Source organism: Nilaparvata lugens, chromosome 1 (genome assembly GCF_014356525.2).
Source record: "Nilaparvata lugens isolate BPH chromosome 1, ASM1435652v1, whole genome shotgun sequence".
Classification (NCBI taxonomy): Eukaryota; Metazoa; Arthropoda; class Insecta; order Hemiptera; family Delphacidae; genus Nilaparvata; species Nilaparvata lugens.
The window spans coordinates 8,629,457-8,768,568 of record NC_052504.1 but is presented as its reverse complement, the minus strand read 5'-3'; the positions used below and the strand labels follow the sequence as shown (position 1 = coordinate 8,768,568).

Below are 139,112 nucleotides of genomic sequence, written 5' to 3'. Positions count from 1 at the left end.
ACTGGATGATTATTTTGTGAAGCAGTGAATGGAGATCTCGGTATCTTTAGGTATCTCAGTATATATATTTAGGTATTTTTATATATCTAAATGATAGGCCTACTGTTCCTTTTGTATCTTAATGCATGTCTATCGCACATGAGTGTTGATCAACAATAAATAATTATATTCTCTAACTCTCTGATATAATAGTTGACAATTTTTTTCAAGATTTGAATTTGATACTTCAAAATAGGGATTTACTTAATTATCGATCTAGAGAAGTATTTAGTTAAATTGATAAAATATTAAAGGAAATCAGAGAAGAAATCGAGTAATTTTTAAAGGAAGATAGTTTGAGAATAATTACTTATCTAAACTAATTTATTAACTTCTTTTTAGTCAAATACAGAATCATAGAATATTTCTGTAGCAAAAACATAGAACTATAAGAATGGATGTTATAACAATATAAAATAAGGAGTATTATTTTTGCTTAGCAGTCTGGTTTTAGCTCAAGCAGCAGTATTATTTATGAAATATTTCAGGAGTGAACGTTTTTAATGTTTTGTAAAAATTAATCTTAATTCCACTCGATAAATTTGAGAAAAACAGATATTGAAAATTATAATAATGCATTCTATTATTTATCATTGATTCAATTATTTAAGGTCAAAGAATGCTTTTATTGGAACAGTACTAAGTTTAAGTTTATCAACTCTTTCCTTGTAGGCCTACTGAATGTGGCTACTGTGGTAGGCCGCCTGCCATTAATTTCCTTCCTTAGTTGGTTTATAAATATGATTTTATCAATCCTTGATCAACATTTGCAAATATAAATGTGAACACTGACTAAAAATGGGAATATTCACAAGACTAACCACTTCTTTATTTTGATAATCTGGATAGTGAATACAGATTGGCTACTTGAAAGATTTATATTTCAGATACTGTTTTTGGTCAGATATAGTGATATTTATCCATGATAAAACACTAGAATATTGACTAAAAATATCACGCATTTATTAAAAAGTTATAAACATGTTCAACACCTATGTTGTCATCTTTAGAAGATGACACCAAAAGAGTGTTGAAACATGCTTATAGCTTTTTAATAAATTCGTGATGTTTTTAGACAATATTCTAGTGTTTTATTAAAGTTTTATGCCTTGAAATTTGAATAAAATTTGTCCTCATTGGTAAAATTAAGCTACATACAGTAAATAAACAATAAAGAAAGTAAATATCTTGTTAGTCTGAATAGTTTAGGAGGAATAGATATTGAAAACTTGAAGGATTGATACCTTGAAATTTGTAGCACATTTGTCATTATTGACACAAGTAAGACCAGTAAATGAATAATAAAGAAAGTGAATGTATTGTTAGTGTGGATAGTTTGGGAGGAATACAGATTGGAAACTTCAAGATTGATAGGCTACCTCGAAATTTGAAAATTTGTTCTCATTGATTCAAGTAAGCTACATACAGTAAATAACTAATCTTCTTATTACAAATATTAGGCTATAGCAAGTTAAGACACTCTTGAGAATTTTTAATTTTGTTTGAATTCTATGTTCTAGTATTTTTTATTCTGTTTATATATTTACTTCTGTGCTAACTCAATTTAAGTATATGATAATATTATCTCCTACTCCCACTGGCGAACAAGAGTCATCTTATGCTAGTGGTTTTTTCACTTACAATCTATAATTAAATTTTAGTTGAATTATTGTATTTGTCATGCTAAGACTCTATTAAAAGTAAATTCGTATGGCTTTTGTTGGTAGGGAGGAATCCCTTGCGGGAAGGTCCCATTGCCTGAATATATAATTTAAGCCGTCAATGGGCCTTACGACTGTCATACTTCAGCCGGGACCGACAGTTTAACGTGCCCATCCGATTACACGGGAGTGATCTGATTAAAAACCTTTTGGTAATGAGAGGGTTTGATTTCTGTATATGTATTTATGAGTGTGAAATAAATTCGAATTTGAAACCTACAATTTAGTAAAATTATCTATTATTGCCACCGATTGCGTGGTCTGCCAACATAAATAAATATTGTGTAATTATCCTGTTATCAGGCCGGGTTGTTTATGTTTGTAAAATTTCTGCTCGAGTCCAGGATTAGTCACCGCTTGCGTGGTCTGCCAAAATAAATAAATATTATGTAATTATCCTGTTATCAGACCTGGTTGTTTATATGTTGGTAAGATCTCTGCTCAAGTCCAGGAATGGTTGATATTTCAGCCCTACTTCTAGTATAGATACCTATGTTGATGAATTGAAAGTAAACTGTGAACATGATTAAATTTAGAATGTGTGAAGAGTGTAGAATGGGGAGTGACTGACCATGTGTAATCACGTTGACTGTCTCGTTGTGAAGATAGAAGAGACTTCGCAGACTGCCCCAGGGCGACAACTGGGGTCTGTAGCCGGTGAGGATGTAGGGGTTGAACTGTAGGTGAGACGGCACCTGGTGCCAGTGGAGGAGCCTCGGTGGCTTTGCACCCTTGGCATCCATCGGCTGCGCCCCTGGCCCGCACTCCTCCTATCACCTGCCGGCCATCCTACTAGCGCAAGCACCACCAACACACTGACGACTAGCAACCGCCATCCGCCGTGCCAGGATACAGGATACTCACGTCGCGCCGCGTGACACTTACATTCAGGAAGCTCCTCATGCAACGCGGGCACACAATGTTTGATATAATATTAATTTCAGTTGCAAATCGGTGATACTGACCTAGCCTACAAACAAAAATTATGATAATGTTGCAAACTTGTGATTAGCTCCTCATGCAACGTGGTCACACAATATTTGATATACTGTAATAATATTATTTGTAGCAAATAACAGAAAACACTTTAAAGTTTTATAATATGAATTAAAACAGGAGGCACACGACATAGATTAAAAAACACTTAAAAACTTCTGGAAATAATTTATAATACATATAATCATTACAATAATTTATAATACATTATAATCATTTCCGATTATAATGTAAGTTTTCAAGTGTTTTTAATCTATCTATGTCGTGTGTCTCCTGATTTAATTCATGTAAAAATATTATCAATATAGTTGCAAATCGTTGATACTCAAAGTTACTGACCTGCAAACGAAACTTGTGATAATGTTTTTGCTTAGTAGAATATTGCAACTATTAGAAATATACATTACATAAAATAGTTTAGATAACTCACATAAATAGATAGTTAATACAGTTTAAAAATACAAAATTTACATTTCAACATTGATAATGAGAGTATTAATGCCTACTAGTTTATTTGACTATTGTAGACCCTATAATAAGCTCTATGATAATTAGGAAGGATGATGATAGGCATATAAGAAGAATGCACAGCTACACAGCTGCAGAATTTTTAAATAGAAACGTAGGTATTGGCCAATAAGCGTTCAGTCATTCATTAGGAATAAGTCTTAGATAAGTCATTAGATAAGTGTTTGTTGTTATTATTTAGTATGTATTCTTGTGTGTGTAAATGATTGAATGAACCAATTTGAAGTCACTAACCAATATCAATTTAGTCAATATTGAATGAGCTAGTTAAATAATTGAATATTGTGGAAAAACAACAATAAAAGTAACTAGAAAGAAACATTAGCAGATAAATTAGCACAATGGGTAGGGATGGAACTTTTGATATGTTCACTTTTTAACTAGTCCAAACAAATCTGCCAAGTAAAAAAGTGTGTTCCAAACATTCCCTCCAAGTTTATCTGTCAACTCATCTATTGTTGAAAAATTAAAGAAGTGGGGACTTTTAATACATCCATCCTCTAACTAGGCCTATCCCAAACAGAGCTGCGGAGCCCAACATCTCTCTCCATAACGTTTTGTTGGCTGGAAGTTTTCATTGACTGTTGAAAATGGGAAGATACTATCACTATGCCAGCAGCTATTCAATATAATTATAAAAAAAATTAATCCTTTATCACTGAATGAAGTTTGTAAATAGTAATTATAACACGCAACAAGCAACTAATAACTTATACCCCAACACATATCATTTATAGTGGGGTGTATAATTTATTCATTAAATTATCCATGCCTATTGAGAAATTATTCAATGCATGAAACTTCTTAGTTTATTTGTATTAAATGTTACAGTATTCAAATTTGTATTGTAATTGTTTTTGATGAATAAACTTTGATAAATTGATTGATATTCAGCGCAATTAATTCATCCATTATACAGTGCAATTAGAACCCACTATATTCACTTACTGATTTTATTCAAATTGTTAGCAAATATTTTTGATGCCATGCCCTATTAGAAGTGTTCATGAGCTTTACAATTTTTACTTATGTAGGTGCTGTTTCATGTTGACTGTTCTATGTATTAGGCTAGTGTATTTGAATTGTAGGTACTGTAAGATGTATATCATACTACTAAAAGTAGTTTAAACTTCCAGTTATTGTATTCTTTATTATTTATTGATTGATACAATAAGTACATCGTCAAAATGATAGGGAGAGAAAAAATAAGGTAACCTTGTGCTATTCCTCTCCAAAATTTAGACAAGGTTACACATAGTCCGAAATGGGTCGTCTTGTAGTTGCTTACTTCAAAAAAGTTTCAGTCCTTATTGTTTTTATTCTAGTGTTGATACCATGTACATTTTTTGTTTACTGAATCATCTTGTAATTTCGGACGTTTCCGATAGCATGGTATGTATTTAAGGCTGTGCAAAGATTAAACATGAAATTTCTACTGGTGATATTTTTCAACGTTTTTCAATTTTTATCTCATCAAGCTATCAAAATGAAAAGGTTTTCTCAGGAAAACATTTTTTTCCGATCAATACTTTTTGAGATATGAGCGCCTAAAGTTTACATTTTTGAGACAGAACATTATTTGAAATTCGGTAAGAGATGGATCCATTAGATTTAGAGGATAGATTTTTCATGGTATTGTTCATCTAGTAAAACAAAAGTTTTCTGAAAACATCAATTTTTGAGAAAGTTATTCGATTTACTAAAAATGACCAAAAATAACTTTCAGTTGAGTTATTTTTGGTGAATTGAATAACTTTCTCAAAAATTGATATTTCCAGAACATTTTTGTTCTACTAGATCAACGATACCATGAAGAATTTATCCTCTAAATTTCATAGATTCATCTCTTACCGAATTTCAAATGTTCTGTCCAAAAAATTTAAACTTCAGTCGCTCATATCTCGACAAGTAATGATCGGGAAAAAAATGTTTTCCTGAGAAAAATTTTTCATTTTGATAGCTTGATGATATAAAAATCGAAAAACTTTGAAAAATATCACCAGTAGAAAGTTCATTTTAGCCATTGCACAGCTTAAGAGATATGACCGTTCCCATCACCCCTCTGGATCCGCCACTAATTAAATTAATGATCGATAGTATCTAATAAAATAATTCAAGTTGAGGTAACAGCATCTGTGATACAGAGCTAGTTACGAATCTTGAGGAGCGTCCTGTGAATAGACGAAACTCACCCGTAATACCGACGCTACACATTCTGCGCCACTCCATCTTTATTGATTGACGCTCTCTTTGTCGCTCCTTCGCAGCCACTGGATCTTTCACTCTCATTTCAAAGCATCCCTTACGCGAATGTAAACGCTATTGAGACACTGCAGTGTGTAAAATGCACCTGCAATTGTATGATGCATCATTGTAAAAATGCACTTTGTCTCTGTTAAATCTCTGTCTCACGAGCGCATCGTCAAACCTGTAGGCAGACGGTGAAATGATGAATGAAAAGTAAGTAAAGTTAATTAACCCCAATGACTGCTCTCAAGTCTGAAGTCCGCTCTCATGAGTGCATCGAGATGGGGGAGAAACATAATTTACTGTAATTCATTCTATAGAGAAAAATATCTGATATTTGAGAGATTATCTGATCAAATGTATAAGCGGGATCTGAAGACATACATATAAATTTAAAATAATGAATGAATAAAAATAATCTGATAAAAATTGAGAAATAAGAAACAACCCAGAAAAAAATTAAAATAATAGATAAAATTCTGATAAAAAAGGGGAAATTTTTAAAAAGGAATAAACTAATAACCCAGAAAAATTTATATAATAATATGTGAATAGTTTTCATAGGGACTAAGAAAATTAATTACTAACTAGTAGTTCTGTGAACAGTAGACCTCACGCAGTATTCTCATCCACAAGTACCAGATTGAAACTATAAACTTTATGGAAATACAGCAATAGACTGGCTTCTCCACACATCTGTGTAATCACTTGTCAGCTGATTTATGATGAATAATTCTATAGTCTGATTTTTACTCTAATATTGGCGTATGAAGAAAGCTCCCTATTCCTTTTATATTATCCTTGAAAAGCAAAATTTCCAAAAACCTTGTATATACGTCGACGCGCAATTAAAAAAGGAACATACCTGTCAAATTTCATGAAAATCTATTACCGCGTTTCGCCGTAAATGCGCTAATATAAACATCAAGAGAAATGCCAAACCGTCGACTTGAATCTTAGACCTCACTTCGCTCGGTCAATGAATATTATAATTAATATTCATGAAAATTAATATTTTATTGAAATTAATATTATAACTATGAAAATTAATTATTAATTACCTATCCCAACAGAAGACTCCCTTGACAAGCATGGGTAAACGGGATACTGATGAACCAACTTTTCAGTTCCAAATTTTGTTGAACCAAAGCCAAAAAATTTGGTCTGCTACCACTGCCTGGTTCGTGGGTTCGAATCCCGGCGATGGCATGGAAGTTTGATCGTCTCATTAATTCACCAACGCACTTTTCTTTGCCCATGCACAAGCAAAAATCCCATGTGAGCATCATCCGCAATAAAAAGTCTTAATTTCAAATCTTTCTTCACTTCTGTCTGGAAACATGTCAGGTAAGAAATTGTGCATTTCTGTAGGATAATTGATGATGATAACATGGAGCATAATTTATTCATTTTTCCAGCTTTCAATGATTTCTAGTTTGACTTTCAATGGTAAGTTGACCTTGAGAAGCCCCGAATACCGAGTAGGGAGTAATTAACGAGGGTTTATAGCCTCCAAGGTCACCAGACCTCACAGCTCATGACAAATTTTTGTACAGTACGCCCGCCCGCCAAGATCTGAGCCCTGTCTGATCAATTTGAAGAAGAAATTAGTATTTATTAAATAAATATAAGTATAAATAACTAATAAATTATTGAAATTATTAATCCTTGCGTAGTACGATAAATAATACAGGGTCTGTATAATAAGTAACCGGACTGAATGCTCCGTCGCACACCTGCCTGCTCGTCACCGAGCAGTTGGCCAAACAGTCGAGGGTAACGTTGCCACATCGTATTTACAGCCCGTTTATGGCACCACCGGACATCTTTTTGTTCCCCAATATCAAGAGACAACTAAAGGGAACGCGGTTCAGGACTATGGAAAACGTTCAACGTGCTACGACGAGGGCTCTAGACAGCAAAGAGGTTGCCGACTTCCAGGGAGCGTTCAGAGATTGGAAAATCCGGAATCAGCGTGTTATCGACTCCAATGGGGACTACTTTGAAGATTCCTAAAGAAAAATTGTACATATTTTGCCAATAAAAATTTTCCTGAGGTCAGTCCGGTTACTTATTATACAGACCCTGTATAACTTATTCTTTAAATTGACCAGTCACAGTTCAGCTTGCTGTGTGGCGGGCTGACTATAGTAACACAGTTTGAAGCTCGTAAAACAATCCTCGCTGTATTGATGAACTTGAACCTACATTACAGATTCAATCACCAAAGTTTCCAGTGCAAATTTTGAAAAGGTCCCTGCTAACAAACTGAGAATCCAAGCATGTACTACCACAAAGAGGCGAGCTGTTTGATCATATTCTGTAACAGTAAGCAAGAATATATTTTGATGAAATTACTATTCTAGCTAAATAAAATGAGTTAATTAATAAGTTATAGTGTCCCACTTGACTTTCCTTCTCTTGGTAAACATTAGAATTCGAGTACTATGAGACTTGAAACTCCTCTGTAGTTGATATCAGAACGGAGATCATTCAACAATTGGAAAAAGGTCATCAACTAGATAACAGAATTAGTTTCTAGTTATGCATTGAAAAGTCACATCAGGTAAGTTACATTCATAGAGAAACTTTTATTGATCAAAATTAAATAATGATTTACACATTAATAATAGAATTAAAAGATAATCTAGTCTATATTTAATCATAATACACATACAGTAATCAATCTGATTTGGCAAACTTTGTAAAAATTACATTTGAACTTTATTTAGGTAGTATACTTTTAGATTAAAAATAAAATAAGTTTGAAAGATGTACCTCCGTTGTGAAAAGAGTCCATTCTCAAATCTAGCATGTATATAATTATTAATATAATATTGAATTATGTAGACGTCAATAGAAACATTGCAAGAATACACAACATTCTATAGAATACATAGATGCAATAGAATACTTATGAATGATAAACCGCTATTGTGACAGAGTCTATCTATCTCACATCCTGTTTGTTTATTATTGAAACAATATTGAATTATGTAGACGGCAAGCAGTTGATCATGCACATCAATCTTTGAGTTCAAATTCAAGCATCTGATGTAAGGAATTCTCAAATTATTTGATGAATACATCAATTACAACGATTTCCACATACAATTCAATAAATAATTAGCGAATACACAGCATACATTAGGATAAATTTGCATTGTAATAGCGAAAACTTACAAGTATTTGGCTTCGAAGCGATATAAATAATTATAAGAGCTACAATATATAGGAAAACAATGATTATAAAATTTATAAGAACACTACAGTATTCAAAAACTTAATCTACATAGAATGACACGATTTGGATACATAAGTAATTCTTTTTTTCATGGAGAAAGAAGTTATAAGTAATTATAAAAAATCAATCGAGTAGAGTAGTGTAGATGTCATAGGTGGGAAGAGACATTCCAACAAACTATATGACTTGACAATTATTATAACTCCGTATAATATTAATCTTTCTAAATTAAAAATTAATTGTTTGAAGTGTTTGTGTTTTATTTCAATGTGGAAATTAGTGAAGAATTGGAAAGTCGCACATAACCTTCATTTGGACAATATTTATTTTATGAAATTGGGATGAAAAGAAGTTTTGGACTGTAGTCTGTTTCTTTTGTCCTCAAGTTGATTGTAAATGATAAATAAATATATAAATATGTATAAAACAATATATGTGTTATACAATTAGAACTAAAATAGAAAACCAGTTTCACACTGTATGAAAATGAATTTCTAAACTTTTTTTCACCCAACGGAAAAAAAAACAAAATTGATGAGAAAATATCAATACATTCTAAATTACAAATTCTTCATCAATTCAGTATCTTTATTGATATTGAGATCAGAGCCGATCCTCTACTTTTGAAGCAGGTACATGAACGTTTGGATTATTGACAATCTTATTTCTTAATAATTATTACTAAACGAAAATCCAAATTGAATGCTGTAAATCACCCCGAAGACTTCTACCACTGCAAATATTGACAACAGGGTAAACAGCTAGATGGAAATTCGATGAGCGCTACTATTCAAAAATTATTTATAACTTATTTCTTTATTAATGGAATCAATAAAATATAGCAAGGGACAATACAGAGACACTCTTTATCCTAATTCTGGTACAATATTCAAAAGTAAATATTGGTTTTTTATAGTATGAGATTGGAAAACAATTTGACTTTTACACATAGATTGAAAGAGTTTAGGTTTGAGAGTGCTCTTGTTTGTAGACAGCATGATAAGCATTACGAATGAGAGCGTAGGGGAAACAGGACTCCAACAAATCCATTGTCAGGAAAGGAGATTCTTGAACAATCTGATCTAGAAGTAGGTAAACGGATTCACGGTTCTTAATGATTTCTCTGTCGGCTTCTTGACCCAGCCTCAACAAACTAGAAGACGCCAAAGCGAGAAATTCCTTCATTCGATCCTCGATGTCACCCTGCGAGCAGATGGTGAACAAAGCACCGAAAATGTTGTTGATAGCCGTGGCCATGCAGTGGATGTTGTTGGAATGTCCTTCGAGTGACGCTCGGTAGAACGAGTTGTCGTTTCTGGCCAGCTTGGGAATGGAGACGGCCACGAAGACCATGAGCAGGCAGGCCAACAGGTGCTCGTCCTCGTCAGTGTCACTCTTGTGGTTCCTGAGCGCGGCGGCTAGGGTGGGGTCCACCTTGCAGAGAAGGCCGGCTCCGGAGGCCATCTCGCTGACAGCCATCACATCCCCGGCCGGCGCGTGGTGGCGGAAATCCAGAATCGAACTCAACAGAAACGGAATTCGCTGCTCCAACACGTCCACTAGCGCACTCTGTGCCAACTGCCGAAAACTCAATATCACTCCCACTATTGTCATCCTCTGCAGAACGTTATCAACATGCTGCAGCTTCTTAAACAGCTCCTTCATTATTTCTGGTTTATCAAAATTTGTCCTCAGAGCAATCAACACCTCTTTGTTTCCAGCAACCAACTTCTTCAACTCTTGTACTTGACTGGCGATGTGCCACATCAGTGTTTCGTTCAGCAGCTTCATGCCGTAAGGCCCTATAAGTTCAGCCAGAGCACGCAGCTCGTTTATATCTGAGAACTCTTCAGCGTTGAATGGAATGGCGCCCTCGGCAGTCAAACTTACAAATGCGCGTTGATTCAGCGAAAAACAAATGTTGCCTGCACTCACCCTTTGCAACAGTACTTCAGAATACCACTGAGTGTACAGAGCAGCAACCGTCTTATCGCCATGACTGTCTATTTGTTGTGTCTGTTGCAGCAGCGCATTGTTGAACACTCTTGTAATGTCAATGTGCACGTAGTTCTCAACAGTTTGTAGTACATTCATGTAAGCTCTAACACTGGCCAACAGCTCTGAAGGTTTAGCTATTTCACTAGTATCCGGATTAAACATGACCATCCCCACAAGAGCCCGCGCAAATCTATTCTCCAGATGCTGGTGAAGATACTCTCGCGGGGCGAAAGTGTACTCCCAAACATTGATAGTTGAACAATAATTGAGAGCGAAACACAGTTCGGTCAATGCCATATGCAGCTTGTCCATGGTAGTCAGATCTTCTCTCACTTTGCGATAACTTTCAGCACCTGGCTTGGTGATTTCCGGTATGATCTTTTTATTATTCTTGTCTTTTCTTTTGCGGTTGACCACCTGAGAAATCAGCATCGCACAATGTTTTGGTAGGAGCTTGTCACTCATGGTGCACTGTTCGTCACAAATTGTAGTAATAATATTTTTAGCTTCTTTTGCCATTTCGTCCAAAAACATATTCACCACTGACAGGCTACGTTCTCTTATATGATGTCTCTCTTCAGGACATAATTCATGAGTGCAACTCTGAAAATGATTGCAGATCAATGGAAACGCGATGATATATCTGTTCTGAGCAGGGAACTCCAGACACATATGGAATTGATCCTCAAATATTTTGCTGTAGAAACAAAAAATCGAGAGATCTGATGTCTCAATAACAATTTCATCAAGATAGTCGACCATTTTTGTATGGAAAACGATAGTGTCTAGAAGTGAAGCCAAATCTTTGTTGTTTGCAAGTGCTATTGGGGATTTGCTGACTGATGTGTAGGCCTGCAAGCGAAACCAGTCCAACCTTAGAGCTTGAAAATCAAACATTTCATTTTCTTCTACTTGCTTGACAGATAGATTGGATACGCTTTTGTAGATTGATGATAGAATTATATTCTCATCTTCCGGACAAACAGCCAAGTTGGGCATCATTTTGTTCAAAGCGATTGCATCAAAGCCAGACAAATATTGCACAAAGTATCTCTGGATTACTTGGGAGTATTTCCTTACAAGAACTCTCAACTCCTCCATGTGAAACAACAGTTCAGGTAACTGCCTGTCAACTAGATCCTCGGCTGTTTTTCCTTTGCTCTTCTGTTGGGGAGGATTATCATTATGCCTCAACAGCCAGTAGACTTCATCTTTGGCAAAACATAGACCAATGAATATCAAAAGCGCTTTAGGCCCAAGAAGTCCTGGTTGATCAGTGAAGATCAAGCAGAGCTCTTTCAACGCTGTTCTTAGGAACTTCCTCCTTTCCCGATGCTTGTAGGTTGCTTTCTGTATAGCTTGATTGTAGCAATCTTTGACTTCAGATACACGTTTTCCATAACCTTTGATACCATCGAAAAGGTTTTGAATGTAAGCATGAATGAAGATAACCTCATCACGGAAGAGGGTGATGACCCAGCTGTTTTCCAGCGCCATCAGCCAAAGCTTGTTGGACTGCTCTTTGTTCAGTTTATGGTGGCACAACATGAAACCGAAAATGATCCACCTTTCAAGCGATTCCAACGATAGGTATTCGCAGGACATGGTGTCTGTCTGAGAAGGTTTCAACAGCTGACTAGGGTTGCCAACCAAACTCAATTTCTGATCAGACCTCCACTTGTCGGCCGTCAAGTTGCGAGACACGTACACAGGCCATAGAGACAGAAGTGCATTGTGCAGGAGGTCAGCATGGGGATAGAACTCTTCGTATAGCTTCTTGATTGGATGCTCATATTCGGTGATCATCTGACCCAACCTTGGGAAACTGGCGTCTCCTTGGTTATGCACCATCTCATGGGCAGCATTGAACAAACCCAGCACTGCCTTTCTGTCCTCTACTCTGGACAACAGAATCATGAGGGTCGCATACGTCACCACCAAATCCAGATACGCTTTTGTCAACTCGAAGTTCAGTGTAATATCGAGATGAACTTTACAAGCATCAATAGTTGTCAGAAGCTCAGATACGTTGTCACGAAAATCTAATAAATCCACAAAAGTATAGTAATACAGTGAGAGTGACTTGATAATTTCACTGCGAAGATGGTTAATGCCTTGAAGCTGCTTCAAATCAATGTGAGGAAATTTCTTCACAATGTATTTGATCGAGGATTCCAGAGTTTTGTCAGATAAGAAGGCTGGCTTTGACTTGGCATCTCCGCATGCTTTTTTGATATTATAAATCCTGGTAAGCATACCGATCCCTCTATCATTGATTATACACAGCTTTTCAGCCAGCTTTTGCTGGCTTGGTAGAGGTCTAGCCATTTTTAACACTTTACAAAGATTACTACCAAGTTAATAACTATCAAGATCAAGTAAAATATCTCTTAAATCCAATACACTAATCAATTGAACACTCTTTACTGTCACCAATCAACTAGACTTAACACTAATCTCCAGTTCTTGATAATGATATTTTGAGTTCAGAAAAGATTATTGTAAAACTTTACAGATTCCTAGGCATGTCCACCCATCACCTGATTGACAGCATTCATTTCTTCTCGGGAGAGCGGCTTCAAATTCATTCCGGGAACGGGATCTTGGAACTCCAAATCACGCAAGTTATTCACCTTCACCTTCATATCGCTTCTGATCTTGTTTATTTCAGCACTCACAGTCACTTGATCTGCAATCAGATAACAACAAAAATAAATTATATAGATGGATTGCCCAAGTTTTCATGTATCATTCGAAGAAAACCAACAAAACATTCATTTATTCGTAGATACAATCACAAATCATATAATACATTGAAGTATTTTTCACAGACAAAAATAAATACACAGCCTACACGGATGGTTTGCTCAATTTTTCATATACTATTTAAAGGAAGCCAAGAAGAAAATTGAAGTATTTTTCAGACAAACATTTATTCTTGTAATTCTACTACACAAACAAAACACCAGACTCATATCTCATTCGAAAAAGTACCGTATTATTCAGGAATCAAGTGTTTTAATTGTATTCCAGAGGATATCAGGCTCTGTATCAGCTTTAAGTTATTCGTATCAAAGGTAATTAGGACACTTGTAGAGGCTTGTCCTTATACCATTGAGGAGTGTTATAGTGAATTTATATGACTCCGTTCTTGAAATGACATGGTGTATGCCACTTAAGTACTGATCAAAATTTGTGGCTTGACACACAAAAAATATAATAATAAATAATTCAAATTACTGTAATTTAACTGAATAATTTTCGATTTTTTGGTCTCAAACTTTCATGGTTTCTTCAAAGTTTGAACTTTTTAAATTGTTTGTAATTGATTCAATTCATTAAGAAGCATTTTTTATTTGAAATCTGTGATTTTTGTTTGTTTTGGATTGTAAATTGGAGTCTAACTAAAAATGTGGTGACATGTACTACATGGAGATAAATTTGGACTGTTGTACAGATTCGAATTGGAACCTTTTTGAGCTTTAGCCTGTGGTACTTTTCTAGAAATTGTGTAATTCTGAATGACTGAATAAATAAAAAAATTATGATGAACCAAGTGGAACGAATAGCTTGCTCATAAATAAATATTTGTCACAAGTGCAGCGAGCATTCAGAGTTGAAAAATAATGCCTAGGAATATCATGTGAAGTAGCCTATCTTATAAACTGATGTTTCAGATTCATGACAAAGTTTTATTAATAAAAAGTTCAATCATTTCAAGTTGAAAATTGCTTTCCGGCGATTCGGAACCCACCAGAAGCTGTAGGTCCACTCGTCATCATCATCATTACCCACGCACAAGCCTAGAACACATGTGGGCATCATCCTCGAAAAAAATTTATTGGTTCTCAAGATTTGAAAGATAATTGAATATTACTCAAAGTCTGTATACACCCAAAGTCTGTATACATAAAAAATATACATAGTAACTAAAAGATCAAATTGAATCGAATGACTGAGGACATGAGAATCCCTTCTACTCTTTGAAGGCGTTTTTACAGTGTGACACAGCACCTGTAAGTGGCTACTTCACTCTGTAGTGCACTTGTCTGCTGCTTGGTTATAATTGCTGGAATGTGTGCGAATCTACGTTCTAATTACTTGTGTGCTTCTGACTGTCCATCTGTGAACTTGCCTATTTTCATTTATCTTGACTTGTTCCCTTATGGACATGCTTTGCGGCATGTCTATGTTATGAACAGAAGCCATTATTATAAATTATAATAAATATTATCAATTTTGTAATAGACTCAAACAGGTATTGGCCGAAATGTATTATATTAAAGATTTAATACCCAATAAAGTGAAGAGGATGATGTATATAGGCTTGGGAGAGTCCGTTATGAGATATGGATTGCAAGGTTGGGGATTTAATAGCAATGTTAGGAGAATATCTTCGGTACAGAGGAAGATTTTACGTTTGGTCAGCAATTCTCAGGGAGAAATTTCATTTGAAAACCTTTTGAGTAGATGCAAGGTTTTGAATATAAAAGGAATATTTCTGTTTACTTTGATTTTAGAAAATTACTTCAGTAAAAAATATTTAGTTATGAAAGTTAATCGATATGATTTCAGGAATGAGAGGTATGTTGTACCATTTACTTCGAATAATTTAGCCAGAAACACCTTAATCTACATTGTACCAAAAACTTTCAATGATTTACCCGATAATTGTGCTGAGTTTGTTAATATGCGGCTATTGAAAAGAAATTTGAAAATTTGGTTTAATAATTAACTTTGGATGTAGCATAATGAAATTAATTACTAATGTATTGTATTTTTGTAATTCATTTCTTTCTATTTTTTGCATGTAAGTTCGGCTCTTTCTCGAAGACGGAGACGGTCCGATGCTCTATTTTTCACTAATCACTCCCACTACCTAGCAGCATTCTCCTTCTTTTGTGTCTGTGTGAGAGACAACACTCCCCTCCAGCTGGCAACACTCCATTGCTGGCAATGTTCCAAGTCGTTTACTGGTCAGCAGGTATACTGATTTGTGTATGTTACGGAGATGTGTTCATCACAAGAACGTAAAGCAAAATGACAGGCGCATCCAATTGTGTGCAGGATGTCCGTCTGTGTCTATGCTACAAACTATGGAAGGAGAAATGGGTTTCTCCTCTTCATGTTAAAAGTAATATCTCACTTTTGTTAATATCATGATAAACTGTTGAGTAAATTCTTGTAAAATAACAAAAATGCTGATATATGCATATTTGTATTTGAATTTACATGTTTTACATATGGTACCTTGTCAAGCAGCCTCTTCAAGGTTCGTTCAAGGTAGCTTATTTATTCAATAAACGTTTTTTCTGTTCTAATTATTATTAATATTAATTTTCGAGAAAACATCCGTGAAATCATACTGTTGAATAACTTTTACTAAGCTCACCTTTCTCAAGCCACTTGTTTGCAGTTTGAACAGGTACTTTGACTAGTATGGGGCCAATGGCGAACCAGGTTTTATCTGATTGAGTTTGTTTCTTCAGAGCTCTCAGACCCTCCCTGTTTCCGTTCCTACGACGATCCAATGCCACAATTTCGCTTTTGTCTCTTAGTATGTCCTCAGCTTGCTTCTCTATCGATTTCAAATGATTCAGAGTCTGCTTGGGATTCTCCATTCTAAAAATAGAATTTCCAATAATGAGTTAATTTTTCCAGTTGTGTTTGTGTAAAAAGCCATCCTAGATAAACTGATGAAGGTGTAGGTTAATCTAATAAATAATTCATAACATACCTTAATACTCGATAACTAAACACTCTTATTGAAAAAGAATAAATACAGGGTTGGGCAGGGAGGTATGGATCATTTGAAATAACAGTTACACACTAATTTTTAAATGAAACACGAAATATATTTTTGTAGTGTGTAATTTGGATGTTGTCATTATAAAAATTATTTAGGAAAACATTAAAACATTGATTATGTACGAAAAATAAATCTGTTAAATGCTGTCTGTTTTTGTCCATACACTCCTGTAGACGTTGTGAGAAGTTGTCCATACTCCTATGAAGCATTGCACGTGGTACCGCTCTAATTTCTCGTGTTATTGTTTCACTCAGGGCTTCAAGGGTTCGAGGTTTGTTTATGTATACACGTGCAAGCTATTTTATGGGAAGGCAAGGGCTAAGGTAGCCCCATAAAAAATAGTTACAAGGTGACGGTGACCGAGGAGGCCACGAAACCAAATGAGGCGTCCAGGGAAGGTCTGCCTTAGAATTTCCATAGCTGCTCTCGATGTATGGCATGTCACCCCATCTTGTTGAAACCATACAGTATTGCCGTTGATACGTCGTCTTCTCAATTGTGGCAGAAAAAATTCACGCAGCATCGTTAGGTAACGATCCGTATTGACAGTGACGGTTCAACTGTTCTCAAAAAAAGTGAAGGCCAATAATTAGTTTTATGGAGCTACCTAAGAGCACGTGTATACATAAACAAACCACGAACCCTTGAAGCCCTGAGTGAAGCAATAACACAAGAAATTCGAGCGGCACCACGTGCAATGCTTCAGTATGGACAACTTCTCACAACGTCTACAGGAGTGTATGGACAAAAACGGACAACAGATGTTATTTTCAGTACATAATCAATGTTTTAATTTTTTCCTATATAATTTTTATAATGGCAACATCCAAGGTACACACAAAAAAATAAATTTTGAATTTCGTTTAAAAATGAGTGTTTAACTGTTATTTTAAATCATCCATACCTCCCTGTCCAACCCTGTATATATTTGTTTAATCAAGCTTGTTAACTTTCATTGAAAAAAATAGAAATCAAGAATAGAGAAAAATAAGTGAGTAATATTGTCATGGAAAATTAAAAATACGGAATTGGAATTAGAGAAATACACAAGAGATTGATTGCAATATAAATTAGCATTTCATCGATTTGAGAAAATCATTTTACTAATAAAACTACAAGTTAACTGTTATCGTACATCGATATCTCAAGATATTGAAATACTAATAAATGAAATGAATGAGTTCACTAAAATATATCAATCAAATTCAACTTCTCGAAATGTAGAAAAACATCTTGAAATGTGAGTAGATGTTACAAGTTTTTACCAACACTTGGGCTTGGTTTCTAGGACACTTATTAAATATAACTATTAATGATACCGGGCCTTACAGAAATAAAATGTTACGATTTTGATTTGTAATACATACTCATTTATGCTTGATTTATAAGTATTTCAAAATGTTAATAGGCCAATCTTCGATAGCGCTAAACATTTTATAGATTTTTATGAAATGTTTTCCGCAATTCATCTTCTTGTATTCAAATTCAAATTTATTCTCAAAAAACATACACAATTATAATAATCTAATATTATAACATATAAAAATAATACAAGAAAAATACTATTAAATATATAAAATGATCCCAAAACTACAGTATATTATTTTTTTATGTCCATCTATGTTTAAGGAGTAGCCTACAAGGTAAAACCTGTGCGTAGACCTAAGTTGCAGTAATATATTTATTCAATATAAAACTAAGAAATTGAACCAAAAAAGAACAAAGATTAGTGGAACTTACACACAAATATAAGTTTGTAGATTAAATTAGATAAAAGTTAGTAAAACACAATAATTATTATTCTATGATAAAAAAAAAAACAAAAACATAAAAACAAGAAACAGTTGGTGCTTAGAAGATTTTTTCTTCAGTTTTATTTGATCTTATCCATTCCTCAATCTCGCAATTTAGTTTTTTGCTCCGGCTTGTATTGGCAACAAAATGAGTAGGAACAAGATTTATTATCCTCTGTGATAAGTAAGTGAATTGTCTTCTACATACATTCAAATCCATCCTCTCTTGATGGAATGTTTCTCTAATAGGACGTAAATTTAAATTCAAGTTTCTTTCACGAAGAAGAAATTTATTTTTATTCTTCTTAATATATAATATCAAATTTTTTATGTACAGCTGTCGAACAGTTAGTACTTTGAATTCATTGAAAAGATCGCTTGTAGGATAAAGTCTGGGTTTGCCTAGAATTGTTTTAATAATATATTTTTGAATTATGAAAAGTTTTTCAAAATGTGTGTTCAAGGCTCCACCCCAAGCTCTTATTCCATATTGTAAGACAGCTTGTGCATAAGAGAAGTAGATTAATCGGGCTATTTTCAAGTTATTTAGTTCTCTAATTTGATGAAATTTATATATTAGAAATTTTATTTTTAAACACATGCTGTTTATATGAATATTCCATCTCAGATATGGATCCAACAGTATTCCCAGGTATTTTACTCGGTCCTTTTTTCGAATTTCAGGACAAAAGCAGTGATTTGTTGATTGTTGACAATTGCAGTTTACTTGGTGTATTTTAATACTTTCTATTTCATGAGGTTGTGTTTGGGCATTGGGTGAGAAAGTCATGAATACGCTTTTAGAAGCATTTAAAGTAAGCAGATGTTCATCGAACCAAGATTGTGCTACTCTTAGACCATTTTCTGCGCTAAGGCGCACGTCCTCCCAGGAATTGCCAGTGAAAGTGAGAGCGGTATCATCAGCAAAGGATACGATTGAGCAGTTCCCAATGTCAACTTTAAGAAAATCATTAATATTGAAATGTATTGAAATGATGTCTGACAACCTTCCCATTACTTCCCATACAAGAAATATTGAGCCGTTCTAAAACTTCTTAAATATTCGGTATAGAAAGTAATAAACAATTGAACCACTCAAATCAATCTAGTGAGATACGATTGACTTACCAAGTTGAAAATTCATCGAATATATCCTTATACATCTAGTATTATGTCATGCTCCGATAAATATGAGAATTTATGATGTTTTATAGATTTTGTAAGGAAGCTTCAAGTCAATGATTGAAGTAAAACAAGACACCTTTTTCATAGGTTGGCACCTGGAACAGAAAAATTCATGATAGGTTACAACACGTTTTTAAAAACCTCCATTACGATATAATAATAATAAACTTTATTTCGGCAAAACACAGAATCACTAGAAAATATTTCCAATTAATAATACAATAATAATTGAAATATACATACATAATCATAGAAATGACATTTCGAATGAAAGTGATTGATGAATTACTATAAAGTGAATTATTAAGGTGCGTACAGACTTTCGCTTTGCTCCGCAATCGATCTCCCGTAACGTTCATGATCGGAGCGAGGGCGAAGCGTGTTTGAGGCGAGTATATATGTACGCACCTTTATATTTAATTTTTCGGTGAAGTGACTGACTGATTTTTGGATTCCTACAAAACGAAAGTCAATAAGAAGTATAAAGGCGAACACACACACATGAGAAGACAGAGACAGAGTCAAACGGCTCCATGCAAGCGTGAGCAGACATATGCAGCAGGAGAACGTCTGTGTGCGTTGGGAGGAATTTTACCTCCATCTGTCTGCTGCTCTGTGCGTTCGCTTTTAAGCCGGGGTCACACTTTTCATGTAGCGTTCCGATCCTAAGCCCGATATTTGTGTGGGGTTGAGATTCTGTGTGTGATGGTGAGACCGATCACGTGACAGACATGTGTGGCATGTGCCATTGTAGGCCGTTGTCATCCGTGATCGAATCGGAGCGCTGCATGACAAGTGGGTCCCCAGCTTTAATCAGATATATCCACTACCTCCGTAAAAAAAATAGAAATTCGTTGATTACAGCTGATCTATATCAGCTAGTGTTTTATTGGTATAGGAGCCCTACCTGTGCTGACGTCACACGAATGCACTACGGCTTTGTTTACGGAGGTAGTGATATATCCCGCCTGTGTCACATTCACATAAATCAAGTCACATGACTTGTGACATGTGATCAATACCTGGGTAAAGGCTGAGACACACCTTTTATACAGCGTTCCGATCCGAATAATGTCCGATCTTTCTTTAAAAATGTGGCCGGTGTGGGATCGGAAAGGAATGAGTATATTTGTCTTGCTCCTTTCCAATTTGACCGTAAAGCTGCGTTTACATCAAAGTTATTAACAAAATGTTTATTTTTCCGTCCTTATAGATTCTATTAGATTGAACGGAACTTGACAAACACATATGTTCATCATGTATATGATAAGTTATGTTCAATCTAATAGAATCTATAAGGACGGAGAAATAAACATTTTGTTAATAACTTTAGTGTAAACGCAGCTTCATAATCCTACTTCAAAATAGGGTTGTAATTGTATACATAACTTTAGTGTAAACGCGGCTCAAGTCCAACTCGAGATCGCCAGTCTCAACGTAGTATTGCACTAAAATACTGAAGCATTCTAGTAATAGTGAATCAGATGTTGTGGCAATGTGTTAGATGAAATCAACAATGGTTAGCCTAAAGTTTATTAAGGAAGAGAATTAGAAAACATGAAAATTGGGTACATGATGCATGGGAAACAAGACAAAAGGGATGAGAGTTCACCTCACTTTCATCTCATCTGCTGGACGAACAATTTCAATTATTTTAGAATGTCAAATCAATCAACCTTCAATCAGTTGAAACTTGAACAACTCAGAGAAAGTCTAAATTCAGCCAAGCAAGACACGTTTTTGGAAAAGTGAACACCTCGCTTAGTACTAGTTTTAGAGTAAAGCTGCGTTTACACCAGAGTAATTAACAAAAAGTTTATTTGTCCGTCCTTATAGATTCTATTAGATTAAACGGAGCTTGACAAACACATATGCACATCATGTGTATGATAAGTCATGTTCAATCTAATAGAATCAATCTATAGATTCTATCAGATTAAACGGAGCTTGACAAACACATATGCACATCATGTGTATGATAAGTTATGTTCACTCCAATATAATCTATAAGGACGAATAAATTAACATTTTGTTGATAATTTTGGGGTCAACGCAGCTTGAGATACTATCTCATTCACTAAAAGGTCTCTTGTGAAAAATCATTATTCATTTCATTAATTTGATAATGCATTTCAAGGTTCAATTCCTAAGCGACGACTCTAGCCACGCTGTATGGACTGCTATGTTCGACATGTACAGACTACAATAACCTACAGTAATATACTACAGTCTATACTACAATCGTCGCGCGGATTGAGTCGTACAGTCGTCGCTTAGGAATTGGACCTTAACTTGTGAAACAAGACACATTTCATACTGTAACGATTAAGTTTTATTAAAGAAACGTTCAATTTTAAGAGTAGAAATTTTTATTCAATTTTAAGAGTAGAAATTTTTATTCAATTTTAGCGTTGCCAGTTCCTTACATAAATATTAAGAAAGTGTTCGAAAATTGTGTAAAATTATTTGGGCAGGAAGGGAATAGCATTTGTTGTTATAGGAGTGTTTATTCATTGACAGAAAGATTGTACCGTTGGTTCATAAACAGCTTAATATTATGTAAATAGGATATATTATTTTATCAACCATGCTGTTATTCAATGATCTTTCCAAATAAATCTGAACTTTAAATGGACATAAGAAAGGTGTAATGAGCACAATAAAATCACGTAAATAGGATATTTTATTTCATCAACCATGCTGTTAATAATTTATTTTTCCAAATAAATCTGAGCTTTAATTGGATATGAGAAAGGTGTAATGAGCACAATAAAATCACCTTAACAAATTTATTAACATTTAATTGCAATTTTACAGTTAATATAAAAAATGTATAAGAAGAGAATATTCAATTATCAGCTCCTTCATTGAATGCAGGAGATGCTGAAGTATGTTGAATACCTAAAAAATGTGTAGCAGCTCCATTATAATCTGCATACGATCCTTCTTCTTCTGACATTGAAAGAGAGGTTGCATCAGAGGCGTTGCCTGTATGCGTCATCTCAGTTTGCTGGTTGCTATTGTCAAGAATCTGCTGCAATTCATACTCTTGAACGATTTCAAAAATCTTCCCCTTGGCAGAGTGCAAGCGAAGAGGATGCAGTGTTTTCAGTGTTGTACCGATTCCGGCCAAAAATGCATCAACATGGTGCGGTGCATCATTTCTCCCCGACTCATTCTTTCTCTTAGCCGATATATCATATGGCATCCGCTGATATGATGACGTCTGTTGAGGCTTTGCCTCCAGCTTCCTTTTGCGATTTGCAAACAGAGGTCTACTGCGGCTGATGGAAAGTAGAACTTCCGGAGTTTCAGGTGTTCGCAACGACGCAGATTCTGTAGCATCTTGCGAGTCATTCTCATTTTGTGTCTCTTTGCTGGAATTCTGCTGGAGAGGGTCATCAGCTACATCCTCATCATCTGCAACATTACTCGAGCCTTTTCGATCAGCCAGATGTGGAATCAGGAAGGTAAGGATGGACTCATATTTATATTTATAGGTTGGTGTTACTGCGTGTCTAGATTTCCTTTTCTGTCTAGCTCTTCGCAGACTGTCTCGAATTCCATTCCATCGTTTTTTACATTCCTCCTCTTGCCCTAAAAATGGAAGAAATTTATTAATACAAGTTGTTTGTGTTACAGTTACTTGCAACAGGAGATTCGTACAAACCCATATCATTCAGTTAGGCTAGGCAAACATCAGTAAGTCAAGACAAGACAAGTTTAGTCACAATACTTCACTCAGTTGCTTATGAAGACATGTCTAATTGCAATGACTAATCGGTGAGTGTTGCTTCATAAGCAACTATGTGGAGTATTGTGACTGAACGTGACTAGTCTTGTCTTGACTAACCGTGTACGCCCAGCCTTACAGATTCGGAAAAATGTACAGTCTCTTCTAGTGTTCATCATACAAGCAGAGTATAAATTTAAGTACTTTTGAACTAGTGAAGTAATGCCAGCTCCACGACAACTAGAATAAAATAGCGATAGAATTTTGAAACTATTGGCAGTTTCCCAATTGCATAGCTGCAATGGATGAAAAGCATGTGACAATACAGAATCCTAAATCGTCAGGAAGTCTGTACGTCAACTACAAGAAAAGGCACTCCATTGTTCTTTTACCTGTAGTTTGCTCGGTACAATCTTATTTTCGTAGATGTAATAAGGTTTCTTTAGAGGAAACTCATATGAGGTTTAGCCTAATTCCAACTTCAGTAACATTCCTGGAAAAAATGTCCCCCAGAAATATCGCAAAAAGTTTTTGGCATTATGGTGTAAAAATTAAAAATTTTCATGAGACCTCTAGGAAAGTTCTGACAACATAATGAATATTTTACTTCCATTATGTATATTTTATTCGAATTGATGGAGACTGCAATATGCTTCAACTAACATATGATACTAACACAACTCTAGTGGATAAATCTCGTCTCCAACACTTTCCACGTCGCAGAGGTAGGAAAAACAGTGCCGCATTCAAGAGCAATTCGAACAATACTTCAATTCTTACGAGGGTAGAGTGGAGTGGCAAGAATGTCAGGCCTTCATTAATAATTATTAAATCTCGACTAAACACTTAATAATTATCAAGTCTTCATGATTCAAAGTTAAATTCTAACAAAGTTAAACTAGGTTTAGTTCTAACAAAATTAAGTTCTATTCAAAGTTGAAGTTCTTCATGATTCATTGAAACTTTTCAAAGAATTGCATATTTCATAGTCTATGTTTTATTATTTCTACTAAAACTGTTTTGTAGTGGAAAAGAAGTGATCTTGTATAATTTTATATACTTATTTCCTGTTTACTAATTAAAATGTTTATATTCACAATTATTATCCTACCTTATTGTACTGCAACTAATATTTAACAACCCTACAAGGTGTCCTAACCCACATTTTTCAATGCTCAGATTGTTCACACGGAAGATGAAACCATAGGTGTCGAATCAAGTCTGTATTCTTTTTTTAAATCGTGATATTAGAGATACTGTCACCTCACGTGAATAGTGAGCGAAAACAGTGAGTGAAATAGAAAAGTTTATAGCCCTGAAAACATAATGAATATTGTACTGGCAGCATGTATCTTACACAATTTCATTCGATTTGATGGAGACTACAGTTCTTGTGTCTTGACCACCATTACTGGCGGTGTTTTCATTATGAAAATAAGAAATATTTTTGACATCCTCTGTAATCTGAAGCTAATAAACTATGACATAAAAAATAATGATAGCGAAGCAAAAAAAAGTTTGAATGTATTATTGCTTAGTAATTATATAGAACAGATCTTCTAAAAGAAAATAAATTCAAGTAAAAATATAATAGGACTATGTGGTAACATGTTATATAAGTTATTTTTACAAGATACTATTAATGATAATTGATATTTTGGTACAGAAGAACTCCAATTATACGAATAAATTGGGACTGGACCCATTCGGTAAATCAAATATTCGGATGATTAGTTTTTCAAAAAAAAAAAACTGGAAATTTAGAAAAATACCGGTTGTTTCAAAAAGAATAACCCAATTTTAAAGTCATATTTATTATTTTTAAAATGGTGCACACAAACCAATTTTACATTCTAAATTAGTCGCAGAAGTATCGAGTTTATGATTGTGGATTATAAGTGTTCTATGTGCCCTCCTTTTGAGGTTCGGACGACATCTAGACGGTAGCCTAATTCATCCCAGCCTGTTCGCAAGACTGTCTTCTCTGACTTTAGCTACTGCCTACTGCATCAGTTATCCTGGTTTTTAGCTCCTCAATAACAAATACTAAGGGAGGAACATGAACACGATCTTTAACGTTGTTCCTTGTAAACAGGCTGGGATGAATTAGGCTACCGTCAAGATGTCGTTCGAGCCTCAAAAGGAGGGCATTGGAACACTTATAATACACAATCATAAACTCAATACTTCTGCGAGTAATTTGATGTAAAATTGGTTTGTGTGCACTATTTTTTAAAATAAATATAACTGTTTAAAATTGAGTCATTCCTTTTGAAACACCCAGTACATTATAATAGTATTTGATTCGATTACAACCGGTTAAGATCGTTACTGTATAAATTAAACTTTTCTAAAAGAGAGTTGCAATCAATAAAGTGAAAATTGCCGTGATGATTTCCAACCTCCGATAGGAGAAGGAACCAAAAGAAGAAGAAGAAAAAAGAGTTTGATTAATGCTTTTTCAACATATCTTGGATTCGCGGAAATGTCGCCCACTTTTTCGAGAAGCGATTTAGATAATCAGAGTTCAGATAATTGGAGTTCTACAGTATTAATAAGCTGAATATTTATCAAAAATATATGAAAGAATATTTCTCACCTTCTACGTTCAATTCCTTCGCAACTACTTTCCAAATCATATCCTTGTAGTCAGTGTTTCTATATTCCTCGTGAGTCTGATCATATAAAACTGGAAAATTTCTTACAGTTAGGATTAGCTCCTCCCCTTTAAATGCCGCCATTTCTCGCCAAGCAATGCTCATAAAAGAAAAAAAACACACAAACTTTACAAAAGCAGCTGATGACTGGCATCCCGCATCATGCAAACGAATAGGCGGAGCATGATCGGCCAGCGAAATCGGAGACGGGTGGGAGTGGGGGACAGGTCATATGACACATTGCATGGATATTTTGGCTCTCTGCTACATATTTAAGGTTGATTCACACGTATGGGACTGTGCTGCGATGGGACTGCGACGTGTCGAGTTGCTATAATTCACACACAAAGAACTGTGCTGCGGCGGTGCTGTTTCTGTTTTGCTCTGTATTACGTCATTCCAGTGCAATCACTTCTTTACTTTAGTCACAGAGATGGATTCCGACGAAGAGAATGTCATTATAGCGGTTGGTGCGTTTATTGTATTTAAAGAACAAGAAGAAGAGAGAAAGAAAGAGGCGAAAATATTGAGTGCACAAGCTGTGGAGAGCAAGAGATGAAGAGAGAGAACTCCACACAATATTTTCGCGTCTTAAAAGTGACCAAGTGAAATTTTTCAAGTATCTTCGTATGAGTATACCGAAGTTCGAGAACCGTTTGAAAATACTTGAGAATGAATTGACGATTACTAGTAGTTCTGTGAACACTAGACCTCGCGCTCAGTAAGTTACATTGACCTGTTGTTATGTTTTCTCAAAAAATAATAAATAATTTATCAATTTAAAATGCCTAGAAAAATAAACTAAAAAACAGAGCTTTCTGTCCTATCGTACCGTGACGTGTCGTCCCGGAATGTGAGTGAGAGCGCTGTTATCAGGTCTGGCTGCAACAGATGGAAACAACGTATGGAAACATACTGTCTACAACGTTGATAAAAGACCTTAAAGAGATATCTCTTAGATATGCATCTTTAAGATCTTTGACGTTGATGGAAAGATATATTTTCAAGATGTTCGATGTTTTTGAACGGGTAGTATTATAGTCTACTAAACAGGTGATTCATGATAAATAATTCTATAGTCTGATTTTTACTCTAATATTGGCGGATGAAGGAGGCTCTTTTTTCCTTTCATATTATCCTTGAAATGCTAAATTTCCAAAAACCTTGTATATACGTCGACGCGCAATTTAAAAAGTAACATACCTGTCAAATTTCATGAAAATCGCTGTAAATGCGCAACATATAAACATTAAGAGAAATGCCAAACCGTCGATTTGAATCTTAGACCTCACTTCGCTTGGTCAATAATATTCTTAATACAAGCCAGAACAGCCGACACGTGTACACGAAGATGCCCGACGCTCTTCAGAAACAGCCGAAGCCGGTTCGGCGATCCACATGGCATGAGACCGTGGCTTTGAAGAGCTCTCAACACCAGCACAGTCCCTATGTGTGAATGACTGTAGGCTCTAGCCATGCATTTCAAATGGAGAGACCGTTTTGGCAAATCCATCTAAAATCGACAGGCCGCAGTCTCATCGCATACGTTACGCAGCACAGTCCCACATGTCTGAATCAACCTTTAAGGAGAAATAACAAATCAACGCTGCAGCGGAGGAAAAGTGAACTCCTAGTCTTCTACAACACTCAAAGAAGGACAAATTTGGATGTGCCACACTGTCGTTTGTCAAGAGTGAGGGAATGTTACCCTGTGCTGGCATTAGAAGTGTTCCACCATTTGAGTCAGTGAAATGCGTATTCAAATGTTCCCTACTTGGCAGATGATTGACAGAAGTCTATTCGAGGAAAATTATTTTTTTGTGAAAATACTCATGATCTGTAGCATTGGGGTCAGTCTGTTGTCCTCTCTCACGATCATATTGCATATATCATGATTTTTGGCTCTGTTAATGAATAAAAATATCGCCATCATGATGACGATGAGCATTGAGCTGACGGCATGAGCATTGATGTGATGGCATGAGCATTGATGTGATGGCATGAGCATTGATGTGATGGCATAAACATTGATGTGATGGCATGAGCATTGATTATGTGGATTGAGGTTTGATACTTTTTTATAGCTCCGTCTTACAAGTGGTTAAATTGAATGAACGATCAATCCAAGCATGACTTGGCCAGCGATCTAGAAAGTGGAAAAGTTTTGTTTTTGATAGACAATACTGTAAATATAATAAAGAATAAAAAACATCAAGTACCCCTTCTATATTTTATCTACCGTATGCATTAAGTTGTGTGATTTTCAAATAAAATAGTAAAGATAAAATATGTTAGGTATAATGATAAATTTTAATTACATTTATCATAAAATGCCAATTAAATTTGAAATGACTATCGGAACTTGAAACGTGTAATGCATAGAATATGAAAAGGTAACTTACTGAATGATATTTTTATGTCAAAATAAGAATTAAAGTAATAGCCCTATATTGTACAAAGTGAATATTTACATTTAATATACATTACATATTTCACTTAATAGTAATTTTAAAATCTTGAAAACGTGAATGAAAACTGTAAAATGTATTTTTGGATATCAGACCTCAGGCTGTAGACCTACTATTAAGCAAAACATGACTTAAGCCGTAAGCAATATCAATAATATAGTGAGGTCCACGTTATAATAACAGTATTTGATCATCTTTGGCTTTGCTATCCTTGTCTATCATTCGACATAGCCGGTGGTACTAACCTTTTCTAGGTCCACAACGATACCAATTATGTTTTTGTCAGTGTAGAAATATAATTAATTAATGCAGAGAATCGGCATCGCTATTCTTCTATCTTTATCCACTGCCATTATAACGTGGACCTCACTATAGCAATTACCACAATATAGTGAAAAATAAAAAAATGATTTTATATGCTCACACTCACACAAAATGTTCCAAAAAATAATACCAATAATGCTTACACGAGTGATGGTACGCCGACGGTAGAATTGGAAAATCGTGGGTGTTACTAACAACTATTATGAAACTAATTATAATTTATCCATAATGCTGATGTAAATGACACGGATATGTCATTTTTATTTAATAATTGCCACATGATAATGAATATGATATGACCAATACAGTGTAGGCGTAGGCGTATCACGATATGACTCAGGTTAAAGAAAAAAAATTTTGGAGCACAATCATAACAAATCAAATTATTTTGAACATAAAAATAAATGAATTTGAATCTGAATTAGCTATTATTGTAATGAATCCTCAAATTATGATACATGACAACAATAATCTTATTACAAAATTATTATGTAAACATAACCTCTAATGCAAGATACCTTATAAAATACAGGTGCATTTCTTTCAATTTTTTTTACCATCAAGGTTGTGATGAGTATTCAAAGTATTAACGAATTAAGCTTAATATAAATTTAAAATTTCAATTTATTAGAGAATGTCAAAAATTCAAAATTCAATACCGGAATAGAGAACTTGAAAGGAAAACAATAGTGAATGGACTTACAAATATTGATTACAATACCGTAGAGATTATGAGTTATGAAATATAATCATAGTCACCTGCAAAATGCTGTAGCTTATAAAGGATGTAGCCAATTAAATACGTTTGATAAAACTAATAACTTCCAATCATATCATGATTGATTTGATGATTCCTTTACCATCCCACTTTCCCTTTTACCAACACCTAAAGACTATTAAGTTGTAGACTGCGACAAACTGGAACGACGACTTCAAAGAAAACCACATGAACATGCGATATCAACTTAAGCGCTCCTGGTAGCCAAACGCCGGCTGCACTTTAGTATATGGGCCGCGGAATCCAGCATTGAGACTATACAGATCGATAGAGGAGATCAATACGAGATCAACCATGTAAGACATTGTTGTCGATTTCCAAGGATTAGCTGAACAACATGGTGGAAAGTTCAAATTTTTTATATATCAATTATTTTTAATATTTTTTTATGGCTAAAATATGTTTAAAACTAGTGCAATCTTATGTAAAATTTGACGAGGAATCCAATGAAACTAATTTCAGGTTCGTAACTTCAGTAGTTTTTGAGATATTGCAAAAAATGTGCAGAAAAATGCAAATTTTTTGCTTTAAAAAAGGTAACTTGTTTTCATGATGCTTAATAGGTATTTTTAACTATTGGATTTAGTAGAATGATGAATTCTGAAGAAAAAATGTCCAGTCACTCGATAGCCTAAACTTGAAATTGTTGAAGCTATTGAGAAAAACATGGCGGAAAGTTCAAAATTTTATATAAATTATTTTAATTTTCTATGGCTGAAATATGTTTAAAACTAGTGCAATCTTATGTAAAATTTGACGAGGAATCCAATGAAACTAATTTCAGGTGCGTAACTTAGTAGTTTTTGAGATATAGCAAAAAATGTGCAGAAAATTGCAATTTTTTTTATTTAAAATAGGTTAACTTGTTTTCATTGTGATTAATAGGTATTTTAAACTATTGGATTTAGTGGAATGATGAATTCTAAAGAAAAAATGTCTAGTCACTCGATAGCCCAACCTAACCTAACCTAACCCAACCTAACCTAACCTAATCTAACCCAACCTAACCTAACCTAACCAACCAAACCAACTAACCTAACCTACTAACCCAATGTGACTAAACATTTTTTCTTAGAATCATCATTCCACTAAATCCACTAATTCAGCCATGTTTTTTCACAAATATTTCCAACAATTTTAAGTTTAGGCTATCGAGGTTAGGTTAGGTTAGGTTACGTAGATTGGGTTAGGTTAGGTTGGGTTAGGGTTAGGTTAGGTTGAGTTAGGTTAGTTGGGTAGGTTAGGTTAGATTAGGTTAGGTTAGGTGGGTTAGGTTAGGTTGGGTTAGATTAGGTTAGGTTGGGTTAGGGTTAGGTTAGGTTTGGTGGGTTAGGGTAGGTTAGGTTGGTTAGGTTGGGTTAGGTAGTTAGGTTAGGTTTGTTGGGTTAGGTTAGGTGGGTTAGATTAGGCTAGGTTGGGTTAGGTTAGGTTAGGTTAGGCTATCGAGTGACTAAACATTTTTTCTTTAGAATTCATCATTCCACTAAATCCACTAATTCAGCCATGTTTTTTCTCAAATATTTCCAACAATTCCAAGTTTGGCTATCGAGGTTAGGTTAGGTTAGGTTACGTTAGATTGGGTTAGGTTAGGTTGGGTTAGGGTTAGGTTAGGTTGGGTTGTCATAAATGACCTCGACGATCACAGCTCTTCTCTAATGTTTGCGGATGATACATAATCTTTATTGTCATCGGGTGCTGAGCTTGAGTCGGTTTTGGAGGCATCTGCAAGCATCTTTGATCTTCCAATTTGTGATTCCTGGCCAATTGAATCCAGCTGAATAAGGACAAGACCTGAGGTTTATCTGCAGCTTGCCTGGAACGAGTCATATACAGCAGGTAACTAGTTGACTATCCCACATTTGCTTTCAGTTGGCAAAGATAAGGGGCCTGGTGACTGTGAAGTATCTTGTAATGAAGTATCATGCTCTCTTCCATTGCCATGTCACCTATGGATTGTGCAGTGGGACACCACAGCAGGGGCTGCTTGGTGTATGTCAAGATGATACAACATATTCTGGCTGCCCATAGTGGCATTCACTACCACAACACCAGGCACTCTGAGCTGCTGGATGTCCCCAGGAGACATCTCCACCAATCACAGGCCAGTTATAGAATTTCTGCCCTGAAATTCTTCAACAAGCTGCCTCCTGGTGTGAAGCAGTTGGATGAGGCCGCATTCAAGAGAATTTTGAGTAAGTTGATTTGTGACAGGGCATATTATAATGTGGATTAAATTATCTGCCATCTGAATAGTTGTGTAATTATGTGTATTAAAATTAAATTTTAGGACATCATCAATCCTACCAGTCTGGGTGATGATTGAAGCAGAAGGTAATTAAGGAATTCCAGTATTACTCTTGGGGAACTCTAGGCAGTCTGGATATTCATCCAGTGTTGAGAGTGTCTATGCCCGGGACTCATGACATTGCTCAGCACCTCCTCTATGAAATTGTATCATCTCTATACTGGTGGTGAGGAAGCACAGCAGTGTTGAACGTCCCTGCATGATTGATTATCAGCTCAGAAGTCCCACACAAGGTGGGGTTAACTTGCTGAGCTCATATCTGAGTGTAAATACATTCTGCTCCAATACATCAATTTTTAAAAAAAAGACTCTCTCTAGGCTTGTTTGTGCAGCAGAACCTACTGTCATAACTCAATGCCATTTTCATAAAGGTAGGCAAATAAGGAGTATTGGGTGATGAATGCAGTTTCTTTGTCAGTAATATTTGTTATTTCCAAATCATCTGATCACATGAATGACATGTGAGAATCACGTCTCCCAACTCTGGGGAAAAGTTGCATGGAGGCCAAAGTCAGATTTTAAATGACAATATGCTAGTATTATACAGTATTATTGAATTATTTAACAAATAGCAATATTGTAATTGTGATAAGCATTAACCTCTTCTTCTTTTTTGGCATTACTGTTCAGCGTGAGCATTAGCTTCTTCAACCTCCATACCAGTCACCAGCCTTCTGTTTCCACCCTCCGACCTTCATAAATCTCATATCCGCCTCACATCATCCAGCCCATGATGAGGTGTGGATCCAGGACTCTGACCTGTGAATCTGTGGGAGGGGGGGTGGTGACCCAAAAATTGTTCAAGTTTCCAATTAAAACCAGAATTCGTAAACTCCATTTTTCAACATTTATTAGTTACTAGCCATCAGGCTCGCTTCGCTCCCTGGACCCCCGACTGGATCGTCCGAGAATGAGATCAGCAGGCTCGCTTCGCTCGCCTGCATTTTCATTTGAGTATTTTTATCATATGTTAGGACAATCCAGTCGGGGATCCAGACTAAACGTCTGGCTAAACGGATATGGCGAGCGAAGCGAGCCTGATGGCTAGTAATATAATAAAGAATAAAAAACATCAAGTACCCCTTCTATATTTTATCTACCGTATGCATTAAGTTGTGTGATTTTCAAATAAAATAGTAAAGATAAATATGTTAGGTATAATGATAAATTTTAATTACATTTATCATAAAATGCCAATTAAATTTGAAATGACTATCGAACTTGAAACGTGTAATGCATAGAATATGAAAAGGTAACTTACTGAATGATATTTTTATGTCAAATAAGAATTAAAGTAATAGCCCTATATTGTACAAAGTGAATATTTACATTTAATATACATTACATATTTCACTTAATAGTAATTTTAAAATCTTGAAAACGTGAATGAAAACTGTAAAATGTATTTTTGGATATCAGACCTCAGGCTGTAGACCTACTATTAAGCAAAACATGACTTAAGCCGTAAGCAATATCAATAAATATAGTGAGGTCCACGTTATAATAACAGTATTTGATCATCTTTGGCTTTGCTATCCTTGTCTATCATTCGACATAGCCGGTGGTACTAACCTTTTCTAGGTCCACAACGATACCAATTATGTTTTTGTCAGTGTAGAAATATAATTAATTAATGCAGAGAATCGGCATCGCTATTCTTCTATCTTTATCCACTGCCATTATAACGTGGACCTCACTATAGCAATTACCACAATATAGTGAAAAATAAAAAAAATGTTTCTATAAAATATGCTCACACTCACACAAAATGTTCCAAAAAATAATACCAATAATGCTTACACGAGTGATGGTACGCCGACGGTAGAATTGGAAAATCGTGGGTGTTACTAACAACTATTATGAAACTAATTATAATTTATCCATAATGCTGATGTAATGACACGGATATGTCATTTTTATTTAATAATTGCCACATGATAATGAATATGATATGACCAATACAGTGTAGGCGTAGGCGTATCACGATATGACTCAGGTTAAAGAAAAAAAATTTTGGAGCACAATCATAACAAATCAAATTATTTTGAACATAAAAATAAATGAATTTGAATCTGAATTAGCTATTATTGTAATGAATCCTCAAATTATGATACATGACAACAATAATCTTATTACAAAATTATTATGTAAACATAACCTCTAATGCAAGATACCTTATAAAATACAGGTGCATTTCTTTCAATTTTTTTTACCATCAAGGTTGTGATAAGTATTCAAAGTATTAACGAATTAAGCTTATTATACATTTTAAAATTTCAATTTATTAGAGAATGTCAAAAATTCAAAATTCAATACCGGAATAGAGAACTTGAAAGGAAAACAATAGTGAATGGACTTACAAATATTGATTACAATAACGTAGAGATTATGAGTTATGAAATATAATCATAGTCACCTGCAAAATACTGTAGCTTATAAAGGATGTAGCCAATTAAATACGTTTGATAAAACTAATAACTTCCAATCATATCATGATTGATTTGATGATTCCTTTACCATCCCACTTGCCCTTTTACCAACACCTAAAGAGTAAAGACTATTAAGTTGTAGACTGCGACAAACTGGAACGACGACTTCAAAGAAAACCACATGAACATGCGATATCAACTTTAAGCGCTCCTGGTAGCCAAACGCCAACCACAATGTCAAAGTTTTTGAATTTTCAAAGATTCGGAAATATTGGCCTATAATGATTGTTGTTATGCTTTTGAGCACGTGAGAATTTGAATAGAGTTTTACAATATTATGGCATATTCACTCAGCTTGTCTCCCTCAGTGGTGCAGATACCAAACCCTTCTGGTGTCTTTTGGTGCTCCTCAGGGATCGATGCTGGGGCCTACACTTTCCCTAGTTGTCATAAATGACCTCGACGATCACAGCTCTTCTCTAATGTTTGCGGATGATACATAATCTTTATTGTCATCGGGTGCTGAGCTTGAGTCGATTTTGGAGGCATCTGCAAGCATCTTTGATCTTCCAATTTGTGATTCCTGGCCAATTGAATCCAGCTGAATAAGGACAAGACCTGAGGTTTATCTGCAGCTTGCCTGGAACGAGTCATATACAGCAGGTAACTAGTTGACTATCCCACATTTGCTTTCAGTTGGCAAAGATAAGGGGCCTGGTGACTGTGAAGTATCTTGTAATGAAGTATCATGCTCTCTTCCATTGCCATGTCACCTATGGATTGTGCAGTGGGACACCACAGCAGGGGCTGCTTGGTGTATGTCAAGATGATACAACATATTCTGGCTGCCCATAGTGGCATTCACTACCACAACACCAGGCACTCTGAGCTGCTGGATGTCCCCAGGAGACATCTCCACCAATCACAGGCCAGTTATAGAATTTCTGCCCTGAAATTCTTCAACAAGCTGCCTCCTGGTGTGAAGCAGTTGGATGAGGCCGCATTCAAGAGAATTTTGAGTAAGTTGATTTGTGACAGGGCATATTATAATGTGGATTAAATTATCTGCCATCTGAATAGTTGTGTAATTATGTGTATTAAAATTAAATTTTAGGACATCATCAATCCTACCAGTCTGGGTGATGATTGAAGCAGAGGTAATTAAGGAATTCCAGTATTACTCTTGGGGAACTCTAGGCAGTCTGGATATTCATCCAGTGTTGAGAGTGTCTATGCCCGGGACTCATGACATTGCTCAGCACCTCCTCTATGAAATTGTATCATCTCTATACTGGTGGTGAGGAAGCACAGCAGTGTTGAACGTCCCTGCATGATTGATTATCAGCTCAGAAGTCCCACACAAGGTGGGGTTAACTTGCTGAGCTCATATCTGAGTGTAAATACATTCTGCTCCAATACATCAAATGTTTAAAAAAAAGACTCTCTCTAGGCTTGTTTGTGCAGCAGAACCTACTGTCATAACTCAATGCCATTTTCATAAAGGTAGGCAAATAAGGAGTATTGGGTGATGAATGCAGTTTCTTTGTCAGTAATATTTGTTATTTCCAAATCATCTGATCACATGAATGACATGTGAGAATCACGTCTCCCAACTCTGGGGAAAAGTTGCATGGAGGCCAAAGTCAGATTTTAAATGACAATATGCTAGTATTATACAGTATTATTGAATTATTTAACAAATAGCAATATTGTAATTGTGATAAAGCATTAACCTCTTCTTCTTTTTTGGCATTACTGTTCAGCGTGAGCATTAGCTTCTTCAACCTCCATACCAGTCACCAGCCTTCTGTTTCCACCCTCCGACCTTCATAAATCTCATATCCGCCTCACATCATCCAGCCCATGATGAGGTGTGGATCCAGGACTCTGACCTGTGAATCTGTGGGAGGGGGGGTGGTGACCCAAAAATTGTTCAAGTTTCCAATTAAAACCAGAATTCGTAAACTCCATTTTTCAACATTTATTAGTTACTAGCCATCAGGCTCGCTTCGCTCCCTGGACCCCCGACTGGATCGTCCGAGAATGAGATCAGCAGGCTCGCTTCGCTCGCCTGCATTTTTCATTTGAGTATTTTTATCATATGTTAGGACAATCCAGTCGGGGATCCAGACTAAACGTCTGGCTAAACGGATATGGCGAGCGAAGCGAGCCTGATGGCTAGTAATATAATATTCCCAGGATTGAAGTAGCAGTGCCCAATCAATTTTTCCGCGATAAATGCATTTAAATCTTCAACTTGGTGCCAACCTAACAAAGTCAACTCAACTTAATGCCAACCTGACAAAATTATTAATTTAGTTGCCAGTTAACAACTGTTTCGAAGAGGTACTCTATCTAGATTATAGTTCTATAGTAACATATGATATGGAAATTTCAATTATAATTAAGAGATTGGGAGAAGAAGAATATACATGCTAAAAGACGAACTTAAAACCCTTAAAAACAACCCTTAGAGTTAAAATATTGCCAAAAGATTTCTTAGTGCGCCTCTAAAGGGCCAACTGAACATACCTACCAAATTTGAACGTTTTTGGTCCGGTAGATTTTTAGTTATGCGAGTGAGTGAGTGAGTGAGTCAGTCAGTCAGTGAGTGAGTCAGTCAGTGAGTGAGTGCCATTTTGCTTTAATATATATATATATATATATGTATATAGATTTTGATCATGTTCATTCAAATATCATGGTCATGATACTTATTTCTGCATCCTCAACATTTTTTTCAAACACCGCGTGGAAAAGTAAGGAAGGGAGTGGCTCATGAACCTGATCGCCCCCCTGCCCCAGGATCTGCACCTGACAAGGATTCCTTGGCCTGCTTTCTTCCCTACAATTCACAATTAAACAGTTTATGGCTATTCTCTGTTTAGCCATTCTTTCTGAAACTTCAATCTGGAATTCTCTATGATATATAATTATTCCATTATATAATCTAATTCTCAGAAAGCATCCACTTGGAGTGCTCAAATTTGATGTTCCATCTTCTACAATAAAATTTTCTCCAAAGAAAAATCGTATCAAACCATGACTGTAAAAAGAACAGTCAAAGTTTGTCGTTGTTCCACAGTGTTCAAGCAAAGTCGAGTAACTTTAAAAAGAAAAACTATTTCTCACATATCCAGAGGATCTGATAACTTTGCTCTCTGCATTTAATGATAATTTTAAAATCGATAGTTGTGGAAAATCAGTTAAAATTCTAGAAAATATATTTTATTTTTTGTTATTCAAATAATGAATTTTGAGGAATTTTACATTTTGCAGCTGTCTGCCGGCAGTGTTGAAACGGGTCTGTAAGGTGCTGCACTCTTTTAGATGATAGTAAAACTATCAACATTCAAAGCCAAATCTCATCCCTTCTCCTTTCATAGCATTGCGTTGTTGAAATACAGTTCGTTTTCGTTGCAAGAAAATGGTGTTCGTGCAAAATGTTCGCCAACTCGAGTGCCCTTTATGGTGATTGTTGACGTGTTTCCTCAGTCAAGTAAGTTGTTTGCCTGTTTCATTCTTTAATCCGATATTGTGGCAACAGTTTATCAATGATTTAATGTTAAATAGACTTATTAAATTAGTGTAATTCATGGGAGAGACTTGCTCAGTAAGGAGGTGACCTCAGTTTGTGAAGAGGACGTTCACGTTATACGCCAGCCATTTCAATTGACATATTTCACATTTCATAGACTTTTTCAAAAATGAATTGTCACATGAATGATGATCACGTGAATAATATCTACAATAAGTAAAATTGATATGAATTATGAAAATTATAGCGTTTACAACATGAGGTGGATAGGAGATCTTATCGGATCACTCTTCACCAGGTGCTGGATGATTGTTAACCTGTTAGCCAATTAACCTATACATTCATTTTAAATTGAACGATTATTTTCTTGAACAAAAATTATTTTATAAAATCCATCAAGTAAAATTAACTTTTAAATACTGTAAAAGGACTGCTATTCCTTTAAACTTAATTTGAAAACTTTGATTGCTTATAGAAATCAAATACCGCCAATTAATTCCTCCCTATAAGTTGAAAATATTTATTATTTATAACAGTTTTACCACAGGTATTAATAGGTACCGGTACTTAATTCAGATACCATACACCAACCTAATGTTTATAATGATTGAACCAGCATAATATTTTTGATGGTTAAACTTTCAACTTATTATAATCATCAGTAAGTTATTGTGTGGTAGTCCTATATCCATTTTTTCAACTTTTATTGTACTTGAACTTGAATTTAAAACACTTAGAAGTGATGTGCATTTTTACTTGAGTAAAATAAAATTAACTTGTTTAAGTTAATTTTTCACTCTTTATAAATGTTTTAAATTTAAGACAAACATGTTCTCTTTTATCTTGGCGTTCTAATAATTATGTTTGCAATGAAGTTATTGCTTGTAACTTGAAAGTTAAATAATGATTCTATTCATCTTTACAGTACCTACTATAAATAAAACCTCGCTTGAAAGAGACAATCAGCAGACTGTGTTTTTGTTACTTTAAAAAGGATCAAGTTTACATCAAGCGATTTTCACATTGTCTATGAATTGGAAATATCAAAGACATTAATATAATAGATATTGGCTATATAATTTCAAATGTTTTTAATATCTTACAGTATCTAGGCTATATGAAAATGCTAACATGTCCTCTGAATCAGCCTACAAAAATATAAGCTAGTTTTTGAATTACTGTAGCGGTACGGCACATTGAAATTGAATTCATGACCCATTATTATTGTAAAGAATTTAAACTTCCACCTTGTGACCTTACAATGAATATCTTTTACTGTTTTGTCTTAGATAATAATTATCTTATATATTGTCCTATTTCAATATTTTTTTATGTTCATTTACTTGACAACTGAATTACCTTCCTCTTCACCAATACCAGCAATGCCGGATGGGTTGCGTCGAGAGTTTAAAATATATAACTTTTTACATTTATCACATGTGTAACTATCGAGATAGCAGTACACGTCAGACATGTCGTTGAAAAAAAATCCTGAATGGAAAACGAATTTTTCCTAAGCCAGCACTTGAGTCTCAGGTTGAATGATGGTGTGTCCAACATCTTCAAATCCCCTATTGAAGGCCAATGCAGGAAATGTATCACGAGTCTTTGACAAGCGACGGTATGGCACATCTATGAGACCTCGATTTCTAGTGTCGTGACCATGGAAGTCACTCCTCGTGTTGTAGTTTTTCAAGATTTGCTCGCACAAACAGATACACTGCACACAAGTAAATGTAATGAGTCATTGTCAAGATCACACTCTTTAATGTATATAGTAGAGTTCACAAGAAGTACTTCTTCCTCAGAATCTGGCTGAGAAAAGAAGACCCTGGTTTCTCCCAAGCTACATGAAGTATACATGAAGCTAGGTTAAAACTATGTAGCAGAGCTACATGTAGCACATGAAGTATATATGAAGCTAGGTTAAAACTATGCAGCAGAGCTACATGTAGCACAGCTATAATATAGCTCTACTACAAGTTCAAAAAGTGACACTGGAGATCTGCTATATAGCCCGGCTATATAGCAATTTTAAATGCCGGTTGCTCAAAAGCCGGTTAAATTTTAATCGTTATTAATTCCACGAGAATAAATCTAATTGGTTCTCATGAAATTAATCACGGTTGAAATTTAACCGGCTTTTGTGCAACCGGGCCTAAGCCTATTTTCTCTGCTATATAGCAGAAAATGAGCTATCCAAAATTTTCGGTAAACATCAAAGAGAATCTGAGCTATATGTAACTCTGGTTTATGTCATTTTTTGTTTATAGCAGAGCTATAGTATGGCTGAGCTAGATTTAGCTGTAATGTAGTACGTAGCCCAGCTATTTTGTAATAGGTACTTCATGAAAGTTCCCTCTCCTACCCAAAACCTCTCATAAACTGAAAATTATCCTTTTTGTTACATTGTCTGTTGAATGAGTTATGAGGTTTCATTAAATAGATATAGATAATAAATTCACCTAGCCTACCTCACTGTATACTGATCACTATATCGATGAAGTGTTCTGCTTTAATCGCTTGTTGGTCTACAGTTGATCTTCAGTGAGTGGTTTTTTGTTCAATGAAAGAATTTGAATAGAAAGAGCAATTATTCTGTTAACTGCTCCATCTTGTTTCATTCCCAGATATATTTTATTTCTGTCATCCAAAATATATCCTATATTCTGTTATCCCATTCTATTGTGACAGACTTAACGTGAATTGCATCTAATCTTTTTTCTTTAGATTGAGTTTATTTTTTTAAATAAATATGTATTCTCAGTCCCAACTTGCAAATCTGTTTGATAATTTCCACTCATTTTTACTTCTTTCTCGATGTCGAATCCGTGAATTATTCCTTCAATATCAAGGGCAACATTTTATTTAATATCATCTTATAACTGTATAATCTTCACCATTCTTGTATGATGGGATAACAAGCATGTGACTTACCTTCAGAATTCCTACCTTCTTCAAGTGATAGTTTCATTTGGTCATATCGATTTATTATGGGTGTTTCCCCACCAAACTGGATTACCAAAATTCAAATGCATTCTTAAACTGAGTAGTGTTCGACATCCCATTTCATACAATTTATATTGTACCATAGAGAAAGGATAAGCGTATACGCGTTAAGGATAACGATAAGCGTTTCTATTTGTTTGTCTCTGATAGTACCTTCTGATGATGGGTCAATATTTACTTCCAAGAGTAAAGCATTTCAATAATAACCTTACAGTGATGTAATATTTTTTCAATCAAGTATAATAATATTGTGGTCTACACATGGTGAGACATATTCAATTAAATAATTACATTTTTGAAAGTGATTTACATTTGAACTGCTTCACCATTTTAAATATCGAATATACTAAAATATTAAATTTTTGATCGAATTTAGATGTTCCATAATAATCAAGTTGAACAATGAACTGTATGACTTGTTTAAAAGTTTGATAAATGTGTTAGAATGCCTATATAATCTACATACAACTAAAAACATCTATCTATCATAGGCACATCTTTGAGCAATCTACAACAAGCGTTATTACAAACCTAAACAATCATAAGAGTTGTCAATATCAATCAAGATCCTGTAGAATTTATCATTACAACAATCATTTCAATTTCATTTCTGATCAAAACTCCACACCATTGATTGTCTTGCTGCTACCGTGATTGAGATTATTTTTTTGCTATTTTCATCTACAGTGAGGTCTACGTTGTAAAATCAGCACTTGATTGGTATTGGTGTTGTAATCCTTGTCTGTCTTAAGACAAAGCAGTTAGCTCTATCCTGTTTTAGCCCACAACGTTGCCAGATTGTTCCTGGACCAATGCTGTTGTCCTATCTTTTCCACAGAAATTACAATGTGGACCTCTCTATAGTAAATATGAGTAATTATTATTATTGGACGAAAATCCAAATTAAATGCTGAAATCACCCCGAAGACTTCTGCTACTGCAAATATTGACAACAGTGTAAACAGCTAGATGGAAATTCGATGAGCGCTACTATTCAAAAATTATTTGTCAGCCCGGGAATCTGTCGTACCTTGAATGTGACCTGAAAGACTTCAATGAAACCTAATTTTGTTCTTAATTAGGATACTTGCAAGATTAAGTCATAGTTTAATGTTCAGACTGTCAATGGTTTTTGAAAAGTGTTTGTTGTCATCCTTCGAACTAAGATTACATTCAACGGTATTTTGCTTATTTGTCAATTATATCGTTATTCATTTATATTCATTCTACGTATCCATTATGTCTATCATATATCATTATACAGAATATCATATCATATTGAAAAATCATTGCTGGTTAAGCCGTCGGTCCCGGCTGCCTATCAAGCAGTCGTTAGGTCATGTCAGAGGCCCTGAAATTGATCAGTTGGGACCTAAAAACTCTGACACCAGATCTGAGCCAGCCAGGTCACTCGATATTATTATTATTATTGCTGGTTTCTTGAATTCTTTTTGACAGTATATTTTGATTGTCTCGTTTTATTGAGTTACAGAGACAACCTAACTTCTAATAATTTTTTCTCCACTTTCTATAAGTTTTTATCTTCCAGTTTACTTATAATTTTTCCTTAATATCATTCTGCTGTAGCTATTGCACATAATCCCCAATGACAATTACCACTAACTGGTTTTAACGCTTACATCCAGTTTCACGTTCAATTTTGATTGTAAGTTGTTATAAAAGTCATTATTTCTCCACCAATACTAAATTTGTGAGTGATGATGGCAGAAAGTTTCTAAGTGGTCATTATATTTCCATATAAAATATAGTATTTTATTGACGATTAATAACAAATTAGGGAAGGATGTTATATTATGGACCACGTGGCAAAAAATATGAAGATGCTTTGGGCTAGCCCAGGCCTGGCACGCAGTGCACAGTTTTGGTTCGTTGGTTGGAGGTTGGAGCGTCGCCTTTATCTCTATCTCTTTTATCTGAGAGAAAGCCGTTTCAAGGCCCAAAACGCAACGCAGGATGTGGAGAGGTGGGGGATGGATGGAGGAGCGTGGGGAGAACAACTTGGAGGGAGACTGGCGCATAGAGGGGTAGATGACTGTCTAGAAGCGGCGTATTACACACTTCACCCCCTTTTATAAGTGCTGTTGATCGTATTTCAATCGTACGTTTTTTTGTGTTTCATGAGTATCTAATGGAATTTGATTGGACTTATTATATCTGATGCCTTTGTCGTAAGTGCTCCATCTCACCCAGTTGTACAAAACAATTATTAGTGGAGATCAAGATTGAACACTGAAAAATTTGCATTGAGAAAAAAGCTTAAACAATCGTAAATTATCTTGATAAAATAATAGCTTATCATTGTCTTTTTCTTTAGGGCTAATTTTAATATAAATAAAAATATAAATCCCAGTACCCTTTTTAAATTATTGTTATTTCACTAAGGAAATGACAATTTGGTGTTTATGCCAAAAATGTGCTTAGAAGATTCTGATAATTTCATTCCTTTTACTAGTGCATCAGTTTTTACATTCTTTATCCATACGAAATACATATTTCATGTTGCTCCTTCATTTATGTTCAAGTTATAAGTTAGTAGTTTCAAATCTGAAAATTGTCTGTTGTAACTGCGCACGAATGAAGATAGAAATCGCCTCTAAAGCTTTCATCCTTTTCTCTTATCCGAATGAATAATATCAACACATTAACACAATATCCACACAGATTTTCTAGTTTTATCATCATCGTGCTGTAATACAGGTAATGTTGTTGCCTATTTTTTAAAGTAATGGCAAAGAATGAGGTCATACTTATGGAATTGGCATTGTTTTGGGATAGGAACCACATATTGTGATGCTACTTTTATACACTATGAGTCTTTTGTTAAAACAGAGCTAATCACAATGTAAATCAGTGTTTTGCTAAGTTTTGTGAATTTTTCATTAAAGATATTTTTGTCGACAAAATGTATGATAAGGAGTACTAATGATGACTCATATACTATGAGTCTTTTGTTAAAATAGAGCTAATCACAAAGTAAATAAGTGTTTTGCTACGTTTTGTGAATTTTTAATCAAAGATAGTTTTGTCGACAAAATGGATGATGTAGAGTACTAATGATACTTCAATAATTTCTCTGCTGCACAAATATTATATTATGTGAGTGGATTAAATGATTGTGTACTATGACGGTAGTAAATGTATATCTATATTAACAGATGGCATTATCAAATCATTGAAATATTTTCTTCTTTCAATTTGTGTGACTTCTGTTTATAAAGCTCACATTGAATACGTGTCAATTATGAGAGTTGACTCTAGTCACGAAACGAGGCAGAGTAATGGACTCTTATTATTGATTGTTTTTTGTCGTTGCTCTGTTCCTTCTCACTCCCTCTCTCTCTCACTCATTCATTCACCCCGTTGGTCATTCCGAAATGAGTAATTATACATAATCGGAAGGTGTCCGAATTATTTATAGAAATTCCTATCAACTCTCTCCCTACAATCCACCTCCATAAATTCCCCTGAAACTATTATAAGATTCGAGCTATGTTTCCTATTGATCAGCTTCTATGCGTTGTATTGCATATTGTTTTATAGACTGTATTACCAATATCGTAGTATTTTGACAGCACCCTTTTCAGGTGAAGGTATATGTTATTCATGCATCCTAGCCATCTATCATCTTCCTTTTTCCTGGAGGAAAATATCAGTAGATAAATTTATATAATCGATCAGATATCCTTGCTTAAGTTGATCTATTATGTAGCCTGAGTGAAATAATTCTTTTTTTTTCAATCAGTATGTTTACGATGATATTGATATTTATTTTCTATGAGCACATTAGAATGGTGTCAAACCACTAGTTGTAATCCGTTGTGATTGAACTATTATTGGACAGTTTTTTATGTTAAATGTCAGAAACTTATTTTATTGAACATGAAACAATCTTTAATCTTCAAAACAATTGAAAGTGTAACACTTCAACATGAGGCTGTTCAAATCAAATCGAGTTTTATTCAATGACGTTAATTACAAATTCCATTACACACTTGAAATTCAGCTCAAATAATTGGGTCGATGTCAAACGAGGTAAACGACAGAAGAGTCCTGCGACAGTCGAGACCAGCGACGGTAGAGACTGCGACATTCGAGGCCAGCGACGGTAGAAGACTCCTGAAAAAGAGTCCTTTTATCACAGTATACATACAGTAAGGAAACTTGGCTAGTACCCTGACGCTAAAATCCGCCATCTTGTTAGGAAGCGCCGCATTGTAATAGTATTGATGATAGGTTCGGATCACTTCAATGATCCGGATCAATTGATCTCGTTCACTGCTACGAGCCAATCAGAAGACCAGGATTGGAACTTCCCAAGGTCACGTGACGTGTTTAGTATTGGGGTCATGTAAAAAGCATTGATTAGATAGGCGATTCATTACAAGTTTCCATTCTGTACCTATTCTGTGCTTTTATTTTTGAAGAGCCCCGACAGTTGAGACCTGCGACCGCAGAGGACTCCTAAAAAAGAGTCCTTAAATGTCGCCTGCGTTAGGCGACAGTTGAGGCCTCTTTAATTTTTGAAGAGCCCCGACAGTTGAGACCTGCGACCGTAGAGGACTGGAAAACAGTCCTCTACCGTCGCAGGCCTCGACTGTCGCGCCCCCAAATAACTATAGCCTCGAATAATTGAGACCCATTGCTTATGTATATATGAAAATCTATTACCGCGTTTCGCCGTAAATGCGCAACATATAAACATTCAAACATTTAAACATTAAGAGAACTGCCAAACCGTCGACTTGAATCTTAGACCTCACTTCGCTCGGTCAATTATTAAAACAATAAAGGTTTGAATATTGAATCATGTTTTAATGACTTAATATGTCTTTAGAACTTTATGTTTTGATTTATAATTTTTGAAATTATTATAAATAGCCTACTATTCCTGAAAATGAAGCAAGCTGGGTACAATATCTACTGTTTGTCAAAAACTTTTAAGATGTTATATAAATTTGGGAGAGAAATAGTACAAGGAGTATCCTTAGTTTTCTCTCCCAATCAGTGCTTCTTTATAAAAATATAAATGAAAATGAATGAATAAACTATTATAAATGTAATCATCATCATCAGTATTTTGCCCTTGGGTAGGTCCATACATGATTCCTCCTTATCCATTCCTCTCTGTCCTGTGCTATTCTCTTCAGCATGAAGTATTTCCCCTCATCCCTGACATCATCCATCATCTTCACTCTCCAACGCCCCAGTACCCTCCATCCTTCCATTGCCGTCACAAGGAGGCCTCCATGCCTCAGCAAGTGTCCCAGCCAGTTCCGCTGCCGTCTCCTTATCACTGACATAATATTCCTTTCCTCTCCTACTCTACGCAGTACCTCCTCATTCCGCACCCTATCCATCCACCTGATCCTCTCCATCTTCCTCCACACCCATATTTCGAAGGCCTCCTGTCTTCTGAGCGTCCAGGTTTCTGCTCCATATAGAGCCACGCTCCACACAGAGCATTTAGCCATCTTCTTCCACAGTTCCATTTGCATCCTGTACACACCAATTTTCTTATCTGGCTTAATATTATCTGATCTGGTATGAGTAATTATGTTTATTTAATTATATTTTTAATGATATGTCATATTATAAAGAGTTTGTAATATGTTTTGAATATTCTAATTGGCGATAAATGAAATTAAAATTGAAATTCCTTCTTAGCTCTTGCAATTCTCACTTTTACTTGTAAATCCCACCGCATATCCTCTTTAATCAAACATCCTAGGTATCTGAATGATGACACCTGTTCAATGCGATGCAATCCTATGTTGATTGTTAAATGTAATGGATATAATGTTGATTGTTAAAAATGTATATGGTAGCTTTGATGGTAAATTCGATTTCATAAGTGTCTTCGAAACCGGGCCTAGTACTATTTTAGAAATAAATTCGTTCATTATTTTTAATTTTTCATTACACTTAGAGCCGTTTGCACAGTGACAGTCTAAACTAAATCCTATACTATTAAACGAGCAACTTCTGTTTATATGTTTGTATTTCACCGGATCTCGAAAACCGCTCTAACGATTCTCACGAAATTCAGAACATAGTAGTAGGTTTATAATATAAAGATTCGGTTGCACTAGGTCTCATCCTTGGAAAAACTCGCTGAAGGACATTAAAAGGATAATTATTATTTATCCTTGGGAAAACAGCTGATAATAATTATTTCGTCGTCTGTTGGTGATGGAAGTGAGTGAGCGAGTTCATGTGTGTGGGACTGTGTCAAAATTATGACTCAGCTGTTGAACATTTGTAATCATTCAATCAGGTACTTAGTGCCTGTTGCAAAAAATCCGGGTTATTTTCAATCCTGAATGATTCCAGTAGATCCATCGTTTTGGAATGGTCTTCTTTGATTTGGTTCACGTGAAGTTAATCAGGATTGAAATTTAACCGGCCTTTGTGCAACTGGGCCTTTGTGAGGGAAATTTTTACATTCCTCTGGGAATTAATCTCAATCTACTGTGATTAGATAGAACATTTCTGTATGAATATTATTATAATTTCTTTTTTCGTAATATATTTTTTATGCTTTTGTACTCCAGAGCTAAGCTCAGTCCCCGATATTTACCCAATATATGGGTAATATACTTACTGTATAGTTTGGTGGTCTAGAGTGTTTATTTTGAAATGACTTTTATAACCTATATACTGTGTCTTGTTAATATATTATATATTTAACCTATAAAGGGAAAGTAGTTTTGGGCTTTAGCCTGTTGATTCTTTCCGCTGTAGTCATCTGCACGAAAATAGTCCTATGGAAATTGGATCAGATGAGTGTAACGTTGCCAAATAAGAGTTGATCAACTTTGTTTACAGCTCATTATAAACTGATTAAATTCAGTTTAAGCTTTCACTGTACAAATGGGCCTAAATGACAGTAAGGAGCACTCCATAATTCAGTATGTGTTTTGTGTGTTTAGGAGGTGAGAATGACAAAGCCGAACAGCGGTGGCGGGGGTGGTGGAGGCGGAGGCAGCCGCCCGTCGCGCAGTGGTGGCTCGTCGAAGGTGCCGCCCCCGCATGGCCACGCCAAGAAGCCGCTGCGGGCGGTGCGCGCCCTCAAGCAGCCCGACAACTCAGTGCTTCGGCCGCCGCTTGAGACGAGTGTCGCCGGTCTGCGGCAGGCTGTGCGGCTGTTCGAGACTAGCACGCCAGAGGTAGGGGTTTCAAATTCATTTATATACACAAAGCACTTAATCTAATCAAAGATTGGGAGAGAATCAACTGGATAAGCCAATTAGATAAAGCCCAAAACTGTCTCCCTACTGTTGATATTTAACAAGTTTAATGCCCGATTGCAGAGTCGTCACATAAAGTTAAAGTCAGGCTTTTAACTTATTTATGAAGCCATAATTCCACTTTTCGTTGCACAGATGTCAAAGTAAACTATAGCTCCCATAAAACTAAAAACGCCCAATTAGACACATGACTTCGTTGCACAGTCGTCAGAAAGAGCTTATTTATGTCTCCAATAGCTAAAAACGGTCATTTAAGTCATGGGCCCGAAGTCGTGCTGTTAAATCCAATATCTACTCCCACCAAATGTATTTTAGAGGCTGTGACAGCTTTTTTTGAACGATGTCTACGAAAAACCATCAATATATAAGCAAATTATTTTTTCCTACAGTTACGTTGAAAAGTGGCCATTGCTGCACTGATTACATAACGCAAAGAATCACTTTTCCGCTCTAGTGCGGGAAAAATTTTTCTGCACTCCAGATTTGCAACATGGCAACGCAAAATACTTAGTAGGTTATATGGAGCAACAGTGCAGCAAAATCAAAATGAAGTTGGTAACAGTGACTGCTGTGGCTGCTATAGTGAGCAGAGGTGCAACGAAGCACAACGCGCTAATTATTACTATTATATATTATAACGAGGACAGCAACAGCACAGTGCCACCACAGCACACACCACACAGCCGCCTCGCCATTCAAACACTACTAAGTTATTTTATGGATTTCAGGCAATTTTACCCATAATTACCCACTTTTCATATTCAATGGTAACTGTAGGAAAAACTTAATGTGAAATACGTGCGCAAAGTTCCTCTGCTGCACTCAATAAAACCATTCCGCCCTCGCCTACGGCTCGGGCGTAAACGTTTCTTTCGGTGCAGCAAACTGTCACTTTGCGCACTAGTTGCACAAATAACTATTTCTCTCCATATGTTTTCAAGTTCTTTATAACCTTCAAATCGCTAAATATGGTGAGAAATCTCGCCAAAAGCCAAGAGTCGCCATATTGTTTATCAATTTTATGTGAGGTCTTTTAGGTCTGTTCACAGTGATGTCGATTGAAACTTTCCCTGATGCCAAGACATTGGTTGGATAGAAGCATGTACGGAAAAAAGTGAATAGAGCTGCAGTGTGACTTATGTGTGATGCTAATTCGAGATATAGCTAAATGGGCTTCAGCAAACGACTGTGCAACGACCAACCATTTATGTCAGTGATTTCAAACTATGTCTCACATAGCTATGTTTGATTCTATGTAACGACTCTGGCTGGAACTGGGCATAAATGTCATGCTAACACTTGTTTATCTATTCATTTATTGAATAACATTCAAAGCTGCTTGTCTCTCCAACTTTAATGATTAATAAGTCTAAAATTTTGTGATGTTAACACTTAGGGCCGGTTTCCGAGCTCGGGATTTAGCCAAGTTCCAGACTTTGAACACCTGGAGTCAGAAAATTGGCTTTCAAAACGGGGCGCAGTCGTAGTCATAGTCAAAGTCACGTTTAAATTGAATTTCGAAAAACTAGAAAATTGAACACATAAAATAAAGAGAAATAGTGTAAAGTTTCAGCTATTTTGAATCATTTAGGAATGTTTCATTTCGTTGAAGAAAAACGTTTCCAATAATTATAGAAATGAAAAGATAAAAATATCTATTTTACTGCAAAACTTTAAACAGCTGGAGTTAGAAAATTGGCTTTCTGAAACGCGTAGTCGCAGTCCACGTTCGAATTAAATTTTGAAAAACTAGAAAATGTAACACAAAATAAAGAGAAAATAGTGTAAAGTCTCAGCTATTTTGAATTATTTGGGAATGTTTCATTTCGTCAAGGAAAAACGTTTCCAATTATAGAAATGAGAAAATAAATATTTATTTTGCTGCAACTATTTACTGCGACTACGCCCCGTTTTGGAAAGCCAATTTTCTGAATCCAGCTGTTTAAGGTTTAGAACTTAGCTAAATCCCGAGCTCGGAAACCTGCCCTTAGTTATTCATTCATTGGGTAACATCTACGATAACGGAAACCAAAACTTCCTTCTTCTCTTCCCAATTTTGATATTTAACAAGTCTGAATTAAGTCAAGTTTACACTTATTCATTTACTCTTTTATTCATTAAATTACATTTACGATAAACAGACGCTAGCTAAAACTTCTTCCGTTCTCATTCAGGCTTTACTTATAACCAACACAATATTTGTTATAAATATAATAATAATTTACGGTGCAAATATTACTCAAAAAATGTTGATATAAGTGAAAAGATTAAGAAACTCTCCCATCATACAAGGGAGAAAATATTTACCCAAAATTGCAGACCAATTATCTTGCTAAGATTATTTCCATTATTGCTATCGTATAGGTAAGAAATATTAGCATGATTCTTGATAAAAGGCAGTTTGGTACCCAACAGGGTGAAAGCACTAAGAATACATTGGAACCCTTAACTGAGTCAATATAAAATTATATAAGAAAAAATGAAAAACATTTTACAAAGCAAAATTTTAAAATTTCAAAGCGAATTTTGGTCATGTTCTTAGATCTGACCAAGGCATTTCACGTCATGTTACCTCATGATACGATGATAGAGAAACTTTAATGAGATTGAAGTCCTATGTCCAACTATCCATCAACAAAATACATTGTTGTACAGTGACTAAAGAACGGTTCAATATTGAAGGTCTGCATTTAAAAAAAAAAGTTGTTGCAACATTTTTAATTTCAATTAATTCGTTGAAATAATAATCGGCAATGGTCTGTCTTTTCAGGTTGTGCATTTGATGTCGTATGAATGCGACATCATCTATGAGTGTCGAGTGTGCAAGAACCTGTTTCGCAGTGTTGCCAATTTCATCTCCCATAAGCGGATCTACTGCACGCGTCGCTTCAATCATGTGCAGAACAGTCAAGTGGTAAGTTTATCCAGAAAATGTTGAACATGAAACGGGATAAATGAATATCTATGAATTAATTCAAAACTGTTACATACCGTGGGTGCTCTATCATGTATTAACAACTATGAAATTAAGTCTCGTAGAACCTTTGGGCAACCTAAGGTCGTTTTCACACTTACTGACTGTCGGCTGACTCTCAGAATTCAGAAATCAAAATCAAATAGAATTTTTCCCCATTTTCACACAATATACAACATGATATTAATAAAAATGAATACAATATTCACTATTTGTGAAAATGAAAATTACCACCACCAAAAGTACAACTTGCTCGCTGGTGAATCGACTGAGAATCAGATATTGGTGATAGTTAGTCAATCAGCGATTCTAATTGTCGGCCAATAAATATCGACCGACAATCGGGAAGTGTAAAAACTTCTTAACGCAGGCCTCTTTCCATTGTACTGTCAGTAAGATTGTACATGAATACAAGTTTGAATTATCCGGGAATTTGATGGTTAAAATGAATTCGAGAATCTTTACATAGACTTTTTGTGAAAGTAACATAACTGTCATAGTCGTTCATGATTGTATCATGTTGTGTAATTTTTTTGTTGAAAAATAAATTATTTTAAGATATAACTGTCATAGTACTTGTTCTTATTTGTATAATGTTCTAAAAATAACATCAAGGTAGAAAAATTGACTCTTTTTAAATATAAAGTTGAATAAAAAAGTTTTAAAATTATGTTTTCAAAATATGAAGTTGGAAATTGAAGTTTTTCTAGTATTTTATCTTCAAATAATCTGTCTGTGTGTCATGTAGGTGGAAGATCACACACTTTTGGTTGATGGCGGTGGAGGGGGAGGGCTTGACTTGCACCATCAGCTGATGCCGCCAACTCGCATCACGGCGCGTCAGGACCTGACGAGCATCGTGCAGCAGGCATCGATGGCCCAGTACTACCGCGACGCCGAGGACAAGGTGGCACAGCGCGAGCAGACGCGTTTCGACGCCACCGTCCATCTCCAGCCGATCGAAAACACCAGCTATGGCGTCTACCAGACCTACGAGACGCCCGGTGGCAAGAATGCCGGATCGCTCATGAAGGATCAGGTCAGCTGCAATCTATTTATTTGCTTTAAAGTCAGCATCTGATCAACATTGGTTTTGCTACCCTTGTCTGTTAGACAAAGCAGATAGCTCTATCTTTTTCGATGTTCATGCTATAAAGTAAGCATCCGATAACATTGGTTTGCTACCCTTGTCTGTCATTAGACAAAGCAGATAGCTCTATATTTTTCCAACTCGGCATGGATTGATTTTGTTTATTTGTTCGTGGCGCATAAGAGTGTAATTACATTGAATGCGTATATGTATATGTGCGTACAGTTATACGCGCCGCGAACATGAGCAATTCACTTTTAATCAGCTGACTATATCTGTATTTTTACAGAAACCGTAAGATACAGATATAAAAAGCTGGGCATCAGCTGATTAAAAGTGAATTGCTCATGTTCCCGGCGCGTAAATCTGTACGTACCTTATGTCGAATCATTCATGAACCGAAAAACCAAATCAGAAAAGTGCAATTGAAACACATTGCGATTTGCATGTAGCTGCTCACACTGAACGCAAACAGTAAGTGTTAGCGTTCAGTGTGAGTATTCCTGTTTCTCTTTCCAGATTTTGTTTCTCATTTGCACATATAGGCATTCAATGTGATCACACCCTTAGTCTGTAAACTGCTTCATATACTCGTATTGTTAGACGATAATATGAATTATATCATAATTCTCAATGACAGTTGTAGTGAGATTCAGGTTATGAATCTAGCAACTGATTAATATCAAATTGAAGTTTCGAATATCAAAGGAAAATCTAGTGATAATAAAATCAAAGAAACAATAGTCACTGTGCTAAATAATGCTGAGACTTTCAATGATGAATGTTGTGAGTTGTGTAAATTTGTAGATATTTTTTGTTGTGATGCTGATATTTTTTTTATAATTGACGCATTCATGTGCATTTTGTGTATGTAGTCTGAGTAGGGATGATTGATATAGATTATTTATGTTTCATACAATGTTTCTGTGATTTGACCTGACTGTGTTTGATTCTTTTTTAATCTCCATTTGACCTGACTGTGAAATAAATGTTATCAATAATTGGTATTATTTTAATCATTAATAGATACATGTTGTTGTTTTTCTGTTATAGTTAAATTTAATTATGATCTGGACTGATTCAGAAGTAGATCAAATAAGCTGTGATAAGATTTATATTGAATAAACTATGGGATGGAACTTATATTAATATTATATTGAGAATTGTGGAATAGAAAGAAAAGTTGGATGCCTATATTCTATTATACAATGAAAATATAAATGCTCTTTTCCTTCAAGTACTGGTTAGTAAATTTAAACCACAGGGATTAAAATATAATTAATCAGATGGATTTGCTTTCCTTGTCTGTCATTTGACAAAGCAGATAACTAAATCCTTTTGCAACTCTACGCCGTTGCCAAATTGCTTTTATGGTCCAGTCAAGCAAGGTTATAGATGGTGTTTCGTATTTAGTATTATTATTTATTGTAGCTTGAGAGTCCCAGCTAATTCATATAATGTAATTTTTCGGCCAGCCCTCCACTTGGTTTCTATTCGTTACTTGTGGTTGCGCAGTAACCCTTTCTTTGTAATCTAGCGCATGCGTTCAGTGGAAGCGTCACCCCCGGCTCCCATTCGTATGAAGTGATTGCTACGAGAAGCATCTAATCCTCTGTTGTATAAACCGCTCCACAATATTCTTTATCTTATTATTATCAGTATTGTGGAAACCCTTATTTAATTCTTATTTTTCTTATGATTATATTATACCGGCCGTGAAAACCGTAACTAATACCTCAAGTCCTTACCGCGATTATTGTTCCACCTCATTTCCGACCGGTGTGAAAAGAAACAATATCAAGGTATTTAGATTCATTTATCAATTTCATTATTATTTCTCCTCACACCTCGTTTTTATGGTAGCCTCACCCCCTCCTTTGGTCCTCCATTCAATACAGTCTTATTCTACTACTCTTCTTATTCCCTCAATATCCTCAATCCAATGCTACAGAGAGTAATGTTTGAAAGACAGTTTTTGCCCCGCAGCTCTGTTTGGGATGAAAATCTGTTTCTACTGCAGTATTGAAGAGATTTTGCCTTTCACTTGAGATTCACGTGGAGTGGAAGAAGGATCTCTAAATGAGTCTTATCGGAACTTTTGAAATGCAGCTATTGTATAACAATTACATCAATATATTTTTTTGTGATTTTGGAATAAATAAATTTGTGTTTGAAAAGATGTGCTGTGTCGTGTGTTGCAGGTGTCCGAACTGCAGAACATAATGCAGATGAAGGAGGGCGTGACACTGGGACCGGACGGCAAGATAGTGGCGAATGGATGCCGTGTGCCGCCGTCACCTGCCGCCAGTTCCGCTACGCCCGCCAAGGTGGCGCACTCTGACGGCAAGCAATGTCCGGCGGCCAAAGAGGAGCACATACTCAGCCACCACGAACACATCTGCGGACTGTGTAAGGATGCCGTACATATTATGTTTATACATGGTGTCCCACTGCTAAGGTGTAACAGCTGAAGACCAACAATAATATTGTGCTTGCTTTTTGGGATGTTTATTTATTTGAATAAAGAAGAAGAATAACGAAGACCATTGATTCTGCATGGAATTTGCAACATAAGGGCCGGTTTCCGAGCTCGGGATTTAGCTAAGCTCGAGACTTTAAACAGCTGGAGTCAGAAAATTGTCTTTCCGAAACGGGGCGTAGTCGTAGTTTTTATGATAATCTTTATTTTCTCATTTCTATAATTGGAAACGTTTGTCCTTGATGAAATGAAACATTCCTAAATAATTCAAAATAGAAATTGAAAATGAAATATTTTTGCCAAACTTTTGCGATTGGGAGTAATATTTTTTTTGACTGCTTCAACTAATTTGTTTTTTACTTTTAGGTAAAATCAAGTTCTCTTCCAAGAAGACGCTAAGTCATCATACCAGAAATGTTCACGGCTCTTTCCGAATTGCATACACGTGTCCCTGCTGCTCCAACCTTTTCACAAATTCCTGGAGTGTTATGAGGCATCTAGGCAAAGGTAATTATCAGTGACTTTTTTGCACTTACTAAATTTCTAGTGCTTTCTTAAACTTACTTATTTTGTGATTTCTGTCACATATTTCAATACCTTAGTCAAGTTTTATTGAAATGAATAAGTAATTGCTCAAATGAGAATTTGTTCGAATGCCTATGAATCTAGAATTATCATTATTAAATGAAAATCAAATTTTTAAATGCTTTTTCATTGTTGACATTATGTCTGGTGCAGTAAGAATATTATTTCCATTCGTTCTAATTGGACTAATCTAAGATATAAGATCCATGTTCGTTGGTCAATAAAATTAACTAACTACCGTTCTTCATCATTTGTGAGAATGAACTGTACATAATCTCAGAACATTAACATAGAGAAACAATAGCATAAGTGGATATCCCATGGTATAGGGCGTTTATGTCGCAACTTTTACTGTTATCTCAAGCTGATAGTCCATGTAGTTCTTTCCTGTGAAGCTTTATGACGCTGTCTATGTGTCTCTCATATTGTGCCGTTCATATACTCTTACCCGGTCAAAACAGTAAAAATCGACAATAATCGACAGTAATCGGCTTGAGATAACAGTAAAAGTTGCGGCATAAACGCCCTATACCATGTGATATCTATTTACGCTATTGTTTCTCTATGATATTAATCCATGTAATAATCAGTGAACTTATCCTGTACAATGAAAATACTATTCCCATAAGTTCTAATAATGGGACTATTTATACTCGCTCGGCCGGGCTTAGTGGGAATAATGTTAAGTCATTGGAATTCGAATCAAATCAATTTTTATTGTTCACATTATTTGTAACATACGCAATAACGTTATTATCCCTGTACCGGTCACTGACTTACATGTATTATTTATTTATATGCTAATATTATATTTCTAGGTGTTATTTTCTGTGAATGTAAATAAAACCTGATGGAAGAAGCTATTCTATCCGCTTAGTATTCAATTAAATCGAATAATGACAAACTGGGAGTGTACGTGTCTTTTTTTTGAAACTTCGGTCACATTTAAAATAGTATTTTTGTAAATTTATAGTTGAGTCACGTTTGCAAGGTGACCCTATCACAATGTTTATTTGATATAATACGGATGATTCATTATCAACAGGCATTTGGCCAAAATGCCGAATCGTAAATTCCAAAATAACAGTGCTGATGATAAGTAATAATTAAGGACTGAACATTTTGTGAAGTGAACAACTACAAGACTTGACCTATTTCGGACTATGTGTAACCTTTTCTAAATTTTGTAGAGGAATAGCACAAGGTTACCTTAATTTTTCTCTCCCTATTATTTTTATGATGTACTTATTGTATGAATCAATAAAGTATAAGTTCGTGGCTTGGCATCTACAAAACATGTACTCTTTAGTGTTTCCATTTACTTACTCTCAATTGCTTGGTCTTTAAACCCAGATTATTCAATGAATTATCTCATAACTGTGGTTTTATGCAATAGATACTCTGTTACAGTACATAGGAAGACAAACGATCAAGTGAGGAGGTTGAGAGGGCAAATTCAGAAGAAACAAGTTCACGCGGATAAGCTGTTGAAGAAGCAAGTTGACGCTTCCTCCAAAACCAGTCCATCTAGTAGTACTTCGAGCAATAACAACAAACGGTTGGCTGATACTCCAGATAACTCTGTAAGTTTTCTGCTCTTCAACCGTTTCGAAATGAAAATGAAGTGAAGATGTTAAAGAAGGTTATATTTTTAGTAGCCTATATTCTGTACAAAGATTGGATGAATATGATTATATTATACTACTATAGATGATTAGATATATTATTCATCTATCGACATTTTAGTATCCATGAATATGAAATCTGTACTATAATGAAGGAAATAACTGGCTTATAAACGTACGGGATATGAAATTTATGTTTGACGCATCATCACGTCTGAACTGCTAAACTGATTAACTTGAATTTTTACATATAGATTCTCAATTAACCGAGGATGGTTATATGCCTATTATAAATTCTTCAAGATTCCATTACGTCAAGTTTTCAGTTTATCAAGTTGAAATTTGAAATTTCAAGTTGAAAATTTGAAGTTTGAAATTTCTCATATACATTCTTAATTAACCGAGGATGGTTATAGGCCTATTATAAATTCTTCAAGATTCCATTACGTCGGTTTATCAAGTTTTAAAATAGACCCTTGCGCAGAACGGGCTCCCTGCTAGTTTACTATAAAACTACCCTTCTTTGACGAAAATATTCAGTCACTAATCGTGCTTGATATTAGTAGACGTCTTATAATTTTTTAGCCCATCTATCAAAGAAGTCAATTATTATTATCACTAATAGTGGCATCCTGAATATCTAGAATGACTTCTTGTTCAATTATGAAATGCTATGAATATATTCTTCAAATTATGAGATAAGGAGCTTGCAATCTAGAGAAGTGAAGACTTATAACGTTGAGTGAAATGGGAGTCAAGTAGAAACTTGATATTGAAAGTTTCCAATAAATGTGGTTAGTCTAAAGCCGTGTCCACAATGAACAAATGTTCGACACACATGTTTGTTGAGGGGCTCAGGGACAAACATTTTAAAACGTTTGGACAATCATTGTTTGTCAAACAAAAATTACTGTTTTTCCAAACATTTTCAGTGTTTTCTGTAAAACATAAAAAGCTTCAGTGCTTACAAATGTTTTGTTTGGTGACGTGTCCACACTGGCCACGGGCAAACATTGTTTGACAAACATAATTAAATTTACCCAAACTATCTCAACATACATGTTTGTTGAACATTTTTTCAGTGTCGATTTGTTGTGTGTGATGGTGTAGTACTTTTCCATAATGAAAACATAATGGCCCATATGAATAAAACCAGAGCAAATGCTCATGAGCAAAAGCATTGAGCATAAGGTTTTGCTCATGAGCAAAAGGTAGAAGCAAAAGCATTTGCTCATTTTGATAAGAATAAGCTTCACCTTATACTCTTACCTTATGCTCCTGAACTCTGGAGCAAATGCTCACGTATTTTAAAGATTTTTCATCAGCTGATTCACTTTTGTAGCCTTACTTTGTTTTTATAGCTCACGGAAGCGCTAAATATGCAAGTAGGGTGCACCGCTTGTGTTTGCGTCGTCTGCTCTGTTTTCTATTTATGAATAGAATAGAATAGAATGACTTTTTTATGTTGACGTGGCGAAGTTTGGACAATATTGTCCACTCTACCACTTTACCACGTCGTTAGCAAACAATACAATACAATAGAATAGAGAGAGTTTTAGGTTAGTTGAGTTTAGAATTTTAAAATAATAGCGTGCAAAAATGTCATCTCTATAATAATCTTCAGCATATTCTTATAATATCAATAGCCTTCTTATAACCGTCTACACTCTCATCTTCTTAAATGCCTATTTCCTATTTTGTGATGACTATCTTTATAATCAGGTACCGTAGCTATCTTTTGTATTTATTCTTTTGTAGGAATAATGGTGATATATATCATGGTTGAATCTAAAAAGAGTTTAATAGTTCTCAACTACTGGTTGTGATCGTATCTGGTATAGTTTCCTCTTCCTCGTACGAATTAGTTGAGCCATTTTACTATGAGCAAAAGGTGATAAGCTGCTCTAGACTAGACTCACCTTTTTTGAAGCATTTGCTCCAAAAGTTGAGCCAATGCTCTAGTTTATTCATACAATTTTGAGTATAAGCTTTTACTTTTGAGCAAATGCTCAAACTATTTTTTCGATGAGCATGAGCAAAAGGTATTGCTCACGTTTATTCATAGAAAATGAAGCAAATGCTCCATATTTTAGAAGTATAAGCAAATGCTCAAACTATTTTTTCGATGAGCATGAGCAAAAGGTTTTGCTCACGTTCATTCATAGAAAATGAAGCAAATGCTCCATATTTTAGAAGTATAAGCAAATGCTCAACTTTATTAATATGGGCCATTGAATTAATATTTATGTGAATAACAAATTGGTGATGATATTTTTGTTGTGGTGTTGAATGTAGGAGTGGTGCTCGGAGGCGGGCAAGAAGGGCTCCTCGAGTACGGAGGTACTGCGCCTGCGCTGTACGGGTTGCCGACGTCAGTTTGAGCGGCAGGCGGCATTCCAGTCACACACGCAGATCTGCCACAAGCGCAAAATGGCCTCCCCAAAACCGTCCAACAGCAGCGAGAAGCGTATCGGCATACAGGTCAGCACTGCATGCTATCACATCTATGTAACAAGGTCTATAAATACAGGTCATGACAGGATCCCGTAAAGCATTGCAAAATTGCATTTTTGTGGGGTTCTAGATCACCAATTTTCAAATTATCAGATTTTATCATTGTAGATTGAACAACATGATGTGTTATTTGTAATTTTTTTCAAGGGATATTGCTTGGCTTTGAATTGTAAAATAAATTATTCTTCCGACAGAATAATAGTATTTAAATTCCAACTAGGTTATCAAATAAATTCATTTTTCGAAAAGACTACCTATTTTTTAATTGCAATCTTAACTTTTATTTATCTGAGGATACAATATATTTGACCGAGCGAAGTGAGGTCTAAGATTCAAGTTGACGGTTTGGCATTTCTCTTAATGTTTGAATGTTTAAATAATAATAATAATAATATCGAGTGACCTGGCTGGCTCAGGTCTGGTGTCAGAGTTTTCAGGTCGCAGCAGATCAATTTCAGGGCCTCTGACATGACCTAACGACTGCTTTTTAGGCTGCCGGGACCGACGGCTTAACGTGTCCATCCGAAACACGGATGTTTAAATGTGTATATGTTTATATGTTGTGCATTTACGGCGAAACGCGGTAATAGATTTTCATGAAATTTGACAGGTATTTTACTTTTTTAATTGCGCGTCGACGTATATACAATGTTTTTGGATATTTTGCATTTCAAGGATAATATAAAAGGAAAAAGAGCCTCCTTCATACGCCAATATTAGAGTAAAAATCAGACTATAGAATTATTCACCATAAATCAGCTGACAAGTGATTACACAGATGTGTGGAGAAGCCAGTCTATTGCTGTTTTTCCATAAGGTCTATAGTTTCAATCAGGTACTTGTGGATGAGAATACTGCGTGAGGTCTACTGTTCACAGAACTACTAGTATTACATCAGATATACTAGTAACAGCTATCCTCCATGGAAAGCATTGGCAAGGCAGAGAATCGGCACCGTTTTTCTTCTATCAATCTCCACTGCTTATTATAACGTAGACCTCACTATAATACTGAATGTATCAAAGTGTTCGTATGACAGAGAAATCAGCAAAATATCAAACTGTGTGTTAGGACCGTCAGTCTTGTAGAATTTATTGTACTCAAGTGTAATATTCTTCTTCTTTGCCTCTCCCTAGTGTGCCTTAGTTGGTGTATTTCAGTCCATTTCTCTCATGATTCTCTATCCATCGCCATTCTCTTCATCTCTGGAACAGTCTTTCCTCTTCTTCCTATCTCCTTAATCCGATCCTCATATGAATACCTTGGACGTCCCACTGCTCTCCTTCCTTGCACTCTCACATTCACTAATTGTTTTGTTTTGTTCCCCCATTCGCTGTACATGTCCATACCAGCTCAACTGCCTCATTTCTATCCTATCACTGACATCTCTCATGCCCACTTTTTCCCTTATTCTAGTATTCCTTACTCAATCCCTTCTTGTCTTTCCTACAGTTTTTCTATGGCACTTCATTTATACTTTCCTTATCTTATTTCATGAGATGATTTCATAGTTTCATATTGATTTTAATAAATATTTAGCTTTTGTTGTGAAAAATCTAGAGAATCTGACAGTGTTTTTCAACATTGTAGAAATAATTGTACTGCTTTTCAATTGACTGTAAAGAGAAAATGGATTTTGTAGTCTTCCTGAACAGAAGACGTAATTATGTAGTTAGTAAATGGTATTTTGAGAATCAGCTTCATTTTTCAAATTCGATTCACACACAAAGTTAGAGTAGTACAATGGGAGAAAATTAAAATGATAAATAATTTTATGATTGAATGATCCCTGATCTAGTTTCTAGTATATATAGTGCTTGCATAGCAGCCAGAGGTGCTGGGATATGAACAAACGTTTTTAGTGAGGTCACTTCCGTGTTATCGGATGGTCTCGTTAAACTGTCTGTCTAGGCTAATACATCGTGAGGCCCATGCATTGACTGCTTAAAAGATGAATTCAGGCTAGGTGCGACCCTCCCGTAAGGTGGTAACCTTATGGCAAACTATATGAATTTGCCATTTTCTTGATGAAACTATAGTGAGGTTCACGTTATAATGGCAGTGTTTGATTAGCAATGGTATTGCTATCTTTGTCTATCATTAAAGAAAGCGGATAGCGCTATCTCTTTCTTGCTTTGCTTTGTTGCCAGATCGTCTATTAACAATGTATGATGAATAATTGATTAACAAAATATTTCATCCTAATTATGAAAATTCATCATGAAATTATTGAAAAATATGATTTCTTGCTTAATCCTATTATATTAAGCGAGCAATTTCTGTATATTTATATCTGGTTATTTATGTTCAAAACGGCTCTAACAATTTTCACGAAATTTGGAACAAACTAGGTTTGATATAAAAATTCGATTGCACTAGGTCTCATCCTTGGGAAAACTCGCTGAATGACATTAAAAAGATAATTCATCCTTGGCTGAAACAGCTGAGGCTTACGTCGTTTGTGGATAGTAAAAAGTGAGCGAGTGATTCCGTGGAAATAAAAATATCGCATCCCCGAAATTCATAAGATGACGTATAGCCAGCTGTGAAATATAAACACGATCATTCTAGAATTATTGTGTTCTGTTTATCAATGAATAAAAATAACGAGCGAAGCTCGGTACCCCGATATTAAAATATAATTGATTATTTTAAACGAGAATGAACAGTTAATATTACATGAATAAGCTACTGTATCAGCTACCGTCAATGGAAGGCATTGACAAGACAGAGGATCAGCAACGATTTTCTCCTATCTTTGTCCTCTGCCATTATAACGTGGACTTCACTATAGTGGCATGTTTTGAAAGGTTGTTGGCTATGTTTCAGGTGCGCATGGACTACTGCAAGAATGCAGTGGGAGCATCGCCGTCGCCCAGCCCGGTGGCGGTCGCCAGCAGCAGTCGCCAGTCGCCGAAGAGTCGCCGCAGTGAGCGTCACAAGAACGACGCGTGCGACCGCGCCTCGCTGCAGCTGCAGCTCACTCCGCTCAGCAGTCGACACAGCTCCAAGGAGCGCGAACCCCCCACCACCAGTCGGCCCAAAATCGATTCCAAACTCAAAACCAAAAAAATCGAAAGTATCAGTCGACTTTTGATGGAGGCGATGGGTGGCGGCGGCGGCAACCAACCAACAAACTGTTTGTCGAACGGTGTGAAACACTGTGATGACGACAACAATTTAGTTCCTAAAGATAACGATGCGGGTGATAAGTTTAGTCGTAGCAGTAGGTCCAGTAGTGTTAGTGCTGTTATTGGGGCAGCTGATGCCTCAAGTGAAAAGACTAATGGTAGTAAGTGCATGGACGGGGAAGGAAGGTCGAGCAGACAATCGTCGAGGACACGAACGGGTCGTTTGTCGTCCAAGGACGAGGAGGCGATCAAATCGCCCCCACCACCGCCTCTCATGAATCCATTAGTGGTGGAGGTGAATGGAGTGCACCACGACTCGGATGATGCGATGCGGTCAACAGCCGACGATGAAGCAGGCCAACTGTCGCCGTCCAAAGAGGGTGTCATCAGGGTACTCACCAGGTACCAGTTGAAGTCCATCTGCAAGAAAGACGTAATCGACACCGCTGATTCAGTCAAGGATGAAGCGGAGGAGAGCAACAGTCAAGCGGACGACGAACTCGAACAAATGCAGCTCGAACGTTTGCGGGAGATGTTCAGGACTAACATATTGTACAGCAAAACCCTTCAGTGCCTAGTCTGTCTCGATAAGATGAAGAACATTACCGAGCTGAAAAATCATGTGGCCGACCATTTCGGCTGCAACCACTTCCGGTGTACGTTTGCACAGTGCTCGTTTGTGACGTACACACGCGGCGAGTGCATCAGGCATATCATGCGCGCGCACCTCAAACAGAATGAGCGACATCTGGCGGCCGGATTCATTGGCAGAGTCGACAATCCATCTAATAGTGATCCACCCGAGGAGAAGGATAACCCAAATTCAAAATCGAATATCAACGATAAGAGTGTGTCAACAGTTGCACGTCGTAAACGGTCCTTGCCTGTTAAAAAAGATTCTCCCCCGAAGAATGGTGACGGCCTCAGTGTAAAACAAGAAATTGCTGACACTTCAGAAAGTGAACCAACTGAAGTGAAAGCGAAAGGAAGCAACAGTGCTAAACGAAGAAAAGCGGCAACAACTGTAGAAGACAAGCCTTCGCCCGCCCCTCCCCTCCAGTCGTCAACAGATGCCGCCCAATCACAACAGTCTGGTAAGTTGACAGCTAGTAGTAATCAGCCGATTTTATTGCGTAATATTTGTTTGGAGCTGTGAGATTGGTTATAGCGTATCGTTAAAATCTCTTCAATGGTAACTTTTGTTGGGGAAATGAATTGATTAGGCTATCAATAGCCTTAGTCACGCACCTTATTTTTTTAGAGAATGATAATTATTATTGTATTTTCTGGGTGAAACTTGAGGGGGGGGGGGAACACATCTCGAAACACTATCTTTTTACTATCAAAAACTTGAGTGAACAGTAGCCCAAATTCATAATCCTTTTCTCTACCTAAAAGTATATTTGATTTATAAGAATTGTTTTTTCTTTGGCTACTCTTAAATATAAATAAAGTACCTTTTTAAAATTGTTCAATCACGACATGTTTCGGCTATAGAATGCCATATAGATCTATTATTTATGATGTTTTATTCATCTATTCAGTATATTTGATTTAAAGTACCTATTGTCTTTTTTCTTTAGGGCTACTTTCAATATAAATAAAAATATAAATCACAGTACCCTTTTAAATTATTTTGCCGCAACATGTTTCGGACATAAATTGGAAATTATTTCGGAATTTTTTTGGTTTAAAGTATATTTGATTCAGTCTTCAAAATACATTGATCAGCATAATAATAATATTGATCACTTTGATGTTTCAACTACGTTGATGCTTGACTGTTGCATGGTGCAACAGTCGTCGTAACACATTTTCGTCAATTTTTTCAAGTAGGCCTACTATTTATTATATTATAAAGTTCACTTATACTATAGACCACTATTGATGGTTCTAAGTGATAGAATAAATAATATTCCAGTCTACAGTCTAGATTTAAACATTAATTGGCGCATTTTTGTTTGTACGTAAACGACTGCAGTCGACGATGACAAGCATTTTTGACATTCATATTGTCAAATTTCAAGTGTGTTAAAACAGCTGATCAAATAACTTTTTATCACTTGTCTTGATTATTCAAGAATCAAAATATTTCCAATAATATCAACATATTGTCATTTTAAAGTATAAACTCAACGTCCCCCATTAAAACATAACCGAACTTAATCGTTTAGGTTATTTAAACAAATTGAAATCTACCCAATCTGAGATCAAGCTGGGTTTTCGTTTGTGCGTAAATGCCGTCGTCGACCATGACATGGTGCGGATCTCAGATTGGGTAGATTTCAATTTGTCTAAATAATCTGAAAGATTATGCATGCTCAATTATGTTTTAATGGGGGAGGTGAGTTCATACTTTTTTATATGTTGATATTAAACTGCGTTTACACCAAAGTTATTAACAAAATGTTTTATTTTTCCGTCCTTATAGATTCTATTAGATCGAGTATAACTTATCATACACATAATGTGCATATGTGATTAAACGGAGTTTAATGTGTTCGTCAAGCTCCGTTTAATCACATAATGCACATCATGTGTATGATAAGTTATATTCAATCTAATAGAATCTATAAGGACGGAAAATAACCATTTTGTTGATAACTTTGGTGTAAACGCAGCTTGAAATGGTTTGATTCTTGAATAATAAAGACAAATAATGATATGTTATTCGATAAGCTTTTTTAGCACACTTGAAATTTGGACAATATGAATGTCAACAATGCTTGTCGTCGTCGATTGCGGAAGTCTACGCACAAACGAAAATTTACGCACCTTTAAGACGTGGATTACTGGAAATCCGAACCAGTAAATGAGAATCTTATTTCCAATGATATGCTTCTATTTTTCAGTACCAAATTGTTGAAGTAAAGTATTTTTTATTGGTTGTTTTCAAGCTAAATTTTCATGCTGACTTCATTCATATTCTATTAACGTTCTACCTGAATCTGTTTTCTTTCTCTAATTAAATAACTTACATGTAGTTCAGTATTGCGATTCAGCCATTCAAGTTGATCATTTTAATAACTTCAGATTAACGCTATGGTCGCTAGGTCAACGTTCTGTAATTTGAATAGTTTTTTTATGAACTTTGTTCCTCATGATTATTAATTTAATTTATCCCAGAACATAAAAAAATATCGAAACATATTAGAAAGAAAACCACAAAAATCAATCAGTTTCCTTCCTCTGTAGATATTGTATGGTTGAAAAGTAAAACCGATTTGTTCTTCACATTTTTTCAGCGTTTAATTATTTTTAATCGTATATTACTCCCAATATTTACAATAAGAGAAACTACTGTACAATTCTTTTGTTATCTTTTATTCATTCATTTATTTATTTACACATTGATAGATACAATATAATTCTCAACTATGAATGATTGGGAGAGGAACAACAGGCTTTAAGCCCAAAACTGTTCCTTTCCCTAATTTAGATAGAAATTGTCCAAAAATAGGTTATGTTTACTCTTCATGATTTTTGTCCTATCTTGAGTCCAAAATATATAATGTGACAACTGGTCTATTTAGCTTGATTACGTATTAGCTAATTAGCATAATTTAGCTTAGGTTTATCTTTAATTACAATGAATTAATTGTAATAGAACAAATTATAAATACGGTTGCGTAATTTTGAAATTTCGGTAGGGATAAAAATACATACGCTATAACCACATGCTGCTTCACTGTTGCTTTCATTTCATTGTATCAGTTGGACCCAATCATAAAAAATATTATTATTTTAGCTAGTCTTCTATTTCCCCATTTCTGTTAACTCACTAACTTTTTAGTGATCTTTATTTTTTGTGCTTCAGTGATTTATGCCAAGTGAAAATGATACGTATAATTAATCTAGTAGATGTGTATGTCATGTGCACGTTTTATGTTATACATGTTGTTCTGAATTGTTTGTGGTATGCTTCCCGGTACGATGGTGATGGATTGATATTAGAAAGCTTTGTGTTTTGTTTCTTCCGTATTTTTGTTCTATTTTTGTGCATCTTGATTCATTTGTGACCTTTTTTTATCATGATGATTGGTTTTCAACCATCATAATTTATGATGATTCATGGTTTGTATTTTTAATTAGAATTTATAAGTACAGTATTTAAGATTCGAATTATCAAGCAATTATTGGGGTAAAATAAAAAACAGTAGTTTATAATCTGTGAATTACATTATTACGTTCACAAGATTATCAGTATTGTTCTATCTACGCTCTACATAGTTACTATTATCAGTTAGTTCAGGCTTATCAATGCATCATGCTTTTCGTTTCCATTTCCGGGATTATTTTGATGGAAAGCATCTGAGTTTTAACTCTTGAAAAAATAAATTGGTATGCTTATACTGTATCTAAGGAAGGTCTCGTAAATGATGACTGAGTTCAACTTGAAATGATATAAAAAGTAATTTACTTAACTCTATTTGGACTTGTCCCAAAGTTGCAGTTCCCATCCCTACTATGATATCTTACTTTCCATCTAAGAGATAAGTGAATAAACTAAATTAGAAAATCAACTTAATCTAGATTGATTCTAGAATGACTTATTTCACTTTCTGTTTCATAAACACCTACTTTTTTTGAGAGGGAACTTCACTTCAGTTCTATAAGTTGAGTTTAAGAGTTGTAGTTCCTATCTCTATTATGTTATATTACTTTAAATCTCAGAGAAGTGAATGAACTAGGCTAATTTAGAAGATCTCCCTTCACGTTGTTTTATGAGGTTTGGTTACACTTTTTGTTTCATATCATATCTACTTATTTATTTTTGAGAGGGAACTTCACTCCAGTTCTATCAGTTGAGTTTAAGTGCGGGTTGTACAAAAGCTGGTTAAATTTTAATTCCACGAGAACCAATCAGAGTAGCCGTCTTTTCAAAAAAACCTCTGATTGGTTCTCGTAAAATTAATCACGGTTTAAATTTAACCGGCTTCTGTGCAACCGGGCCTAAGAGTTACAGTTCCCATCTCTCTTATGTTATCTTAATTTTCATCTCAGATAAGAAATAATAATTTTATAAATAAATTAATATTGAATATTATAATTAAATAAATACAGTATTATCTTATAAATGATAAAATAATAATAATTTTGTATCTGTAGTTTTCATGAAGCGCCTTTCATGAGATTGAACGAAACTGCTAGGGCGGAGCCCCCTCTATGGAGGAGATTAGATGAAACTTAGCAAGGGCTCCGCTCCCTGCGACCCCTTGCTATTATTATCTCAGATAAGTGATTGAACTAAATTCAGAAAATGCCCTCCCTCCAGGTCAATTCTAGGAGGTTTCTTATCACCTCTACTAATTTTTTAGGAAGTTTGAGTTTATCAGTCTACTATAGTATTCATTTTATATTTTATTTGAAGCGCAATATTGAAGCAGCTTGTAATGTGGCGCGGTAATGTTGATATTGTTGTTGTAATTGAAAGTTGCAGGAAAGGAGAGCGGAGCGGGGGCCGTGGAGTGTTCGCCGCCCCCCGCAAGCCCCGCCTCTGCCTCTGCCTCCAACTCTGCCCCCGCCTCCAACTCAGGCTGCTACTCCTCTATGCGTCCGCCTCATTCCACAGCCACGCAGGTCGATCCTAGTTTTCATACATCAACAGCCGCCTCACTAAAAAAGCGCTCCACTGATATAAATCACCACCACCACCCTGCTTCTTCATGCACCACCCTGGTGATCACCACAGACCGTTGAATCACCGCTCCCCTCTTCCTCTGTCTGTGTGCTAGTGTGTGTCTTCTACTCTATTTTGTCCAACACACCTACTAAACGCGGTCTCTGCTTATCTTTCTTGCTTGACTAACTTAACCACGCCTATCAAACTGATAAAGGGTGGTTGAATTTTAACTCCTCGTGATCGGTCTGCATGTTGATATACTTGTCAGAGATGAAGAAACTTGTAAATATTTTAGATTAGGTTAAGGCCCGGTTGCACAAAAGCCGGTTAAATTTTAACCGTGATTAATTTCATGAGAACTAATAAGAGAAGGCTCTTTGATAAGACAGGTTCTCTGATTGGTTCTCGTGGAATTGATCACGGTTAAAACTCAACCGACTTTTGTGCAACCGACACTTGGACCTATAAAAAGGAAGTACATTTTCATAAGAAACTTTATTACCAGGGGCCTGTTACATAAAAGTTACAAGTCCTGCTGTAATACAGGAGAATCACCATTCCAATTACATGCTCAATATAGCCGATAAAATCAGCTATTCCTGTATTACAGGACTTCTTAATTTTTATGAAACAGGCCCCAGGGCCCGGTTGCATGAGAAAATACAAGCTTATATTTTTGTATTTTTCTATTCTAATAACCATCTCACTAATAATATTAACAGTTTGTATATTCTTATGCAATAGGCTCCTAAATATGATTTTGACAAAAATTTTAAGTCTCCACTAATTTTCTTTAGTATTTGTCTTGGGAAAATTCACGTTTTTCACTCATTTTCTCTAATCGTCTTGACCAGTTTTCTTGTTTTTCCAACAAATCTTCATTCAATTGATAAATCAATGGAAATTAACTATAATTGGGATGTTCTCTTTCACAACTTGGAGTTTGTATTTGTAAAGAAGGTTTTCTGTATAAAGAAACTGCATATTGAGTACAAATTATCTAAACAATAACGAAAATAGTACTTTAGACAGGAGTGGCAATTTTCTATTGTTTTTTGTTTTCGAAGGGACGGATTCAAGGATCCAAAGGTTCAAAGAACCCCACACGTCAACCGAAGCTTATTGTGTTCCCAAGTAGTATGTTAGTTAGGCAAACCATTGGAGAGGCAATATCTTATAAAGCTTGCAATCTCTAATCATCTAGGTAGAGAAGAGCTCACTTCTTAATTTAATTTTATAAATATTTCAGATATCTAAGCTCAAATTTAGAAAAGAAAAAATAAATTTTTGTTTGGAAGGTATTTGATACTCGTGATGTCACTTTCTGGTTGTACTAATTACTACTCACTGTTCTTCACTAACCTTATTTTATTTTATATCTCCTGTTTTAACTGCTGTGTTGTGTAACTGCTTCTTATAACAGGCTTTAAACTACCTGCTCAAAACATACTTATTGAAACGTCAATATTAGATAATATCAAAGTTAGACAGATAATATTACCTGTCCAGTAACATAACTTATTGCATAACTCAACTACATAACATAACTTTATTCTTTCTATTCTTTCTTTATTGATTCATACAATAAGTTCATCATCAAATATGATAGGGAGAGAAGAAATAAGGTAACCTTGTGCTAATGTAACCATTTAACTTTCCTTCTAAAATATTATTAATTTCATTATGGCTTCTAACCAAAATAAATAAACTGACGTTCCATCATTATTAAACGAATATAAACGTTCAAAAATTTATAAGCATGAAATTAACATTTATAAACAAATATTACAAAGGACAATAGTCATCAATCGGATGGGAAAGTGGATGGGATGGGAATTGATTGAATTGATGGATGGAATTGATTGATATGAGTATTGATTGATATAAGTAGTAGTAGATGGTATAGATTGATTGATATAGTGGATGATATATGAAGTAAGGTCAATGCTTCTCGATTCCTTGATCCATTAACTCAGATCATATTTCTGTTAATCCATTATCACTTCTACTTTGAAATGAGACAATTATTGACAATATCACACATCATTCAACACGCGTTTGTCTCCGATGTCATATTGGATTCGATCTTTCTGAAGTTGATTCGATCATTCAAACTAAGATCAGTTGCTCTCGAATTACAGGAAATTTGACAGGCTTGGCTATTGTTAGCCAAGTAATTATCTAATTGCTGTATTCCATGTAAACGAACAAAGAAACGTGTCAACAATAATTTTCTTCTCAGCATCGTAAATCCGGGCTACATCTTTACTAATCAATGTATTTTTAAGCTGCGTTTACACCAAAGTTATTAACAAAATGTTGATGTTAATAACTTAATCCTTAAAGATTCTATTAGATTGAAGAAGTATGTGTCTATAGTATAGATTCTATAATGATTAAGTTATTAACATTTTAATAACTTTGGTGTAAACGCAGCTTTATATTATCCTACTGAATGATTGGTTGGTATTTTAGTTAAATTTGTTGCATGATTCAACTAATAGTATATTCAATTTGTTATTCCTTGCATCAATTTTATTATGGTAGCATAAACAATAGTCATCCTATGAGTCGAATCAATATTGAAACTCATTGAAACAAAATTACAAATTTAATTGTACCCAACTATTACAAAATATCAATAAAAATTTAATGGTAGATGATAAGGTAGTTTTATGTGCATGATTTAAACGCATCAATTATTTCTGTCTATATTCATTTTGTTAATTTAGTTAGTAATGTTGCACTCTCTTTCCTACGCACCGTGGTTGTAATGTTGCATGATCTAATCGTAACTTTTAGCTGATTCGTTGTTAGAGATTTAGTATTTCACTACAATTATTTTATGATAAATCATAGAGTAGCCGTAGTCGAGTGGATTAGATGCTGACTTTATAATTCAGAGCTGGCCCGGGTTTAAATCCTGGCCCGAGCAAGACATTTTTCCGGGCCACTCCTCCCTTGTTTCGATTGGACACGTTAAACTGTCGGTCCCGGCTGCCCAAAAAAATAGCAGTCGTTAGGTTATGTCAGAGGCCCTGAAATTGATCAGGTGCGACCTGAAAACTCTGACACCAGACCTGAGTCAGCCAGAACACTTGATATTATTTTTCATTATGATCAATTTGTGTGTCCTTGCAAGTCCAACTATCAAAATAGCAATGTTGTCAGAACGAGATTAGGATTCTAATTTTCTAATTAAGAATCAATATTGTCTTGCTCAGAAATTTCGAAAAAATGAAATTCGAATGACAGATTCTAATATCGTGCGCACAAAATAATTTATGATTTAATGTTTCAAGTTTTTGATTACGGTTATTAACGAGTGAGAGTTCTATTTTTATTTTGCAATCTGAATTCTCAAAGTTGAAATTTCCCATTACTCTACATACATTTCTCTAATGGAAATTGTTGTGAACAGAGAAGAAACATGACACATTTTTTTAATAAAGATTAGGGAGATGAACCGTTGTCAGTTAAGCGTGTTATCCTCTCCCTATTGTCATGATTTTTGCTTGTATAAATAAATGAATATTCTACAGATACATTATTCAAACTACTGAGGGATGGTGTAGCTCCGTAAAGTCAGGTAGAGGATCACTCATTGAAAAAATTCCAAAAAAGCCTGATTGCTTGTGGACTCCACCGCTCACGCTATCCTTTTCTAGCTCTGCAACGTTGCCAGATCGTGTTTTAACAATGTAGAAATATAATTAACTAACAAAATATTCAATCTCTATTATTAAAAGTCTGTTATTGAATCAATGAAGAATATATTTTCTTAACGAATGATATATAATTGATTATTTTAAAGAAGAATGAACAGTTGATCATTCAACTGTTATTGTAGGCGGAGCTTCTGATATATGACCCAACATGTGCTGCCGTCTCCTGGCAGAATTACGAGTTAGATTACAAATTGCTGTTGACCAATTAGGAGACAGTTCAGAGTAAATAATTGAAGCTCTTATGATATTTTATTCAGATACACCGGTATCAGCTATCCTCTATAGAAGGCAGAGAATCGGCAACGCTGTTCCCCTATCTTTATCCACTGTCATTATAACTTGGACCTCAATATAGGTGGTTTTTTCGATTTGAAACAAACTAGATATTAGTGAGTAATGTGATAAATTACATTACAAATGTAAATGATGAGTAAGTAATGTGTAATTTTGTTGCGTTTACAGAGAAAGTCGTCGAAATGACGCTGGCCAGTGGCTCCGATAGTGACGAGGAGCCGAACTCATCGCCCGGTGAGGAGCAGGAGGCAAGATGGCCGCCACTGCGCACCTTTCGCGGCTTCGAGGGCGAGATGGAGGCGTCGCGACGCGCCGGGGAGGCGGACGACGCTCGGCCGTCTGACAGCTGCAACATTCGAACAATGGTGATGAACGTGATATTTGGTCCCGACCACGAGCACAAATGACAGCGGCTGCGTCCGAGACGGTAGCAGTGCTGTTGTTGATCTCAGCCAATGGTTTCAGTGCATTTCATGACAATACTCTCCCCTGTGTGATTCTTAGACCGGTTGCTCTCCTTCTCTGGTAAGTCTGATTTACTAGTGATACACACAGTACAAACACTCGCTCATTCGGTGGAAAAATAGCTGACTTAAACTTTATAACTCAAACTGGTGATAAAAAACAGTTATCTCGCTCACTGGTCACTTTATTCTAGTGAAAAAATAGTAATTATTTTTCGATACTTTGCTGTAAGTTGTTGTTTCTACATCTCAGTTGATAATCATTTGTTGAAGAAAAAGTTGGCCCATTTATAACTAAACCTACCGGAGATAGCAGTTATTTAGCTCACTGGTTACTTTACTCTAGTGATAAAATTATAATTATTTTTGATACTTGGCTGTAAGTTGTTGTTTTTACATTTCAGTTGATAATCATTTGTTGAAGAAAAAATTGGCCCATTTATAACTAAACCTACCGGAGATAACAGTTATTCAGCTCACTGGTTACTTTACTCTAGTGATAAAATTATAATAATTTTTTGATACTTGGCTGTAAGTTGTTGTTTGTACATTTCAGTTGATATTCATTTGGTGAAATAATTGTTGGCCCATTTATAACTAAAACCTACAAGTGGTGAAAGCAGTCATTTCTCTCACTGGTGATAAAATAATTATTATTTTACTTGCCTGTAAGTTGTTGAATAATTCATCTCAGTTGATCCTCATTTTGTGAAGAAGAAATAGTTGACTCATTTATAATTGGAACATACTGGTGATAAGGACAGCTATTTCTCTCACTGGTGACTTTATTATGGTGATAAAATAGTAATTATTTTTCGATACTTGGCTGTAAGTTGTTTGTACATCTCAGTTGATATTTATAAGAATTGTTAGTGTAACGTTTGGCAATAATATGATGTATGCGATGTTGTGCAAACTGTTGAGCGTGTTGATGCTCTATTGTATTATTGATATTGGTTCGAGATTAAAATCTTTACACAAAAACTTGGATTGTGTTTCATTGGTTGAAGTAATTTAGAGAATTCACAAGTTTAGAAATCGCTTCCTGGTGTTTGGGAACTCACCCAAATCAGGATTTGTGGGATCAGTATCAGTGGTAGTATAAGTGACCGGCACAGTGAAATATAATTTCCGTGAGTTCTGATTGAACTGTTCCCACTCAGAACGTCCGAGCGAGTTTGACTTGTACCTTTAGAACTTGTGGGAATATTCTCATGGGAAGTGCGAGGGTAAGTTATGAGATGATGAAACGTCCATGTCTATTCGATAGGATTCTGTGGGATTCAAACCCGCGACCAGGTATCACTAACTGACTGAAGGAATAAGACTAACGCCTTATTCAACTCGGCTATCTGCCCGGCCATTTTCTTTTCAATGGTTTTTTGAACGTTTGTATTATACTCTTCAAACTTGTAAAATTGCAGTATTTGAAATCTTGCTACATTTATAAATCCGCTCACCAGAACCTGGTTCAATTACATTAATCGATCAAATTCATATGAAACATAACTATAGTTATATTCAAATGGAGGAAGCTACGAATTGTTATTTCTAGAAAAATTTACAATCTTCAACCATCTTTATCTTGGGGTGAAAAACGTTGAACTTTTATCATTATTTTGATTATAGTCTGTCCAAACTGCCATGAGCCCTGAAAGATTAAGCCGACCCTCGCTTCCTCACGCGCAGGCACACACGCCCGGCCTACCTGCGCCATTTATTTAATTATTCAGAATTACACAACTTACAGAAAAGTACCACAGGCTCACGCCCAAAACGGTTCCAATTCTAATCTAAACAACAGTCCAAATGTAGGTAGGTTATGTGTCACTTCGATATACTATGTATACTACTTTGTATACAGGTAGACAAACCGTCCCTTTACTCTCACACACAAAAGGAGACTGCGCTTGTGTGTGTGAGTAGTAGGAGGGTCGGCCTAATCCTTCAGATATCATGCCTATTTGGACAGAGTATAGTACACCGATTTCTAGAAACATTCACTCTGTCATACCAGAGACAAATAATCTAGGTAGAGGAATAGTAATTTACAATTGAACAGTATGGTTATTCTATGGTCATACCCGCAGAATAGCTAAAGTTTTATTCTCTATATTATAGTACCAAAATCATATTTATTATCCATTCAACTTAATTTGACAAACACTTATGAAAATACCCAAAATGTTTTTGCTCCAATTTGTCCCTCACAATTCATTAAAACAGTTTAAGTTTTGGGTAAACTTAGCTTTTCCGAATTATCTGTTCACTCAGTCACAATGCAGAAACGAAACAAAATTTGAAACATAAATATATTAAAGTTGATATAAAACAAGAATAACTTATTTTAGTTCTGAAATTTGTTCCATTTAGAGGACTGTTTCTCGTACTTGCAAATGAAAAGGCTTAAAACAAAAAGTTCCATCCACTTTATTTGTAACTTAGCAAATTTTAAGTTGAAGCACCTTCAATTTCACTGATAAACATAATTCATTAACACTAGATCTAGGAAGAATGCTGTCAAGTGTTTGTATATAAGCAGATAGACATATCAATTAGCATTCCTAGTGATGAAAATAAAAATAATAAATAAGTCCAACAAATGTTATCTTTTGTCTTCGACAACTTGACCACGATTTCGTAATCGGGTCTCTTCGTCCTCATTGGTGTAACCCAAATTCAGGTGACACGAGTTCATCTCTAAGCCCTTGTTCACTTTTTGATTGTCATTGGCCGCTTTGTCTGAGGTGTACTTTTTTGAATTGTTCGACGGGTTGTTGAGTGGAGTATTTTCAATAACATGCTTCACGTCATTGCCAAACGAACTGCCGTAGCTCTCTTTCGCTTCTTTTTCCTTATCCAAGTTGGTAATGGGCGCATTGAAATTCTGAAAACAACAACAAATCAATTGAATAGTTGCACTTGTAACAGCTTGCTATCAATACTTAAGTTGAAACAAATCTCTTATTGTATTCTGCATCTTTGAAGAGTATTTTTCATTATAAAAAGTTAGTATTTTTCTTAACTGTAACAAATATATATTTTGTTGAAAATAAGATACAATGTCAGCCAAGGGTTGGGGTGACTTCGTCTCTTTGAAAAATATATGGAAAAAAGTTAATTTCTAAGAGTTAGACAAAGTGAAACTAACTGTTAACCTTTAAAATGAATAATGACATTAAAAAAACAAATTAAATCCACTTCAAAAAATCACAAATTATTTATTGAAAAATATTTCAGTTTATGCTGCCTAAAAATCTTTTGTAGCGTCGAGGCATGTTGGCTCCAGCTGCAGAATCAGCAAAAAATGAACATTGAGAACGTATTAATTTTAAGCAAGGTGAATATTCTGTTTTATTTAGTAGAATAAATTATATTATTTCGAATTGTTTTTGCATCATATCCTGCATAATATCACAATTTTTATACTGGGACAAAGTCACCCCAAGTTTAACCTAAAAATAACCTTGTAGCATTTAACTAGTAACAGAACCCTAACCATTTCAACTATTGAAATATAATAAAAAGGCAAAAACGAAATGTTCTCGCCGGTATCATACGTTTCGAAATGAGTTTTCTACTACGAAGTTTTCCGACACCAAAATCACAAGATTAAGCTAGCAGTTAGGTTTAATATCGATAATTCAACTAATATATCGATTATGATCGATAATGATCAGGGCTACTGGTATCAATGTTGAACATCGATTTTAGATAACAGAAATAGGAGATAGATTGACTTGAATATTTTCCGCGAGTTGGGTCAAAGTCACCCCGATCGACGGTATATAATATAATAATTCCTAGTTGGGTCTCCTCATATCACTTGATTATTTGCGCATTTTGAACTCTTGTTAATTCAATATCAATATTAAAAAATTATCAAGAGGTTTCAAAACTAATAAAATTCCTAGTTAGGCCTCCTCATATCACTTGAATTCATTTATTTACAATAATTATTATTAAACGAAAATCCCAATCAAATGCTGTAAATCACCCCGAAGACTTCTGCTACTGCAAATATTGACAACAGGGTAAACAGCTAGATGGGAATTCGATGAGCGCTACTGTACAAGAATTATTCATTTATGTAACAAACTACACTTACTTTTTGTGTACTTGAGAAGTTGATATTGTGGTAATTATTCATATTGAATGAAAAAAGTTTCTTTTTCATTCAAAACTACACTTATGTGTAATGAAAACATTGGTAGATACAATTATAAGGCAATCATTGTGCTATTTTTATTTCAAAATTTAGGTGATGACACACAGTCCAGAAAGTAGGTTAGGCTATGTTTCATTCACTTGTCCAATTTTGAGAATATTGCCCATTTGAGCACTTGTTAATTCATTCCGTTTTTGAAAATGAACATTACATTTCAAAACTCCTAGTCAGGCCTACTCTTATTTGAAAATCATTGCATTTTAAGATTCATATTTCAAATGTTTAATTGCCATCTTATTTCTGAAATGTTGCTTTGGGATTGTGCAAATACTATCCGTAAGAGGCTAGAATGTGTTGAAGGGAGGTCTCTTGGTTACGGTTCCGTACATGGTGTATCTATTATCGAAAATATTTCATCAAAAAATCAAATCACACATTTGTTCAGAACCTAAATGTTCTGTTTAATTATGTTTTAAAGGTAAAAGGGTAGGTTAGGTTTTTCAATCAATCAATAATTTTATTCAATTCAACACAATATTCATAAAAGTAATCAAAATACAAAAATCACAATCAAAAATAAACTTCTAATAAAATACAAAAACAGGCTTCATGGTGGGGTGTGCTGAAAAGAAAAAAAGGAGGAAAAATATCTAGCCAACTATGGTTTCCCATGTAATAGGCAGGTAGAGGGTATAAAAGTAAAGGGTGAAGAGGAGAAGAAAAAGGACGTATTGGAGAAGAAGGTAGGAAAAAATAGAGAAAATAATTTTGTTTTCAAGTGGTAATATTCTGATATTATTCGAAATACAGTGTAGTATCATCGTCTACTGGTGCTTTATTATTCGATATTTTTAATATCGATAATTCGTACACAAGATACGGAAGAGTCCCAGGTCTCTGGAAATAGTTTTGTCTGCAATACTCAAACGGCCAGTTGTTGAAAAATCTGATCAAACCAACATAGAATCTGATCACCGTCATTAGCTCCGCTTATTAATTATCAGCTGTGACTAAGCGGCTATCAATTGAGCAAATTCATTTCCAGGTGGTTCGGAACCCACCTAAAACAGTAAATATATCTTATTACTCTCTCCATCACCTACCGCATTGTTTTTTCTACCTACCTCCTTCTGTACAGCACGCTGCTTTATGTAGAAATGATTGAACAGGTAATAGATGCAGCCAGTTATAAGTGTCGTTGCCGAAAATATCTGGTAGGTCGGTCGTGTCCCCACGGCTTGCATCAAGTACCCGCCTATCAAGCTGCCTGCGCCCTTACCTGCACATTCACAACACTCACATTAATCAGAATAAAGTTATATCAAACTTATAAAAACTATTTCAAATTACAAATGAAAATTAGTACATTTCTCTGAATAGTATTGTGCGAGAACGCATCCCTTACTAACATCACATCCAGAAAAACCCTTCTTTAATCTGCAATATTCAGAATATAAAAAAGATTGGCGATAGAGTAAAAATCAAGTTTTCAACTTGATAGCTGGCCTTGATGCTCTAACTCGTAGTGGGTAAAAAAATCTTATAATAAAATCAACCGATCAGGCTGTTTTATAGTGAGATTTAAGTGATAAACATTGGCATGAATTCCTTGTCTGTCATTAGACAAAGCAGATCGCTCTATCCTCTTCTTCCTCCGTAACGTTATCAAATCGTTTGTTGGCTATGAAGAAATATAATGAACTACCAGAATAGTCTATCTCAATTATGAAAATGTACGATTTAATCATGAGGAAATATATTTTCTTGGCGAATGGAATATATTTGAGATGGAGTTTATCATTATTAACAATAATTAACAATTAATCAGATAGGCATATACAGGAATAACTTGAATCACATCTGTCTACTATAGAGGGCGGTGGTAACAAAAACTCTCCTATCATTTTCACTGACTATAACGTGAATTTCACTATAGTGGCATTACAACTTACAATGAGTATAGTCATTTCTGACTACATGTCATTTGATCCAGTATGATGTTTACAGTTGGCTTACTGTCATTAGGTTTGCAAAATTATTAAGATAAGGATTGTTCACTTCAAACTTATGCCACTTATGAGCTCATTTAGAACTTCTCCATTTGGTAATGAGCTGATCATTGAAGTTAGGTCTACATTTGAGAGATTTAAAAGTGACTGACCGACTCCGAAGTACAGTCCTCCCAGAAGACCTTGAATGCTGGAGTCGGTTGTTGTGGTGGATAACTTGGCAGCGTAAGTCACGGCTGCCGTGAACGCAAGCGATGACGTCACAGACTCCATTGCTTCGAATATCAGGCACATCCATGGATTGTAGATGAGTGAATAACCTTCACAAAAAGGAAGAGATTAGCCTACATTGATTTATAAAAGATTTTAAATGATTGGTTCGTTTAAAATAGAATATCGGGGCACCGAGCTACGCTCGTTATTTATTTAGTTATTTGATAAACAGAACACAATTCTTTGAAATGATTGGGGAAGGACTAACAGGCATAGCCCAAAACTGTTTCTTCCCCGAATTTTCATTTATACACTATAAATAGTCCAAAAAGTAGGTTATGTTCCATTCACTTGAATTCAGGTCCAATTTCTGTCCAAAAATTTGAAAATAGAAAAGTTCTAATTAAGATGGTTTACAGACCAAAATTGAATTACAAAATAACACTCACTAATCACTTAAAACTGTAAAATAATTATTAACTTTAAAAATTATGATGAATTTGAAAACATCGCGAAAATATGTTTTTATTTTGAATACGATTATTATTTTTCATTCATTATGAACAGAGGCGGAATGAATGTATTATATAATACTCATACTTTTATTAAATTTGTGGTAGTGGGTGGAGAAATCTTTGAATTCACTTATTATTATCATCATAGAGAAAAGATTAGTTGTCTCTGATATTATGCATTGTAGTTGATTTATCGAAATGAGAGCCAACTATATGAAGTTGGACTTGTGTGTGTATAGAAGTGATGACTCAAATCATCTCTTAATTGCTGAGCTCGCAAAATCTTAGTTTACAATACTGTCATTGACACTGAATCATGTAGTGTGATTATTCAGTTCAGTCTATGACAAAGATGTTAGGCGGTTACTGTGAATTGTGTATTATGTTTACCCTACATTAACTGTTGAGCCCGGTTAGAGGATGAATGTAGAATTGTAGGATTGCCTTACTATTTTTGTAGGTACCAATGTTATTACATCAGTGTCATTTGTAAGATAAATGTGATACTCACCTATTTCACTATCCATGACGAACTGCAATTAATATTAGTTTTGAACTATTTTGACGACACTACAGTCCAATTTCGAATAATATTTATTAAAAAAAATCTGGTGTGGTACACTCACACAACTTTCGTTGCTCATATTTGAAACTACGATCAGACTTTTGTATATGTGTATATATAATTGTTTTCAGAGTACTTTTTCCTTTGTGTAAATTGTGAAATTCGATGATTTTTTTAGTCGTTATTTCTTCAAAGTCGTCAAAACAGCTGTTCTACAAATGAAATATCTCGACTATGTGTTCTTTTTATGAACTGCTCTACCTACCTACCTCATGCACGAGAAGGAGGTTACAAAGTCCATTTCTCAAGGATGTGGTGGACCCCCCATTAGTTTCCCAGAAAGGAGACTCATGCCAGTTAATAGAGCTGATAAATAACTATACAGAGTATGAATTTGAAAAAAATCGGTCAAGTTATTTTGAGAAAATCGTGAAAAACATGTTTTTTTTAGTAATTATCGCCATTTTTCTGAAGTATATTACGGAGCTCCTGCAATTTTCTCAAAAATGAGACTCATGTCAGTTGATAGGGCTTATAAATAGCTATCCATGGTATGAATTTAAAGAAAATCGTTGGAGACGTTTTTGAGAAAACCGTGAAAAACATGGTTTTTTAGTAATTATCCGCCATTTTTTCCGCCATTTTTAATTCAATTTTATTGAATTTCTTATTGTCAGATCCTCATGGTATAAGGACCTTAAGTTTAAAATTTCAAGTCAATCGGTTGATTAGGAATGGAGTTATCGTGTTCACAGACATACACACACACACACACACACACACACACACACACACACACACACACACACACACACACACACACACACACACACACACACACACACACACACACACACACACACACACACACACATACACAGAGACCAACACCCAAAAATCATGTTTTTGGGCTCAGGGGACCTTGAAACGTATAGAAAACTTGAAATTAGGGTACCTTAATTTTTTTTGGGAAGCAATACTTTCCTTACCCATGGTAGTAGGACAAGGGAAGTATCTAGTGCTCACGTGTGTTGAGAATGGATTATAAAAAACCCAAAAGCGCTCCACACGTGAGTACTAGTTTTTAATAACTTACTTACTTACTGCGGTGGCCACTCGTACCCCAGTCGGTACTTAGTCTCATCAACTAAGCCTCTCCAGAAGTTTCGGTCACCCGCGTCCTCCTCTTTTAGGCCCATCCTCCTCATATCTTTCCGGACCTGGTCCCACCATCTAGTTTTTGGCCTTCCAGCTGGTCTCCTTCCTATAGGAGTATTCCTCAGTACACTGCTTGTCAGGGCGCTTTCTTCTTTCCTCAGAATGTGTCCCGTCCACCGTAACCTTCTGCTTTTAATTTCACCCACTATGTCTGGTTCATTGAATAATTGGCGTATTCCATAGTTGTGCTTGATTCTCCAAACTCCGTTCTCTAGTGTTGGGCAAAAAATTTTTCGAAGAATCTTGTTTTAAAAAACAATGGTCTTTTTTTCTTATCTTTTATTCAGTATCCACGTTTCTGAAGCATATACAATCGAACCTCTGTATAACGAATTCGATTATCCCGAGAAAAAATTCGCTGCCGAGAGGTATTCGTTATTGAGAGGTCCTGTCAAGAAAACTGCCACGATCCTATGGATCTTAAAATATCGTATCACGGCGGTAAATAAATGTATCGCGAACGTAGGTAGGGTACCTATTAGGCTAATATTAATATGGAAATTTGAAAATTCATGCTGTTGAAAAAAACATTTTTTTTAATATTTGTAGAACTTAATAAGTAAGTAAACTTACGAATTGCCTGATAATTTTGAAAGCCTCAAGAACTTCTTGATCTGACGGATTCTTCTCCTCAGGTTCGTCACAGTCATAATCATCATCATAGTCAGTTCAAAGAATTGAATTGTGTGACAAAAGCAAGAATGGGAAAGTCCAGTAGTCTAAAATAATGACAAGCTCTTGTAATTCAATTTCCAGTAACTTGCATTCAATTTTCGACATGTGTTTTATCCTCTATTGACTGTCTACACTCTATCTTCTTCCTACCTGAATTGTCATCATTTTTAGTCTATTGACCTTTCTGCTGAAATTAAAAATTCCTTGAAAATGACCGTCTGCTTCCTATACACACTACACTTTGTATGTTGAAGTCAAGAGAAAACTTTGTTGTTGAGAGGTCCGAAATTCGTTAAATAGAGGTAAATAAGCAGCAAAAACTCTAAAATGTCATGGGACCAGGTAAAAATTCGTTGTGTAGAGGATTTCGTTAAGTGGAAGTTCGTTATAGAGAGGTTCGACTGTAGTAATACTGGTCTTATGATGGTTTTGTATAGTCTTAGTTTTGATTAGTTTTTTAGTGAGAGGAGTCTTGAACTAAGCAGTTTATTGCATGCGTAAAAGCTCTTATTTGCGGATCTTATTCTGTTGGTCACTTCCAGTACTTCTGAGTTGTTGTGCGTGAGTGTCACTCCCAAGTACGTGAAAGTTTCTGTCTTTTTAAAATTATATAATTTTCAATAACCATCATTCAAAATTGGACTGTAGTGTCGTCAAAATAGTTCAAAACGAATAAATGTAATATGTGAAGACATTGAGATTAAAATATTTTAGCTGACTTACCTAGTAGCCTAATGGCGTAGAAGACAAATCCGATGAAGAGCACATCGGCATGACCGATTTTGTCGATAATGGGACCTGACATGACGAGCAGTGGCAGACCTGCTATGCCTCCAATCGTGATGGTGATCCCCATGAGAGAGCGCGATGCGCCCAGATCTTGCAGAAGCCAGAACAGGAAGCTCTCAATGTAACCCCAAGCCGTTCCTAAAACATTGCTCATTTTTAAATAATTACAAGCGACTTTACTCGTAGACTTGAGTTAATTACATACACATAGATTTTGGAAAAAAATTATGAGAGCTCTTAATGTAACCCCAATAGTCCAGTCAATATATACATTAAAAAGGGCGTGTGCTTGCAATTTATATTGTAGTTCTGATTTTTTCATATATTATTTGGGTACATAAGAGAAGTCCAGAACCAATTTCTTCATGCAAAATTTCCTTGTGCTAGATACAGAGTGGCCCAAAAACCCCGTATTTTCGGCTCATTCTCCAGTTTTCAGCTATTTCTGCCAAATCTCGTAATCGGACAGAAAAATTTGCTCTCACCTTTCTTTTAGATTAAAAAATTCTGAATAAAATGAGATCATTCGGAACTTTCTATCTCCAATGAGTACTGAGTTATGATTTTTCAAAAATGAATGAAATTTGAAGGAAAAATCAATTTTGATGAATTTCAGTTTTTGATCAACAATATCTTCCGATTGTTAACATCTAGATGCATAATTCAAAATCCCTCTGGGCGTATTTTTGTGCTCTACAATCTGAGATCAGGGAGAGCGCTCTATCTCAAATAGATTTCCAGGTACACCTGACAACAATGCTCCTTGTATTGTGAAAAACACCTAATTTTCAGCTTCAACCATCATCACCAACTACATTGTCCTCAGATTAATATTTCGCACAATGACATAAAATCATGAGATCATTTTCTGTGAGAATCACCCATTAGATGCACTTCATTTCAGTATTTCCTAGTGGAGAGGCGCGCTTAAGAACACCTCAAGGATCAAAATTTCAAACACTTATAACTTTTGACGCAATGCTCAGATTTCATCGTAGTACACTTCATTCTTCTCGGCTCGTCAAGGCGGTCCAAAATCATGCATCGTAAGTCAAATTCGGTCGAAAAATGAAAAATTTATTGTTGAGTGTACTTGAGCCCATATTCCAATACACAAAAAATGGCCAAACGGAGAAATTAAATCTGTCAAAAATTCTAAGTAGCGTTCAGACCTGTCAATTTTATATTGTGGACGTACATTTTCAGTGATTCGCTACAGTTGTGATTTGATACAGTTGATTTGTCAGTTGTTATGTTGTAGTAAAGCCAATAAGCGGACGCCGGACGTTCGAAAAAAACTATGTGTATGAAGACGCTGCTTGGTTCACATTCGCCATTGCCTCCACAAAGGCACTGGAGAATTGGTAAGCACTTACACATATTATTGTAATTATCTTCTCCTTCCATTCTGTACGAGAAAATCCAGTAAATACGAATTATATTATGTTCTCATTGACAAAACTACGAATTATAGAGGTTGAAGCCAGCGCTTGAAAATTGTTTTGCAACGAATTAAGGGTGATTGCAACGAGGGGTCTGAAATACATTGTTTCATTATGAATTGAAGAGGTTATTTCAAGGGACTGAGCTATACGAATTAATTATAGGGGATTAGGAATAATAGAGGTACGAACTATCGATCGATGTTCTACTGTAATTATTATCTTATATAGAAAATAAGGCGTACAAACCCAAAATGAAGCAGGTGATGAATAGTGCCACTATCTCGATATTTTTCAAAACCGTCAGAACGTCTGCTACAACATTGGCGGCTGGCGATTTGAATTCTAGATTCATTGACATCATTAGTGCTCCGCTTATTATTTTCAATCCGGCATAAAGGTAAAATGCTGGCCTGAAAAATAAGTCAATAATATATTAATATTTTGAACACTATTCAAAGATGTTGTGAATTTTTTCAGCTAAATTGAAGATTTCCAGACATCTACATATTTAGATTTATAAAGACATCTACGTATTTATTTTCTGTTCTGAATATGTTAATTGTTCATTTGTTTCCATTATAATGTAGTGTTAGTATGCAATGGGTCTTGAAAGACCTGGCAATACATTGTCATTTGTGATAAAGAATCAATCAATAAAGATGGTGGCTTGAACATCGAAACTGTTCCAATTTGTTTAGTCTTATATTGGTATAGACATGATCTAATAAGAAAATCCCTAGTTTTTCGGTGGGAGGGTGGGTGGAGGTTGAAATAAGCCAACTGCGCATGCCTGACTGATTTATTCTTCAAATTCCCGGTACTGGTTGAATCAGATAGCTGTATGCAACTTATCTGATTGATCAAATATTACTGCTATGCATAATAGCGTCTTGATGCTGTGGAAGAGATAAATCGGTCCAGGGATCAAATTATATGAGACCGTCACTGTACTTGATATGTAGGCATACGGTACTCACTTGAAATCTGTGTAGCCCTTATTTTGACTAGCATAGTCAATGAGCATTCCAGACAGTGGGGAACTTATCATTCCTCCAATGGCGGCATAGATTCTTTGAAGTCCGTAGTCGGCTTTATGCTCCCGCAGAATGGCAATTACAGCACCTAAAGACAAAAATTACATTCTAAAATAATGATTTTGAAAAAGTCACAGTTGTAATCAATGTATTATCATTTCAGTATCATTAGCAAAGATGCAATGAATAAGTTATGAAGATTAGCTTCAACCAAAGAATTGAACAATCTATAAGTTGTAAACAATCTAAGGCAAAGTATAAGTAGTTTTCTCTGCTTGATCATACCTTCAAACATAGCGAACGCCGTGCCACTGATCATGCTGATGAAGACCCTGATTATGAGATAGAGCCAGAACGTGAGTTTGATGTCGTATTCGACTACTCGCTTGTGATTGGTGCACATCGTCTTCCTTTTGGCTGTGATCAGACAAGCCGGCTGACAGCTGGTCAGGGTCAGTGTTGTGTCCACTTCCAGGCTGTTCTCAGGGTTCAGCAGAGGAATGGACACCTTTGCAAACTCGTAGCTTGTATCCTGTACATGCAATTTGGAAATGTATTATTAATCTGTGTATCTAGAGGTGAACGTAATATTATATAGAATCAGTGTTCAATTTTTAATAAATAAAACATTTTAGAAATCCTTAACGATTGGTTGTAGAAACTGGTCTGAGAAAAATCGACAGAGAAATGTATCATTAATCTCTGTATCCAGAAGCGACAGAGAAAAATCGACAGTGAAATGTATCATTAATCTCTGTATCTAGAAGCGAACATAATATTTTTAAAAATCGACAGAGAAATGTATCATTAATCTCTGTATCCAGAAGCGACAGAGAAGAATCGACAGAGAAATGTATCATTAATCTCTGTATCTAGAAGCGAACATAATATTTTTAAAAATCGACAGAGAAATGTATCATTAATCTCTGTATCTAGAAGCAAACATAATATTTTTAAAAATCGACAGAGAAATGTATCATTAATCTCTGTATCTAGAAGCGAACATAATATTTTTAAAAATCGACAGAGAAATATATCATTAATCTATGTATCTAGAAGCGAACATAATATTTTCTCTGTTGCATATCCATACATTTCCACTATTAAAATTAAACTTGAATTTTAAAAACACTCAAGCCTAGTTTATACAATGCCAATTGGCGAGACAATATTGTCATAAGGCAACTGACTGGCATGAAATTATTGTCTTCGTATAAACACTTCAGGCCAATTGTCTTGCCAACTGTCCCGACAGCAATTGGCCCTAAATTCAACTGTCTCCGGGAGTAGACTATGGACAGTCAATTGGGCCCAGCGAGCCCCCCACCTCTCGGAATCTCAGTTGTCGCGACAATTGTCGCCGTGTGGACGGTGTAGGCCAGTAGCGCTGTCTTGGTTTTGCCAGTTCAGCTGTTTTGTCACGACAGATGATAAGAACCCGGACATGTTTAGCTGTCAACTGACGTGCAAATATTTGCTGCGTATAAACATCTTCTCGTTTAACTGGCCTGCTGGCCTCCGACAATCCGCAACCACGTGATCACAATTGTCCAAAGACAACTGTCTCGCCAATTGGCATCGTATAAACTAGGTTTTATGAAGTGAAATAATATTTTCTGTAGAATTAGTGTTGAATTTTAGAATGAATAGACCATTTTACAAGTCTCCAACGAGTGGAGAAATTCTATGATGAACTTATTACAAAGTATCATAGATGACAACCAACACCATTGATTGATAATGAAAGTAATACAAAACGCACTTTAATTGTTGTACTATTCAATATATATTCTAAGCAATTGAGTCTTATAAAATTCAAGCTGTACTATGTCAGTCAATTCGAAATTAAAGATGGAATGTTTCTAAGCGATGAATGGAACGACTCTAGTCGTTTAGCTGTAGCTACACTACAGTGTAGTGTCGCTTGGTTGTAGCCCAAGTTTTACATACCGTCCGTGTTCGTTCATGGTTCACAAAATATTTATCAGATTCATAGACATATCCGTTACTCTATAATAGAGAATTTGATTGTTTTAGGTCACATTATAAAAATAAGTGCGTTCGCGCTATTATGCATTGATAATAATTGCTAGAAAACAAGAAGAAACTATAGTAAAATGGGTGAAATCTGGAGAATCTTAAAAAAACATCATATAACTAGAAAAGAAAATAGTAATACTATATAAATTATGATGATTGGGCAAACACAGGTTTAGAATCTGTAAAGCTTGCTAAAGAATCTAAATGCGAATATAGATCAATAATGTGATCTCATGGTACTTTTAAACACTCCTACATTGGAGCTCTACTGTTAATTTTCATCCTCTCATAAAACAGGTGAACCTCTCACCTCTCCATAACAAAAAACTTTTCATAAAACAGGTGAACCTCTCACCTCTCCATGACAAATGCTGCCCAAGTACTTGTTGGAGTCAGACACGTTCGAAATCTGCGACAGCAAGCGAACGTGATCGACGTTGAACCGCGGGTCGCTGTCCTCCGCATCAGCAACCCTCCTCAGATCGACACTCAGATGCTGGGTGACCGGCTTGAAGACAGGGGGCACACTGCGGTTAGTCCTTGCTATTGAGCACTTCGCGTCTGCGCAGACGAAATCGTACAAACCGCCGGCTGGGAAAAAATAGGTGTTGTTGTTGAACTTGCGCACTGAGCTGTGATAACGGCCGAAGTTCTCCATGTGTCGGTAGCGACGCAGGTCGTCGTCGACGTCGTGAATGGGCATCAGGTCGTCGGCAGACAGTAGGTAGGTATAGTCGTCGGTCGTGTTGGCGTCGGCGTCCTCGAACGCGATCGTGTAGCTGCGCGCGCGCAGAATCGCCAGCGACTCGTTGTCCAGGCTCGACGGGCCTCGGTCGCCGCCCTAATCAACAAAATCACAAATATACTGAAATCATTCAAACTGGACAAATATTCTGTGTGGAATACTGATAGTCATAATGGGATGAATACTCGAAACCGGTCGTGTCCATCAATGAAAATAGAAGGGTACTAGCACAGAATACATAACAATAAGTATATTGACGATCTGGCAACACAGCAGAGCGAGAAAGAGATAGCGCTATCCGCTTTGTTGAATGAAAGACAAGGATAGCAATACCATTGCTAATCAAACACTGCCATTATAACGTGGACCTCACTATAGGTAATAAGAGTAGCCTACTGAGAGTGGAATTATTTTATAAGGTTTATATTATAGAGTAGGCAGATGGAAAAATGACACCTACTATTGCTACAACCCAGGATCGCGTGAATTGGCGAATAATGAAATAAGAAGGAAAATGATGAATAATGCGAAGAAGATTGAGAGAAAGAAGAAGAAATGATTAAGTCAATTACCATTTCATCACCCACCAACAAATAAACTCACTACGGCCATTTTTCAGCAAAATGAAATGTTTCTTATATTTGATATGCAATCATTTTTTAGCGAAAAATTTTCAACTTACGAACGAGAATTCATCTGGATCCCTGTAGCAGAGTAGACCACAAGTTTTGAGGTCGAGTGCAACCTTCTCTTGAGCACTCAGCAAATTTGGAGGAAGAAGACACGGATTCTCATCACCAATAGTGAGTTCCAGCGCACCTGCGACAAAAGCATATAAATATTCAGAACTACAACAGATGCAGTTTATAATTATTGTAAATTGTTAATCTCAAGACATAACATAGTCATAAATATAACAGACACAATTTATTATGAATGTAAATATTTTAAGGTGAAATAAAAAAATGTTCTCAAAGTTATTCCAACGTTGTAATAATATGGAGAAATTCCACAACATCTCTGTGCAAAGTGTTAATTTTGTAAATATTTTATTTTTTCCCTCAAACAATATTAAAATAAAGTTATGACTGCCGAGTGAAACTCTTAAGCGCTGTTGAGCTGAAATTTATTATCATCATTGGTATGTTTATACTATAATCATATAAATATTTTTGTTAATATTTTACTTTCAATTCAAAGTTATTTTTAAGTATCATAATTTCCTTAATTTAAACCAGTGTATTTTAACTGTCTGACAAATCATCCGCGCAGGGAGTATATTCTTCATATTTATTGTTACACTATTATTTTGCAAATATGTTTATTTGATGAATAAACTTGAATTTGAATCTAAAAACATAAAATTTGTCAAATTAAAAATATCTTATATCTATCCACCCTACTCCCAGGGCCATATCCATATCCAAGTCGACAAATTAGAACTAGTTATTTAGAATAGGTATTCATAACAATCATTGATACGAATATATTAATAGTGAAACTGGGCTAAACCCTTTGTTTTTTGAAAATTCATGTCGGTTTTGTAAATTTTTACGTCGATCTATGTATAATACTCCATGTATGTAGGAAGCAAAAACATCTTGTATAAAATTAATCGGGAAATTCTACTTTAGATTTTCACTTATTTTCAATTTTTGAGGATTTTCTCAAATAAAAATAGAATCTGCTTGTAAGAAGCAGCTAAGATGTAAATTTTATTGATCCAATATAACGAATTTTGTGCTTGTCATAAGCCTTGAAAAAATCTTCAAATAACTGGTAAAATACATATATTATAATTGTTACTAATCATAATTATATCGATTATTATAATATGAAAATATTAAGCTTTGGTAATGAAAGTAATAACACTTTAATGTAAAAGAAGAATTTTATATCTATTGAACTGCGAAATTAAAAAGGAATAATTTAATAAATATAATTCAATTTGACTTGAGTCATCCTTTTTTATATAGAATTAAAAGTGAATATGATTAATATTTAATAACTTCTACCAAAAATAATAATGAATAAGAAATGAATAAATCATAAATGAAAATTAGCATATAAACATATATAATGTTATCAAGTGTAAATTTGTTTATTTTTGCAGTTCAACTTGAAAATGGCCAAAGTAGGTCGAAACTAGACGTTGAAATGTTTAAGATTTAAAATGTTTTAAATAAAAAGGGTACTATAAGTTTAATATTGTTTTTATCAATTATAATTATTTTTTAAAATGGTTACACGGTACTTCAATTTTCTATTGGAAAAGTATACTTTGAGAATACCGATAAGGTGCAATGTTCAAATGTGTTAATTAAAAACCTTGTGTCTGGATGGAGCAGTGTAAATCTAGAAGTACTTGCTCTGGGTAGTTGATGGTCACTCTGCCAACCGGTACCAGAAGGAGAAGGAGAGACATCGCCCCTCCCAGTGTGCTGAACAGAGACAGCAGAAACTGCAATCACCAGAAATTCAATTAGACCGGCAAGCTCTTTCCATTATCTTGCATACTATTATTCCATTAATCAAACATATTTCATGAAATCCCTCATTTCATTTCATGGAGTATTCAACGTGTGGTGTAAGTCTTCACAGTAGGGTTTGGGAGAATTATTTCTATAGTCAGGTCCACGTTATAATGGCAGTGTTTTATTATCAATTGTATTGCTATCCTTGTCTAACATTCAACAAAGCGGATAGCGCTATCTCTTTCTCGCTTTGCTCTGTTGCCAGTAGAACGTCTTTTAACAATGTAGAATTCATAATTATTAGCAAAATATTCCATCTTAATTATGAAATTATTGAAAAATATAATTTCTTGCTTAATAAAAGATAATTGATTATTTTAAACGAGAATGAATTTATTGCTGTTATTTTGTACAGAGTATAAACGAGAATGAATTTATTTAATTTATTGCTCTATTACAGACATGAACCTACCTATCAGCTACCGTCTATTGAAGACATTGACAAGACAGATGATCGGCAACGTTTTTCTCCTGTCTTTCTACCCTGCCATTATAACGTGGACCTCACTATAGGACACTATAGGCCCGTATGCAGATACTCGGTTCGAACGGAGAAATGTCAGCTGTTCGTTTAAACCGCGTATGAAACACATTATGATAAATGCAACCATATCCACAAGTACCTAAACGTGGTTTAGCGTTTTAAACGTAGTCTAAGCATACAGCCCTTATTAAATCCATTGCCAGCTTGATCACATTAGTATGATAAATGCATCCGTATCTACAAGTAACTTCATGTTCCACACAACACGTCTGACAGATAATTTTCCATCATTGATCATAAGTTTTTCTAATGAAATTAATTTTTGAGACATTTCTGATCTATCATCTACTTTCATCCTTCCAGAATATGTATTAGTAGTAGCCTATTTGAAGCCTATTTCATTATATCATATCACGCTTCATTAATTTAAATCTTCAACACTCAACTTTTAAGCTGTGTGTTGGATAGCAATGATCCACCCAGTTGTCATCAATAGATAGCATTCCGTCGTCATTGACCTGTTGTAACACAAATGATTCAAATCGCTCTCTAGATAAAAGCGAGTCGCTTGTTTCGCATCGACAACACCCCAATTACATGACATTGATCTCTGTACTTTAGGCCCATATAGAATGCCCTTGGTTAGATTTTGCTACATATTCTGATATTCATTCTAACTACTGTACATTTTATTCAAATTGTTAGAATCTTCCACAAGATGTTCTCAACTGTAATACGCAACAGTACAGAAATGTATCACATTGAATATTCATTGCATCGGTACCGCACCTCGCTACCACCTCTAAACACTACTTTAACAAGCACCAACTCAGCCCTCTACTATTACAATATTTTGTAGAATGAAACACTCTTTTATATTTTCTTATTATTCATCCTTCATTTTATTCAGTCCTCATAAATGACAAAATAAATCAATTAACTATACAATATTAGTTACATTGCAATAATGAATTTATTCTACTAAATAAAACATTAGGAACTACTTCCCTAAAAGAGCAAACTCGAGCTTGGGGAAGGAGCCAGCCGAACTTCAGCAAGCTAACAGAAACTAGTGGTGAAAAACTTAATCTACATTAAAAATCAATAGAAATTGATTTTTTAACGACACTAACTCTAGCTTGGAGAAATGTGTCAATAAAGAATAAATAAAGAGTTCTGAAACTGAGTGCCGGTTGCACAACAGCCGGTTAAATTTTAATCCTTCCACGCGAACCAATCAGAGAAGCCGTCTTATCAAAAAGGCCTTCTAAGAGACCTGCAATACGTCTCATCAAAAAGGCCTTCTATGATTGGTTCTCGTTAGATTAATCACGGTTAAAATTTAACCGGCTTTTGTGCAACCGGGCCTAAGAGTGTTATTTTACAAAATACCCTTAGGGCCGTTTGTACAGTGAAAGCTTAAACTGAATTCAATCAGCTGTTGGCTTAAACTCAAAATGAATCACATTATAACAAATGATACTTGATATAGATTTAATCCAGTTTTAGATGACATTTAGTTTAAACTGGCACTGTGAAAACGGAACTTAGGGCCGCTTGCACAGTATCAGTTTGAACTAAATTTCATTTTAAACTAGATTAAATCCATATCAAGTCCCCGTTTGTTATAATGTGGTTCATTTTGAGTTTAAGCGACCAGCTAATTGAATTCAGTTTAAAATTTGACTGTGCAAACGGCCCTTAGAGTAGCCCAACAAGACACTATGTTTATAATAGCAGGCTAATATAATAAATTGTGTTGAATGATACTGACTCTGAAATTGCCGATGCGGTCAGCTATGACTCCGGCGACGGGCGGCATGATGATGGCAACAATGGGCGTGACAGCTGACATGATGGCCGCCTCTTCCACGTTGATGCCCAGCTCGCGCATGTGGATCGTCAGGTACGGGTACAGCACGTACAGCGCTGTACATACACACACACACACACATACATACATACACCATAACCAAACAAGTTTTCAATATTTTCACACAAAAATAGAATTTGTTTGTACTTGAATTGAAAAGGAAAAGGATAGGGTACATCACGGGAAAAATATATATGTTTCACAAAGGAAAAACAGTTCAGCATTTTAGGAGTAAAAAATCATTTTTGGCAGAGGGTACTTGAAGTTTAGGCCTACTCTAAATGAAGCAAGCTTTAGTGCTCGTCAAGTCATAACATCTATCGAGTATATCGAGTACAAAATTACGATAAATTGCGGTTGAACTCAGTGTCGTGTCGTAATGTGATCCATCAGCCAGTAGTGTCGTCGAGAGCTCCTTGGCAGTAAGAAGAAGATCAATTAATGAGGTTCAATATGCTTGTGTTGGAAATAATTGTTGTTCCACCTATAGTGAGGGCCACTTTATAATGACAGTATTTGATCAACTTTGGTTTTGCTATCCTTGTCTATCATTCGACAAAGCCGGTGGTACTATCCTTTTCTAGGTCCACAACGATGCCAATTATGTTTTTGACAATGTAGGAATATAATTAATCAATGCAGAGAATCAGCATCGCTATTCTTCTATCTTTATGCACTGTCATTATAACGTGGACCTCACTATAGCCACACTGCCAGACAACAAAATTATCTTTTTAGTAGATCATACAGTCTACAAACATAGAGTTGAACCAGCCTCTTGTCAGCTATGGGGTTGCCCTAACAAGGCTCGAAGAAAATTATTGATTGCTTCATTCATTCAATCGTATGGTCCGATGTCAACATCAGCCTTGAAATTCTTTTTTTCAAGAAATAAAATTATAATAATCTGGTCTTAGACCCATTGATTGATTGATTGATTGATCGATATAAAGAAACTTTGAATGAGATTAGACAAAATAGTAAATAAATAGGCCTATAAAATTCGATTCAATTTGAAACCAAATCTTGAAAATTTGCCGAATATTGATTGTTTATATGCCCATCCTGTGCCAAGCGAAAGATCTCTTTCTCTCCCCAGACATGGTTCTATCTGCGACACCACACGTTAACGTCACACCTTCTTTTCGCACCTGCCTTTCGCATATTCCGTGAGGTGTGAAACGCGAGCTTCTACCCATCGGCTCTGCCAAGTCGGGTAGACGAGTTTCAAAGAGAAGTTTAGCCTGCATTGCAGTGGAACCACCAACTGTGCAGTTCCTTTAACTCGTCTACAGGCCAGGAAAAATACTCGTGGCCCCCAATTATATAATAGCGTTTCAGGAAGAAGCACCAGTGAGAGGGGTTTATCGACATGCTATGATGTTACTTCCAGAGCTGAAGGCGCTACACAAGTCCTACAGTCTGGCATATGGGAATTTCGCCTGCTACATCCAGAGATGGGGGTACTCTGATTCCCACTGGCTAACCCCGAAATTCCAACGGAGATCCTTCACTGTGCCCAGCTACTCCCAGAGACGGAGAATTCAGGTGACTCGGTCTAACCATGAACCTCCCATAGTCTGGAGCCTTCACCCAGTCGTACTGTCATAAGCCAGGCCACTTCCAGGGACGAAGTCATCACGTGTGCTATGATCCCCCCTGGTTGTTGGTTTTCTCTTCACCTTGAGAACCAGTGTGCCAGCAACTGGGAGATCTAGTACTTCCTGAGAAGGGGGCAAGGAACAAGCTTCAACGGAGCTCAAGCTCCAGCCTAATTCCTAAGGGCCATCTCTCTATTTTTTGCTGAGAAATTTCAACTCTAATTAAGAATATCTCTCCCCAGACAAGAAATTTTCCTCAGTCTGTCTGCATACGTTCGTCTGTTGTTGCTGTGTGCGTTTACCTTTACGCACACCGGTAAGAATAATCGCCGTCACGGTGGGACGGTGACGACGGGTGTGACACTAAGCAATGCTTGAATTGTTGGAAATATCGGTTGTCCCGGATCGCCGGTTGCCGGTGTGCCCAAGACATGAATCATAGAGAAAATATAGCATACGAAATCGGCTTGAGTTAACATAAATCGGCTTAAAATTTGAAACATAAACTACCTATAACATGAGATATCTTTTTATGCTATCTTCCCTATATGCTTAATCTTATCGTTGATAGAGAAACTGGAGTATTCAAAATGTATGAATTCAGGGCTACTTTCTTGTATTTATAAAATAGAATTATACTACCCTTTAAAATTAATAAAACAAGAATACAAATTGTAACGTATTTTTTGGAATATTCAAATAAACATAACAACTTACTGGATGCGTGCACGAAGAACAGGAGCTTGAGAGGCAACAGCTCCTTCTGGCGAAAGTCGGTGGTGATTCGCTGGAAAAACGTCTCCAGTAAGAACATGGCGCGGCGGGTGTGTTATGCTATGCGGCTGAGAAAACGGTGCCTCAAGTAATAATTGATTATGCTGGTAATGGCCGTTAACTAACATCCTTCCTGTGGTGTGTGGCCCTCTGCCCCCCTCCCACCAGATTGCAGCTCACGGCTTGAGTCATCCAGGGTGGTGGTACACCTTCTCTCTCTCACTCACTTTCTTTAATGCGACACCGTTTCACCGCAACTCATTTCGGCACTTCTGTTTTCTGTAACAGGAAGCAAATGAATTACATTAATCTAGAGAAATAGAATGATACTCACTGGCTTATTGAGGTAAATAAAAAACATCATGAGATATTTTGGCCCATCTGAGGCCAATTTCATTAGAAAATACAAACTGATAATATTAGTAGTCAGCTGGTTATTAGGATGGAAAATTAATAAAAATGTAGGCTTGTATTTTCCTCATGCAATAGAGTCTAGCTGGAGAGAGTTTTCATTGACATTGGACAATTTTGAATGTGAATAAATATTGTAAACTCTAAGGTTCAACTTTAAGAAATTTATATTGATTTTAAATTGGTAATCAATAATTTTGATGTAAAGTGGACTGTATTGAATAGAAAAGAAACAAGTGATATCTCTACAGAAACAAGTACATGCAATGAATATATAAAAGAGCAACTCACCGAAAATCTGCAGAGTACCTAATGTAATATTTATATTATTGAGCTTACAACTCCCAGGTAAGGTATTCAGGTGTCCCCGAGGTAGGAGATGAATCAAGGATGGTGAAAAGGCAAGCTTAATTGTCATCTACTGTTGGTAAATTCGGCTTCCATCATATAACGTTGCACATATATTTCTGACGAGATATTTACAATGTCTTTAAAGACTATAGATCGGTGAACTTTCCAATCGAAAAATAATAGTTTAAAACTTTCAACTAAAGGGAGTTTGGCAAACACTCTTCCAAACGTAGGTTTATGGTGTACGATTTAACATTAACGAAAAAATAATAATTTGAAGAACGATTTTCTTCTGGGAATGATCGACGAATAATAATTATCAATCCCCGACTCGAGGCAAGCTATTACGAAGCGAGACTGAACTGAAAGAAACAGCCTACCGGCTAGTGAGCGCGACGCACTCAAGTGAAAGAAATACGAACTGAACGAGGAGCGCGCGTCCAATTCAAAAACGAAAAATGAAAACTAGAGCTGGCTCCAACATCCCCCCCCGGCTGAAAAGCTATTTTCAGACAAGGCTAGAGAACAAAGAAACGAAAAAAAACAATGAATAAACGACGAAAGAAATAAAAATAAAACAAAACGAGAATAAAACAAAAAATGCAAAAGGAAAATTATTGAGTAGGCAACGGATACAACTTTGTAGCCGGCCTTTTGAAGCGACCATTGGCGCACCGCACCATAGCCACTCGAACGACACCGTCAGCACCGGGAAATACTTCCTCAATCACCCCCAGAGGCCATTTCAACGGTGCGACATTTGGTTGATCCACTAGGACGATTGTACCAACCGTGAGAGGGGTGGAATCCTTACACCATTTCACACGGGTTTGTAATTCATGTAAGTATTCTTTGCGCCAACGACTCCAGAAAGACTGAACCATTTGATTGACTAATTCAAACCGATCCAATCGATTCATTGGACGATCTTCCACATTTAACATAGGAAGGTACTTAAGAGGTGTCAAAGTGAGAAAATGAGCCGGTGTGAGGGCGAGGGGTTCACTCGGATCCGCGCTCATTTGACATAACGGGCGTGAGTTAAGTACAGCCTCAATTTGAACTAAGACAGTGTTCAATTCTTCGTAAGTCAACAACTGGTTACCAATAACTCGAAACAGGTGTGACTTTACTGATTTTATATTCGCCTCCCAAAGACCGCCGAAGTGAGGTGAACCTGGCGGGATGAAATTCCACTCAATGCTATGATCAGCAAGTTCATTCTGGAGCAGGTTTTGATATTCCTTGGAGTTCAGCATCCGTGACAATTTTATTAGCTCATCATAGGCGCCGACGAAGTTGGTACCATTATCGGAATACATGACCTTACAAGGACCTCGTCGAGCAAGGAAACGGCGAAAAGCTGATAAGAACATTTGGGTCGATAAGTCCGAAACTAATTCAATGTGAACGGCTTTAGTTGCCATACAGACAAAAAGACAAATGTACGATTTAAATATGAAAGGATTCCGACGCCTGGCCATGGTGATTCGAATGGGTCCACCATAATCAACTCCACATTGGACGAATGGTTTAGACGACAGAGTTCTACAGGCTGGCAGATTGCCCATTTTCGGCGGTGTAAGAGTGGGACGATAGTGAAAACACTTGTTACATTTTCGTACACGACTCCTTATAAGGACACGGGCTGATAAAATCCAATATTTTTGTCTCAAAATAGACGCCAATAAATGAGGTCCAGCGTGACAGTGCTTTTCATGAAAATAATCAATCAAAAGCGTGACCAATGGATCATTTTTCGGTAATATAATCGGATGACAGCTGTCATAATTCAACTCAGAATTTTGTAAACGTCCACCCACACGAATAATATCATGATCAAGAAAGGGTGACAGTTGTTGAAGATGAGAAGTACATTCTTTCCCAGCTTTCAATTCCAGTAATTCTTTCGAAAAATGAATTTTTTGTACGATTTTACACAAATGTTTTTCTGCCAAATCGAAATCTAATTCATGAGGTTTAGGCAATAGACGAAGTACTTTCAATATTAACACCATGATACGCAATAGACGTTGGTAGTTGGAACAACGAGCAATTAAAAGATGAATCGAATTAATAGATGAATTTTCCGACTGTACTACAGTGACAATTGAGTGAACCTTGACCTCAGGTAGACACTCTATAGGTTCCAGATCGACCTTGACGGGCCAATCACTCTCTTCTAACATTAGCCAAGAGGGGCCAGACCACCACAAATCATGATTAATTATTTCAGAAGGGGATAAACCTCTCGAAATGGGATCAGCTGGGTTTGAATTTCCTGCCACGTGTAACCAGTCGTTGATAGGACAGTCTTGAATTTTCGTAACTCGATTAGCGACGAAAGATTGCCATCTGGATGGACAGCCCCTGATCCAATGTAAGACAACAGTAGAATCCGATAATGCAACAACGCGAGTCACGTGACAACGAAGGCTCAAAACAGAGACAACAACCTGTATTAATTCAGCGAGCAAGAGCGCCGCGCATAATTCAAGCCTAGGTATGGATAAAGTCTTAGATGGCGCGACTTTTGATTTAGCGCACAACAATGTGATAGTTGCAGGTTGCATATCCATTTGAGATTTTATGTAGATCACACCACCATAACCTAAAGTCGATGCATCACAGAAACCAATGACAGTAATTTTCGAATCATTCATCACTCCTAAATGACGTGGTATGAAGAGATTGGACAATAAAGGGAACTCCTTCTGACATGTCTCCCATTGAAGCGCAATAGGGGGAGGTACTGAATCGTCCCAATCAAGACCAGCATTCCATAATTGTTTAATTAAACATTTAAGAAACAAAGTTAGGGGTGACAAGAGTCCCAAAGGATCGAAAATGCGTGCTACTACCGATAAAATGTGACGTTTGGTAGGAACAGACTGATTAGGATTCACTGAAAAACAAAACGAATCACTACCAGGTTGCCATTTCAAACCTAGGACAGCCAACAAATTTCCCATCTCGAAATCTTTAGACAAGGCCGATTTTTCATCTTCCGAGAAATCATTCATCAATTCAGGTGAATTGGAACTCCATTTAGTAAGTTCGAATCCGCCTCTCTCGAACAATTCTTTAGCCTGACTACAAAGACGATTTGCTTCACCTAAAGAAGACACACTTGTCACCAAATCATCCATAAACATGTCACTGGGAATACGAGCTTTTGCATCAGGGAAATTTTCACCTTCTTCTTGAACAAGTTGATGGACAGTTCTGAGAGCTAGAAACGGTGACTCACTCAGACCAAATACGACAGTTTTTAATTCAAAAATTTGTATGGGATCATTGGACGAAAATCTCCATAACAAACGCTGAAATTTGCGACACGATTCATCGACAAGAATCTGTCTATACATCTGCTTTATATCAGCAGTTACAGCGATAGAAAATAACCGAAAATTGACTAACAGAACGAAAATATCCGTTTGCAACTTGGGGCCGATATGAAGTATATCATTCAATGATACTCCAGTAGTAGTTTTCGCGCCTGCGTCAAAGACAATACGCAAAGGCGTTGATTGACTCTGAGTTTTGATTACAGCATGATGAGGTATAAAATAACCACTTTTATCACTCTGATTTTTTATCAATTCCATGTGTCCTTGTTTGAGATAATCCAAGAGGACATCGTGATACACTAAACGCATGTTTGGATCACGTGCCAGTCGTTTCTCCAAACTGATGAGTCGACGTTCTGACATAGCATAAGAATCACCAAGACAATCAGGGGATTTTGAAAACGATAATGAGACAACGAATCTACCCGAATTTTCACGACGAACGGACGATGCAAAATCCTTCTCGCATTCCAACTCATCAGCAGTGAGTTGTTTTCCTACATCTGGAACGCTTTCCACTTCCCAAAATTTTCGAACTAACTTATCCAACGGTGATGTTAGACAAGTCATCAAACACGTTGAATTTTCTGAAGATTGAGTTAAAATAGGGGCTCTACCCATCAAAATATAACCGAAAACACTTTCCAAGGCCATCAAATAATTCGAATCAATTTCCACACGACCATTTCGGAAAATATGGGGCACTAATTCAGCTCCTATAATAGCGTCAATTTCGCTGGGAATGTGATAACTTTCATCAGCAAGTCGAAGACCAAACAAATTTGATAATTTAGAATTATCAATTTTACTAGTGGGAAGCTGTTCCATGATTTTTTCGACAACTAATGGTTCAATGGAAAATTTAACACTAGAATCGAGTCGAGATTGAAGCGTGACAAAAGTATGACCAAAAACTGATTGCGAATTTCCGCCAAAACCATTCACAATTAATTGGAAAGGAGAAATCGATAGTTGCAATTTACGACAAAGTTTACGAGTAATGAAATGACTTTGACTAGCTGAATCAACTAAAACTCTTATTTTGTGCAATCTACCTCTCTTATCAGGTACCTCGACTTGAGCAGTTGATAGTAGAACACTATACGGTGCCGACTTCGAATCGATAGAACAACAGGTAATAGTATTATTTTCTACCTTTTTCGCATCCGAATTTGATGACGAATTTGAAGCATTTCCGAAATGTAAAAGCGAATTATGCTTCTGACTACATTCCTCGCAGTTGGAAGAAGTACAATCTTTACTACGATGGGCTGGCGAGAAACATTTCAAACAGCAACCCTTCTCCTTAACAAAACGAAAACGGTCCCAAGGTGATAACTGACGAAAAAGACGACAATTGATCAATTTATGATTTGTCATCGAACATTTCAGACATTCTGATATTTTTACCGGTGATTTGGTCACTTGCGAATTCGATTGAACAACCAACACTTTGGATTTTGGTATTGGTTTCACTACTGGCTTGCATTGTTTAGACGATTCGTCATGCGGTAACGATTTAATCTGCCTTTCGATGAATGAAACAAAATCAGTATATGTGGGATCATCCTTAGTATGAACTGAAGCTTCAAATGCCTTTCGAGAAACAGGATCTAAAATTTTCAACGCTTGGAACAGAAATATTGCATCAGATACATCTTCACCTCGTAGGCGTTTTAAAGCAGTAATTGAACCACAGAACTGATCGACTATAGAAACTAAACCTGCACGAGACTCAGATTTTAGACAATTGAATTCGAAAATTTGTTTCAAGTACACATTTGAGAGTGAGCGGGGGTCATTGAACCGCTTAATTAATGCATCCCAAATAATTTCATAATTATTAGCAATAGGTGGTAGATGACGTGAAATATTAGCCGCTTCTCCAGATAGTTTGGACACCAGATATTGGACCTTTTGTTGATTTGGAATCGATTTGTTGTCATGAATCATGCATTTAAACATTTCGTAGAATACCGCCCATTTTGATTGATCTCCGTCGAACACAGGAATTTCAATTTTCGGTAAAATATTAGACGAATCCTTATTGGAAGATACAGGTTGAGCCGGGGTAGAAACACTAGGTACAACCTGACTGCGTTTTTTCAATTCACTAGCAATTGCTTCCATATGTTCGAACATTTCCATATGTGAACTACTAAATTTGGGTACAAATTCCGGGTCTTTTTCCATTTCAAGCTCCTGTATTTCCATTTCAACAGCTTCATAATCCTGAACAGTTTTAAGAGTGGAACTATAGAGAATTAGAAATTGTTTAGCACTAGCTTCTTCTTTTAAAGCCTTTTTCGACAAATCGAAAGTACGTTGAATACGATAGAAATATTGCTCAAGTTTAGCTCGTTTGAGCTTTAACTTCTTTTCACTCATGATTGGATATTGGAAAGGTCTTAATGATTTTCATTTACTAATTTTCGAATAAAATTACGAATGCAACAATGAACGATTTTCATTGATGATTCAAGCAAGCAAAATGATAATGTTAGTACAAATTGAACAGAGAAAGCTCAATAGACGAAGCAAGCTAAGCGATAACGTTATCAGCATTGCAAAGTAACGGTTCCGAACGGACAATAGAGATAAGAGTGAACCAACTTGATCGGCTCAATTCATAATGTACAAACAGGTTTGAACCCTAGCATGCACAAACGATTTACAATAAAATTGGATAAGTGCTTGCCAAATATTTGAATAAAAAATAGCCAATAAAATCTGGCCTGGATGACCAATGTAAACTCTAAGGTTCAACTTTAAGAAATTTATATTGATTTTAAATTGGTAATCAATAATTTTGATGTAAAGTGGACTGTATTGAATAGAAAAGAAACAAGTGATATCTCTACAGAAACAAGTACATGCAATGAATATATAAAAGAACAACTCACCGAAAATCTGCAGAGTACCTAATGTAATATTTATATTATTGAGCTTACAACTCCCAGGTAAGGTATTCAGGTGTCCCCGAGGTAGGAGATGAATCAAGGATGGTGAAAAGGCAAGCTTAATTGTCATCTACTGTTGGTAAATTCGGCTTCCATCATATAACGTTGCACATATATTTCTGACGAGATATTTACAATGTCTTTAAAGACTATAGATCGGTGAACTTTCCAATCGAAAAATAATAGTTTAAAACTTTCAACTAAAGGGAGTTTGGCAAACACTCTTCCAAACGTAGGTTTATGGTGTACGATATAACATTAACGAAAAAATAATAATTTGAAGAACGATTTTCTTCAGGGAATGATCGACGAATAATAATTATCAATCCCCCGACTCGAGGCAAGCTATTACGAAGCGAGACTGAGCTGAAAGAAACAGCCTAACCGGCTAGTGAGCGCGACGCACTCAAGTGAAAGAAATACGAACTGAACGAGGAGCGCGCGTCCAATTCAAAAACGAAAAATGAAAACTAGAGCTGGCTCCAACAAATATAGTATGTGAAAATAAGAAATATTCATTATTGACCGAGCGAAGCGAGGTCTAAGATTAAAGTCGACGGTTTGGCATTTCTCTTAATGTCAAATGTTGAAATGTTTATATGTTGCGCATTTACGGCGAAACGCGGTAATAGATTGTATCTATGATAACAAGATTTGGAGTAACTGATATAGATATACTAGTAGTTCTGTGAATAGTAGACGCAGTCTTCTCATCCACAAGTACCTGATTGGAACTATATAGACCTTATGGAAATACAGCAATAGACTGGCTTCTCCACACATCTGTGTAATCATTTGTCAGCTGATTTATGATGAATAATTCTATAGTCTGATTTTTACTCTTATATTGGCGTATGAAGGAGGCTCCTTTTTCTTTCATTTTATCCTTGAAATGCAAAATTTCCAAAAACCTTGTATATACGTCGACGCGCAATTAAAAAAGGAACATACCTGTCAAATTCCATGAAAATCTATTATCGCGTTTCGCCGTAAATGCGCAACATATAAACATTTAAACATTAAGAGAAATGTCAAACCGTCGACTAGAATCTAAAGGTGCGTACAGATTTAAGCGCCGCGAACATGAGCAATTCACTTTTAATCAGTTGATGTCAAGCTTTTCATTTCTGTATCTTACCGTTTCTGTAAAAATACACATATAGTCAGCTGATTAAGAGTGAATTGCTCATGTTCGCGGCGCGTATATCTGTACGCACCTTTAGACCTCACTTCGCTCGGTCAACAATGAAGAAATGTGGGCAATTCTATGTATATTGGGAGTGAGGACGCAGACTATCTGTACTCCAAACGGCGTATACCTTGATTAGACTGAAGCAATTATTCTTTGTGAGGATTCTTTGTCAGTTTTACTTTCGGGGAGCACTAGACAGTTAAGTGGGTTTGCGCATCCAATGTTGAAAGTGTGTCTATGCCGGAGACGCACGACAATGTAGAACGCCTCCCACATGAGTGGAGTCTCAACTCAAAAATGAGGAATCCCACACGACGTGAGCTTAGTTTGCTAGGCTCATATCTGTGCGTAAATTGATTCTGCCGTCCTTTGTAAAAAAAATAATAGACCTCTTAAATTCCACTGTAGGAAGAATGTACCGGTGAATAAGAAGTATTCTAAGAACTGTTTGGTCTTTAGATAAAGTTTCAGATCCGTGAAATACCGGTGAATAAAAGTATTAGAAAAACTCTATTGTCTTCAGATAAAGTTTCAAATCCGTGAAATACCGGTGAATAAAAAGTATTAAAAATCTCTATTATCTTCAGATAAAGTTTCAACTCCGTGAAATAGTGTAGAGAGTCCATCAAACTTTAAAACAGTATAATTGACAAGTCGAGAATGATGATCATAATATGTCCCTTTTATAAGACTTGAGATGAATTTGGATGAGGAGTAATTTCCTAGAACTGGATTGTTCCATTAACATTTTTGCATAATTCCCTTTTCCTGCGAAACGTGAAGCCTTAAATTTCCCACAACTGTAGAAAGTTAATCAGCTCATTCTATCAATCTTGAATGTCTCTCGCTCTGAACATTGTGCTTTATTTTCTGAATGAAGTTTGGTGTTCTCTTGTTCCTCCTAGAACGTTCCAAAAAATAAACAAATTATTATTTTCGGAAAAGTTTTCAATAAATAGATTTACTCAAAAATAGATTTTCATCGGTTCCCATACCGTACTAAATAATTCTTTCTTATCGAGGCCCAAGGTAATAATAATTATCATTGTAAAGATTAAACATTTCAGAGAAGGTTTTCATATGAATTCTTAGATAATGGTCCATCATCTAGAATAACTATTTATATTTAGATATTGGTACACTCACTTTAGAAAAGTACTATCTAAATGCAAGTCATCACAGGTCATACGTGACTTGAAGTATTCCTCTTTCCATTCAAAACGCGAGTAATCTCGTCTGGTATGTCTCTTTGCCTCTTCTCATTCATAATTGCTCTGCCTTGGAAATCCAGGAACAAATTTCTATCAATATATATAAAAGCGAAATGGCACTCACTCACTCACTCACTGGCTGACTGACTGACTCACTCACTCACTCACTCGCATAACTAAAAATCTACCGGACCAAAAACGTTCAAATTTGGTAGGTATGTTCAGTTGACCCTTTAGATGCGCAATAAGAAATCTTTTAGCAATATTTAAACTCTAAGGGTTGTTTTTAAGGGTTTAAAGTTCGTCTTTTAGCATGCATATTCTTCTTCTCCCAATCTCTTAATTATAATTGAAATTTCCATATCATATGTTACTATAGAACTATAATCTAGATGGAGTACCTCTTCGAAACTGGCAACTAAATTAATAATTTTGTCAGGTTGGCCTTAAGTTGAGTTGACTTTGTTAGGTTGGCACCAAGTTGAAGATTCAAATGCATTTATCGCGGAAAAATTGATTGGGCACTGCTACTTAAATCCTGGGAATATTATATTGCTGATCTCATTCTTGGACGATCCAGTCGGGGGTCCAGGGGGGCGCAGCCCCCTGGCTAGACGGATATGGCGAGCGAAGCGAGCCTGACGGCTAATTATAGATATAAATATCGGGGCACCGAGCTTCGCTCGTTATTTTAATTTATTGATAAACAGAACACAATTCTCTAAAATGATCGTGTTTATATTCCACACACTCACTTGATCACTCACTTTTTTTACTATCCACAGCTTTTTCAGCCAAGAATGAATTATTCTTTTAATGTCGTTCAGCGAGTTTTCTCAAGAATGAGAACTAGTGCAATCGAATTTTTTTATCATAAACCTACTATGTTCCAAATTTTGTGAAAATCGTTAGAGCCGTTTTCGAGATCCGTTGAACATAAATAACCAGATATAAATATAAATAACCAGATATGAAAATACAGAAATTGCTCGTTTAATATAATAGGATAGAATCAAACATTGTCTCATGAAATTCGATCATGATTGGTTGAATTTTTTTGAATTCTTGATTATAACCCATTAAAAAAAATGCTAATGCTGATGCAACAGAGCTATATCGTAAATCTGTAAAGTATTGCATATTTCTAAAAGGATACTGACACTCCTCTTTGGAATTGTAAATTATTCATATAAGCTGAGCATATATTTTGTTGGTACTTCTTTGCTCATTATTGCTATGAAATTCTGATCTCAGTAGAATGGGTGAAAGTATTAAGATCAAAAGAAACAAATGAAATTTATTCTATGAACTGAGATGTTCTGAAATTTCTCCTTATCAAGGTGAAATAAAAGCGATATTGTCAGTTCCACATAATTTATTTGAGCCAAAAATCCAATGCACCCAAGGCATCATAATCTGTGCATCAGTGGTATAGGTAACTGAAATGAAACCAGGTCCTGCAAGAACGAATGAACGCCCGAGTAGGGACCGTAATTCTCTAATCAGGAATCACTAGAAAATACTCTATTTTAAACACAATTGTTTAAAATATTAAACACTATTAATTATTAGTGTTTGAATATGTATTCTCGTACAAGTATGCAAGTGAAAACGTGATTATTTGTAATCATGTTGAATAAAAATTGTGACGTAATGGGAGAGCAAACTCTCAATGGGTGTACGTCACCACTGGTTCTTACATTCTATTCTCTCAGATTCCTTCGCGTCACTCTATAAAAAATATCGAATAAGCTCTGATCTGTAAAATGATAATCAATTCGAAAGATAACTTCCCAATTATCTACTATTATATTATTAATGTTACTAATTTCTTGACCTTGGAACTTTGCAATGTGGCCCAGGAGCAATATAGAGGTCCATTCATTGCGGCGTTTGAATGAAAGTTCCCATCAAATTACGGTAGGTGCGAACCTTGTGCACAGGAAGCTACTCTGGCATTTCGGACGATTCAAGTGCATACTGCACAATAGAATTGGATAGATAAACGCTGACAGACCCACTAAACTAGACCTTGTCTGCTGTTTAGAATGATTGGTGGAGTTGGAGATGAAGGGAGGTGGAGGCCGCGCCCTACTGTAGCATCGCGTGTTGATTGTATCCACTGTGATTGAAAAGAGATTTGACAATGTTTAAAAAAACAACGAAAAATTGGAATTGGGTGTGAACTATGATACCGATCACTGTACTGGACTTCCAACTTTTAGGCTACAGAGGCTGGTGGCTGGTGCTATGCTCATTCATTTTGACAATTATTTTCGTAGGTACGAAAGAAAGCAGTGTAGATTTGGGAAGTATCGGCTTAATTAACTAATTTTTTTTTGAAATCTGGTCAGTTTCATTTTTTTGAAAAACTATTCTATTTCAACTAATAAGCTATTTACACTAGACAAAGAGATGGTGTTATTCATTTTACGTTTAAAACTATAATCTAGTTTAGAGATGATTCAGATTTAGAATAAGTTCTCTCCGAAAAATTGAGAGATGAATTAGGCTGAAGAAGATATGTCACTCTCGATAACCATCTTCAATTTATATTCTGTTTCTCCACTCTTTTATCGAAAAAATTAATACTTATTGTTGATATTGTTAGACTTCTCCTATTGTTAAAGATATTATGTTATTGCTATTCCACTACAGCTAATTTATTTTCAAGTTTTCTAATTGGTTTATTCTCTATTTATTTATTCATTCACAAAATACCATTGGAAACAACAGGTAACTCAATAACTGAATAACTCAGATATGCCTCCTTAAAACAAAAGTAAGCCTAAGATAATATCCATTCATAAAGAACACAAGAAATTACTGAAACGAAAGTTTGAAAAGAGAAAAATAAATTACTTGAAAAACAATTATTTCATTAAAGAGAAAGTGAAATGATGGTAATAATAATGATATCGATTGACCTGGCTGGCTCAGGTATGGTGTCAGGGTTTTCAGGTCGCAACTGATAAATTTCAGGGCCTCTGACATGACCTAATGAATGCTTTATAGGCAGCCGGGACCGACGGATACACGTGAAAATGATGGTGAGAATGAGTGTGAAGTGATGATGGAGAGGAGATGGAGAGGAGATGGAGAGGAGATGGAGAGGAGATGGAGAGGAGATGGAGAGGAGATGGAGAGGAGATGGAGAGGAGATGGAGAGGAGATGGAGAGGAGATGGAGAGGAGATGGAGAGGAGATGGAGAGGAGATGGAGAGGAGATGGATAGGAGATGGAGAGGAGATGAAAAGGAGATGGAGAGGAGATGGAGAGGAATAATATCTTTATTTATATCAATAAAGATAATAGAGCAAGCAAGAGTGCTTGCCCTGCTCACTAACCTAAAAAGTTTTATTTGAATGTAGAATGAGAAGATGAGAATGATAATGATAAGTGCCAGTGAAGAAATTGTGAAAATAAGAAGTGCAGTAACAATACACTAAATTGAATTTTATACAGAATGAATAAAATTGATCGTATCAAGTTATGAATCTTGTTCTAGCTAATATCGTATTCTGTGTAGTATTGCCAATAATATTATGTTGATGGAAAATCTTTGTACTGCTCCAATACAATGAATTCTAGGCAACATTGTGATTAATGCTGATGAAAAATAGAATAATAGATCCTATTACAGTGAACATGTGAGTTGCTACCTTGATATTTTATATCAGAGAATAGTTACAGTTCATTGTGATGTTATTTCTCTCAATCATTTGTGTTTCCTGTACTTTGCAATAAGCTACAATATCTATTTAACAAGAGTGGTTTCCGTCGATTAGTAGGTTACTATAATAGCGGTGTACGAGTGCTACTCATGTACAATGTGGGCTACTAATGGTAGGCTACAATGCTACCGGAAGAAAATCGGAAAAATATTTTTTTTATAAATATAAATAAATACATTTTCTATAGAAATATTTCTTTGTGACAATTTTCACCACAGTGCAATCGAGTGGACCGAACAGGCAACACAAATAATTTTTGGGTGATGATAAATTCATTTTGCCTTCATGACACAACAGCAGGGAGACCATGGGTGTTTTTCAAGCGCCAACCAAATCAGCCAATCGGAGAGCTTCCTGCTCTGCCAAGAAATCACCTGAAACCCCGCTCAATATGGTCTCGTCCTGAAGGTTAACACTCTCATTACAAATATACTCGCTCAACAGATAGTGAGTGGAGTAAAAAGATCGTTTCTTTACTCTTAATAGAATGTTGAGTAATTATGTCTATAGCTAGTCTGGGGAGCTTTTCATAGACTATCCACCATTCCAGTTTTGTATTACGTTTTACGATGGATTTGTTTTAGAAAAATCTAGGACCCCCAACCCAGAATTCAAGAATTTGGAGGAGACAGTCTGCATTCAAACTTCTTCCTCCTGTGGGCACCCCTGGATGGTGTTTTTTCTATTTATCACATTACTCAATATATATTTTATAAAATGTATACACAGAATAACAGAAACTTTTAAAAACGCCATAAAACATTAGTGGGAAGGGCAAAAATGATTTTATTCAAACTAATGTAAAGTTCAAGACTTGCCATTTGAGAGTTATTAATAACATCTATCTAATAAATCAGTGTTGAGATTCCTGAACGATTGCTGCAACATTTCAGCTGGGATATTGTTTATTTCATTTTGAATTGTCTGTTATGCTTCAACCACAGTTATTGGCCAAGTTGTAGAAACGTTTGACTTGAGATAGCTTCACAAACAGAAAATCGCAGGTGGACAGATCATGGGACCAGAAAACGCAGATGTTGCAGCGATCAATGAGGAATCAACACAGATTTCAAGAGTGTATTTGTTCAGGAGGAAGCCATTTGAAGAAGTAATTGTCAAAAAGTGTTAGATGTTATTAGTAATTCTTAAATGACAAGTCTTGAACTTTACATTAGTTTGAATAAAATCATTTTTGCCCATTCCACTAATGTTTTATAGCGTTTTTAAAAATTCCTGCTATTCTGTGTCACCCTATATGTATTATTTTATTTCATTTATCAAATTACTCAATATATATGATGTCGTTAACCTATTGCAATGGTAAAAAGCATGCCATATAATCAACATAGAGTTGCTTGTATAACTCTGGAACTGGACCTCTGATGGGTATGTGTTCTGTTGACAAATTGAATCTCAAAGAAGTTTTACAAATATTTATACTGGATTTATCAAGATTTTGATCTACAGTTGAGAGTGCTGGTGATTTCGATTCATACAGAATATATATTGAGGTGAATGACAGCAATTATGCTTAACAAGGAGTCCGAGGTTCACTAGTAGATCAGTGGTGAGGAGAGGGGGGGGGGAACTTTAGTAGTATGTCATTCACTTCTGCGGGTAGAGTAACTTGATCTGCATACCGTGTACCGTGTATCACGTGTGCTGAGGATACTGCCTAAATTGGCTTCGACATTTCACCTGTCTCTCTTGGACTAATATGGTCATCTCTAGTGAACATGTTTGCAATTTTTATGTAAATATCTCACTAGTTGGTCAAGCTGCTGTCAAGCCACTCGGGTCTTCAAACTCCTGAAGCAAATGCACTTTGAATCCGAACTTTTGAATCAAATAATATAGGTCTTGCTTGACAATAAGTGTATAGCCTGACACATCAACAATATTTGTCTTATGCGACAATTTAATAATTCATATCATTTATGGTTATTCACCTCCGGTTTGTGAAGTCAGCGTCTAAGCCACTCTAATATACGGCCACTCCATTATTGCCAAATTGAATATAACCAAATAAGAAAAACTTTACTTTTTTGAAACACGTTCGTACATTAGCTACTACTTGAACTCTCAAGGAATCAAAGAAGAGATGTTTTTGCTCATGAGGAAAACTGAAAGATGCACCATCTCAGTTCAAAAGGGTCAGTGATTGTTTGAACTCGGAGCGTGTAACACACGTCATGATAAATGCGATCATAGGCTCATGTAATCCTTGATTAGCGATTAATTTAGAATGTTCCTATCGCCCCAAATATTTGTAGTGCTCTGAGCATTTGTAGTCACTTGAGCATGTAACATTCTAAACAAAAACAATACAAATTTAAAATGAAAATTTCATATTCTCAACTCACACCCTTCACAGTAAAAGTACTGTACAGTACAGTACAGTACTGTTTCACAGTAAAAGAATCCAAAATTCGAACCTTACAGAACTTTTTACAGCTTATGTTGACTGTGACTGTGCCTCCAGCAAATACCCGCAGAAAGGAAAACTGCAATTTTTGAAAAGATATAGATCAAAGGGAAGTACCGTAATTGACTCACCGCAATTGTCAGCTTATGTAAGTAGCGCTTATGTAAATGCAAATTGTCCTGAAATTGGCGCTTCTGCCGCTATCTTGATATTCATAACTCACGGCACATAATACATAGGGACACATGTTGTGTTATACATATATAGAGCAGCAAGAACAGCGTGTATCTGTTGAATTTTGACTGGCCTATCACACTATGCATTCCTCTGTTTGACAGACTTGACAGGATGACAAAATTATCTTTCGGACATTTTACAACCTAGTTCCAACAAGGCCCAGTTGTTGGCCTCATAGGATTTTATGTCCCTAAACTTGTAATTGATATGTCCTCATCATGTATCTCTTATCGGACAAGGGCATTGTTTTCTCAAGATAAATGGATTGACAACGGACAGGTTCTCATGATTTGCTTTGCACTTCAAGTTCAGTTGTAGTTTGATTATTAGTTGTAGAAGTTGAATAAATAATCTGGAAGAAGTTTGATTTAGTTTTATCAAATTATAGTTGATAAATTTAATAATGTTCTCGAAGAATGAGGTGACAGTGTTTTCATGTACTTAGAGTATGATTGTGATGACCCAATAAATTAATACCTGTTCTATTTGATGTGTTATTTACCTTTTTATATCTTGTTAAGAGATAATTGCTACCTATGCCTTATCATTTTCCACCTTATCAGCATTATGACGTTAACGCTCTGGTTGACTTCCAGCCTCTCATATAGTCGAATGAAAAAGACTAAGAAATAGTCAAAAAACCACAGAGTTATTGATACTTAGAAAGACCAGTTTCGGTTATTTCACCATCGTCAATCTCTCAGTTTATCAGAGATTGACAATGGTGTAATAACCCAAATCGGTCTTTCTAAGTATCAATAACTCTGTGGTTTTTTGACAATTTCTAAGTCTTTTTCATTCAATATGAATAATTACCACAATATCAACTTCTCAACTACACAAAAAGTCTCATGTAGTCTTTAATCCTAGCAATTGATTTCTTATTTCTCTTATGTGATTGCTCGTTGGTGTTTGATAAAACACGATTTTACAACCTTTATACCTTTCCTATACAACCTGCAAAGTATCAATCCTGCTGAACATTGTACTTAATGTGATTTTAGAGAATTTAAAATGAATAATCACTCATCCTACAAGAAAGTTTTTCCTTGCTAAGAATAATGGTTCTAAAATAAATAGTTTAAGTTGCATTTTACGAGGTTATTCATGTGTGGAAAAGTATATACAGATTGATATCACATTGTTACAGATTGACCTCACATTTAATTTGTAAGAAATTCGTCACCACTTGAACTTTACTATTTTGGTACGTACAGTATGCTGTTTTCTGCATGTGCCTGTCATCTCCCGTCCTATCGTTCTTGTAGGAACATACAGTAAGTGTGAACTGGGAAACCAGATTGACTAGAGAGAAAATGAGTTATTGCCTATCTGAAACTAAACAAGATTATTTCTGATCCATACATATCGAGATCATTGACATGGCAGATATTACCAATCTTGCATAGTTTTTAGTATTGAATGAATCAAATAAAAGTTATGTAATAAAAATGTATTTATATATCTTCATAATGTTTTGTACAGTTTTTTGAGTTTCACGTTAAGATATTTCTATTAGTAGGTACCGGTAATGAATAACCATTCTGAAACAATTTATTTCAATCGCCTTGGAAACATCCGGAATCATTATAACACTCTTATTATAATCCTTATTCTCTCTCGTTTCGACTCTAGTTGAATAATAATAATTAACTTGAATTATAATAATCTACTTAAATAGTTTTTGAAAACCTATATCAATCGTATTATGTTGTTCGCTTTACACCATCATATAAAATCACGATTCAACTTCATAATTATGGTATTTTTACAAAGAGTATGCTAGTTTGTTATCTCCAAGAATATTAGAATAGAATAATTCTAGTGGAGAGAGGCAGAACTAACTCATGACACCAATTAATATATGGGAGTGGCTATACTGTCGCCTCAAATTCAAGAGCAGTCTCATTGGACAATGATTTGCACGTGACGTTCTCAAGCTGCTTGTTTCCTATTGGTGGTGTGGTGAGCTGTGAAGGTAAAATGGCGACTACTCAACCCATTGACCAATCAGATAGCTCCTTGGTTTTGGAGGCGTGGAGTATTAATTCAGCCACTCCTACGTCAATTTAATATTATTGCCGTGATCGGTGAATTTAACAATAAGAATGCAATACATATATTTGGGTTATTTAATTATTCCGAGAACGACTGCACTGGAGAAAAACTGAATTACTAAAAATTCTATACAAAAAGGTTCAACTGAAATGACAGGGCTGTGAGTTTGGAGAGTTCTTTTCAACAGTTTTCTTCCTAATGCATTATCTCAGATTTTCCAAGTGAACTTGTAGAATTTTGATATGAGTTATTGAGAGCTTTACGCAACATTGAATCACATTGACCACCTTTGATTGCAAAATGTGAATTATTGATGATTGAGATGTTGGAAAATTCGTTTTTGTTGGAAAACCAAATACGGTCTAATGAACTTAAAAATCGTAATTTTCTATCAGCCTGAAAAATTATGATATTTTATTGCTATAAATTTTTATTTCTGCTGATTTTTTCCTTTCTCAATTCAATTTCAATTCAAATTCATAATTGCATCCCAAACATCCGAATAATCAGACTGACGATAAGTCAAAAAGGAGCAACCTAGGGGAGGTTCTCAACACATATTATATATCTAGCTGTTAACCCTGTTGTCAATGTCTGCAGTAGCAGAAGTCTTCGGGGTGATTTGCAGCATTTATTTGAGATTTTCGTTAAATAATAATTATATATTAATTAGCATTTGAATAAATGCATTCTCTATTTAATTCATATTATATATCTCTGGTCATGCACCCTCTGGAAGATTGCACCGGGTCTACCGCGCCTATTGGGAAATCCAGCCGTGCTTGGAGCACCTGAATTATTTCTATGTAACAATAATAAATTGAGACATTAATTCACAGACGAAATTTTATTCTAGGAGAAATATTTGAACCTGCATTACTTGACAATTCGTAATAATTCATTTCATCACTTCACAGTTGGTTAAGCAAAGTTGAGAATAGACCGGTTTCCGGTATTCTGGATCCAACTGAAATTATGCCAATAAAAACTTATTCTTATTTTCAGCTATAAAAGGAGCTCCCAAGATGCAATGAACTTACAATCACCCCAAGCCCGGTTCTTATATGTAGTAGCACTACTATAAGCGTATAGAATATTTGAATTGTGTTGGATTTATTTTTTTTTATTTAATCATTCAGAATTACACAACTTACAGAAAAGTACCACAGGCTTGATTGATTGTATTAATGTACTTACATATCGGTTAATAAGCTAATCTGTAATATAATAACTGGAAAGAACTGGCTTATACACGTACGGGATAGGAAATTCATGTCTGAACTACTGGACTGATAAACTTGAAATTTGGCATATAAATTCTTAATTTAACGAAGATGGTCATACGCCTATTTTAAATTCTTCAAGTTTTCAGTTTGTCATGTTTTAAATTAGACCCTTGCGGAGCACGGGTTACCTGTTGGTAGTTAATAGATGTGTATTGATAGTTGATAAGCTAATGGTTTATTTGAATAGTTGATATGTAGATACAGCTAATGTTAATACCTACATAAGTAGCTGATCAGTGATTAAGAGAGATGATATACCAGTGAAAATGAGAGTGCAACTCTGCTATAATACTCTATAATACTCTATAATACTCTATAATACTCTATAATACTCTATCATACTCTATAATACTCTAATAATACCGTACATCAATTACAACTATAATGTTGCAGATACCTTAGGTAGTACCTTTTGTTGCAGATTTGTCTGTGACCAGGATACTCTATAAATAATTGCTCATACTGCCTGTGTCAATCTGCCTGTGCCTGTCATCAATAGCCTCGACTATCATCGTGTTCAACTCAGGGAATCCAGTAAATAGGGTAGGCATTGTACAATAGTTGAAACAGAAATATTTTCCTCAAGTTTCTCCAAAATCCTATAAATTCATGAATGTAAAAAGTGATAAGCAATGGGAGATAACTGTTGAAATACTCTACTCTATATAAATTATACTCTACTAGATTGCATATACGTTATACTGCGGATATCTACAGTATAATGGGAATTATACTGTTGTTATTTGAGAGTATTCATCTTACCACTTGTTTAAGCCTATTGATAAATCGTTCATAAATGGATTTTACCCTCGAACACTAATCGCATCCCAAGTGACGTGCTATGAAAGCCAGGACTCCGTAATCCAGGTCGAGGTAAAAACTTGTCTCCGATCAACCAACCAACTCACCAACTGTTGTCATGTGACGCCACATTCATACATTATTTGTTAGGCCAAGTGCTGTACTTATATTTTAATCGCGCGACAAAATCAACTTCACACATTGTCTCGCACTTATCGAACAATGAACAGTGATTGCTATCACTCTTCTTCAGCTCGACTGTTGATTATTATTCTTTGACGATCTACCTTCCGATTAGTGCCTTGTTCCGTTTTGCAAGTAGCGGAAGTCACCAATGATAACCCATTTTTGGACACTATAAAGCTACTTCCGTCTTCCATCATCAGAAGTAGCGCCGCGTGATGTGAGCGTGTTGCAGTTTTCCTTGAAGTTTGAAGCCATGAGGTGCTTCTTATTTGAAAAATTCTATGGTTAATACTTCTCATAGAATCTCTTCTAGAGGTAACAAAGTATTCACATTAAAAAATTATATGAAAGTTACAGTTCTATGAAAAGTAACACAATAAAAATATGATCAGAACTGTGGAAGCCCTGAGGTGCTTCTTATTTAAAAAATTCTATGGTTAATACTTCTCATAGAATCTCTTCTAGAGGTAACAAAGTATTCACATTAAAAAATTATATGAAATTTACAGTTCTATGAAAAGTATTACAATAAAACTATGATCAGAACTGTCAACTTTCCATTAATATTTTCATTTCATGCTTGTCAGCACTCTGGAATCCAATTCTGCAGCTGCCAATTATTCCTTTCAATACGGAAGCAATTTTGTAACAGTCTATTTGTTTTAATTAAGAATTTTCGTAACACTGACCTGGATAATTCATCTGTTAGATAATAGTAGTGACTGTAATTTACTTTGAATAGTGCTTCTGAAACTGTTGAATAATGATTAATCATATTCATAGAGACGTTGAGAGATGATCCGATGATTTGAATGACTGTTCTGCATCTCCAATGAGTTTCAATGGAAATATTCTGTTATCAGTACTGTATTTTTCATCGATATTATTGATGTGCTATTGAAAAATTAAAAATACCTCAATTTTTACCATCAAGAACCGGATCTCCCCAGTGAATAATTTTATTTGTCGTGATATTCCCATTGGTTAATTCTCATTCTCAAGTTAATATTAATCAACTCTTATCTGGCAACTAAACGTTGCACTTAAATGGTCAATTTTCCAAAAATTCAATTTTTAAATGTTGCAATCATCTTTTCTAATTTCCATCAGACTATTTTCGTGCGCTTGACTATAGTGTCGCCTATGGCCATATCGTTGTAGAGTTGAGTTGTAATACTGTAGTAGTAGTAGAATTGATAATATTCAAAGAGACTATATCGATTTGTATTCTTCTTGATAAAATAGTATACGGAATTCTTAAAATATCTAAACAATGACATTCTCTTCTTGAAAAATAGGCTTAACCATAAAGTTGTATGAGGAAGTTCTAAAATACCTAAAAAACTAACAATTTCAATCAGAATTGAGAAGTTTGAGTTGGGAAAATCGTGTATCAAAATAATAAAAATCCTATTCAGAATGTAGACTATAGTTCCAGTATGCTTGTACGGTAGGAGCTTGCTAGCTACCATTCTTCCTTGTAAATTTTTAGCCAAGCTTACATATTTTTCAATAACAGGCTTACATTGGCATTCTTCTTAGCAGAGTTATATCAATTTCTTAGCAGAGTAAAAATAATTACCTGTTCAAAATAATGGTTTTAATGTGTTTTGCATCAGCGGATCAGCTCCCACAGGCAAGCATGCAATAGCATGCAATAAAGATGAGTACCGTATCTGTTGGTACTTTCCATTAAGTTCACGCTTCATACTTCCTAGTTCTTGAGCCTGTTTGCCAGTATTTAAGAAACTATTTACCGTGTAATCTTGATAATTCAATCAGCGATCCGATGTGCTCTTGACTTGTATGTCTCTTAGAAACAATGGAGAAGGTAAAATATCTATATAACAGGGTTCAACAATATTATTAATTTAAGCTATAACTACTCACATAAAGGATGATCTTTCATATAACATGAATGAGGAAGCCATCAGATGCACTATTACTACCGAACAAAAGCCTATTAAAAATGATTTACAAAAATCTCATACTTAGTCTTAGGGTAAGTACTTTTCTAATCTTCTGCACTTGAGAAATCTGTCCTCACATTCATTGTACATTGAGTCTGCAATGCCTGTATAATCGGTGAGTCCACCGTTTAATATGTAATTCACCCCATAAAAGCATATCGCCTCAGAAAATTCCAACACTGAGTAATACTTCATTCACAATGGCAGATATTAATGATTATAATGGAATAAGTACCATAATGAGAAAGGTGGAGTACACAATACAGTAGTATCAAGTATATTAATAGGATCAAGATTACAAACTACTAAAGATTGTAATTTGGGAAGATTGTCTTCCATAAATTGAATGTAAATTCCGATTGAAATGATTGAGATTCTCTTGGAATAGGATGTCCACCAATAAAAACTCCACCAATAAAGAAATTGATGTGTTCTCCGAGGTGGGCATTGCATCAAATCAAGAGTGAGTTGTTTTATAAGCTCATACTGGAATCTGTATTATCGTTCGTTCGTTTGACTAGATCATCATTGAGATATTTTGTTAAGAAGATGAAAAAGTGCTTCCTTAATCTGACGTGAGAAGATATTAGTTTCGCATACATTGTGGTATTGAATTGGTGAAATTCAAAGACAATCAAGCAGATCAGAATGAAAATAAAATAAATAATTTCATTTCCATCATAAATTCGAGTTGACATTCATTTCAAGTTTTGGAAATGATATGACCACTTCGAAGTTAGATTATTGCAACAATAATTTTTTATATTGATTAGTTTTTTGTATCACTCGTTTAATCAATGAATTGAAGAAGTCTAACATGATGTTAAAGACCTTTGACGTGTAACAATACACGCCTCTGCCAAAAGGTCCTTTGCCAGATTTTTGTTAGGCTACGCTACTCCTCCTCAGCGGGTTTACTATTGTATATGTATACACAATAAAATATATTATTTACTATTGTGATGGTTGGATCTACCTATAACATTATATATTATGTTCTATGTACTACTGTATGAGCAAGTCAATTGTCTGACAATACCAGGCGTTCATATTTGAAGTTAAATATTCATGAGTAAATGCAATAGAGTAAATTATTATTTACTATTGTGTTGGTTGGATCTATATCTATAAGATTATCAAAAACTGTATGAGCAAGTAAATTTTCTGAAAATAAGTTACCAGGCGTTCATATTGAAGATAAATTCATGCTTAAAATTTTTGACGTGATAGACCTGTTTGTGTTGAGACGCCCTTGTTTGTTTAGAGAATTCAGAGAACAGACAGACAGACAGAAATATATATTTATTTCCAAAAAATGCAATTTACAAAATCAAACATAGTTTCAATACAAACAACAACAAATGATAAAGAAATCTCATGAATACACTCAGTTAAATAGAAAATGATCTGCATGGGCAAATGCCTTTGCGCAAACTAGAGTTGCATACCCAGATGTTTATGAAAGGTTACTATCGTCTTCATTAGAAAAAGATATACTGTAGTAAACTTAGTAAGCCAAGTAAATTATAGGTAGTAACCTCGGGAAATTGAGTATAGTAAACGTACTATATTAAATATGGGGCACTTAATATACCAAGAATATATCTTCATTTGAAGAGTGAGAGACTCCTATGTCATATTCCATAGTAATTTAATATGTTGTGGGTAATAAAGCTTTACCACAAAATCTCAATTGAATTTTAGTACTTAACTATAATTATTGACTCAGAAAATAAGGTGAGGAATAATTCCTATAATTATTAAACATTTATTAATTTATATATTGATACATACATATCATTCTCAATTATGAATGATTGGGAAAGGAAAAGTTTTGGGCTTTAAGACTTCTGTTCCTTTCCCAAATTTGGATAGAAATTGTCCAGAAATGTTTATACTTCATGATTTTCAATTATAGTGATTTTATATTGTGATTTACAGTGTTTGAGTTATTTACAGTGATTTCAATTCATACTTTTATTAATTATGTTATTCCTCAAGATTGTGCGATTTTTCCATTACGAATCCATAAGTTCTTTACGATTATGCTCATTATTAAATCATTAAGTATTAATTTAATCATAAAGGTTTTTCATGGTGCACTGACACTAATCCACATCGTGAACCAACATCAGTCCGGAATGTGTGTTTGATATTGTTTGGCTGCAACTGTATTAGGGGGCTCTGAGCTCTGAGATGAATCTGATCCTCTGCCTCCTCAGATTCTTCTCCACTACTACTACTCCTCCTCCTCCTCCTCCTCCTCCTTCTCCTCCTTCTTCTTCTCATCCTCCTCCACCTCATCCACTGTGATTGGCGGCCATTAACTTTGGCCACAGGAAGTTGCGAAACTAACGCTAAATGCATCTCTTCTCACTCATACTCTCTCTTTCTATCTTCAAATCTTCGTCTGCCTCAGCTGAGTCCTCCTCCACATATACTCACTCATTCACTTGGTGTGACTATTCTTACGCTGTCAATATGTCACTTTACCTACTGGCATTGTCATAATATAAATGTGCCTATAAATAAAAAATAGAAATTTAAGTACCCTTTTAAAATTGTTATCGGTTCTCTTCATGAGAATCAATATATTGTAAATATTGCTTTGTTTTTTTTCAGATTGATTTCTACAATGATGCAGGTCTGATGCCAAGTACCCTTTTAATTGTCCAATCATGATATCGGCTATATAATGCAATTTTAAAGTCTTGACTACTTGAAACTTGGCCGAAACATGTCGTGATTGAACAATTAAAAGGGTACTTAGATTTATAATTTTTTATTATATTTAAGAGTAGCCCTAAAGGAAAAATATAAATGTGCCTGTATAGTAGTTACTCATTTATAATAGTTATGTGTTTTCAGAGGTGGGCATCCCATCAAATCTCGAGTGAGTTGTTTTATTAGGTACCTCAAACTGTACTCTAGTCTGGATCGTTTGACTGGATCATCATTGACGTTCTTTTGTTGAGAAGATGACAAAATGCTTTCCCAATCTTGAGTAAATCGTGGGGATGAATATATTGTAATATTGAGAGAATATTGGTGTAATTCAAGAAACTACACTCTAGTTCGACTATAACGTTTTGAGGTTGAGTGGTAGAGGGGACTTAAAAGTCCTAACTCCGCCTAATAAAGAATTTTTTCATTCCATTTCATTTTAACGTGGAATCACCAACACTTGTTGCATGGTGTTAGCTACTAAATGGGTGTTTTCAGAGATGGGCATTCCATCAAATCTCGAGTGATTTGTTTTGTTACATCAAACTGTACTGGAATCTGGATCACCGTTCGTTTGACTGGTTGACTGGATCATTATTGACGTTCTTTTGTTGAGAAGATGTCAAAATGCTTCCTTAATCTTGAGTAAATCGTGAGGATATATTTTGTAGGAAGAATATTGGTGAAATTCAAGAAACTCCACTCTTGTTCAACTATAAAGTGAATCACCAACTCTTGTAGCATGGTGTTAGCTATTAAATGAGATGAACTCACTCACCCGTAAACTTACTTTCTCTTTCAATGCAGTCTTATTATTGAGCATTCTAGTGTGAAATATTGAAAAAAGATGCCCATAAAATGAGTGTTCTACAACAGATTTTCAATTAAACTGGAGCACAATGTTATAAAAATGTCGTTAAATTAATTTTCCATCTTATAACTCATGTAATAAGATTACAAAATGAGATAATTTAATGAGATTCGTAAAATGTAAGTGAAGTGAAGCAGTCTCTCGAGAAACAAACCTTCTCCCCTGATAGTCTTCAATGATAACGATATTTTTACAGGAAGAATATGGTTTTGTAAAGGAAAACTCCTTCAAGGATAACAGTGGTTGTAAGCACTACCCTTAAGTAGAATTTAAGATTTTAGATTTCTACTTAAGTAGAATTTTTGGAGATTTCCATATTATTGAAGAATAAATCAGCTTCATAGTTCTCCTATCCCTGAGTTCATTGATATCAGAAAAAAATCAAATATTATATGTTTCATTTCAAGGTACTCCACCCAAGCCTGTTAGCTAAGATCCTAGTGTAGTGTAGTGTTTAGAATAGTGATATGATTCCTGAAAATTAAACTTTTCGGACATTTATCAAGGATGAGCCAATGGTAAATCAATAAGACTTCTTGGTATTTGAACTGCTTAACTCAGTATACTACTATAAAATAAACAGTTCTCATCTCCAACAAATAATTAAATATTGATGTTTAGGTGTGTCAAAATGATTGTAGTATGTGTTCATCACCTGTAGGTCAGCTCTTCATTTGAACGCTCAACAGTTTAACACTTGAACTTTGCAGGCATCAACTGGATTTCAAGTTCTAAATATAGTAACCTCAATAACACAGTTTGAAATTTCAAGTGATTCCGTGGATTGTGGGTTGATGTCATTGAGCACTTATTTGGTTTATTTATCAACGTATCTGAACATACATAATTATACCGATCAATGAGCAATAGCCACTTTTTCAGACTTAGGAGATAACAAGATATCTTTTTATAGGATGGATGAAACCAGAATGCCGAAAGTAGAGAAGCTTCACTCGAGAAGAAAACAAGGAAGACCAAGAATACGATGGGAAGATGAGATAAGGGGTGATTTGATAAGGATGGGTTATAGAGGATGGAGAGGATTTATAATTGATAGAAACGTTTGGAGGAATGTTGTGGAGGAGGCCAAAGCCCACAATGGGCTGAAGAGCTATAGAAAAAATGAGATAACAAGATAGCTAGGATAATCAAGTCGGGATACGTCTTCAATTCCTTCGGAAATGATTTCCCTTAAAATTCATATTGTGACAGTAAAGATAAGTACATCTATTAACAAAAGTGAGTGCAAATGACATTTAAGATAATGTTATGTGTTTTATCACATTCATATTATGTCCTTCAGTGAAGTTCTTGATTTCATCTTGTAGCAAATTCAACGACCAACGACGTGGTAATAAAGTTAACCTCTGATAAAAGTAATGATCGCTTAGAAGAGTGTTGAATTGAGAATTATCCTAATTACAGTATTGCAATGAGGTTGCCATTGTGATTGCAACTGATTCTCATTCACTTCATGATCATTAGTATGTATCATTGTTCGCACTTGGATTCATTCATGTAGTTAACGATTTCAAGGACTGACCTCAGTATATCATCTTGCTATATTTCTAACTAGCAGGTAACCCGTGCTTCGCAAGGGTCTTTTTCAAAACTTGACGTAATGAAATCTAGAAGAATTCAAAATAGGCCTATGTACAGTGAGTCAGTCATTCTATCAGGGCTCGAATAATTTTGAAATTTTAATTGAATAAAAATGGAAGAATATAATTTCTTTATGTAAATAACAACACCTTCATTGAAAGACATATTAACTGCATGCGTTTTCATATTGCCGATACAGCATTGATGAAACTGTAGACGTTTATTTAGCATTTGTCTCAAAAATTGTTCTAGCTGAAAAATTAATAATCCATGCCTCGTGTACGCCTAAACATTGCATCAGGAAAACTAAGTTTCAAAACTATGTTTTTCGGGTAGGAAGCAATATACAAACAGATGTTCCTTTTTTAATTTCGACCATACGATTTTGTGATTTTTTAATGAAATGGAATGTAGCATTAATGAAATTTAAACATTAATTCTGAAAAATCTAGAAGGAAAATTAGAATTTGGGCTTCCAGGTGCACGAGATTGATATTTTTAGAATCTATGTGCAAAATTTGGAGATCTAAATCATTCCCGTTTTTCCGGTATGCAATCCACAAGTTGACATGTTTTGATGCGAACAAACGAACAAACGAACACACGAACAAACACAACCCTACTCTCTCTTATTATAATTATAGATTATTCAACAATTTGATATCAATACATCTCATAACAGTGGCGTATATAGAATATATCTTGGGAGGGGGGGGCAAGGTTTATGTTAGCTCAAGTGATTTTAAGTAACACCCCATGATACTTAATATCAGTTTTTCTGCTCATATGCAGAGGGTAATTTGCGCTGAACGCACTTTTTAATTTACCGTCAGGCCGTCAAAAATTCAGATTACTGTGATTTTTTCTGTAATTATTGTACTGATTTTTCTTCATATTAATCATTTCGGGTGGGTTGGGGGGGGGGTCGCTCACCCTCATTATATACGCCCCTGTCTCATAAGAATGAAATTGGAGCAGGATATTTTGAACAGGATTGATATGTATCAAAATACATAGAATCCTTTTATTTTGGAAAAGAAAGACATTCATAAAATCTCAAATAAAATCATCGAAATATCTCAGAGGATTGCACAGGAAGTAATAATTGATAGATAGACTACTAGTACTCAATAAAAGGTTACTTGAAATATTGTACATCTCTGTCTAGGATACTCCAACACTAAAGTGATGGTCATGGTCAGCATAAGCTTCATAAAGTTTGTGATTAACTACGATTTTCCTCATTAATTTAATGTGACACTTCTTGACAAAAACAAATCGTCATCTCTGCCTCAAAACTTATTTCTCACGTCGTTTTTGTGCACTTTCTTCACTCTCAAAACTAACAAATTATGTATTATATATATGTGTATGTGTATATGTTGTTATATGTGTATATAATTATGTATATGTATACAGTCTGAGCACCACAATCTCCATTCATCTATCTCCTATTCAAGTCTGATAAGCAATTGCCCTGCAATTCAGTTATACCTCTTCCTCACGCAATTCTTTGTTATTTAATGCATTCATCACGCAATTTCCTTTACTCTTCCCGAATCTCGCCTCATAATCTCGGCTGCTTGAAAATAAAATCTTTTCTCTTATGAATTCCACTTTTTCATCCATAAATATTGAACCTCTCAATTTTGTTACATAATCAACTTCAATCTCTATCACTAACAATGAAATCGCATGACTGTCGCATGTATTCTCCATTCTCGTGAATATCACGAAAAGAAATGATTATAAATAGTCCTCGGATTGAGGCGCGTGGTCATTTAGATCATACAAACTTCGAGATGTCTACCATACCCTTGATTCAATAATAATAACATCTCTTGAAGATTTCAATATGCATGTTTTTCCTTTCACGATTACATAAAAAACAACACAAGGTTATTCAGCCAGCCATCTCCACTATGAGTTTGTTGAGGATTATTAATGAAAGCTAGTCCACGATTTGAAAAGCACGATAATTCCACGTGACAAAAATGAACACTTCAGAACATGGAACAGTGTTATGACAGCTTTGCATTATCCTGCTACACTGCGGCTAGATTAATTAATCATACTCTTTGATGAAATGAATTTTATGGCAGGAATATCCGTTTTTTTTAATTCAGTTGGATAGAATAGAAAGATTAACTAAGAGAGTAGTAGAAGAAATTGAAAAGATGTAGGCCTGCTGTTTGTTGGAATAGAAGTAAGTTACGTGTTGTATAATTTAAATTAATAAAAAATTAATGAATAATAATTTGAAGATGTGTTTTCAATTACTTGAAGCCCACAAATACAACACAGTAATAGTCTGGTCTCCACAAAGATGTGTGAATTTCAAATAAGGATTTGAAATTCTCAAATACAACACAGTAATAGTCTGGTCTCCATGATGTGTGAATTTCAAATTAAGGTTTGAAATTCTCACATACCTTACAGTAATAGTCTGGTCCTCACAAAGATGTATGAATTTCAAATTAAGATTTGAAATTCTCAAATCGAATAGGAATATCTCCGATTCACGAATCGGAAACACTGGTCAACAGTCACAGAAAAAGGACCAACAGTTGTTATGAATTATTTCAATTCACTTTTTTTAACTCTAAAAACTTGAAAGGCACCCTGAGACCTTGTCCAGTCTTCTAATGAGAAACATTCTTGTTGCATGTAATACCTTGATTATCAGGAGGCTATAAAATATGCATAGATAATTATTGAATTGTACAATAGAGAAAGTGAATGTGCTGATTGTGTAAGGTTTGATAAATTTTTATTCTATTTCAATAGATTCCATTCACACTTTTGGTAACAACAGAGAGAAAGTGATAGAAACGAATCTGCTGATTGTATTATGTTTGCTTGATTTTTATTTCAATTCAATTTCAATTGATTCCATTCACAGTTTTGGCAACAACATATTTTTCTTTGTATATATCCATATTATAAATGGATGAAGTAGGCATTTGTTGTATCACAAGATTGTTTGTGATTAACGGATTCGAAATCTGCTGATTATGCTGAGTTGGCTAAATTTTTATTCAATTTCAAATGATTCCATTCACAATTTTGGCAACAACATGTTTTTCTTTGTATATCAATATTATTATGAATGGATGAAGTAGGCCTTTGTTGTGTCACACAATTGTTTGTGATTATCGAATTCATGAGAGTCGTCATAGGTTGAGGAGTTTGAATATGTAGCAACAAATAATATGGAGAAATTTGGTTGAACTAAGATTGAAAAAAATGTAGACGGAAAAGGGATATGGAGAACAGGTAGAGGAGGAGAAATATACAAGGAAATGAAGGAAAAAGATGGAGGAAACAGAATAAGGAGAGGAGGAAGAACAAGAAAAAGGACAAGAAGAAAAGGAGAAGGAGGAAGAGGAGAAAAAGGAGGAGGATAAGAATAAGAAAGAGGAGGTGGAAGAGGAGGAGGATTAGCAGAAGGAGGCAGAGGAAGGCAGGAGGAAGAAGAAGAAGAAGAAGAAGAAGAAGAAGAAGAAGAAGAAGAAGATTGATAAGAGATTGAATAGAATGGGATGATTATGATTGTCCCGTTCCCCCAACCTAATTCATCTCTTTCAGTCGTCAGTTCTACCTTGACTTCACAACAAAGTAGTCTAGTCACTAGTATAGCCTACTTCACTGAGTTATTCACTTCTTAGCTCCTATTTTTCATTTACGAGATGTTGATTTTGAGTTGTTGATACAGGCTTGAGGTTATGTCGTAAACAAAATTCGCAACCGTTTTAGTAGAAGGTCTATGTTGTCGACTCTTAATAGTATTACTAAGATATTATCCTTGCAATAAGAACTGAACTAAAAATTGTGTCCAAGTTTATATTGGTAAAACATCCGATCTAAGGTAGGGCTAGCTTGAAAAATCAGATCAAACCGAGCTTAGAAACTGCAATGTTATTAATAATATTATTCTACATACACATTCCGAGCAGATACTCACAAGAATAACCCAGGAAGGTGTAGGAGTATCAACGCCAACATACAAAAAAACGCTACAAGTTAGGGTACTAAAAATGTTCAGTATCCAATCAATGCAAGTACTTAATACAAGGTGATGTTTATTATTAACCTTGACGTATATTAACATTATTAATGTTATACTGTGAAAAATCTAGACAGATACGTACAACCAGAATACGAGTATGTTATAATAGCTTTTTCGCCCCACTTGGATGTAATGAGCTGGTTTTCGTGCGTCACATGGAGGCCGAAAATGTTTGTTTCTGACCAGGCCGGTAAAAGTTTTACGGCCCTAGGGCTGTAAAATAACCTTGAAGTCAGCTGATTCTGATTTGATGTGAACGTGTTTACAAAATGGTTTATGAAACGGAATCAGTTTATGTTTCTAGAATTGAATAAGTATTCTGCAATAAGATACTATCATTTTATTTGAATGAATAAAATACAGATACGATATATATAATAAACTATTCAAATTCGATTTTCAGAGTAGGATAGAACTTCTAACCTAAACTTCCGAAGTCAACGACAACAAGCATTGTTGACGTTGACATTCAGATTGGCCAAATTTCAAGTGTGCTAAGACACAGCTGAACAAAAAACTTTTCATCATTTGTGTTTATTATTCAAGAATCAAAACATTTATAATAATATCATCTTATTGTCATTTGGAAGAATAAAAAGTATAAACTCAACCTCTTACTTAATTGAACATAATCTTTTATGTTATTTAGACAAATCAGAATAACAAATAAAAATACTTGGACAATTTCCTGATATCCAGATTACCTCAGATTTGCTAGAGCTATGACCTACCTGTTTTGCTTTCGGAAGTGCCTAATAAACAATTATTCTCATATATATATATATTGTTTATTTTTCTGTGTGGCGAAAAATAACGTTCTCACCACGGGCAAAAATGTTTTTCAGGCTCTCAATCTTTTCTAGACCTCGGCCTACGGCCTCGGACTTGAAAACCGATTTCGAGCTGGAAAAGTCTTATTTTCGGCCCTAGGTGCGAAATATACTATTACCGGGCAATAGCATTTCTTTAATCACAAGTGGGCAAAGGAAAAATGTAGTACTGCGTTTTTCTCTAGTATAAACAATATACCACCAACATTTTCATTCCAATACTTTAGTAAAAATGCAGTACTACGTTATTCCTTAGTATAAACCACTAAAATTATACCAACACCTTGGAAAAAATGCAGTACAGTCGATTAATTTTTGTTTAAACAGAATAGATATAATTATATCATAGAGAAAGGCAAACTTTATCATCACTGATGAATCTTTTCTTTCTGGGTTAAGCTGTGTTAAAATGCGTACAGATTTACGCGCCGCGAACATGCGCAATTCACTTTTAATCAGCTGATGCCAAGCTTTTTATATCTGTATCTTACCTTTTCTGTACAGATATAGTCAACTGATTAAAAGTGAATTGCTCATGTTCGCGGCGCGTATATCTGTACGCACCTTTACACACTATCAGTCACTGCAAATATCATAATTACACGTTATTTGATCAGCTGTTTTAGCACACTTGAAATTTGGACAATATGAATGTCAACAATGCTTGTCGTCGTAGACTGCGGAAATTTACGCACAAACGAAAATGCAGCTTAAGGATGCATTCGACACATTATTGTTGTGGAATCGAAAGTGACTTCGTTGAGCAGATTAATGTTGAGGCCTGGTGGGAGTCAGATGTTCGTTGTTGTTCTTGCTGAGTGATTCGAACTGGTTGATGACAATACAATGCGCAGAGTCCTTGTGACTTGTGCTGGGCGAATGCAGTCCGCTCCAAGCTGAAGCTGTGTCTCTGAAGCCGCGCAAAAACATGTTACGAAAGCAGCATTGCATCTGGCACAGTTCACAGTAGTTCACAGTATCTCAACACTTCTCACAGCACGCTGTACGCCTTTCAAAGTGAGGAAATTTGTTGTGTCGTTGCTGAAACGTAACGATCCAGTTTCGCTTCGAAGCAGAAACGAGAGAAAAAGAGACGCCAACGGACATGAAGAGAAGAGACTGGAAATGAAATGTAGGAGAAAATGAAGTGGAAAAGAGACTGGAAATGGAAAGGAAGAGAGAATGAAGTGGAACGTATTGGTTATATAGATAATCATTTCTATGGTTTATGTGTTATCAAATTGATAAATAAGATATTTTTTTTTGTAGAGATACAGCGATCATCATTTCAAGTTTTAGTACCTAACATATATTTTGCTGACTGAAAATTATTTTACTAGTTTCTTATCTGTATGATAAGTATGAAAGTATTATCTGTATGAAAGTATGATGAGGTGACAGAAGGAGTACGAACTGAAGAAGTAGGAGGATGGAGATGGATGAAGAAGGAGAAGAGAGAGACGCTAACGGACATCGGAAAAGAGACTGGAAAAGGAAGGGAAAATGCAGTGGAAAAGTATGAGGAAGTGACAAAAGAAGGTGGACAAAAAGAAGAAGTACGAGGATGAAGAATGATGAAAGAGTAGAAGGGAAACAGAGAAGCAGACATACAAAGTGAATTTGGAGAAGAGGAAGGAGATGAAAAGAAGAAGAGAAATCATGAAAGGAGAGGAAAAAAAGGAATAGGAGTAGTGGAATAAATGAGTAGGAGGAGGAGTACAAGGTATAGGAGGTATAGGACAAGACAGGGGAGAATAAGACAGATAGAGATGAAGGAGTTTAAGAAGAATTAGAAAGAGAGAAAACAGGAAGAGGAGAAGTAAAGGAGAGAACTAGAGAAGAAGAGGAAGAATAATAGGGAGAGAACAGGAAGAAGAGAAAAAAGAAGAAGGAGAAAAAGGACAAGAAGAAAAGAAGAACGAGAAAGACGAGAATAAGGAGGAGGTTAAGAAGAAGAAACAGGAGGTGAAAGAGGAGGAGGATTAGCAGAAGGAGGCAGAGAAAGGCAGGAGGAAGAAGATGAAAAGAAGAAGAAGAAGAGGAAGAAGAAGAAGAAGAAGAAGAAGAAGAAGAAGAAGAAGAAGAAGAAGAAGAAGAAGAGAAGAAGAAGAAGAAGAAGAAGAAGAAGAAGAAGAAGAAGAAGAAGAAGAAGAAGAAGAAGAAGAAGAAGAAGAAGAAGAGAAGAAGAAGAAGAAGAAGAAGGAGAAGATGAAGAAGAAGATAAAGAAGAAGAAGAAGAAGAAGAAGAAGAAGAAGAAGAAGAAGAAGAAGAAGAAGAAGAAGAAGAGAAGAAGAAGAAGAAGAAGAAGAAGAAGAGGAAGAGGAAGAAGAAGAAGAAGAAGAGGACGAAGAAGAAGAGGACGAAGAAGAAGAAGACAAGAGCAAGAACAAGAAGATTAAGAAAATAGAAGGAGAAATTAAATAGAAGACGTCCTAAACAGACGGATGTTATCGTGGTTACACACCGACACCCCCATTACACTGCTTCTCCGAAGAGAAACTGTACCTTAGCCTACGGTAGATTTTACTTCCTCTGACGTTTTCCTCACAGTGTCCTATCATGTCGATCCCCCTGGCCAATGCCTATGAAATTCTATCGGTAGCTCTCTTAGTTAACCCGAAAATGAAGATAGCAGGTGATAGATAAACGATGATCAGAGAGGAAGGAAGATGAACAAGATTGAAGGATTTTCAGAATGAAGAAGAGGAGAAAAAAGTATGGGAAGATTAAGGAAGAAGGTAGAACTGCAGAACAGGCGCAGAGAGACAGACTGCAGGACAGATGCAGATTGATTGATTTAGGATTGGATTGAGGAAAAGTATTTCTTCTCCCTTGGACCTGAATGGTGGTAATAATAGCCTATATTTTTATAAAGCAATCTCTATTTTATTTTTTGTAATTCCTGAGACCTGAATGGTAGTCATTTTTTTTATCTCTGTTTTATTTTAGTTTTTCCTATTGGCAAATCTTTTTTTCCCTCTCTCTCAAAATTCGTTATCACTCTTTTGTTTTTTTTGCAGTGAAGTATTCTTTTCTAGTCATCAACTCGATTTTGTATTGTAAATTGTATTTTGTTTTTAGTTTTTATTTTAAATCGGACTTTTTGCGCCTCCCACCAGCGGTCAAAGACTTTTCTTTTTGCTGGTGGTGCCTGAAAAAATTTTTAGTATTTAGTTCTCGGTAGTTAATTTTATTTTATTTTCTTGTAATAAGTGTTGATTCATTGACCTTGATTTGTTGCATTGTTAAATTCTGGCAATAAAGAATTGAATTGAATTTAATTTAATTTCCTTTGCCAGATCTGAAGAGACCTATGGAAAACATCATGTTACATAAATACATTACAAACTCAAAACACAGCGATAAAGAAAAACAGAAATTAAAAATATAAATAAAATTACTTCATTTTTTTGAGTAGTAGAATGATTATGTTTTTAAAATAATGCCAGATATCAATACAAAAATAATATAATTTGGTAATATTTACGATAGTCCAGAGGTGAAAATGAATCATTGAAAATTAAAAGACTAGAATTGAAATGCATTAAACAAAAAGAAAAATCAATTTCTCACTTCCTACTGATCTATAAGAATATAAATCTAAAAATTGTATACATCATTCCAATCCTTGTCTACAGCTACAACTGTTTATCATCAGCCTGTTGTCGCTCGCTGCCATCAGCACACTCTGCAAAAGCAGCTACCGACCACCTACCATCATTCACAAACATTATTTTACCCTCGTTGGTCTAAATATTTCGTACACCATACTTGGTGATTGTGTCTCTGTAGAGAGCCAACCGCCTCTTGGTAAGGTCTTCACGAATCAGGACGCCGCTTCCCGCCAGTTTACGCTTCTGCGAAAACACCAGCGTCCGAGCATTGAAACTGGAGAACTTCACAAAGATTGGACAGGGTGGTGGATCAGCAGGTCGTATACGGCCGACACGATACGATTGATCGATCAGTTGCTTATCGATATCCAGACCCATTTTAGTCTTTATGATATCTATTATCACATTGTCCGTATCTTCACTTCCACAATACCGAATATGCGAAGATTATTGCGCCTTAGATTATTATCGAGATCATCGAGATTCACATGGTGTAGTTTTTCACGAGTTTCGTATTCCTTCAGCTTAGTCTTTAAATGATTGATTTCTGATTGCATATCGGAGAGTTGCTGCCCTAAACTAGATGAATGATACTCTAGAAGATATTTTAATAGAGATAAGTGAAGCGTCCTTTAAAGTGTTTGACACAGTTACTTTGATTGCATTCAAGACATCAGAAAAAAGTCCAAGTCTGGCATCGTCAGATAACGACCGGCTTATCGCGCCCGAAGCAGCGCCGGCCGCCTTATCTTTACCCTTGCCCTTACCTGCTTTGGATCCTGTCGCTTTAGGAGTAGACATATTAACTGATAATAGGCGACTGGAACGATGTAAGAAATTTTCAATAAATGTAACTTGTAAAAAACACCTACACTAATGACTTGACAAATTTTCAGACTTCTAACCCATCAAGAACCGCACAAAAAACAACAAATTATGAGAGCTCAAACAAACGTGACCTCCTCTCCAACAACTCAGCTACTACTGAGAGAGATGTCTGAGAGAAAAAAGAAAAGTGCAGCAATACAACGATGCAGAGGAGCAATAAGAAGGGTGTAAAATACTTGAGAAAAATTAGATGTTCACTTCATATCTTGAAAGAAACCATCCTCACGCTTCTCTAGTTGAGGATTAATTGTTAATTGATATAAATTAATCTCCATTTTTTGACTGTTCCACTATTTTTCAACGCTGACAAAATATAGCATTCAATATACGTTATAATGACAGTATTTGTTCAACTTTGGTTTTGCTATCCTTGTCTATCATTCGACAAAGCCGGTGGTACTATCCTTTTCTAGGTCCACAATGATGCCAATTATGTTTTTGACAGTGTAGAAATATAATTAATTAATGCAGAGAATCGGTATCGCTATTCTCCTATTATACTGCCATTATAAAGTGGACCTCACTATAGTCGTAACCCTGGGTCCCAGGGACCCGGGAAATTTTTGTATAAGTCATAATTTTGCTTCCGTTCACTTTACTGTCCATTGTGACCCATGTAAATTCAAGTCAGTAGACACTTAAACTTGATGTAGAGTCTTAGTGCTATGTGACTTGTTGTTTTCGTGAAATGACGCTTTTGGGTCCCTGGGTCACGACTAACTTAACTTTTTTTCTCAAATTCACATTTTTATGCAATAGTAATTGGATTGAAGCAGTCGACAAGTACATTTTGGACAGACTTCGAGAAATGTACAAATTGACTTCTAGCTCTCTATTTCAATGAAATTGGTGATGATAAAAATAAATTCATAGTTCAGGATAGAAATACTGACCCTGAGTAGGATTATAGTGAAACCATGAACTTCAAGTGATCCTAGGGGTACTGAACTTCCCCTAAAAGTGAACTTTATATAACCTTATCTATTTTTTATGTTTCTAGTAGTGTTTCATGTAGGTTTTAGGATTTATAGTAGTATTCATCACTATAATTTCATAAGTTTTGCAAAGATTGTGCAACATGAACTTGTGGGTAGGGTAAAAACTACCCTGGTAGTGGACTATGACATTCCAATTTTTTCCCATCTTTCTTGTAGTGTTGCATGTAAGATCCATAATAGTATTCAACACTATCATTTTTTTTTCACTTTATAAAAATAAGAACCAAACGTTTCTTTTCACTACCCTAAAAATGCTAGATTTTATAAATATGTTTTTAAAATTATAATGAAGATCGATTTCTGCTTAACATTAGTGCTCGTTGCGTTCATCAATAACCCTTGGACATATTAGAATATATAGAATAACATTATATCTTGAAAAATAATGAGATATTTAATATGAAAGAAGCGGGACCCTGGGACCCAAGGTCACGACTAACGTCAGAAAAAAATAGGGTCACGACTAGAAGGTTAAACATATTTTTCTCAATCACTGTGATCCAAGTTATTACAGTATATTTATAATGTATTTTCTCATTCATGCTTCTCTTGCATGAATCCAAATTGAGATTTCCCTAATTCATGAATTCAGTAGATGCAGCTCTGATGTAGCCTACATCTTTCGTACGAAGCTCAACTCTCCAAGTTCAAAGCGAAACTATCCATTCGCTAATTCGTAGAAGAGTGAGAATTGTGATAAAGAATACTCTCTACTATAATATTATAGCCTTTACTGTACTAGTCTGCTCTTCAACCCATGCTCAGTTGTGCATATCTAGAATTTGCGGAAGGACATGGGGCATGGGTATAAACTTTCTCAATTATTGCCTTTGTTATTTATGGTATGTGTGAGTATTAAATGCCGGTCTATTAATAATATATGCGGGCAAACTCATCACATTTCCCTAGAAAAATGGACAGCAATGTATGTACTAATGGTACGTAAAACTCAGTATTGCTTTGAGCTTACTTTGCAGTGCTTTTGAAATATGGATCATCCAAGTTCATACTATGTTTTCAACAAAATTAGTGGAAAATAATATTCTATGAATCACTCTTTTATATATTTCACACCGGTGTCTGCAAGGTACCTTATTTTCAACCTAATGTTTTTTTTTTGGAGCAGACCACCTTTGCTTTGTTTTAAATAGAGTTGTTTTCGGAGCAGACCACCTTTGCTTTGTTTTAAATAGAGTTATTTTCGGAGCAGACCACCTTTGCTTTGTTTTAAATAGAGTTGTTTTCGGAGTAGACCATCTTTGCTTTGTTTTAAATAGAGTTGTTTTCGGAATTGTTTGCTTTGTTTTAAATAGAGTAACTCCATTCCGGAATAACTCACTTCGCCGACTTAGCTAAAACTTTGTTAGTATCATCTACTTGGCAAGATTTAGGTCTCAAAAAACTGAGTCAAGAATTGAGCGTCTGAAGCGTGTAACGTAAACGTAATGTTTTACGAGTATTTTTGGAGCATATCATCCATGGCTTAATCAAAAGAAAAATTTGAAACAAAATTAAATTGAGTACTGTTGAGTCCAAGTACTGACTTATTGTTATCGACCACTAGTTGGATGTCAAGAAAGGAAGTCAAGATTGAACGTCTAAAGCGTTACTTAACATGACGCTACATTTGAACATGACGCTTTTAATGGAGGTGTGAATTTTATTATTAAACATTCAGATTTTCAGTTATTCAAGGCCTGTTTCTCACGATGGGATTCCACGATTATATTTTCATCATCATGCATGTCCATCATCTTCATATTTGGACACAGTTGTCAGTGTTGTAAGGGTTACAACCAGTGAGTATAAATAATGTAATTACAATCTATACTCACTGGTCACAGCTACATAGTAATCCTAAGCTGAGTTTACACCAAAGTTATTAACAAAATGTTAATAACTTTATACTTATAGATTCTATTAGATTGAACGAAACTTGGCAAACAAATATGTTCATCATGTGTATGATAAATTATGTTCAATCTAATAGAATCTATAAAGGCGCGTACAGATATACGCGTCGCAAACATGAGCAATTCACTTTTAATCAGCTGACTATATCTGTATTTTTACAGAAACGGTATAAAATATAGATATAAAAAGCTTGGCATCAGCTGATTAAAAGTGAATTGCTCATGTTCGCGGCGCGTAAATCTGTACGCACCTTTAGGATTAAGTTATTAACAAATATAAGATATAGATATAAAAAGCTTGGCATCAGCTGATTAAAAGTGAATTGCTCATGTTCGCGGCGCGTAAATCTGTACGCACCTCTAGGATTCAGTTATTAACAAAATGTTAATGCTAGTGTAAACGCGGCTTTACTGTAATCTAACAGTAATCTAATCTTACTGTAGGTATAGATACCTACTGTATACTCCTCTACACGTACGGTACCGGTCATGAAATGCGCACGTAGCTTTTTCATTGACAAATCGTGTCCAGCATTGTCATCAGAGTATTGTAATTGTATTTCAATCAATCGGAGTCTGTCACCATATTTTCACTGTTGTGTTTTAATAATAATCTGTCAATTTTCAGCTGACATCTCAAAAATACTGCTGACAAATTTTTGAAAACTTGAGTCATCTAGCAGCCTCGGTGGGTTGAGTAAGAGCTGAGAAATAGTCTAACCATAGTACCTATATTCCCTTTATGTTGTAATAGTTGGTGAGTTTCATTGATTCTACAGAAAACTAATTTACAATCATACTGAGATCACGATTCACTGGTCCAGTTACTGTATATTAATTTCCAGAAAAAATATAACGAATAGAGTTAAGAACTTTCGAAGAATATGGGAATGTAAGTCGAGAACGAAGAGATTGGTTGAAGGACGGATAGATATTGTAGAGGTCGGAAACCCCCAAGGTTTTCTATTATCGATCGAAGAGCATGATTTTCTCCGTATCCAATTGCTATGATCTAGTTTCTGACAAGCATATAATAACCTTACTCAATACTATATAGCATATAGGCTCTCAATTTCTGAACTTGCTGAACTATTGTTTGCAATTGAATGAGTTTGATCAACTGATGTTGAGTCAACTGAGGTTTGTGTAAACTCAACATCTTGATGAGAGACAGATTCTAAAAGAGCTTTACATAAATTTAATTATTATACAGAGTGATTCATAATTATGGTAAAATAATTTAATACGTGATAGAAGAGGTAAAAATAAGAAAAAAAGCTCTTATAAACATATATCCATAAACGCTTCATTAGCGAGCTATACAGAGTGAAAGATTTCGCCCGGAATTCAGTTCCTCTGGTGAAATACACCGATGCTGAATTGTTTGGGGACTAGTTTTTGAAAAACTTATGCTGGATTCATATGAAAAAATATCTGAAAAATTGAATAAAACTAGTCTAAAACCAGACTAGTTTTATTCAATTTTTCAGATATTTTTTCATATGAATCCAGCATAAGTTTTTCAAAAACTAGTCCCCAAACAATTCAGCATCGGTGTATTTCACCAGAGGAACTGAATTCCGGGCGAAATCTTTCACTCTGTATAGCTCGCTAATGAAGCGTTTATCTGTAGTGTGAGTAGTTTTTGAGAAAAAAAGTTGAAATGTGCAAAAAATCTAAGTAGAAAAACACAGACTTCTACGTTTGATGCCCAATAACTTTCTTCCATAACTACAGATTCCAGACTAGTTTTATTCAATTTTTCAGATATTTTTTCATATGAATCCAGCATAAGTTTTTCAAAAACTAGTCCCCAAAAAATTCAGCATCGGTGTATTTCACCAGAGGAACTGAATTCCGAAAGAAATCTTCCACTCTGTATAGCTCGCTAATGAAGCGTTTATGGATATATGTTTATAAGAACTTTTTTTCTTATTTTTACCTCTACTATCACGTATTAAATTATTTTACCATAATTATGAATCACCCTGTAGATAATAAAGGATTGATACCATTGATGAATTAAAGATAGCCTATTATTAATTTGAATCCATCAAATGCCCGTGTATTAATCAAGTACCTATCCAAAAATTTATTGTTCCTATTTTTTGATTTGAAAGTCATGAAATAACATGATCAGTCTTGGAATAATATTTTATCCTTTCTAATAAAATTTCCATAAAATTTTCTTTCCAAAATTCTATAATAAAGACATTGATAAAAATCTATGTGTAGCAAGATTTAAGTCACGTTTTCATCAATTATTACTCCTCGATTATTGTACCTGTCAAATTATAATATGGATCATTTTATTTTCCACCGAATCAAATTAGTTCAGCAGTGAATTGAAGCATACTTTGAGAATTATGCTATTGAATCTCAAGTCACCGTTTCCTTTTAATTATATTTCAGGCAAATAGGATCTTCATTCAAATGTTTTTGAAAAAATTGCTTAAAAGAGTGCCAGTAACGTTTCATAGACCTTGATATTAGTGAAAACAGTTTCAAGCAGCATAATACTCCAAGCAAATAGGCTCTTTTATAATATTATCATTGTAAGGTGTGATATTGAATCGATTGTTGAATGTTGCTCTTTATAGCTTGAATTATTTGTTGTTCGAACAGATGTGTATGTATAACAATAATTCTATTATTCTAATTATATCACTATTCTTTCTAAAGCTCTATTGGGCGCTTGCAAAATGAAAACGATACTGTGTGAACAGCAGCACAGTATACTTTATAAAGATTGGAGTTCAATTCGAGAGAGGAAGATATATTATAGTCTGATATACTCCACTAATCCAATGTAGGCTACTGACAATTTTCGAATATTTCTTGAAGAAGAGCTTCAAATTTCTAAGAAGTAGTCTCCTAAGTTCATATGAAGTTGTTGAATAAAGTTTATGTCAATAGTATGGGAGTAGAAAGTTTTTTACACGTAGGAAATTTAAGCTTCTATTCTCCCCTTCTCCTGGAAATTGATCAGTTGGTCAATCAATATTATATTTTCATTATCTATCACGATTTGAATAATCAAGTGCTACTTCCAAGGTATTACAAATAAATAATATGGAAAAACTATTTTGAGTTACTGTGGCTGAAGATTCTGAGTATTAAAAATAGTATTCATATTGAATCAACAAGAGTTACGTTTTGATGATGCATGAATAATTAGCTGTAGGTGTTGAATAACAGTTTGAATTAATAGGTAGTCTTTGTCAATCTTCATCCGTTATAAAGTATGCACAGTGTGGAAATGGTGTTGAAATAGTAAAGATGTGTGATAATGCGAATTCAAGAGTTCATATTTCAAATTAATTTCCACAATATTCAGTACCAGAAGACAAGTCATGGAATAGGAAGATTCCATTTGATGGATTTGAAAAACAAATCAATTCTACCTCAGTCAAGCATTTTTGAAAATTCAATGTTTTTTGAGGATTATGCCCCTCTATCCCGAAATTTATATTATGTTGGTAATCTGAGTGTATAATAACAGAAATATGGACAAACGGTTAAAAATGGGCTCCGAACCACCGTGAAGTTATGAACCACTTAACTTTTTTTCATCAGAGTTCTAATTCTTCGAGCAACAACCCTTGACAACTCTCATAAAGGGAAAATCGAATTTCCTATTGTAAATTGATATGGTAACAGTATGCCGCAAAAATTATTGGATATTGAAATTTTGTCAATATAAGTGATATGTTATTTGTAAAATGAAACATGCCTACCTCTTCTCAGTAGCTGGTGTCCGTTCTGCCGATAATAGATAGTTTCACAGAAGCAATACACCCTCACCAGCTCACCACCAACCAACCAACACTGCAATGTCGAGACTTGAGACTGACTGATTAACTCGCCGAAAACTACTGACTGACTCTCTCGCGGGTCTCTCTCCCGCCGCGGTCTCTACAGTGCGACGACGCTTGTTGGAGTAGTCAACACAACACTTTGACTGAACTATGCTAATCCCCTCGACTTGCCATTTCTCCCCTCCCAGCAGTAACACTCCCGCCTCCTAGTGATTCGTGAGTATTTTGCCAAGTCGCGACTCGAGTCGTTTACTGACTCGTTTACTGCAAACATGTGGGAGTGTTGGTGATAGAACGACTCGAGTCGCGGACTACTTGAAACGATTCTGATGACGACCCGAATCTTGACTGAAG

General features: G+C 35.4%; 4 protein-coding genes across 12 annotated transcripts in view; 1 reads left to right on the top strand and 3 right to left on the bottom strand.

Annotated features, from left to right (window-relative positions):
* LOC111063403 (progestin and adipoQ receptor family member 4-like) overlaps nt 1–2,572 on the bottom strand; it is a 34,592-nt gene extending 32,020 nt beyond the window's left edge. For all 4 annotated transcript variants that reach the window (XR_005571459.1, XR_005571460.1, XR_005571461.1 and 1 more), the window contains exon 1: nt 2,332–2,572. Coding sequence is in view for 1 of the 4 variants with exons in the window: in XM_039429543.1 (XP_039285477.1) it covers nt 2,332–2,503 (172 nt within the window). In the remaining 3 variants the exon portion in view is untranslated. The remainder of the gene's footprint in view (nt 1–2,331) is intronic.
* A 5,526-nt stretch (nt 2,573–8,098) lies between these two features.
* Nucleotides 8,099–29,663, bottom strand: LOC111051470 (membrane-associated protein Hem). Its single transcript, XM_039429537.1, has 4 exons — nt 29,502–29,663; nt 19,504–19,655; nt 16,166–16,395; nt 8,099–13,462 (listed from the first exon to the last, which is right to left on the bottom strand). Exon 4 carries the CDS (start codon nt 13,099–13,101, stop codon nt 9,739–9,741), a length of 3,363 nt encoding a protein of 1,120 aa, XP_039285471.1. The 5' UTR covers nt 13,102–13,462; nt 16,166–16,395; nt 19,504–19,655; nt 29,502–29,663; the 3' UTR covers nt 8,099–9,738.
* Nucleotides 29,664–37,598: 7,935 nt separating this feature from the next.
* Nucleotides 37,599–73,563, top strand: LOC111051468. Of its 4 annotated transcripts, none has more exons than XM_039429530.1 (11): nt 37,599–37,753; nt 47,752–47,988; nt 50,840–50,983; nt 51,792–52,082; nt 54,335–54,542; nt 54,979–55,119; nt 56,608–56,780; nt 59,118–59,303; nt 62,166–63,561; nt 67,902–68,047; nt 72,281–73,563. In XM_039429530.1, exons 2-11 carry the CDS (start codon nt 47,761–47,763, stop codon nt 72,296–72,298), a joined length of 2,931 nt encoding a protein of 976 aa, XP_039285464.1. In that variant the 5' UTR covers nt 37,599–37,753; nt 47,752–47,760; the 3' UTR covers nt 72,299–73,563. The 4 variants fall into 4 exon arrangements, with proteins under 4 accessions (XP_039285464.1, XP_039285452.1, XP_039285445.1 ...); XM_039429518.1 differs by having other exon boundaries at nt 67,902–68,146; XM_039429511.1 differs by having other exon boundaries at nt 67,902–68,201.
* Nucleotides 73,564–74,989: 1,426 nt separating this feature from the next.
* On the bottom strand, nt 74,990–138,905 carry LOC111051467. 3 transcript variants are annotated; one of them, XR_005571458.1, is made up of 13 exons: nt 138,678–138,905; nt 95,202–95,537; nt 92,785–92,939; nt 90,321–90,453; nt 88,675–88,811; nt 87,603–88,088; nt 85,493–85,739; nt 85,151–85,295; nt 84,420–84,583; nt 82,663–82,866; nt 78,697–79,073; nt 77,869–78,023; nt 74,990–75,463 (listed from the first exon to the last, which is right to left on the bottom strand). XR_005571458.1 is itself a non-coding variant. In XM_039429495.1 (13 exons), the coding sequence occupies exons 2-13, from the start codon at nt 95,296–95,298 to the stop codon at nt 75,182–75,184; spliced, it is 2,373 nt and encodes a 790-aa protein (XP_039285429.1). In that variant the 5' UTR covers nt 95,299–95,537; nt 138,678–138,905; the 3' UTR covers nt 74,990–75,181. The 3 variants fall into 3 exon arrangements, 2 of the variants coding, with proteins under 2 accessions (XP_039285429.1, XP_039285434.1); XM_039429495.1 differs by having other exon boundaries at nt 78,906–79,073; XM_039429500.1 differs by lacking the exon at nt 138,678–138,905 and adding an exon at nt 115,281–115,391 and having other exon boundaries at nt 78,906–79,073.
* Between the last annotated feature and the right edge of the window lie 207 nt (nt 138,906–139,112).

Excerpts from the sequence above, each read along its gene's own strand:
- LOC111051470 (XM_039429537.1), bottom strand. The coding sequence starts at position 13,101 with ATGGCTAGACCTCTACCAAGCCAGCAAAAGCTGGCTGAAAAGCTGTGT.
- LOC111051468 (XM_039429511.1), top strand. The coding sequence starts at position 47,761 with ATGACAAAGCCGAACAGCGGTGGCGGGGGTGGTGGAGGCGGAGGCAGC. Across the intron at positions 47,989-50,839 it reads TCGAGACTAGCACGCCAGAG|GTTGTGCATTTGATGTCGTA; the intron begins GTAGGGGTTTCA and ends CTGTCTTTTCAG. Across the intron at positions 63,562-67,901 it reads CGCCCAATCACAACAGTCTG|TTGCAGGAAAGGAGAGCGGA; the intron begins GTAAGTTGACAG and ends TGTAATTGAAAG.
- LOC111051467 (XM_039429495.1), bottom strand. The coding sequence starts at position 95,298 with ATGTTCTTACTGGAGACGTTTTTCCAGCGAATCACCACCGACTTTCGC. Across the intron at positions 90,454-92,784 it reads ACCGCATCGGCAATTTCAGA|TTTCTGCTGTCTCTGTTCAG; the intron begins GTCAGTATCATT and ends TGGTGATTGCAG. Across the intron at positions 82,867-84,419 it reads CATCACCTGCTTCATTTTGG|GAACGGCTTGGGGTTACATT; the intron begins GTTTGTACGCCT and ends GCAATGTTTTAG.